The 144,179-nt window shown below is 37.5% G+C and overlaps 1 protein-coding gene across 26 annotated transcripts; it reads left to right on the plus strand.

Annotated features, from left to right (window-relative positions):
* Positions 1-18,685: 18,685 nt before the first annotated feature.
* Positions 18,686-84,937, plus strand: TTLL7 (tubulin tyrosine ligase like 7). Of its 26 annotated transcripts, XM_086901589.1 has the most exons (25): positions 18,738-19,106; positions 20,529-20,652; positions 38,891-38,956; positions 39,073-39,248; positions 39,402-39,533; positions 40,431-40,552; positions 41,234-41,301; positions 46,371-46,529; positions 48,068-48,284; positions 50,698-50,862; positions 51,657-51,815; positions 56,488-56,582; positions 57,226-57,373; positions 57,457-57,530; positions 60,544-60,679; positions 61,484-61,570; positions 65,647-65,842; positions 66,541-66,821; positions 69,713-69,847; positions 71,506-71,586; positions 75,361-75,521; positions 79,600-79,773; positions 80,107-80,146; positions 81,055-81,117; positions 83,040-84,937. In XM_086901589.1, the coding sequence occupies exons 4-25, from the start codon at positions 39,224-39,226 to the stop codon at positions 83,094-83,096; spliced, it is 2,775 nt and encodes a 924-aa protein (XP_086757715.1). In that variant the 5' UTR covers positions 18,738-19,106; positions 20,529-20,652; positions 38,891-38,956; positions 39,073-39,223; the 3' UTR covers positions 83,097-84,937. The 26 variants fall into 26 exon arrangements, 15 of the variants coding, with proteins under 15 accessions (XP_086757721.1, XP_086757722.1, XP_086757713.1 ...); XR_015290368.1 differs by lacking the exon at positions 38,891-38,956 and having other exon boundaries at positions 18,711-19,106; positions 80,107-80,225; XM_086901587.1 differs by lacking the exon at positions 38,891-38,956 and having other exon boundaries at positions 18,711-19,106.
* The last annotated feature ends 59,242 nt before the right edge of the window (positions 84,938-144,179 follow it).

A 144,179-nucleotide genomic window follows, 5' to 3' on the forward strand; every position in this document is an offset into this window, starting at 1 on the left:
CCCTGCGGCTGCGCCCGCCCCGCGCCCCTGAGCATCCCCGAGGATACTCGCCCGGGCCTGCACCCCGACGGCCGACGGGAGGAAACTCGCACTTGCCGCCTGTTCAGTGACTGTTTTTACACGGCTCACCAGACTATAGAAAAAAAAAAAAAAACGTAGAAAGTAAGCGGGCTGCCAGGAAAGCGGTTTTTTTTTTTTTTTTTCCTCCCCCCTTTTGCTGCCACCCATCATAAATAGCTACAGCTACACATTTTCAAGCGGTATTGTGACTTTCAAGTTGATGATAGCTCTCTATATATTTATCATATGAAACGCTTTGAGTGTTTTAGCTCTGGAAGGAAATGCTTATCAAAAAAAGGCTCTATTTTATCTGCTTTGAAGTGGAGAGAGTGGAGAGCAGAAGTGCTAATCTTATGGATCACAAACTGCATATATTCTGCCAGGACAATGTATGCGATACTCAGCCTCTTCTGGCAGCATTCTTTCCCCAAGGATGCAGGAATTGTTCTGGCTACCATCCTTCACAGGGGCTATCAAAATCCTCTCCCAGCATCGTGGGCTGGTGAAGCACATGCTGTCACAGCCTAATACTGAATTACTTTACTATGAGATAGGATTTTATACACATACACTAATGCACAGTAAAGTAGATACTTTCAGGAAATTTCCAGTTTCCTGAGCTGTGCAGTGGAGTACATTGTAAGGGAACACTGGGCAAATCTAGCCCAGTGTGTGCTCTGCCCAGACAATTGTACAAGCTACCTGGATTACATGGCTGCAAAGTTGTGGGAGCGCTTACCTGAGTTATCTTGATTTTGTAAGCTGAGGTTTGATCAGTGAACTTTTCAGTTTAAGGGACTGATTTTCTTCACCTTTTCCCTTGCATTATCCTGATCTGTGTGATACTACTTCAGGGGAGTACTTGGGTTTCTATGATTAAAGAAGCTGTCTCTGAGAAAGCCAGGTCACTATTGCTTTGAAGATCAGAAACAAGACTCAGACATGGTGAGGAAATCACCTGCAAACCATTGGGGGCAGTGAAGCAGCTACTATTGAAGAGGGCTGTCTCGTTTTGCCAAAGCTGGAATCTGTGCATTCTTTATGCACTTAAAATGAGGTTCAGTGAGTTATCAGTAATTGACTCTGTCAAGGAAAGGCATGTAGATTGCCATGGCCAGATCTGCAGCAGGAGGAGAACTTAAACATGGAAAAGGAGAAGATACTTTTGCCATCTGTTGTCTTAATCATTCATACAATGACAAAATATAGAACTCTAAGGTGCTGTAATATTTAAATAAATATCTGAAGATGATGTCTCAGGTGAAGATCTTATCCTAGTTTTAAATGTTTTCCCCGCTCCAGTCATCATAATTTTCATTTTGGCCAGATTGAGTCTGAGTCAGCTGATTTTCATCCAGGTGCTGACAGGCATTTTGATATCCTTGAGAAGACAGCAGTGGCATCCCTAACAGATGAGATATGCTGCAGCATCTTTAGCATATTCCTGGCCTTACAGCTCATACCTTCGCTAGCAAATTACGCTGCAAGGGCTGCATATGTGGGAATCCACAAAGGTCCAATAGATATTACTGCCTTTCGGGTCTTGGTGGACAAGGATCAGCTGGGCATTGCATGTACTCCAGCAAAATCCTACATAAACGTGTCCAGCACCATATTTATGTGTGTGTGTGTGTGCACAACAATGCAATGACATTGGTTCTCAAATAACTAAATGCTCTTAATGCACTGATGGGTTTGTATGAATGTTTTGACCCAAACACTCTCTTTATCAGAAACCTAACAAATATAATTCAACAGTGCTGTGAAACATTAAATGAATGATATCCATGGTCCTAGCATTACATGTGTAGGTGAAGATTACAGAAATAAGGACTTAGGGCTGGATGTTTGTATTCACATTCACACTACTCACACATGATATATTAACAAGTCATTGATTAATTGCAAAACATACTGATGGTTATAGATATTATGTGTATACAATCATTTAGCATTCAGATTGTCAACTCTTATTCCAGCCCTAACCTTTAGTTTCCTTAATTTTTTTATTTAAAATCCTTTTATGTTGAAATACCTCATATCACTGCTTATTTACAAGTAGTCTGTCTTCTTTTTTTCAACACAATTGGTTAAAAAGTTGTCATGCAAATATGAAAAATATTCTGTTTGTGTATGTTAAAATATTCCATTAAAGGCCCAGTCTGAAAATTCAAATTTCATTTGTTTTGCTGATCTATACAAGATTTTAAACAATATACTCTAAGAAAGTCAACTCAGCAGTTTTAGAATTGTATGGATTTGATGAAGTTGTTCCAATGACTCTCAGCAGGTTTTCATCCATTTTTTAACACATTTGTTGGGAACTATCAATTTGGAATATCCTAGCAAGACCAGTCCTTCACTCTGATAAAGCCTAAAGCTCTGTATCAGATTTATAGTTCCCTCATGAAACTCAAATATTTTACCCTACATAGACTTAGAACTAAAAATGAGAGGGTCATTTCAGGACAAAAAAGATAAATTTCTTCTAAATTAAAGACTCTCAGGCATTTTTAGTAGAAATCACCTGTTCACATGGTAATTACTTCTGGAGCCACATATCCTTTCACTTCATAATCGTTCTGATTTCTAAATGAGATAGCGGCATTCTTGTAGCAACTAGCTTGTTTTCTATACGTATTTGAAACAATTCACTAAACTTAAATCATTATGCATTTTCTTCTCTCTTATTTGAGGTGTGCCTGCATTGCAAGGGGTTGACATATACAGATTGATGGTTTAGCCCATCCATACTGATCATCCTTACTGTGAGGATGAAGGCTCTGCTTGCGTTATGAATATATCCTACCTTAGTTGGGATTCTCTTTTGTGGCCAGCCTGCCTTACTATTGCAGCAGTGCCTGTAAACTGCAGGGTATGAATACCAAATTAGACTGCTCTAACCAAAATCCTACATTCCTGCATCATTGAATACCCCTGGCAGCCTCCTCTCTCCTAAACAGAATGATATATTTGGCATTTAACTCCTTGTTTTCCTTTTGGGTTGTTCCAGGCTACTGGCACATTTCCTGCTCTCAGCTAACCCCTATTCTGCCAGTGTAGGATGCTTTTCTAGCAGGTTGCTAACGTGCCAAGAAGCATATGTATTTCTTTGTGAACATGGAAGATATTTTCCAAATTTTACAGCTTCTGACCCAGAAACAGGAATATTCATCACTGCAGCATAATTTCAGACCTGCCAAGAATATATCAATTATGTCATGTAGATGTGCTAAGGGAAAGGATGAAAGCAGGAGTACAGAAATTTCTCCTGCTCCCTGTACTAGCTATACAGACAGTAATAATCCACATCCTTCTGCAGGGAAGGTTTAATCCACTGATGCCAAATTCATTCCAGTTGAGGACCCACCCACTCAGAGAGAAGTGGAAGGACTTACATCATGTTTCTACAGTATCTGAGATTCCCAGCCCCTGAATCCACTATGAAACTAAAGCAACTAACTTGGCCAAGACCTTGCTCTGCCAGATCTGAAAAATGTTCTTTGATGCCTTTCAATTGTGCCAATTCCAAAAGGAATCTGGAGCCTCAGGAAAATGTTTGCCACACCATGGATGTTACAATTTTCAGGGATAGTTTATTTTGAAGGGAGTCTTAACAATGGGCAACTTGAGCTTCCTTCAGTGTGGCTAGGTAGACTTAAAGCAAAAAGCTCCAAAGGAAGTTTATTCCAGCAGCCATACTTCACCACTGCCACCCTTTCTTTCTTGGCATTAGATGTTTCCCAAATATTACCCAAGATAGCCATTGGTCAAAAACCCCTATGTAAACATAGAAGAAATGACTATATATTCCCTTATTGATTTTTAACTACAGTTCACCACAAGCCTCTCAAGAGCCATAAAGTTGCAAGGAGGGTTTTGATGTTTTAGACCTAATTTAACAAAACAGGTTCGATGGTTTTGCTGTCAGTATTGCCCCAGGACAAGAGAGTATTTGATCATATGTTCTATGGGTAGTGGCTACATATTAATTCACCACAGGAGGTGACAGGTGCTGTGTTGAGGTCAATGTCCTGCAGAACAGACATGTTTTTTTCAGAGATAAGCTACAGACTGCCTTAATGGGCAAGTCCAGCTGCTCAGCTCTTGGCCTTTATCTCCTATGATCATTTGGCAGTGGGTGTAGTCTCTTGCTGTCAGCCAAGCAGCACTTTTTTCAGTTGCTTATAATTGTTCTGCAGATTATTCCATATTTGTAGATGATACTCCTGTAAATTTATGATTCAGAAGAAATTGCTAATTACCATTATGGAAAATTCATAGTGACTTGTCTCTGTAACTGGCTTTGTGATTGTTTTGTGGGTATCTGGCTGCCATTAGCTCATTTGAAAACAATCCTTGTAAGATATTTGATATTACTTTTATTTGCTGCACTTCCAAGAAATTGATTTTGTACATATTGAGTAGAGGAAAGCAAACAAAAAAAAATTAACTTTTTTTCTTGTTTTTTTAGTAGTTTAACAACATATTTGCATTGCTGCACATGACCTATAGCAGGAATGAAACGCAAGTCAGAGTAGATGGTATACTTACCTGACATTTGATTCTAGTTTACTCCCACAGGTTTGAATATAAATACTACTTGTGTAGTCAAAGTTATTAAAAATGCATAGCTGTTTAAAAAACTATAAAGTAAGTCACTTTCTGGGTAGTTGACTTAATTACTTGCTTGTTTACCATAATTGAGAGGTGATCAATATTATACTGTTTGTTCTTACTGTATACTAAGACTATGAATCACCTTCTACAGAATTAAGAAGATTAAAAACAAAAAAACAAAAATAGTGGTGTTTTTAATTTATCTTTTTAGGTCTTTTCTACAGAGATCATCAAGTTAATTACAACTGTTAATTTAAAGTAGACTAAGCTATATTAAATGTTTCAGTGTCTATTTTTCTTCAGAATTAAAAATGACCTTAATTCACTTTAGCCCAATTCACTTTGGAAGTGAAATATGCTAGGTTATCTGAAGGTCATTTTAATTCTAGATGGGAAAGTTCAAAGAGTTCATCAGGCTTTCCTACTTAGTCTGCACCCAATAAGTGAGGAATAATAAGGGTCTCATATCTAAACATCTAAACCTGGGCTTCACTGTATTCTGCTTAAATGTAAGTCCTGTAAATTGTGTCCCTCTGTCACATATCACTGTATTGGTTAATAAAAAGATTCTTAATGCATAATCAGCTCTGCTGTAATATCTCTAGTAGTGCCATCTAAAAATAGGAACAGTCTAAGATGGTTTTCCTGTTTTATTTTTCATTTCTAGAAGCACATTTTTTAAACAGAAAAAAACCCCACTCTCATAAACCTGTATTTTTACCCCTTTATATTTCTACAACGTGCTGTTTTTATCTCAGAGTGACAGCAGTTCCTAGAAATACTAGGAGCTATGCATATACATCTAACTGAAGGTAATATGTCCCATTTGCTCTTATGTTTATTATTTCTTCTACCTACATCATCTTTTGCTACAAGTGTTTTTATTCTAAAGAAAACAATCATTCAAGGCAGCAACATGCAGTTTCTTCATGGTTCAGACCCCTGGCACCTGAAGACAAATTAATACAAACTGCTGCTTAATGTTCAGGATCTTCCCTCTGCTTTATTTGTGTTGTTATGCCTTGCTCAGGAATTCCAGCTCTGGGTGTTTTTCTGCTCTGGGTGTTTTTCTGCCTCTGATATCTTTGTCTTATGGTATTTTCAGCTTTTGGTAATATCTAAGGTTCCAAAGCACTGTCTAGTCCAACACTGATTCACGTACTAGTTTCTTGGCAGATTCTAAATTGCCTCATCTGGAGTCTGCTTCTCCCAGGAGTCTATTTCTGTATTATTTGCTCCACTTTCTGTTGAAAACCAGTGGCTTTTTAAAGTTAAAAGGGTTTTAATTTTTTTTTTAAATCTACAAATCCTCAATAGGTCTTACCCTATGTCAGGGTAATGCCGTGCTTTATTGTACACCTTTAGCAGATAAAATTGTCACCCCAATCTTATAAAGTTAAAGACACTTTTAAACATTCAGGACCAAAACATATAAATTTAATATGCTTCATTTTTATTTAGAATGCAATACTCCTCATTTCTTGTAACAGCTTCATGAATATCCTCCTTTTCTTGGATTGCTGAGAAGTGTTAAATATGCCAAATGCATCAGCACTTGCTATTTTCGGAAGGAAAACCTCTTTCTGATAGACTTGCTTTTAAAAAACACTTACTGCTTCCAGATGTACACTGAAGTGTTCTTGCTGTCTTTTCCAGTAGCTTCTTGTATTTCCAGAGTTTGAGCCTTTAAAGGCTTCAATTTGCTCTCAGTGTCTTTATTTATTATTTTTTTTATTGCTAGTGCCATGAATGAGTGGTCATTCCAGGCTTAAAGGGTTTCAGCAGATCTTCAGTCAGGTGGCTTAGGTGCTTTTCCCCTTACACTTACAAGCCAGAAAGCTAAATCTATAAAAGAATATTTAGACCAGCAACCTTTCATTAGGAGAAATAATAAGTAAAACAAATTACAGTATCATATTTATAGGTGTGAATTTATTTTAAAAAATCCATGCAAGAAAAAAAAAGTAAAAGCCACTTTGCATATGAAAAAAAGCAGCCAAAAAACAGCTTATAAAGTTTATTTATTATTTTTGGATTTATTTTGCTTTGTCTTCGACTCAAAAAGCTAAAAGGAGAAATATCTACAGTGCATACCAAGAAGAACTTATTAATTCTCATTAGCACAAAGAAAAAGTAGTTATTTCAAGTGGTTGTAATGCAAATGTCAATGTAAAAGTTTTTTTCTCTCAACTCCAGAATCTGAGAAGCCATTGTCAGATTATCAGATATGCTTTGATATTAGTAGATGTTCTTTATATTTAATAGATGTATGGCTGATTCACCAAGAAAGAGAAGTTGAGTGTTTTCAAGCACTGGTTTAATCTCATGAAACAGAGAACTTTGACTTCTATTTGCATTTAGTCCAAGCCAGATTTTCTCTAAACTCAGTTTCACATCTGAAATATAGAAGTAGTTTTCTAATAATAGGTGAAATAAATGTAATGCTTTCAGTGAACCTTTTATTTTTTAAATCCATTTTAAAAGACGGTAATCATGTGAAATATGTTTTTTGCACAGAAATATGAAAAACGGGGATTTTAAATTGGTATTAAGTGTTATGATTTTAACCATCACATTTACAAGAAAGAACTTCATTCTCTTTGTGCAAAGAACAGATGCATCCCCAAGTAATATATTAGCCAATAAATATCAACAAATAAAATTTATCCTCAAACATTTCTCATTTCCAATGCTGTAATTACTTTCAAATAATTTCAACTAAAATGGATCAATCAAGGTCTCTAACAGAGGATCTATAGAAATCTGACTGTCTTAGGATAACATCTGCATTTATTTCTTATGCTCAGGTGCAACATTTTAACTCGGAGGTGATGGCATTATATGTGTAGATCACTTGAAGCAGCTAGATATCAAAGCTTATCCTTTGATATTTCTCCTCAGAAATCTTCCCTTCCATCTACTTTATCACAGGAAAAGTCATCCTGTGATTCAATCAGATATTTTTTGTTCCTCCTAGTTTTATATTTTTTATACTGCTAAAAAAAAGTTATATTTCCATTCCTCCCCCCTCAAAAAAAGTTCTTTTCTACAATCCAAAGGCTTTATATGCCTTTAGTTTCACACTTTGCTTTTCCCTCTTTTCCATCCCTTTTGGCCTCCTTTTTTTCTTTGCCACCCTATTCCATTTACTTGCTCTTTCTCTCCGCTCTATGGCAGATTTACTACCAAAATCGTTATTTTGTAAGAGTTAAAAAACTGATGGAATTCAGCAGCACAGTTTGGTGTGCTGATAGTGTTGAATGCCTGTCTAAATCACTCTGGGCCTTTCCTCATCATTAGTGAGAAGACAAATCAGATTTCTGATCCCCTGAGAACACACAAGCAGGGACAGAGGCCATAAAAGCCATTGCTGACAAGAAACTAATTTTTCTGAAGTCTCAAATGAAATCTTGATTTCTTCATACTCAAATGAAGTTTTGTCATCAGTGACATCAGGATGTTACCTGCAGCACTAGACCTGGGAATATTTTTTAGTTTTGAGCCTGTTACTCTTCATAATCTCAAAGAAAATACTTCTCTTGCATCCTCTTTTTAATTTCTGCAATAACATTGCATCAATTTATTGAAGTGACAAGAGTATAATTGGCCATATCCATTCCTCAGAGTTAGCATACGGTAATATATTGAATAGGCACAAAAGACATGTTAGAAATGGTTCTTGGGTAAATAACTGATTCCTATAATTTCTTAGAAATACTAAATCTAGGCTGCAATTGCTCTTCTTCTTCATAAGTTTCCCTCTGGATGACAAGAGAGGAATATTTTTTTTTAATGCATTGTTTGAAGAGGGAGCTAAATGGTTTGTATATTTATCCTTTAACATGCAAATATTAATAACACAATCAATACCAATACTTACCATTTATAGAGTGCTTTTTCATCCACAAATTTTAGGGTTTTACAGTTTACAGTTAAAAGGCTTCTGAAAGTTTCAGTTGTGTTGGAAAGCAGGACTTCCATGGCATCTAGGATTTCAAGGAAGGAGGGAAGAGAAAGGCTGGGCTGCAGGACAGAAGAAAAAGTTTGAAAATGGTAGAGAGAAGAAAATGAAGCCAGGAGAACTGGAGCACTTACACATGCAGAAGAGAGGAAAACAGATAAAATAATTATGGAAGAACTGAAAAACTTCATGTAACAGGAAAATATGCAATATGGTCTTTTAAGAAATATAATATGAGGAGATGGTAACCTATCTCATTTGGAGAGAAAAAGTGTTGCTTTACTTAGGAGAAACTGTGATTTTATTACAATCTTGGCAACACACACACTGTCCAGGTTCATCCCTGCCTGTGTGTGCTCCATGTGTGCTCCATGTCTTTTCCCTGATGACTCTGAGTGCAGTAATTTGCAGACTTCTGGTCCAGACAGTCTTTTAATATAAGTTTGTACAGCTGCATCACAGTGGTGGCCTAATTTTGAATGGGGTCTCTGTTTTCTAACATAATAGAAATAATTAATCATAGTAACTCAATAATGTCATCACTGTCACTTCTTGGACATAAAAATTCAATGTGATCGTAAGGAAATGTAAATCATGTTAATATTATCTGTTTCAGTAAAAAAAAATTACAATCCATAGTCTGAATCAAAACTCACCATGTCTATGTAAAGAATAATTGTAGTAGTCTTTTGTTTCTTTGCTACAACAAGCAGTTGTAGGAAAAGATTTGCTAAAATTTGGAGGACTCTCCTACCCCAGGCTGTGTTTCTCTACAGGCAGGGCTCCTTTCCTTGATGTGAGTTTGGAGTCCACAGCACAGACAGGGCAGGCCTCTTTAAATCTCTGTTTCATCTGGTTGCCTAGACAACCCCCATAAACATCAGTGGAAAAATGTGTGGTCTTCAAAAAGCTGGGGATCTTGAGGAAAACTGAGGTCATCTGGGGACAGACAGATCCAGTGTAGCCTTACCTATATGAGCAGACAGACTTTCACAGACGTGTTTTGTACATTTCTTTTTGAATGCTGCATGCTCTTACAGTCTGTTTTAATTTATGATATGTGGAAAAAATAAACATGATTTCTGGCAGCAGGTTTTTTTCTTGTTTTCTATATTACTTTCTGTTGTGACATAAATATATACTGATTAAATATTTATATGTAATGGAAGAAGAATATGAGAAAGAATACTTTGACTATACCGAAGTGACAATTCTACTTACCTTTTTTATAATTTTTTTTCATCTTCAGATGGTAGCTTCAGAAAGGTTAAAAAAGTCCATTAGAATGTAATTAAAAGTACTAGTGAAATTCAGATAATGGTAAAAAAATTACCACTTGCAAAATGTGTTGCCATTAAACGTGATAAGTAGAGGGGCTAAATATTTGTTAGCTGATAAATATTTCAAAGCTTTTTTTACTGATATGAAACATCAGGTTCTATCTTACATAGATTTCTGAAGAAGTAATTACTTCTGAAGAAGTAATAATAAAAACAAAATCCCAAAATATCCCCAAAACAAGAAAACAAACTGGAAGTTTTGATAATTCAGAACTCATTTTTTTCCCAGCTAATGTTTTAAAATGTCTCCTTTCCTGTTTCAATACAAGTTTCTTCTGAAAATGATTATTACTGCTGTATATTAGTGTTAAAAGTAGTAATATACAGTCATTACATTATTTTTTTTCCAGATTTAAAATATTATATTATTTGTATATATCTCTCTTGCTATCTAAAAAATAATTTCTGTCCATGGGAGATATATAGACAGGTGAACTTGGTCATATATAAACAACTAATTAACTTTGAACTCCATTTTATATTTCTAATGTTTAAGATGAGGATCTCCATTTAGTTTGTGTTAACATGATAGCTCCATAACTTGTACTTCATATAAAAATACTCCTCTTAAACTTTAGCTATGAAAAACGTACATAATTTCATATGTGAAATCTTTGAGTTTGCAATTAAATGATGAAAAAGTATGAAGTACTAGCTTTATTAGGCCCACTGGATCTCAAAAATTAATATTATTTAGAACTTTTGGTTGAATCCTGTGAAAGTCATCCTTGCCTTCATTTTTCTGAGAGAGGAAAAGAAATATAAAGCAATTCTAGTTTATGTAATCCAAACTCACACAATCTTAAATCCTAGATGGTCTTGAATATGAGAACAAAGTAATCAGAAAGTATACCTGAGTCAAAACAGGGTAAAATGCAGAATAATTAAATTGAATGATAATTTTAATCCTCTGTTACTGTGGCTGAACCTTTGAATGGTAAAATCTAATCAAATTGTCATGGAGCTGCGGAGTCCACTGCACTTTTTTATAAAACGTGACATGTTTTTTCTCTTCTACTCACTGTATCGCAGCAGACTTTTGGTCTGACATAGGAGTAGGATGGGACTTGGATTGTAGCAAACCCATAATCTGCCACTGTCTGCTCTGGATCATTGGTGGTAAAATTCTTATTTTTAACAGAAGCACTGTCCTTTAAACATATGAAGATTAATGTCAGGCTATCTGTTCTACATTTGCATCCTACTCATTATCTTAAAGAGGGATAAAACAGGTTTTGAGACAAGAGTTATTTTGTGCATGGAAATTTGCATTCTCTCAGTGAGAGACCATTTCAGAGTGTGCTTCTACTAGTCTTCACTCCACACATTTCAGTTTATTTTGTAATCTTTGTTAATAGTTCCTGTTGGTGAGTGCTACACAACAGAGACAAATTTTCAGTCTCTAAATGTCACAGAACAAGAGCAAATAGATATTATTCAGGCTGTAGAAAATGTTACCTATGTCAGGGTATTCTTAGTTGTCCTACAAGTTAACCCTTATGTTGTTTACCTTTTCTAGAACCAGAAATTCTGGTTGTAAATTGTAAGCAATATTTGATTGAAAGGGCAAACAAAACTCTGTTTCTGAACAGGGAAGTACCTTCTACGCTCTGAATTAAATTTCATATGCCTATCTAGATAAATATTGGTTACGTTAATATAAGATATACTGTACAAAATTTCCTTGTGAAAGATAACACAAAAGCAAAGTCCTACAATCTTTACTACAGAATTTCAAAATAAATAAAGTAAATAAATTAAATTCCAGGTTCCTCTAAATCCTATTGTGTCAGGGCACTGAGGACACTAATATATGTTAAACACATTGAGAAGCCTCAGCTTGGACCTCCCTACAGCCATGGGATCAGGAGCTCTATTTAAGGTCAGCCCTGAGTTCACAGCTCTTGCTGTAGTTACACTGGAGGAGTACTGATCACCTGTACAGCCAAAGCATGGCTGTGGCTCAGGCAGCTCCTCAGCTTGGATTCACTCCTGGCTTTGTGATGGATCTGCCTGGTAACTGCTGGACCTTATCCTTGTCTATTGACTGCCTTCCTGGACTGACCTTGGATCTGCCTCATCACTGTGACAGTGCTTTAGGATATGATTCTTGGTTGGGTTTGTCCACTTTGGCTCTGCCTCTTTTAGCACTGTGAAAGTTCTCTTAGCTCATGTTCTCAAAGCAAGGAGCCCTGCTCTTGCTACCTCCTGATATGTTGTATCTTTATAACAGAAATCTGAATGAGACTGCTGCACATAGCCCTGATTCAGTGAGTACTTTTTGTCAGTCTTCTTATGTTCTGTATTTCTTGCATGCAGAGCTGACCTATCTCAGTAGCTTCTGATCCTGCAATACTTAGTGCCATGTTGCACAAACGCAGATTTGGTAGGATTTATTACATGCTGCAAAAGAGACTGCTGTAATTCTAGACTTAACTATTCCGATAAATGCACATGGCTAGATAGTCTTTATCCCCACCACAGTAGTTTCTATCTTTTCTCTGTAAAAGAATCTTGAGCCGTCCTGCCTTGAGTGGGCAAGAATCAACATGTTCTTCCTTCAAGCTGCTCACCTTGCCTGGCTAAAGGGCATGCCTGGAAACAGAATTGCATTGTAGAGGTGCCTGAGCATCTGACATCATTTATACCTACTTAAGCCCTGATGGATCAGAATTCAGTATATGTAGTTAGTTATCTTTGCATTTTGCAGCTCAGTGTGTCCTGGAGTAGTAGTATTAAGAAGACTTTTCTGCTGTTTAATAAGATTTCTTTGTCTTACCACCCTAGAGAAGTCACTATGTATTCTAATGTCATGGTACTATGTTGAGGTGTCTCAAACACCTACCTAGGAATGAAATGTTTATGAATGTGAAAATATTTCATCCCATCTTCAGTGTATCACATGATACAGAAACCTCTACCATCTCCCTGTAAAGAAGGCTAAATATTCTACTTAAAAAAAAAAAAAATCTAAAAGGATTCTATAGTCTTGTTGCTGTCATTAAAAGTATTTGTCATCATTGCAAAATTAACTTACAGTTGTATAAAAGAAATATGCTTTCCCCAGCAAGCTAAAAGTTGTTGTCCACATATTTGGAAACTGCCTTGAGGTACAATGGTAGCCCAAAGAAGGAGTTTCTCATCTAACCTAGGGGTATTTTTGAGAAATTTGTTTCTAGAAATATTAAGGAACTGAAATATTTCAGTGCTTTAATAGTGCATATTAATGTAATCCAAACTTCATATTAATAGTCTGCATACAGTTTTACTCTATTTAAGCAAAAATCAAGTCTTTAATAGTCCTCTTCATATGATAAGTATTGTGTTTCTGTGATATGAAGTTTTCTGTAGTTTAGCTACTTGTGAATTTGTGTCTAGAACAAATAGTTTGGAAATGGTTTTACTTGGTATATCTACTATAGGAATGCTCTGCAGATCACAGATTCTGAAGGTATTGTATGAAAATCCTACTTCATAATGAAAAATATTGAGGCATACATTAATAAATATTAAATATGCTAAATCTTATCACACTCTGATATCTAATCTATTGAGCATATCAATGGGACCTGGGTGGACATTCAGCCAGGGGCTCCAGATGTCATATTTCAAACAGTTTACAAAGTATGAAGTAAATTAGGTTAATGTTGATAATAGATTTTTCCAACCTTGTGCATCTTTCACACTATCTCCAGTGTGGCTTTTGACAATACATCTGATAAGCACAAATTCATTGCCTGGTGTGACATTGGCCAACCAGTGGCCTTGGAATACATTTGAATGTGTATCCATTACTTTAATAGAAATGCCTGATTTTTATCTGATAGCAATGTTGGGAGAGTAACTTTTTTATATGGTATTTCCAAGTGAATAGAAGTTTTGTTTAGGAGGTGTATTACCCTATCCAAACAAATTCTGGCATCTTATGTAAAATGATTTATTTTCCTCCCAGGCAAAATTTAAATTAGAAAAGCATAATGAGACCATAATAATGAAAATAAATGCAAACTTTTCTGTCAATTGAATCATCTTCAAAAGATGCAGAGCATCTTTAAGCTGTAAAGTTTAGACACCAATTATCTATCTTAAAAATGGTTGTGGTTTGGTGACTAACATAACACCCAATAGTTTTCACATTACAATACATCAAAGTAATGAGCCAATCACTTCAGACTTATTTCAACAAGCCTGTATGGATGAATTTCCACTTATACCTGGTAAGGTATGGATTGAACAGATACTGAGAACTTTTACACTGTGAAAGGACATGCATGGGAAAAAGACCACTTTGCTGGGGTGGAAATCTCATGTCCATTTTTCTCATATTTGACCATATTGCTTAAAATAATGATTTCATTCCTCTGTCCAACTGCAAAGGAGGAGCAGCTCACACCCTTCTTTCTACTTGGGCCTGAATGCCAGCAATAGCATAAGTATTTAGTACCATTGTATGAACTTGCACCAGTTTGTGAATATTTACAAAAACTGGTTTTATTTCTTGGATGACCCTCGTAACTTAGCTGACCAACAGATAAGCTTCCACTTTCCTTCAGCTTATGCTTCATTTGATCTTACAGCCTTCATACAGTAGAATAATTTTTTTTTCTTTGTGGCTGCTCAATAAAAGGAAATGTTTCTCCAAACTGCTGAAATTCTGGGCCTTCCTTTCTTAAACAGAGGCAGACAGCAGATGGAAACTTGAAGATATTTGAAGAAAAACCTCCAAGCTTTGATTATTAAACAGATACAGATGCTCTGAAATGATATTTTGCGTGGTTTAAAACAGAAGTCTTCCTATCTTAAAGCTGTTCAAAATCATGCTTGAACCAAAGGAACCTCATTAAGCTTGAGGATAATTGATTGTAGTCTGTGGATAGCCTTGGTGTTATGGTATCTGCTTATATCAGTACTGAGTTTCACCCAGAGCATGTTTGGAGCGATGAGGATTATAAAAAGTTATTATATATGAAATGCTACATTATGTCAATATCAAACTGCTACAGCTTGTAAATTCACATTGCTCTGTATAATAAAAGATGTTTATAGCACTAATGAACTCAATCAAGTCTGTGTTTGCAGATACATAAAAAAAGTAACAAGCCATCTTGCTGGGCATTTGATTTCCAGGAGATAATCCCAGACAGTACTCTGAAGATTAGAGAGAGAGAGGAGATAAGAAGCTGTGACAGGCTGGCAATATCTGCCTGAAACACCATCCCCTGTTAGCAGGTGTTGGTGCTGCTGGGAAGCTGTTGCACGGATTTTGCTAACACACTGAGCAGATGGGTTATAAAAGAAATGGGTGCTGCTTTTTGAAGCAAAAATTATGTATGAGCTGAGAAGTATTGTAGCAAGAATTCTAAGGGAATATAAAGTATAGGGATGGAAGTTCAGCTGAACCTTGTTTCTTCATTGGTAATGTTTTCTAAGCTGATGCTAGGAAATGGATGGTTTATGACAGCACAGTTTGTTTGGACATGGCTTCATAGCAAGTGGGAAAATGCACCTGCTTAGAAAAGTGTAATTATCTACTTAGTAAATTATATTCTAAGATGAGTGTTGTGCAAACAAGAAAATACACTATTTTATAACTATAAGCAAATAGGAATAGCCATTATTCCTATTATAAATCTATATGCTGATTCTGTTTCAAAGCTTTTGAACTTCATAATTGTCACATTTAATGTTTTGAAGCTCTTTTTTGGCATTTGCCGGTACTAACAGTTGCACAAGGACAGAGCCTGTTTCAACAGTAGGGGTAAAATGCAACTTCAAGTTTTCTGGGCCACATCAGACTGTAAATCCTACTGCAGCTCTGTAAGCTAGCAGTTGAGTGAGCAGGAGAAATAGGTGCATTTCCAAGTCTATTTTGTGACTTTGTTCAAACAGCAGTGTTCTTTAAAGAATTTAATTATCCTCTTTGTAATTTGATGACATTGTATTTACTGACTTGGAGATGGATTACACATACAGCATTACAGTGCTCATAATTATTCAGGGAATATGTTTGTGGTAACAGGAAGGGTGAAATAGGAACTGTGTCCAAATAAATCACCAATCTTTCTCTTGAAGATAGAACTGATCTGATTGCCCTCACCATTCTTCAATTGTAACAATACAAATCATAAAGGAATCAAGAACTTCTGTATGGAAAAACCTAGGAAAATTCTTAGAAATATGTAGATTTCTGAGAAAGGACTTTCTTCCTGATCTGTGGTTATCTGTCTTTCCTGTTTGTTCATTTGTGAAATTCAAGAGATAATCTTCATGCCATATAAAAGGTATTTTTATTACTAGTTCTATTTACAATAATTATCTGGGCACATCTGTTCTCGAGTGCATCAATATTCAATATTTAAACTAGCTCAATATTAAAAATATAGCTCCATTTAATGCTCCTAATTAAGCATCTGTTCATTTAATACCCTGCTTTGGTTCCTCACTACATTTTGTTAGCTCTAATGTTTCAACATGGAGGTAGCAAGTACCATTTACTCTCAGAGTGATTCAGAATGCAGATTGCATTAAAAAAAGTAAATCTGATCTGCTTCTGGGAAACAACAACTAAAAGCACGTTCAGAAAGAGATTAATGCCTCTTGCCTCCCAGGAATGGAGAGGAGAAAAAGCATTCTGCTGTGAGGCTCTGGCCTTTGCTGGGAGAATGTGCCACGGGTTGCACTTTCCCAGCTGAGAACAGCACCCGTTGGTACCAGCCCTCTGAGAAGAGGAAGCTGCACCTGGAAGGGGAGGCTTTTCCTAGGATCCTCCCAGGAGCCAAGCAGGCCACAACTCTATTCCCAAAGTTTAGGTTTGCCTGTGAATGATAAAGCAACAGCCGGGTGCAATCTCTCATCACAAACTCGTTCCTGCTTGTGGTTTGCTGCTCTCCCCAATGTACTTTGCCCAGCAGAGGTGTGCACGTCGCTTGGGGTGGAGAGGCCTGGTTTGGGAATGTGGACACACCACTAAAACAAAGCAGGCACGGTCTGCTATAGGCCCAACCCAAGCTTTGACCCAGAGATAATGTGCAATGCATGTCAGCCTTGCAAATGGTTTCATCTGCAGTCAGTGGCAGCATTCCAAATGACTAACGGAAAGAGAATCAAACCTTTCCTCAGGAGCATCCTGGAGCACAGCTTTGGCACAGCTGTGAGAATAATGACTGTTTACATGGGGACGGGCTTAGATCCCATTGCTTTAGCATGGGCTTTCTATCACTAAAATTTAGACCTATTACTACATTTACCTACACAAACAAGCATGGGAGCTTCTATCAGATTACATATTTGTGGCCAGAAATTATACCACTGCTCTTTTTTTCTTTTTTTATTTTTGAAAGGCCCAACAAACATTTCAGTGGGAAATAAATCACAATTTCTGTATAACCGTAGAAAACCACAATGTAATCTGTCATCCAACCCAATGAAAAATACCATATCTGTAAAAAATAAATTCTTCAACTTTACAAGCTACAAATTGATACCACACATGAGAAAACAGCCTGACATCTCTCTAGGATTTCCTAAAGGATTTTTCATGTGGTTTTCTGTCCTTAATAATAATTTTAACATTTGCAAAAAGTCCACAATCTGTTCCTCTTAAAGTATTAGCTTACCTCAAAAGATGTTAAAATACAGTAAAAAAACTTAATGCTGATCACGTTGCAATTAAATTTTCATTTTCATTTAACATTGTCTACTTTATTTCGGTTCTTTATGACCAAGAAATAGAAAACCTGAAACAAAGCCAACTGAATATATTTATAACTGCCTTAAAAAGGTAGCTGTAGACATTCTTATTTTAGCCAAGAGATTGTACAGAGAAGACTAGACTGGAATTGATTTTAAAGGTACGTAGTAGTGAGGAACGTGTGATGTAAGAACATAATAGTATGAACAAAGTAAGATAATTAATTAATAAACCAGAAGAAGTCAATAAAAGATTACAGCTAGTTCCACAGCAAACATGATGCAGCTGAAATCAACTGCCATGGTGACTTCTGCTGCTTGTGCATTGGGCTCCTAACCTTGGTAAACACAGAGGATACTACATAATCTACTGAGATAACTGACTAAATTTCACTTGGGATTTTATTATTTATTCTTTAAGTAATTTTTTAGTGAAACTTTTTATTCTTCTGATAAATTCCTTAAAAAAAATAAAAAATGACAAGCGTTTCTCTATTTTTTCCAATCTTTATTGCATTTATCTGCTTAGGTCACGTGCCTCTATGTGAGTCTGCAAAGTATTTCAGGAAAAGCCCGAAATGGCTCTTTCAGAGCGGCAAACAGCGGTTGTGCACACGGGAGGAAAACATTTGGCTACGGGTCCAAAGGGGAAGAGGAAAAAACCCGTTTGGGGCCGCGGGCAGGGGCACGGATTCGCGGGCAGGTGCCGGGCTGTGCGCAGGGAACCGCCGGCAGCTCCGGGCCCGCGGGCGCCTCCACCGGCCCCGGCCTCGCGCGCCGCCGGGCCCCGCGGGCGCTCGGGGAGGCTCCCGGCGCCTCACGGTGGGGCGCGCTCGGGCCGCCCGCGGGGCTCCTCTGCCGGGGAGCGCTGCGCAGGGTTCCTGAGGCGCTTCCCGGCAGCCGGAGACGGCTCCGCGTCCCGCGGCTCGGAGGGGCCGAAGGGAGACGGCCGCAGCCGGCCCTGAGGGCGGCGCGGCCCGCCCCGCTCCTCCCGGCGGCCACGCGGGCAGCACCCGGGGCGGCCCGCGACCGCCGGGTCCGCTCGCGTCCTCGGGCAGCGAGGCAGCGCGGGCCGATCCACCGCGAGCGGCGGGGGACACCGACGGACCGGCAGTGCTGCTCCCGCCCGCGGCGCCGCCCGCCCCGCTCCGCGGACGCCGCCCGCCGCCCCTTGGGTGCAATCCTCGCACGTACCTGTGTGGGAGGGCCCGCGCTCCGCGCCCCGCCCGGCCGCCCGGCCGCCGGCGGTGCCCCCTCGCAGGGAATGGTTTGTCCCGGCTCCCCGCCGTAACCTCCCGCTCCTCCTCCCGCCCGTGCCCGGCGCGGATGCTGCCGCCCGGGATCGCCCCGCCCGGGATCGCGCCGCCCGTGAGGCGCAGCACGCGCCGCCCGCGAGCACCGGAGCGCTCCAGGACCGCCCGCCCGCGCCCCGGCAGGTGAGGTCAGGGTGAGGGGCCGGCCGGGAGCGACATCTCCTCCTGCGGCGGCGGGGGACAGGCTGCCACCCCCGGGGAGAGGCGGCGGAGGGGCGGCCCGCCGTGATTCAGCATCGCCGGCGGGGAAGGGAAGCCGTGTCCGGCCGGGGGGCTGCCGCGGTGCTGGGCGACCGGGGGCTGCAGGAACGGGATCTGTCGTCGGCTCGGGGCGATGCTGCGGGGCGGGAGCGCGGGGAAGTGCCGGCAGCCCCGCCGCCCCGGGGCACACGGAGCAGCGCTGTCCGCCCGGGGCCGCGGGCTGCGGCCCCTCGGGAAGTTTCCTCAATGCAGCGGGCAGCCCTGGCGCGGGGAGGGAGGATGACTGCGCGTGTCGCAGTGTGAGGAATAGGTAACCAGGAGGCATGTCAGGATTAAAGGTATTAATTTTCTCTTCTCGCCCCCCTCCCCCCAGTTTTTGCATGCGGAGCCCATCGTCTGTGCGGGTCGTATCGCATGTACGGCCAGGTCTCTTTAGAGCCAGTTAAGGTTAAAATGGGATCGTCTTTTGGCAGTGGTACCCAGTGGAGACTGAAATGTAGAACAAGTTAAATCTCTGGAGATGCAAGTCAAATATCTTCCTGTGCTTTCTGTGCTTAGCTAGAAGCCCATAATCTCTGGGATCTTTTTGAATTTCTGCTGCTGAAACCACACATAAGTGTAAGCAAAAGGAAAAAGCAATTGATGCTGAACTCTGTGAAACTGACTTAAGGTCTCAGTATTGATCACTTTTGTGCCTTTCTTATGCATTTGCAGTTTGAGTGCCAAAATTAGATTTTATTCCTTCTTAAACCCCCTCTAAACCAACCAAAAACACACATCCCACTCACCCCTAGTTCAATATACTTCTCTGTCTAAATCCCTCATTAATTAACCAGTGTGTTAGTACCTATCTAAATAGTATTCAGAGAAATCCTGCTGGTTCTTTCCACACAGAAACGATTAGAAGTACTTTTCTCTGTGAAAATTGGTTGCCCCCCAAATACTGCAGAGTGTCTCAAAATACACAGTGACTTGGCATCTGTAGAAGCTTTTACCCCTGTTTTAAGTGCTGTGATAGGGGTTTTAGTAGAAATAAGATGTGTCAATGATAGTTCAAACAAACAAACAAAAAAATTAGAGAAGCAGGTGTTATGCCAGCAGTTTTTCTATGCGGTGAGTAAATATAATGTCTGTGATAACATATGTAACTATTTCTTCTGAAGCAAGATTCTCTGGAGAAAAATGTTACAAAGCTTCAGAAAGCTACATGAGCTATTTAATATAGAATATGTGACTTCTATTATAATGACAAAATATGTTTTTACCTGCAGGTATTTGCCATATTATGCGAGAAAGTCTAGAAAAATAGTTGTCACTTTTTAATTTTATTAATTTTTTTTTTAGAAAAATGCCCCTATTTTAGATTTCTCATGGTTTGGATACATTCCACATATTTCTAAAAGGATCTGCCCAGCACTTTTGGAGTGTTAGAAGTGGCCAGGAGATCAAGCCTGTCAGCAGTTATTAGGTAATTATTCCAGTAATCTAACAGTAATTTTAGTGATCTGGAGCTCAGGTTTGCAACCAAATTTGTTCCCATGTTCTTCCAAAGCTGATAGTGGTAAATTGGCAGCATAGATTTAATTGTGGACAAGTGAAGAACCAGGAGATTAATTGATCAACAAGCAGTTAGACACAAAGCCATCTTGCAGTTTTTTGTATAGTTAGGATTTTTCTCCAAGAGGTTTCTAATGCTGTATGTTTCTATTTATCACAGTTATGAAAGCCATAAATAGAATTTTGAAGGTGAAATGTGGCAGACTGATGCTGACTGCTGAATACGTTTGCTCTGAGTTGTCAGCATCAAGAATGACTGAAGTATGATTTCTTGATTTTGAATCTCCATCCATGGATATTTATTTTAAATTTTAAAAGTTTCTGCAGGATACATATGGCAAATTTCTCCACATCTTCTAATGTTCTGCACTTTTTCTTTTTTCATTTTTCTTTTGCCTCTATTTTAATGTTGTGTTAAGGAGTATTTTTACATTCAGTAGATACTTGCAGATGTCTCATACTAATTGAGAATGCATTAATCTAAGTATGTAAATCCTTAGGAAACAAGAAATTGAAATGAAATGTGAATGTCTGAAATAGAGAAATGGATAACATCTTCCAAGCTACCTTGCATCTGTTTTTGCAAAGCTTCTGTCTTAAAAAATACACATGGCAGCATGTTTAAAGATAATTTTTTTGATATGAGTTACTAATGTTTTTAAAATTTTGTGCTAAGGTTGTAGAAACCAGCAATGCTAATTTCCCACTTCTATATGTTTCCACAAATCTTCAGAAAATTCCAAGTATTATTACTGCCTTGAAGTGTTGTGGCTTTTGGGGCAATCCTAAGTCATGAAGACACTGAATTTTTTTTGATAGGCCTTGTATCAGTCCCTGACAAAAAAGATGAATGCTTGCCAGTCTTTTCGATGAGGTATTTCCATCATCCATAATTGACACAGTGACTCTACAATGATCTGAGTGACAAAGGAATAGTTTGGATTTGCCTAAAAGATGGAGTTCATTTTATTTGGAAAGGTGCATACAAATTTCAAAGCTAAGAAATTTCACTGCAAGTATCACAGCATTCATATTGGAGCTTATTAGCTGGATTTTGTTTTTCCCTTGTGAACTTCAGAATACTTAGCCCTCGATTAATTTTTATTTTCTACATAAGTAGAAGTTAATTGGGGCCATTTGAATCCTACTGATGGAAGTCAAATGGCCCTTATTAAGCACAAGGAGTTCTTTACAGCTCCATTAATGCTTACCTAAAGTCCTGCCAGAATGATACTTTGCAACTACTCCTTTTGCAGACTTTATGAGCTTCCTGGAAAGTTTACCAGAACCAGTGAACCTTTTTAACATTAATATTTAAAATATTAATGTATTTTTAAATTTAGAATGGAATTTGTTGATGTCTACTACACTGATGGGTAAAAGAATCATTTGCAATTGAATAGATATGTGACAAAAGAGGTGACATTCTTAAGGAGTCAGCCTTTGAACCTGGTGGGCATTAGAGTAAGTGTTCCTGTTCCAGGATTGTAACCCCTTGGAGCCAGAATCTTTCACACCAGGAGATTCCATAGTGCCCCAGTCTACGGAATCCTCTTGTTCATAGCAGTGAAGGCAAGAACCTGCAGGTTCTGTAGGGGTTAAAGTAATAGCTTTTTGCTAAGAACATTTCCCAGTTTTCATCCCTGCCTTCTCTCTGAAGTGTTCATACAGCTGTACAATAGACTTTCATAATTCTACCACATTAATTTATACTCATTTACCAAAATTTTTGCTCTGCCTTGAATTCTATATGCCAGGAAACACACTCAAACATACTAGAATAAATGTTTGGCTTTGTGTTTTGAAAGGTTAAGTAAAGCAGACATAATGGTTCTTGCTTTCAATATCAGCTTTAATCAGAATACAGGATCTCCAAAATGAAGACCACTGTATACAATTGTACTGTTTGTTTTCCCAGCATTAAAAATTAAAGTTCAGATAATTGAAAATGTTAAAATGTAGATCTACATTGTTTCAAAGGCAATATTAAAAAATTATAATTGCATGGGGTTTTTATGAACATTTATTTCTGGGAACGGAGGAAGTACTTTACAGAGAGCCCAAATTAACAATAATAATGAAAGAAAGACAAAAGGAAATGTTCTGATTTAGGGATCACTTTTCACTTTCTGGAGTGGAGCGAATGTTGTGCCACTTCCCACTTACGCTTGTATTTGGTTTTGGAAGGATTCCAAATTGAAGTTTAATATGCACCACTGTCCAAATGCACCTTGGATGGCTACATAACTGTTAATTGATAGAAAAACTGACTGCCTAAAAGGATGGAAGTGCTTTACACTGCAGTTCAGGAGCCCTTTGTGGCCAGCAGTAGTAACAGAGTACTAACAGTCACTCTTCAGAAGAAAGAAATGAAGACTAAATCCACTTTTCATATATAATAAATGCTGCAGAAAGTGTTGAGTAGGGTGTGGGTTGCACAGTTAGACACAGCGATGTGTTGACATGTTTATTTTCATCCTTGCTTAGTAGCAAAATGCTAAATATATTCTTCTTTGGTTACATTAAAGTATGTTTCCTTTCAACTTTGTCCTTGGGTTGACATGTGTTTATTTTATTTTTAGCACTTGAAAGCAAACACAGTTATATCCCTATAGGGTGCAGTGGAAACACTAGAATACAGTATGAGAAAATTAAATCAGTTGCTTAATAGTGAATTGTTGCAGGTGAAGATCTTGATACTGATTATGACCACAAAAAACAAGTGGACTTACAGGACAGAATATTGTGAGATTTGATGGGGAAATCACTCTTACCTGCTTGCTCACAGTGAACCTTTCTTCAAAAATAAAGAATAGAGCTGTGTGATAGAAGACTGTGTTTTCTATGCTTTTGTGGGTGGTTCTCAAGTGTTTAGTGTTCATTGAACATGAAATTTCTGTGAATTTGTAATAGTGTTTTATTCTTCCAAGCTTTTCTTGGTGGTGTGAAAGGTGGGAGAAACATGCAAAAACACTTCATATGAATTATTGGTGAAAGAAGTCTCAAGGATGTGCAATTTACTCACCCAGGAAAAACTACCCTTTGAATTACATTTTATTTCATGGGGGTTTTAGAAGGTTATAATATTTTCCTAATTTTTTATGTCATATTGAAGCCTTTGAAAGACTATAAATTCCTAGTGAGCTTTAACAATTAGGCATTAATTTGAATAAAAAGGTTTGGGGTTTTTTTTCTAAAAATGAGCAAGAATTATCTGAGAACATGATTTTGGTACATTTTAAGCCACTTAAAAAATGGGAGCATTTACTGAAAATGTTTCTGAGGATGGAAAGGAGATATCCAGTGAATAAAATAAAGCAGGGAGATAGAGGAATCAGTGCTGTTTCAAGCCAAATCTGTTTCCAGTTCATAGAATTGGGAATCCTCTAGGATATTGTGCTGAGTTTGTCTGGGGAAATGTTAATTTTCTTCAAACTGTACATAGTTTGGGGCTACATTTTGCATTTGTCCTGAAAACCATGTTGATAAGAGATGTTTTTGTTATTGCTAAGCAGAGCTTACATAGAGCCAAGGCCTTTTCTGCATCTTGTGCTGCCATGCTGGCAAGGAGACTGGGGATGCATGGGAAATTGAGAGGGGACACAGCTGGGACAGCAAATCCCAACCCACCAAAGGGGTATCCCATAGCATATGACATCATGCTTGGCAGATAAAGAGGGGTGAAGAAGGAGGAAGGGGGGGATGTTTGGAGTGTTGTCTTTTGTCTTCCCAAACTGCTACTCATGGTGTAGCTGTGGTTTCCTGGGAATGGTTGAATGCCTGTCTTCCCATGGGAAGTGGTTCATGAATTCCTTGTTTACTTTTCCTGTGCATGCAGCTCTTGCTTTCCCTAGAAAACTATCTTTATCTCAACCCATGGCTTTTCTTACTTAAGTTCTAATTCTTTCACCCATCCTGGGAGATTGAGGTGGTGGGCAAGGGAGTGAGTGGAGGTGTGGTGCTTACTTGGCAACTCAGCTTAGACAGTGACAGATATTGACCCAGAGGAGCATCCACAAGTGGAGAAACAGAAGACTAGTAAGGGAACAATACAGAGTTAGATTTGAAAGTCTGGACACTGGTTGAGAAATTATGCAGTTAATGACCTCGAGCAATCAATTAAAAAAGCCTATATATTACTTTGTTCTGTTGCCTCCAGGTATGGAGAGAAAATGAAAGGACATTGTGGCCTTTTTGCCAAAAGCCACACTCAGAAAAACAAACATATATAGGAAGCCAGTCTTTGATATTTTATGAGAAAATGAAATAAAATTTATTAGAAATGAAAATAAAAAAGAAGATATATTCTTGTGAACATGTGTTTAAGGAAGGTCTGACACAGATGGCCAACACATCGTTTAGTTTCATTGATAAATAAAAAGTCTCAGTCATAGGATATGTATACATAATAGAGTTCCAGTTGTTTGAGCATAGTAGATTAGTGGTACAGTTGCAGCAGAGTCACTGCAACAGCTGGCTTTAAGACACCTGGAACCAAGACAGTATGAGGGGCTATAGGGAAAAGTCATCTGTGGGAAGGGACTTCAGGAGAGGTGTCCAGATTTCACTCCCTGTTCTATTCTTCCACATGAAATTGTATCTAAGCTGGTCTCATTAAGTTTTGTCCTATAATTTCCTACTGTTTTGAAGCCCTTGAAGTAATTTATTAAATTTTGGAAAATGTACCTGGCTAATCATGACTGAAGTAGAGGCCTTAATCCTTCTCTTGAATGGACAAGTAGGAGAGACATTCTCTGTTGTTCTGAGAGAGCTTCTGCTCTTAACATTTGCAAACTAAGAGGGTAGGAAGTAAAGGGAAATGTGTTTTGCATACATTGTAGCCTTTGCTCGTTCTGCTCCCCAGACAGGGCCTACCTGCAGTTGATTTCCAAAGGCTGGCATTTGTACTAGCAGAACTACCAACAGTTTATGTGAAAATATCCTTTCCCATCTCACTAGAATCTATCCATAATACTTCATGTGATGCCTTGAAAGGCTACCTAGAACAGACGCTAGAAGTGTTAAAGGAATAAAGTAGATATTTATTATAAAGGTCTTCAAAGGCTACACCTTGGGTAGTACAAGAGCCCAACCGTGGCTATACCCAACATGGATGATGGGTCATGAGTTTTCACACTTTTATAAGCTTTGGTAAATTTACATATTGGGGTTAATTGTCCAATTACAGCTTCAGGTTATGAAGTCCCATCCTCCCAGATTTCCCTCCTCAATTCACTCTTTATAATTTTGGGGCCTGAAGCTGCAATGGTGTCCTTGGTTCTCGGGCTGGAAAAGAATTGTTTTGTCTAACTAAACTGTGAGGAGAACTTGCTAACACTTTATATGAAGTTCAGAGTTATAAACTAATACAGGACAGAATCTGGAAAATATGAAAGCTAAAACTTAAGGTATCACATCCTTATAGGATAGGTATGGCACTAGTAGTGCAGTCTTGTCTGGTGCATCTGATGAGCCTGGCTCCTATAAAACTAATGCAAAAGAAAGGGAGCACACTTTTTATCTCCAGTTTTCTTCCATGGCTGTTCTTTTTTGGTGTTTTGTTTTTGCTTTTTTTTTTTTTTTTTTTTTTTTTTTTTTGTGTGTGTGTGTGTGTGGGAAGAGTAATCCATTTGAACAAAGGAACTTTCCAAACCTTATATTGTCAAATATCCTTTGTGGTCCACAGTCCATTAAAATGTACTGAGCTGTCAAATCAGAGCGATCTTTTCTCAATGTAAAAGAATAGTATGACAAAGAAAAACCATCTTTTGAAGAGATGTCAGAAAACAATTTCTTATTGGTATAAATTGACATTGTAAAAGAAAACAACCTCACTTGAGGAATATGAATGGTTTCAGAGTACTACAGAAACAGCTATTACAGTAAGGAACGTACCTTTTCTCTTTCCATTACTACACTTGGTATTTAATTTGGTTTAAAAATTGATCTATAAGACTGTAATGCTGGCTTCACTGAAATCAGATAGTTTTGATTTCAAAGCTCAGATCTCATTGGTCCAAGCCTGGACTGAGAATCTTTTTTCTTATTGCAAATTATTAACTTTAGCTTTCTTCTCTACCAGTGTCTTGTGTTATTGTGACTTTAACATCTTAATTCTATATTTGGAGAAACCATTTTCCAGGTTACAGTATCTCATATCCCTGTTATATATTTTTCCAGTCACTGAGTCATTTTCTGGTTTTAGATTTTACTTTTTGTTAGCTTATTGTTATTTCTAAATCCTACTGATTTTCTTTCCACAACTCTTGTCACTAAGTAAAGTGGGAAAAAATGCATTCTCTTCTTATAGCATATATTGTGCCTTTGTCTTGCCACCTAAAACACAGGGAGAAAATACCTAGAAAGGGTTAAGAAAGACATCTAAAAAGTTCTAGAGATTGGCTAAATGGGAAGGAGCTGCTGCTGCTTCAGCCGGTCCTCCCCTGGTGTATTACTGCCTGAAACTGTATCAGCTGTAAATTATTGATAGAAAAATCTGTTTCCAGGGGGCTGACACTTCAGATAGTTTCAATGTAGCAATGCAACACTAACGGTGAGTGATTTTGCTACTTCTACTCCAGACTTACTTAAAATCTGTTTCTGTATCACTGGGAGGCATGACTATGTATTCTGCAATGTAATCTTGTCAGCTAAATCCACGATAAATAAATGCTTTGCACTATCAGTAATTGTATGCAGAAGAATTTGGCATATCATCCTGCCACATGCTGCTGCAAAGGTTTTATTTGTTTGTGATTTTTTGTGTATATTTTTCACTATGACACTCTACTGCAGACTATGTTAATTGAAATTTATTGTCTTCAGTTTGAATGCTCATGCGTTCTGTCCACCACATATATTTTGCAATGAATTATTTTTCCAGAATTCTTGTTCCTTTTCTTTATTTTTATGTTTTTTCTCATCCATCCTTTAATAGAGAACTAGATTCAGGAGCATCCACTGAATGCAGTAAATTATGAACTGTTAGTCAGACAGAATTGTCCAGTTGCTCTGTGGAGAGCAGCATGAAGCATTTTCTGTGTCAGTGATACCTATATATCACCTGCACAGTAATCTCTGTATCGAAACATGTGAATCCTGCACAAGCTGTGTAATACAAAGTCCTGCCTCTAGACAGCCAAGCAATTCTGAAAGTGATACTTGAAGCTTGTAATCTTTGTCAAGAAAGAGAGAAATTTGGAGGCAACTCAGTAAGCCTGAGCTGTAATCTCTACAGTGATGAAAGTTTGGTTTAAACAGACTCTAGTTTTGATGTGGATAAGACCAGAGTCTTAATTATAATTCTGAATTTTGTCATCAGCAAGTCCATCCTGGAACTGAAACATCATGATCTAAAGTCCAGAAAAGTCAATAGAAATATCTATATTTACTTCACTAGGTTACAGAGAAAATCCTGTATGGTTGATCTCATTTACATGTTAGACTTGAGAAAAAATTTGTAATTTTTGTATGTATTTTCAGAATTATGGAACTGGGAAATTTCTTGAAGAAAGATGTTTCTTCCTTTGAGCAATCAAAGGAGCTAAAAAATTGGGGAGAAATTTCACATTTGTGAAGAAATATTTAGAGTCCTGCACCAATAGCCAACTATGAATGCCAGTTTATTCTCCTTTTTTTTTTTCTATTTGCTATGTCAGTTGAGATCTCCTCCATTCTCATTTGTATTGACACTTTAAATGAAACTTTTCTGAAAGATTTATTGTTTTTGTTATTGTGTTATAACTTTTCCTTATCTTTAGATTTAAAAATGCCTTTGACTCTGGTGCATTTCCTTTTTTCCTTATCTGTGGTTATAAGGCAAATATGCTACTCTCTGGCTACAAATATTCTTCTATAGTGTGAAGAGTATGATATGTCTGAGAGAGTCAGAAACACAACAGAATAAATGTCATAATTTCTGCCTAGGTTAATATGATTAAATGAAAAAAAAAAAAAAAAAAAGTATGTGGCTCAGTTCCCAGTCATGTTTCATTTTGGCTGGCAGTGATGTATGTTGCTATAACATAATAAGAAATTAATGTATTTGGGTTTTTTGAGTATTTGAAAAGCAGTTAGCTTTGCAGCCAGGGTGCATCTGACTATGCAAGATATGCATTTCTTTTTCATTATGAATGCACCTTTAAGAAATGTAAGATTAAAGCAATGGAAAAAAATTGAACCTTGCTAAATTAATCGAATATCTCACTGCTCCAGCCTCTGGTTGAGGACTTTTATTTCAGAATACTTTTCAAGTTTAGCTCTTATCTCTTGATCTTAATCAACACTTTCCTTTTTTCTTTTCATTAAAAAAAAAAAAAAAAAGAAAAGAAAAAGAAAAAAAAAGACAAAAAAAAAAAAAGACAAACACACCAGAACCACTTACTTTTAAGTGTAGCCTTTTGGGACTCAACCAAGATGGATGAGGACAGGACTAACTGTGATATTGTTCCACATTTGGAATACTGCTTCTGTGATTCTGCTGCTATTAAAGCAATGTAGGAATAGTCATACTTAGGGCAGTTATCTCCTCAAATTTTGGAATTATTTTAAACTACATTAAAAAGCTCTGCTGCTATTGTCAGTATGGGCTCTGCAGCTCAGAGATGGCGCATGATTACTTAATAAATTACTGAATACTACAACATTACCTCTGTAATGCTGTACTTATCATTCAGAAAGTACATTATCCTGATCCTATGAGTTCAAGCAAATCCCAGAAAATTAAATTACTTTTTGTAGGCTATTCTCATGTTTTAAATAAAAATTAAAGCTAGTGCGTATAAAGTATGGTGCACTTCATATTTCTCTCTTATTTTGTGTATTCAAAGTATCCAGTTTAGGATCAATATTCAAGACTTCTTTTTTCTAGGCTTTGTGACTACATGCTGTATTTCTCTACAGGTGAGCAGTATTTGCCAAAATATTCCTATTATAAGATAATGGAGTCTCATCTCACTACCGATGAGGACAGTGGCTCCATTTAGATCCCCTACAATGACAGAGAGGGCTTGGAGCCAATCCAGCCTTTTAAGGGAATTTCTATAAATTAGGTCAATTCATTTAAAGAAGCTTCTGAGGGCTCACATCTTTTTGAAACTGTTTGATGCTCTCCTGTTTTCATGTGCAAAAATATTTTCAAATCAGTGGTACCCCAAGGACTAAGCTGTGGGGAGGAAAGCATCTTTTTTAGTTGCTGGGGTTTCTGGTTGGTTTATCAGCTATTTGAAAATTCTTACTAGCACAGTGCTGGCTGCAGTAGTCTCAGTAATATTGTAGGCCAGCTGTGAATATTTCTGACTGTCATTTGTTCTTTACAGAGTACAAGTATATGACAGTCACTGGAATGTTAGAGGTCTAACAACACTCATACAAGCATACAAGCATTGCCATTGGAGCTGAGCAAATGGTTTCATAGTTGGTAATGTCCGGATAACGTGATAAAGAATTTGGTGATCATATAAGAGCATCTTCCTTGTATGTTCATGCTTAAGAAACCTTTGAATAAATGTTTCTTGTGACTGCAGGAAATTTCTTTTTGGTGACTTATTCAAGACCTAATTATTGTCTACGTGTAACATTTGCACATCAGGTGCTGAAACTACAGGCTGATGTCTGCCAATTTAAAATTTCAGACTAATGTGGGAGTGTCATCCTTGTTGTTAAACTAGAAAACAATGTTATGTGGCAGCATGTGAATTAGGATGACGTAATCTTTAATCAGAGCTGTCATGAGCCGTGTGAAGACTGCAGCCCATGTCTAGTGATGCTGAAATGAATTTATGAATTGCAGGCTTGTAAAATATGAGATGAAATGAGGCAGACCAATGCAGGGCTGAGGTGTGGCTCTTGTGATACACAGAACTCTGTAGAAATTAATTTAACCATATTTGTGTTCTTGTGTTCCTGAGCTTGAGGTTTTTTTCCTACTAAATCAATGCTGCCAGCTTGAAGCAAGGGAAGGAGAATTTGATGTGTGAGGGGGAATGGTCTAAAGATATCTTTTTCTCTTTTCTTCCCCAAGATCCTTAGCAAATCTCTCCCCAAGGTCTATTTATAATATGATGAATCACTGCAAACATATCAGCTTCATTAAAGGATTAGTGCTTTTTTATGCTAAGACAGCTCTGCTGATATATGTAAAATGTTAAATTGTCCTATCTTGTAGATCCCTAAGGCCTCTAGCTCTTACTAGAGAAATAAATCTTTTGAGAAGTGAATAATATAAAAAGAAAGGAGTAGTATAATTCCAGCAGTGATTAGTGTGTGGTGTACACAATTTAAAGCACCCTGTGATAGCTGTTGGTGTGTGCTGACATGCTGTAATGAAGAGCATGGATGGCACACTGCGAAGTCAAAAGCAGAGCAGACATGCTCCCACAGGTGCCACAACTCAAATTCTTCTTCAACTCTCTCTTGTTTACCTCTCCCCCACCAACCCAACAATTTTAATGTCACACCTCAATATTACTATAACACAGAATCATTATTATCATATTCTCATATTCTCATATATTATTATCATATGATATTATCAGATCAGTTTCATTTATTAGAGGCCGTGGCTGTCTCACCACAGAGTGTGGGCCCTTAGCATGTGTCAGTCCATTAATGAGTGTGGCTTCCTGTACTTGGTCCTCAAGACAAAGCAAACAAATGATCTTGTGCTGTTTGGTTCAAGGGACTGATTCATTTGAGGTGATGGGCACCCAGCCCTCCTGTGGCTGTGGGTATCCGGCCACTCAGCTCTCACTTGCACAGCTGCTGTGGCTGCAGCTCTAATGGTGTGTGTTTCTTCTCTGGAAATGCCTACAGCACACCAGTGCTGTTTTAAATGAAGGTAGAATGGTTGTATATAATATAATAGATTTATAGAAATCCATTCCATATATATTGTATGTATATATATAATATATTAAAAATTGGTTGTATATAATGGTTCTATAATAAATAGAGATTGGCTTCCATTCAGCAGTTTTCAGTGGAACTCACTTTGATCAGGGGATAGGAATACTTTATGTTCCAGAGTCAGTGAAATGTCCTGCTGTCAGATTTATGGTGTTATTGACACTTAGTGAAGTAGTACAAGGTCTGTTCATTGTCTCTGCTTTTTGCTGGCAGAGAGTAGAACATGAAAGCTGATATATTTTTAGCAGCAAGTGACAGAAATATGTATTTTCTGAAATTTAGATTTTACTGTATAAGAGCATTGTTACACTTGCTTGTTTGAGATGTTTCATCAATATTTTTCCTTGCCATTATGAATGCTAAATAATGTTTATTTAAAATTCATAGCATTTAATTTTTGAATTATTGATTTCTAAGTCATGCAGATTCTTTTCTCTTGCCTTTTCAATTAATATATTTTCCATGTTGTACTGAACAAGTAAAAGATTCAAACCTTGACCTTTTACTGTAGTTTTCTAATTTGGTCTCACTTTCTTTGATGGCCTTTGTTCCATATTCAAACTATAACTATGAACCTCTACAGTACTCCATTTTTTAACAGTCTGAAATATGTTATCACATTAGAAAGGGCTTTTGAAGGGTGAGAATGAGCTAACAGATAATCACATTGTGTGCTCTGCTATGAAAGTCACTTTGGAGGTAATTTTTTAAACAGAAAATAAATCTTCAAATTGGAAGATTTGATATTGATTTAAATTTGGTGAATGTCTTGAGGTTTAATTTCGGAAAATGGATGAATGCAAAAAGAAGCAATATTATTTCAAGACAACACTGAAAATAAAATAAATTGCTTCTGTGCTCTGTTATGATTTCTGTATTTTGTGAGTAGGAAGTGATTAATGCCTGTGAAACTGTGATGTGAAACTTCCACCATTTTAACAGCTTCTAATCCATTTCCTGTCTTCTGCATCAGAGACTCTACACTTATCATTTCATAGATGTTTTATGATATTAAACAGTGAAAAATTTCGATCCAAAGAGGTGAAGTGCAAAGTCAGGAGAAGACCCAAGTAATATCTCCTGTGAACTAACACTGCAAAGCTCCCAGGGCTCTGTGCCACTGTGTGCTGCTGAGCCTTGGAGCAGGCACTGAAGGGTCATCTCCTGGCCAGACTCCAGCCATTTAAGATAACACACTATAGCTTGGCTTGGTTGTTTGCTTTGGTGGCTTAGGGAGATGTTAGAAGCTTTGGAATTGCTGGCCATTCAGATAAACTATTTCAGAGAGTTGTTTTACAGAACTGCATGATTCGGAAAAAAGTTGTGTAAATTATGATCTTTGTATTCCTTTGTAGCTTGCATCTGTCCATTTAGCAAATCAAACACCTGAGAACTCTGTACATTCTCTTTATCTGAAGGAACTGCTGTATAACATCTCATCTCTGACGGTGAGAATGGAGGATGTTTGAATTAATAGACTTCATTTGACATATTCAGAATATTTTAAACCAAATCCTAAGTACATGCAATTTTAAGCCTGCTGATGGATAGCCTTTTAAAAACAAACTTGTCACTTTGACATATCAAGCCTCAAAATGAAGATTACTTTTTGCATATAGAATTTCTCTTTAAGAGTGAGAACTTGCCTTCAAATTGTTCATTGAACATGTAACAGTAAAACTGGTTGCTTTGCTTGTTTGTAGCAGGAACACTTCAACATACATTTTATAAGGCCATATATTAAAAAAAGTCATGAAAGGGCAGGAGGTGTTTAGTTCTGCAGTTTCATTACTGAAAATTGTTATCTTGCTCATCATGGTACTGAAAAAGACATTTTTCTGTATAATAATTTCTGCTGATTTCTTAATCTCATTTTGAATCTGCATTTTATGTCTTAATTCCAGATCAACAGTAGATTACAGGTTTGCACAACTGTAATAAATAGCACACCCCTCACTATGGTGTGTCCAGACTTCCACAGTCTAAGGGTAATTGACTTAAATGTTGGATTGAAAAAAACCCCAGAACTCAGATGTTTGCTAGGTCAGTGCCCTGAAGACTATGTTCACATCTTTCTTTTTCCTGTTCTTGTGAAATTTTTGTTAATTTAATTTTCCAGCTGCGTGAAGAGTGGGTATTGCAGCACTGTGACATTGTCCTTCCATCCCTGTGGTCACCTGTCCAGTTCTGTAACTATCTCCTGTGTGTCTCCATTTCATGGTGAAAGCTCCTTAGGTCAGGAACTTCGTGTGTTTCCTTCCATCTTCTCTGCATTTCCAGACACTTGTGACAGCACTGAGTAAATTGCACTAATGGGCTCAGAGGAAAGCAGTCTGCTAGTTCGAAAATGTGTTCTAAAAGGCTCCACTGTTGATGAATGGGTACCAAAAAATCAGGAAATTACCCTGACAATCCATTTTTGTAGCCTTTCACCTAGGTATGTAGGATGTTAGCTGTCTTTGAGAGGTCTTGTCATATATACCATGGCTTAAGATCTGAAGTCTTGTTTTCTGTTCGTGTATGTAAAGTTAAGCACTTGTATAACCCATGGAGCACTGAGCACCAGTAGTGGCACAATTGCTTACGAGGAAGGAAATTTTCATTACATACAGTATACTGAGTGATGTGTGGAACATGGAATATTTGGTAGCAGATGATTCTACCATTCTGAGTGATTAAATAGATCAGATTAAATAATTTTAAATGTTCATGTGCAATCTAGGCTCTTTTTCTTAGGGTGCACAGTTGTGGTTTCTTAGTTACTGGTATGATCCAAACTAGGTTGAAGAATCTCATTGACTTATTTGGAAGAGATTCTCAAATTGCACTACCTTATTTTCAGTTTGATTTTTTTGACTCTCCCTGCTCATTTTTGATCTGATTAATTAAACCTTTTTCTGGGATGCTTACTTTTTGGGGAGGAAAAAAGGGGGTGGGGTCTAATGACATACAATTACTATTTAGAGAGTAAAACTCTCCAGATTGCATCAAGATGTGAAGGTTCATGAAAGGCAAAGGTCACTTGTGAGTAGTCTGGAGAAAAAAACCCAAGGAAATTAGAGAGGGATTTGTTAAAAATACCTACATATAATCCAGGCCAGAAGAATATTTTTCAGGCAAATTAGTAACTTATTATGATACACTTAATTTGTATTACAGCATAAAATACTATTAATTTTTGAGTTTCTAGAATATTTTACAACTTGTCAAAGAATAATTCTATTAACTCTGAAACCACCTCTTTCCACTGTCCCCTGCTCTTTATCAAGGCACTCTCATATCTTGCTCAGACTGTTCCTTTAGATGGACTTGAGCATCTGCTATGTTCTTTGTCCATGTACAACACTTCCCTCTCCAGCAAGAGTATCCTGCCTCTCCAGTCCCTGGAGGAAAAAAGATCCCTTTCTCTTTTTTCTTTTTTTTGTTTTTGTCTTTTTGGCCTTTCTAGGACAGGACTGTGTGCAATGTATCTCTCCTACAGTCACAGCTTTGTCAGACAGCTGTAAAGATAACATCTCATCTCTTTTTTTCTTGTAGAGCACTTTTCGTCAAAGTGCTTTTTTGTATAAGAATGTGCTAACCTGATGAAGATGCACTCGTTTCTTCTTCACAAGTCTTTCTCCATTTATATGTTAACCATTTTTGTTAAACTACCCTTGAATCTGTATGGTTGAGCAACAAACCTTCACTGGTTTATGTGTATCAGGATTTTCAGGAGGGAAATGGCATATGCAGCAGGAACTGCAATCCCTTTTTGCCTGAGTGTGAATTCAGAGTGAATTCAGAGATTTCTGACAGCTAACTTGCTTCAAAAGTCCCAGTTCAAAAATAGAATGCTTTCTTCTATGTTGTTAAAAGCAATCTATTAGAAACAGGTCTCTCAGGCAGATAGATTACTAGCGAGATATGCCTCCGCATTATTGTAGCTGAACACGGGTTATAGGTTACGCTTCCTTTATAAACAAAAACTTGTCACAGGTATAAGAACTGACTCAGAATTTGATGTAATCATAACCTGAAAATGCTGCTGCTGTTACTGTGCACGATCTGGGTGAGTCCTGCAATCAGCTTTGGCCTGTGACCGGCAAAGGCTGCCTGCAGAGCAGTCTGCTGCAAGTCTTTTCCTTCAGCTGTGCTCTGACCTGAGAGTAGGGCTGGCAATAATAACAACTCAGATGTGAGATAGAAGAAGGTGCTGGGGAGGACCTGGGTCAGAGAACAAAGTAATTTTGGGATGATTTCTTCTCTACAGAATTTTAAAAGACACGTAGGAGCTTGTGGCTGCCAGGGCCTGTGCACTGCCTGTCTGTGCTCTGTGCTCTGTCCAACTGCGCTTTCCTCCTTCCAGCTCCCTTCCCTCAGCAGCAGCCCTTCATGTATTGCTCTGAGATGTGTATTCCTGTCTCTGCCAAGTGATCCATTCCTCTGGTTAGAGAGTTGTTCATCTAAAGGGCAGTTAGAGGAGCAGTTGCAGTTTACCTGGGAAGATTGCAGCTTCCTCAGAAGGGTGGTGTTAGCTTTTCTTGCTTTAGAATTGGAACATCTCATATTACTGCACTGGGGTTGCACAAAGCAGAGAGGTCTAAACAGGGGCAAGTCTACTGCTCCCATGGCTTAGCCTACAATTCACAGCAGCAATTCACTGCTCTGGGTAATGTATCCCCTCAGATGAGATGCAGTGTCTCTCATCTGTCACTTGACATGGTGGGAAGAAAAGCTGGGACTGTCCCATTTCACTGGGCCTTATTTGCCCTTTGGAAAAGAACAAAGGGGAAGGACTTCATCCTATGAAAAATATTTTAGAAAAATCATGTTTTAGAACTGCTTGTGCTTTGATTTTCAGTGAAGTGGTTGATTGAGGATGGGCTACTGAAGAGAAGTCAAGCCATTGTAAAATAATTTTGAATTATTATACACAAACTTAGGTCAGAATAAATTTTAACTTTATTGGTATGGAATAGTGCTTTTGAAAAGTAAAAATCCAAAAGTTTGAATACAGAATACAGTCCCATTACTTTGTTTTCCATATGGCTGATCTATTAATTATCTTTAGAATACCCTAAAGGTGGCCATAAATCTTTACCATCAATTCATATATATGTGCTTAAAAGTTGATTGGTCATGGACCTTGAGTGTTGGTACATGCTATTTAGACCCAAAAGAGTAATCTTTTGAGAAGAATAGGATAGTGTCTATCTAAAGAAAAGCAGTAATTCAGCAGTGTGGTGCAGTTTGGAATTTTATGGTCCACCTTCAGAATACAGTGTATTATAGTAACTTTGGGCAGATAATTTCCTGTGAGTGTAAAATGAATGAAAGTTTTATGAGCTGTTCACTTTTTATTAGCATATCATGGATTGTAAATTATGCTGTATTAGTAAGGGGCTGGTGTTTCTCATAGGGCAATGTTAGTCCTCTTAACATTCTTCCAAATTTATTGAAAGTTTTTAGTCAGTACAGCAAAGAAACAACTGCCAGGCATTTTTTACATTCATAGGAGTCCTTAATTGGCTAACAGACGTACTTCAGTATTATTCCCAGGAACTAAACATGTCTTGTACTCTGGTGGTATTCTTAGCCTGAGAAACAGATACCATGCAATAGCCAGTGAGTCACTGTGCCCAGCACTGCTTTTCCTTCACAGCAGTTTTAAGGAGAACGAATGCTTTGCTTTCCCATCTCTGTGTCTAATTTTAGTATGCCAGTGGGCCCGAGGACTTTCAGGCCACCTTCTCAGATAATGTCATCCAAAACATTCAAACTTCAAAATGGCTGGGTGTTACTGCTGTGCTGTCTGACATTGTATCTGTGTATAAAACATCTCCTGTTCTTTATGGATAAATACACAGGGGCACTAAATGGACATGAGGGAGATTTGTCTTGTTACAAAGTAGAATTTGGCTCCTGGGACATTTGTGACAGTCATAAAAAACCCACAAACTGTTCTATCCTTTTGCATTACTGGGCTATTAAGGGTAAATGTCTGTCTTGAAAGGAAGTTAGATCTTGCAGCTCAAAGTATCTGCTTTTATATTTTCCTAAAAGATGGGTGACTTGTCCAGAACATACTTATATCTCTCTCCCCTATGTTGTGTGTACACACACAGAAAAGAAAAAAAAAAAAAAAGGAAAGGATTTATAAGTAATGCTAAGTAGTTTTGTTAATGCACATCTTGTCCAGCCTTATGACCACGTATATTTGGCATCATAAGTCATGGCTGAATTTCACTTTGCTGTAATTTTCTGCTATTTATAGTAGAAGAAATCCCTTATGCTCTCTATAAATTATTTTAAATAATATATATATATATATATATATAAAAATATACTATTTTAAATAAGTCTTGCAGTCACCAAAAGCAGCAATATAAACTGATCTAAAGCTAGTGTGAGGAACCTAAGCTACACATATAACTGCAGAAAAGAAATGAAAGCTTTTAAAGATCAGTAATGTATTATATTGTAACATACTATATGTTACTGTATGATATTATTATATTATATCAGTAACATATTATATTATGCTTTGAAAACTTGTAAATTTGTTTGAGACCACCTGTCAAAGACAGCATTTGTTTCTTGCAGGCTTTGGTAGAGTAGTGCTGCATGCCCAAAGTCATGTAGAAGTGGGTTTAGAAGTGATGTATTCCCAAGGTTTTTTTCCTAATATTTAACACATTGTTCTTATGTGCTTAAGCTGATCTAAAAATCTTTTTAATACATGTGATTTTTCATGTAGTGCTGTTTTATTGAGGAAAAAAAAAAAGAAAAAGGAATTTTGTGTGACCATAGATGTAAAAAATAGCATTTTGTGTAAATAAATGCTCACTTGAAAAACTGAAAATTTATATGTTTACCAACCCAAAATGTCTTTAAGTTATGTCTGTTGTGTCATGAAGTGGTCATGAAACTGCAGCCATGTTATCAAATGATTATTGGACAATTGCTTTAAAAAACATTAAAAAGTGAAAAAGAGGAAACAGATTATTAGTGTGATTTCAGTTATTTCCCATTTAGTACTAAAAACCTATCAAAGAGTATGTCTGATTTTAATTTTTTACTTAAAATGTGGTTTAAAATGACTCTAAGTTCATTGACCTTTGTGGAGATAGAAAGTGGCAGTATTGATTGAATTCAGTGCTACCTATTTTCATGTCCAAAATGTCCTGTACCCAAATGAAAATCAGAAAAAGAGATAATATAATTTCATTTTGAAAATTAACTCTGCAAAATTATTTTTCCAGAAAGAAAATAATTGAACAGCAATGAACAAAATTTTATATTTACAATAGCTTGATCAATCTTCTCAAGTAAGCAATTCTTTATATATGTAATTGAAAGTGTTTTCATATTTAGTTTCCTGCTATTTATTTTTTTTCCCAGGATATGTCTATGACGAAGTCTCTCTTACATTTTTTTAACACAGGTATCTATTCATTCCAGAACTAATATTTTCTACAACCAGAGACTGAAATGGCATGACTGGAGTTTTAAGTAATTTGGCTTTGACATTTTCACCATTTATTGAGAACTTGGAACAGAATTTGAACTCTATTTCTGCACTATCCTAGGTTATAATGCCATCCTTTCCTAATGAGGGAGGTATGCGAGTCTTGGATTTTTAATATATCCTATGAATTATTCAGTATGCTTGTATTTATAAATTGTGATGGAGTACTGTTTGTATTTTTAGTTAATTTGTATAAATTATTTGAGATATAAAAATGCTGATAGTTACAATATTATTTTTCAAAGATAACCATGGAACTGCTCCTTTGTCTTTGAGTTCGGAACTACCCTATCAGAGCACAATTAAAAGAAAAGTCCGAAAGAAGAAGAAGAATGGAGTCATCACTGCCAATATTGCTGGCACAAAATATGAAATTGGTAGGAAGCTACATATTTTGTTTTCAACCTGATAGCCTTTGATGTGAGACAGTTACTGGTTAATGGAGTGAATCAATGGAATTTGCATCAAGCTGACAGACATTTCTGAAGGAGTTTCTTTTGTAAGAAACCTGGGGTTTTCTTGTAACATTTAATTCATAGCTTTAGATACCGTGCATCTATAATCCCCATCTGTTACTCATATTAATTCCCACTTGTTACATTAAAATTTAAAAACTTAAGTAATCAAAAAGGCTGTGGAAAAACCTTTCAAATATGTGTTATGTATGTGTTTGGAAGTTTACTTAAATCCTTGAAAGATGAGCAGTGTAAATTCAAAGTTAAATACTCTAATTATTATACAAAGGCTTCTCAATAAAATCCATTAATGTTTTGTATTTACATGTTTGGTACTAAAATATTTTTTTCCAAGAATCAGAGTTATGCATGACACATAATCAGTCTTTTTTTAAAAAAAAATTAAAATGCATGCATTTGCAACACTGTACCTTGTCTAAGGAGGCATTTTTGTCCTTATCTGCAGTGACACAGTCATCACTGTTTAAAATTAACTTATGGCATAACCAAGATTAAATCTAACTGTTGTACAAGAAGATTTTTGCTGGATGATTGGGGAATACCTTGAAGCTCTTTGCAGTTCCCATCAGTGGTTGTGCAGATTCCTGCCTCACTGTAAGGTGCTGTAACATTGTAATGGCAGATTTGCAATAGACTGATGGAAATATTGCAAGATAAATAGCTTGCCATGCTAACACTGTTCTCAGACCAAGGGTTCTATATTGGAAGTGTTTAAAATCTTAATTGATTTTTCAAATGTTAAAAATTAGTCTATTTTAGAAATTCAAAAGAGTCCCTAAGTGTGTGATTTCTCCACAGTGCGTGTAGTAATACAAGAAATGGGATTTGTGAAAACGCGTGATGAGGATGAAACAGCAAATCTTATCTGGAGTGATTGTGCTGTGCAGCAAGAGAAGATTGCTGAACTGCGGAACTATCAGGTACAGTGGTAGTTAAGATTTTTGACATGTTACAGCTTCACTCTGAAATGTACCATAATTGTCAGTAACTGCTCAGTTCCATTTGTGTGGAGGGGACAAAAAACTCACACAAACCACAACCAACCAGGCTGTATGAAGGCAGTACCACTGCATAGCTTAAAATCCTGCTCTCTTTTCCAGAGTTATTTGCTCTTACCAATTGGAATCTGGTGTGTAAATATTTGGGGCTGTTCTTTCATGCTTTTTTCTGCCAGCTGAGTATTGTGACTGGTCAGTTTAAAGAAGATATAAAACATCAATTATAAGTTTCTCATAAACTTTGAAGCAGTAAATTGACTTCCAGAGCTCTCTCCACAGTCCCGTGAATAAATATTTTCCTTTTTTACCATTACCTCATGTTTGCATTCTTTGTTTCTAGATCACTTTGTGAGTAAAAGTATGATGGTCTCATATATGCAATTAAATTAATGGACACTTTTATTGATGGAAGAGAAACTTGCAGCATCTTTAGCATTGCTAAGAATAGGTATTATAGTGTAAGATATTATCGTAAATAATTTAGATGTAACACTACTTGTGTTTGCCTGAGCATGCAGTTGAATGTTTTAAATGATTGTAATTAGGTATGCCAGAAAAAATAAAAAGTCTCAATTAATTTTCCTTTTTTTTCTACTTCCTCAGAGAATCAACCATTTTCCAGGAATGGGAGAGATATGCAGAAAGGATTTTCTAGCAAGAAACATGACTAAGTATTATTTCTTTTAATATTAAGAAGTTTTCCACCTGTAGTATTTAATGCAAAAATATACAGAACTATTGCTTTTGAGACTTTTTTTTTTTTTATTAAGAAACTAGGAGAGAATCAAGAATAATTTCCAAAGTTCTTTAATAACTTTAGCTATGATCCTGGATCTGTAGTATTGGAGTGAGCTACTTTATTTCTCCAGTAGACTTCAGTGGAATATTATGTGAGTTCACTTCTCTATCTAAACATTGCAGAATGTAGGTGAGTATTGAATTATTGTACAATAAACCTAGTACATAATATACCCACTATCACATAACAGTAGAACAGAAAAAAATAACTTTATGTGTCTGGATAGTGCATCTGGACTATGCTGTGCAATGTGCTCTTGGATAACCCTGCTTCATCTGGGAGGCTGGACCAGAGGACCCACTGAGGTCTCTTCCAACCTGACCAATTCTGTGACAGTACTTGTTTAAAATAGTTAATGGCTGTGTTTCTGTGTATATCAAATTTAAAAAACGTGAAGCATCTTACTCTTTATATAAAAAATAGTCAGTAAGGCTCATTTGTCTAATTAAAAATTCTTCTCACTCTAGCTGATTAACTGGGTTCTAAGGAATTATCCTAGCTGAGAATCTGTGAGCAAGCCTTGTAAGAAAACAATAGTAAATAATGATCTGATAGCCTGATAGTAAGGAAAGGTTTGAGGGTAAATATATGTCAACATTTTAATCTAGTCTAAATTAGTTTGTAGAGCAAATATTAATAGAGTTAATCTTTTGGCCCTCAACCTGACTTGCACAACTTAACTGCTAACAGAACAGAATATGTTTTCGTTTGAATGTAATTAATGTGGTATTTTTTCTCTCTCTCTCTCTCTCCCTCTCTCTCTCTCTCTCTTTCTCTCTCTCTCTCTCTCTCTTTCTCTCTTTTAATTTCTTTCTCATTCCTATTTTGTAACTAGAACATATAACACATAGAATGTATGCAACTATTATTATGGAAATACTGTGTGCATTGCTGTGGTGTCTCCATGTCCTACGTGTGGACCAGAGCTCCTCTGTGTCAGTGGTGCTGCACAAGCTCTTTTCACTGCCCCTCTCAGACTGAAAATAAAAACACAGAGATATCACACGGAGGCAAACGGCTGTTTGGAGAGGTCTTGGAAACAATCAGTCAGCTTGGTACACAGTGGTACCTCTGTGTACTGCTGCAGTTATGTGATCTTTTTAAAAATATGGAAAATGGAAAAAAAGGCTCTTGTTATCATCCACACATTCTTTCAAATACAGTCTGATGATACCTCTCTCACCCTACTGAATTCTGAGTCCAAAACACAGTTTAAAGTTACTCTGTGCTGAGATTGCACATATAGATAGGATGAGAATAATTTCTCTTACACTCTAACTCCACGTCAAACACTGATGTTGTGACTTCACTTAATATCAATAGATATAACAGGGCTTAATCAGTTGGTTTCTTTTCTCAGTACTGGCTCTCACAACTCAATTCTTAGTATTCATACTTTATAAAAATCAAAATGATATGCCTTGAGATTGCTGGTGAAATCATAAGTCAGTGGGATATGTGCTTGAGCAGACTCTTGACTGTAGAATTCAGGATTTTGTTTCCTACAGCTCTTGTTGTGTCTTAAAATTTGAATGTGAAGAAACACTAATTCTCTTGTCTTGTTTACTGCTGCATGCCATCTTTTCTATTCCCATTACTTACTCTACTGATTACTATCATTGAGAGATATTGAAACTATATTGAGAATTGGTAGAGAGTAGACTTTTTTCTACTTCCATGTTACTTGTACTGATTTCACCCTTCCATTTTATGCAAGTCGTTGGGAATAAAGTGAAAGAACAAATCTACCTTGCTTTGAGAGGAAAATACTATTTAGGAGGTAATGCACTTCAAGAGTTCTTTTTGCAGGCAATATCCAGGCACTCTGGATCACAGGACAATGTGGAATGCAGAAAGGTGCAAGGGAACAGTGTAATATGTAACACGTGTAATATGAAAGAAGACAACTCAGCAAAGAAAGTGTAGGAGCACAGAATACTGGAACAGATGGAAAGAGGAATGTAATTGAGAAAAAAAGGCAGGCATGAACATAATTTTCCTGGATAATAATCAGAACACAGAAAAGAAAAAAGTAAAAACAGAAGTGCCATTGTAGGGACAACTAGATCCTAAGAGACCGTTGTGAAGGGTCTCTTAGAAGAGAGCTCCTCTTGTGAAGGATAATGTGGTTACAAAATGAATTCAGTGAATGAGGGAGAAAGGGCACAGGATGAGTGGGAAGGGACACAGATCCATCTATGTGATATTGTTTTTTCCAACACTCTTGTTGATTATATTTAAAATGTTCATGAACGGACCATGGATCAAGAGTCATTCTCATCCATACATACCTACTAACTCTTCATATGTGAGAAGTCAAAGGATTTTAAAATTTAGGCAGTGGAATCTGCATTATTAGACTGAAGGTTGTGCATTTAGCAAGCCATGTTTTGTTCAACACCATTGATTCTTTTGTACAGAAAGCATTCTGAGATCAAGAGCACAGTCTGACCACATTTGTGAGCTAAAATAGTATTCAGAAGAACAATAATTTGCTATTTATTTCTCAGATCTCCTGATAAGGACAGCAGTGGCTAAAGGATAGAGCAGCACAGTGATAAAGTGGTTACTCATAGTAGTGGACAACCCATGTGCTGAAAAATAGGGTTATTGTAATTGAAAAGGCTTTGATTCCACAGGCTACTTAATGATGTTCCTAAGCCCTTTCTGAACAGGGCCTTGCAGGAAAAGAACAGAGCAGAATTCTTTTTTTTGAAAGTTTTAGTAAGCCCCAGAACCTATAAACAATGCTGACATATTCCACTTCATAATATTGTTTATAATCCTCCCAATTATGCATTAAAAAGAAAAGGCATATAGAACTGATATAATTTCAGTCACAAAATAATATCAATATGTCAGGAATATCTTGAAGCTATATTCAATGAGTAGGGAGTGTGTGTATTGAAACCCTTGAGTAAGTTAAATGGCAGGTCTCTAGCACATAATGGCATGCATATGATAAATAATCTGGAGAGGGATTTAAACTAACACAGAAATTGCTTTTTGCCTAAAAATAGGATAATTTCTGCCTAGATAGGGTACTCAGTTGGCAAAGTAATAACATTTGCAAAGACAGAGCAGATGGAGAGTAGTTTAACAATATGAATGAATCAGAAATTATAATGTCTACTTCTGGTTTCAAAAAGTTTTTCTGAGTATTTAGTGGCTTTCATTGAACTAGATTTGTAAGAATAATAGTTACAATGAAGCTGCAGAAGCTCTGAACCTCATGCAATACTGCTGTAGCTGTTGTGGTTTCTGCAGAGTGTTTGTTGGGTATTTGGCTACAGTTTGGTGACAGCATATCCATTATACCAGTAGGGCTTGGCTGCAGTCCTAGCCCTACACATGTGGCTGAGAGCTGTTTTTTCCATTAGTATTTTAGCCACTTAAAGAAAAAGTATCTGCCCAGGAGTATTATGTAAGCTCATGGTAGAAATGAAAAATGGAAATGATGTTGCCTCTTTTACATGTTAGTTATGCTGATGCTATTAGTTTTCAATACAAAAGGAGAAATATACGTAAATCTGTATTTGATGAAAAAGTATTAAACTTTACCATAATGTCATTTAAAAAAAAATAAAATCAAAGTTGGGGAACTTCCTGTATCAGTTAATTTCTTTTTAAACTTCCAGTTCCTTTCTGTTGGTCTGTGGATATTTGTATTTTAGACATGTTCACTCTAAGCTACAGAGTAGATGTGAGTTACCTGAACTAATTTCATATGAGGTTCTGTATGAAGGAAGTTTCAGGTACTCTGAGTACCTGAAACAAGCAAGCTGCACGAGGATGTAACTCAGCAAAGACTAAATTTATCCAGTTGTGAACTATGACACCAGTGTGCATAGTACCACCAAATCCCCATTGCTCCTGTACCGTGGCTGATAACAAGCATTAAAGCAACCCATGTGGTGTGGGTATATCTTCTTGCCTGCCACATACACAGCTCTGGGTGCTGGAAACTCCTGCTTCCTGAATTCTTTACCATTCTTCTTATTCCATTTTGCTTCACAGACAGCAGAGGTATAGAATGAGACATACTCACTACCTCAGCTGCCACAGCTATTAAAGTAGGGAGACCAGGACCTTGCTACATCCTTTCCCCTGATTCAGAGTTTGATTCCCTATTTTTATTTTAGCTCTTTTAGTTCTTCTGTTACACCCCTTCACCCTTCCTCCCTCCCTGCTTGGTCTTGCTTTGAATGTCTTTGCTTTCTTTTGATTGAATTAGGTGCTCTTGGAATCTTAATCCAAATATACTGGGACCAGACACTAATCAAAGCTTGTGTGATTTGTCCTATATTGGAGATGAATGAGTTGCTTGGCCTATGTCAAAGTCTATTTACTGAAATTCTTTATTTTTAAAATTCTTTCAGAAGGAACAAAAAGCTCTTCCTTAATTGCTTCCATTTTAATTTTCATTTCAGTCTTTTTTTTGCACCCAAGAAGAAACTCCAAATGTCCCAACTCCTCTTTTTCGTGTCTGTTGGTCCTCATACCTCCCCAGACACTACCAATCTGAAAATTAAAATACTTCCCAAATACCACCACCCCCCTGTCCACCCCCTCCCCCCCAAAAAAATCCATGTTTTGTTTTAAGTTAAATATTTCTAAGAATAGGAATATCATTAAGTCATTTGAGTAACTGGCCAAAAATTGTAACAGGAGTGAGATGGATGCCAAGAAATGAGATGGATGCCAGACAAAATAAGCACATAAGCAAAAAATGCTCAAAATAATCTGCTTTTGAATATAACACATATGGATATGTAATAGACCTCTGAGTATTCTTAAAGAAATTAGCAAAAGTTTGCTTTCATATTACAGAATTTTGCTAAAAAAGTTCCCTTATCAAATTGTCATAAGTGCTTTTTAATCTTGCGGATTGAAACATCAAAATAGTCAAAGGATTTTAACTCAATTACCCTTTTCTTGCAGAATGATCAAGAGTCAGCCTCAGGAGTACAGTTTCATTCCTCGAACATGGATCTTTCCTGCAGAATACACACAATTTCAGAACTATGTAAAAGAATTGAAGAAGAAACGTAGACAGAAAACTTTCATAGTCAAACCAGCTAATGGTGCAATGGGACATGGGTGAGTTGTGAGATAACTTCAGTCTTCTTAGCTGTCAAAGGTGAAATCCAGTGCTACTTCCAACATTAACAGAAGCTATATTAGTATTAGTAAGCTGTATTGTGTATTAGTAAGAAGATTCTTTTTCAAGTTGTGTGAAAGTCAGTGTATTGGGTGAAGGCTTCACAACCCTTAAATTGAAGTAATTATTAAGAACAGAGTTATTTTATTTTGAATTTTTCTGCTGTGCTTAGATTTATAGGGTGAGATTTTATTTGGCATAAATGGCAGGGTATTGGTGGCTGAAGGCTGCTGGGACGCTGTGTGGGAGGTCAGGATCTTTCACAGCTTTAAAACCAGCCCAAACACCCCATTGTGTTCCCAAACTGCAGCCAGTCAGAGAAGCAGAAATGTGTTTGAGAGCAGCAGCCACAAGGTGTAGGAGAGACAGAGGAGATGCTGTTGGGGATGTGGCTGGATGTGCACTCTTGGAAGCAGGGCACACTCCTGAAGAGACTGCAACCTGCAGTTGAGTTGAAGAAGTTTTGTTGGTGACAGGAATGCACAGTAAAAATCCAATGAAACAAATACTGCTATTGCATTTTGAGTTGTTTTTTTCTTAGGTATTTTAGTTTTAGCTTTTATTGCTTTTAATATCAATTTGAATTATACAGTATAGTAAAGCTCTTAGTTTCTCAGCATGTTAGAATTACTATAAAAGAATAGTATAGAATTCTATATTTTATAGAATTACTATAAAAGTAAGGGTCCCAAACTTTTCCATTTCCTCATTTTTCAGTCCTCTTGATAAGGGCAAATATAAGCTAAAGGGAAAGGTACCAGCATAGTTCGGAGAGATTTCTGCAAAGTACTTCACTCTGTTAGGAGTATTCAGCACTTACGTATAATAAATAATAGAGAATTAAGGCAGCATTAAGGTTCTGGGAATTTCAGGTTAATAATTGTATACTGAAAATATTAGATTTTAAAGTTATTAAAAGTCTACATAGTTAGAGACTGGAAATTCATTGTTCATATGCAAACCTTTTTCCATTCTGATGTAAGGAAACTGGAAATACAGAAATACTGAGCTTAATCTGTGCCATCCTCAGTCACACAGGTCATGTCCTGCTTTGCAAACTTCATCACCTAAGGTTAGCACTGAAAGTTCTTTGCAGTCTGTACCTCGGGCAGAAGTTGTGACAAAGTCTGGAAGTCTATTTTTAGAGCTGCATGGGTAATAATCACAGAAGCTGGAGACTGGTCGTTCTGCCAAATAATTTCTAAGTGTAGAGCAAACCCATTATTACAAATTGTTGAATCAAAGCAAGCAGAAAGTTACTTTGAAATGGCTCATTGCCTTTTTTCATGTAGTGAAGCACAATAGAGGACAGGAAAGCAAAATCCTTGTAAGGGAATGGAACTTCTCTGCTCTAAAAATCAGATATCTAAGTCTCTTTCTCCAGATAGACTTTAGCCTCACTAATTGGCTGGATGACCATGATAATCTGTTTCAAAGAGTAATGTCCAAGTTTTCAAATAACTTTATTTTTTACCAGGATCTCTTTAATAAGAAATGGAGAAAAGTTACAAGCTCAGGATCATTTAATTGTTCAGGAATATCTTGACAAACCATTTCTTATGGAAGGCTACAAGTTTGATTTACGTGTGTATATTCTTGTAACCTCTTGTGATCCATTAAAAGTATTTTTATATCATGATGGACTGGTGAGAATGGGCACGGAGAAGTATCACCCCCCCAGTGACTCAAATTTGGTAAGTTGAAGTTCATTTCAATTTATTGCTTATGGTGTAGACTTTAACCTGTGTAGTTTTTGCAGTTAATAAAATTGATCCAACTGGGACTTGAGTTCATCTGGATAAACTTTGTCATTGTCACTGAAGAGAAAAAAAATTTATGTGAAAGCTAGTTAACACATACTTTTCTACCAAAATCACAAGTATAGCCACATTATTGCTTATATAAAAAAAAATTCTATGAGTTTGCATGCATGTATGCTAAAGAGTTTAAATATATTCTAGAGGAAAGCAAAATATATCAACCCAAAAAATAAAGAAAATCAAATCACTTTAAGAACAGGCACATTGCTTTTATGTTCATCTGAGACTGAGGCTGGGGAGGCGGGTCATGATAAGGTTTATCTCCTGCTAGATCATATATTAGCATCCATGAAGTTTGGAGCCTTTTCTGAGGGTTCTGCCAGGTTCCAGCCACTGCTGGGAACTCAGGCAGAAAGGAGAGCACTGTAAGGGACCAGTGCTCACTGCAGTCCCTGAACATGAGGGAATCTCCAGCTGCTGCTGCTGTTTGTCAGTGACTGCTTCAGCAGGACAGGAGTATGTACTTGACAGCTATAGGGGGATTCAGTAGGGCTGCTATAAACATAGAGAAAACCAAGAAATGGTAAGGATCATGATAAAGATTTTGCACAATTTCCTCCTCTTGTTCCACTGTATAGCATGTTGCCCTATTGGGGGGTGTAAACCCTTCTCTTTTGGCTCAGATCAAAATGCAGATGTCTAGGGAAGAAGTAGATTTGCAGCATTGGAAGGTATTAGTAGATTTAGGCTTGGTATACCTCACTCTGTTCTCCATTGCTTTTAGAGCAGCTTCTGTGTAATTATGTAACAGAAAACACTGTAGAGCCTTTTTGCCTATGTGAAACTTAAAATTGCGACTATTGCTTTGTGTGCCTTTGAAAAACGCAGGTACAATTTGAAGCCCAGTACAAATGCTATATTTGGAAGTGTTCCAGTACTATATCTGGAATAGTTTGCTTTTAGTATTTGTGTATTGCTGCTAATCTTGGCATTAGCAGCACTGAAATATGCTCTGAGTGGATAAACAGAGCAGGCAGTTGTTTCTATGTTCTCAGAACTGCTCATGGTGGAGGTTATCTATTGTGTGAAATAACCTGCTTGTCACTAATGACATTGTTTTTTGGATGACATTTTTCCACAGTGACATTGTTCCAAATAACTTTGGACTATCAGTTCATATGTACAAGCTTTTTTTTAATTTTTTTTTTTGTCTAACAAATAATTACTTTTGTCTGAAATAATTTGAATTTCATGGAAAGGTGACTCAAAACCAATACATTTCAGAATGATTCTTAAAGGAGTGATGAAGCCATGGGAGAAATTCATTGCTTCTAGTGATACTACAATATATTGTTAACTAGCTTGCAATTAAATTGGTTTCGGCAATTTCATTAAAGTTTTTAAAGATAAGGAAGTGTAGTGAGATAAGTCACAGCAGAAGGCTTGTGTTATCTATTAAAGATGAATTGGAACAGAAGGCTTATGGTCACCTTAGAATATCATCTACTCTCATGTATATAATCAAACATGACAGAGAACTGTCACTGTGATGAGGACAGACATCGCCATGGTGTAAGTGAAAAGCTGAATTAATCTCTAGGAGATAATGGAAATGTACGGATCATGATTTATAAATTGGCCTTGGAAAGGGAATGCTTTCTTTACATTCAAATGATAATGTGAGTCTATTGCTGGTGACATTTTGCTCCATAAAGGAACTATGGCACTCAGTCATTTATGTAATGTGTGTTTTGAAATTTACCTCCCTCTGATGTATGGCTACCAGCCAGTTAAAAATGAGCAATTTTGGCAGATATCAGCATGGCAGATGAGTTTATATGTAAAAGATAGTTTAAAGTATCACTATCATGAGAACACTTCTCCTAAGTAAGCTACAGTGAAAACTGAAATGTGGGATTGTCTATGAAGCAGATGTCAGAGTGTTTTTTAGCACTTTTAAAGTAGCACTTCAAAATACCATCTTTATTGTTTGCTTCTTGTGGAATGTAATCATTCTCTAAGTTATGATAATTGCTCTTTACTTTTTTAGGTAGTTGTTTACATACAGACCTGTAAAAATGGCAGATACATTATCTAACCAGATGTGGAGTGGTAGATCAGTTTACTGCAACTGGCTTAAGTAGAAGCCCAGTTTTTGTTGTAAGAAGGCTACAGAGCATTCAGTCATCAGAAACACTAAACCTGTACATAGTGTATTTGCAAATATGAGCTGTTTGATTATGTCATTATTGATTGAATGTAAATTTTTCTTTACTTGATTTTGAATTGACTGTTTCATAATTGTTTTTAAAGTTTTTTAAGTGTCCTTTCTTCCTTTTTTTTTTAGAGTCAATTGTATATGCATCTGACTAACTACTCTGTCAATAAACATAATGAGCACTTTGAACGGGATGAAACAGAAGACAAAGGAAGCAAACGCTCCATAAAATGGTTTACTGAGTTTCTAGAAACAAATAATCTCGATGTCTCCAAATTCTGGAGTGATATTTCAGTAAGATAGACTAAATCAGTTTTCTTTATTTTGTGTATTTTTAGAAAATTAATTGCTTCTGCCATCTGCTTTACTGCAATTCAGAATGATTTTTGAGACTTTATTAATCCAAATTCTCAGCAGTGGATGTCACAAAGAACATACTATAAACTATTATTATGTTTTTTAAAAGACTAAATTCATAATCTGATTATAAATTTAATGTTAGCATTTTTCTGAGGCTCAAAAGTCCTTTCAAACAGTTATTCACATAAGTAATATGATTCAAAGGAATCATGCCATTTAAGTTCTTGGAGACTTTATTTTAGTGTATAAAGTGAATTTTATGTGTGAATATTTACGAAATTTTAGTCAGTGTTGCAAATATCTATGTACTTAATCAAGCACCATTGAAGTGTTCTGTTACCGGTGTCTTCAGATGAGGAATAGACTTCAGATTATTGGATTTGTATGATTCTGAGGACACTTACCAGAAATTACACTGCAAAATGAAATGGATTGAAGATTGGCTGTACTACACTTCATTGCCAGTTTGCTTTTATTATTTAGCTTATTACAAGTCTCAAAGTTTGTATGTACCATGGAAAGCATAACAATATATCTAGAACTATATAAAATTATACATGGTACTACATAGGAATAGTTTGTTTATTATAGACTATTTCTTTGGAATTTTAAATCTTTTCTTTTTCTAGTAGATATGTAAACGAAATTTAAAATATTAAAACATGAAGCACTGTAGTTCAGTAAATGCTGGTGTTTTCTCTGAATTTTTCTGAAACAAATCCCTGCAGGAGTTGGTGGTGAAGACTCTGATAGTTGCAGAGCCACATGTTCTTCACGCTTATCGCATGTGCAGGCCAGGGCAAGCCCCAGGAAGTGACAGTGTCTGCTTTGAAGTCCTGGGATTTGATATTCTGCTGGACAGAAAACTAAAACCATGGCTCCTAGAGGTAAATCTCTTTATACAGATGTAAAGCAAGTTTTTAGCAGTAAAGTTAATTATGCCCCAGCTGAACACATATCTGTGTAAGAAAACTTGCAAAGAAAATCTGTGCACAGTTGTTGAGTACATAAATGGTGCTTTTCTTCAACATCCATACAGAAGGGCGGTGATCACCTTGCAGTGATTTTTGATACTGAAAGAAAGGTAATTGTTTTCCTGGACTGATGTTGCATTTCAGATGTTTTTGAAAGTTTTAATGACAAATTTAATGGTAATGTAGTTGTTATTGTAGCTGGAGGACCTTGATTATAGCAAGTGGGTGCTATGTAGATTTCCTTCATGGGTATGGCTATGTAATATGGCCCTGGTAACTTTTATGAATGCATGCTTTTAATTTTCTCATTTTTGGGGATATGTGTTCCTTTCATCTCCTGTGCTTTTTAAAAGCAGAGAAAACTGATTTGATATACAGGAAATTCTGCAAACAATTGGTATGATGGGACTGGAAGAAACAATTCTTTGATATATTAGTGGTACACATTTTCAACCAGGAGTGTTTGAGATTTGTCTGTTATGTCTCTTATATTGCCCTATTAATAACATATAGATGAAGTTCACTTGTCTTTTTTCAGGTTGTCTTATTCCATTCTGTTAACTGGCTGGGAGGCTGTGCAACTTGGGGAGTAAAGCAAAATGTATTCAAAATCTCTCTATTGACAGCAAGCCATGAATATGATTTGGCTACTGATGAACAAAATGTATACAGTTAATTTACTGAATTATAACCTCATTTTCAGGCCATTAATGCTGTCAAAAGTTGTTTTGTCATGCTTATTTCTCTCAGGAGTTCATTATAGTTTTAATTTGAAAAATAAAATTCCTCTACTGTTGCCATGCAGACATAGCATATTTGGTGGCTTTGATGTTCTTGCCAAAAGCAGCACATGACATGAACTTAGTCTGTACTACATCAACATCTTCTGTTTCTGTCCAGTGAAGCTTGCTGTCCCTTTGATTTAGCACTGCACTTTCAGATTATCATCTATAGTTTGCCTGTAGCTTGCATATTGCTGTGTGTAGTTATTTAAGTGCAGACTGAAGGGTCTGTGTAACATTTCATTCAGCCTTGTAGCAAATGCTGTGAGAATGGTGAGTCAGCCAGCATAGGGAGTCCATTCTGAAGGACACCTCTCTGTCTCCTCTCATGTTTCCATGAGGTATGGAGATTTTGGGGGGTTTGAGTCACCACTTACAGGTCTCAGAGGAGAATCTTACAGGTCTCAGGAGAATCATACAATCCCAGAACTCTTTGCATATGAGGGAGTAAAGCAGTAAATGCTCCTCTGGTATTTTGAGTTGCTGAAGAATACTTCAGGATTTGGAACTGTGTACCTGGTTATTACTTTTTTTTAAATGCAAAAGTCTAAGTATTTCCTTTTCTGCTTTTGGTAATACAGGTATCCTTCAACTTATTATGTCAGACAGACTAACCCAAACTAACCAAAATTTCAAACTTTGAAACTTATTCATTTTGTGCACTCGTTTACTATTTTTTACTTTGCTTGTTCATGCTTTTTTGCGGCATTTCCAACAGAATATGTAGATGCATGCAGACTGTATGTATACTGTGTGTAGTGTAGTAAAGGTCAAATCTGCAGTGTATATACGTAGACTATACATAATATATGTAGTCTGTGTATATATATATGCACATATATAAATAATTATTTTTTCCTAAACTCTTCTGGCTTCTTCCTCAGATTTCCACTCTTATCTCTTTCCACCATTTCCCTCTTGTCAAAACCCCCTTAGGGGAGTGAATCATTCTTTCTAACGGTGGTAACAAGTCCTAATCACAAGGCCCTGAATGTTCCCAGTGTTATGGGAAAATTGCCAAAATAGGATTAGGATGATTAGTTTCATGTTTCCATGCCTCATGTAGCTTTTCTGTTATAAGGATAGCTTAACAAACTATTAAAAGAAATAAATTGTGCAACATATTGTAATGACTCTGCTTTCCTGAATTGACTTTTGTTTATATTGCTTTGATGCATTGTAGCTCCCCTGCTCCTTGATGCTACTGAACTTCCGGAACCTTCTACCATAGTGAGGGTTGTGGGAAATGCATGATTGCCATCTTGTGGCACCAAATGCTTCTGGCAAGGATCTGTGCAGCCTGCATCCTTTCTCTGTAGCAACAACAACCTAGTTCTCTCTTCAGTTCCCGGGAAATCCAGTTTTACTTTTTGACCCAAATTTCCAAGTTAGTTTATTTTATGTAAAAAAAAAAATCATATAGTTGAAGTTCTTGGATGGACTCCAGCCTTGTTCATCCTCATAATATTCAGTTAGGATCACAAAGTTGTGATCACTGGAGTAAAAGATAATACGTATTTTAATAATTTCCTCAAGTGTAGGGTGCCTAACTTCCCTTGTGATTTATGTGGGCAAGGCAAAAGAAACCTTATATAGACATTCAAAAATTTATTATTTAGTGTCACCAAGCTAGCAAAAGCTAGCTGTTCAAAACTTTGTAGTCAATCCAGGTGGAATGAATGTGAACATCTTAAACCGAACAGTTATTGCTAATTCCTGTTAATGAAATAGGATACACTAACTTTCTGGCTTCTACTTGTTTCTCTTGTGTTATGCTTGCCCTATCTGTATCCCTGGACATAACCCAAGGCCAGCATGTGGTAGGAGAAGTTTACTTGTCCAAAAAGAGATGAATAGGTGGTTATACCAAGTTTTCAGTATCTTATGTTCTTCACCAGGAACAACACACTGTTGATGGTGTAGTTTTCTTTGTCTTTGCTCTTAATTTCACTTAGGGTTTTTCTTCTTTGTTTGCTGCCACCATCAACTTACTGACTGTTTTTTGGCCAGCAATTCCACACTGTCTCCTAAGTTTTACTACAAGTCTTTTTATGTCTCCTGGAATCATGCCATATGTTTTCTTTGTTACCCCTACACCCAATATTATCTAGTTTACAAGGTTGCATTCCTGTTGTAAACACACAGTTTGGCCACTGGCATTTGCAGTCATCATTTTCTTGTACTTTTGGGGTCCCTCATACAATCCTGTTTTTGACAATAATCTTCAACATGTTTCTTGCTGATAAAATTCCTGATGTTATATTAACAGAACCTAGTTGTGCATGTCCTGGTTCTTGGGTCACTGAACTCTAAGTAACCATCTCCTGGCTGACAGATGAACAGACAATGGTTTGGTAACCAGTAATTATCAATATCTAGTGTGGCATATCACTAGTACATTATCAAGATTACAATGCCACAGTCTTAAAGATTAGTCAGCAACTGTATTAATTGTCTTCTTTGTGATATTATAGTAGACGAACGGTGCAGTCTAAAGAGGTTGGGCAATTAAATTTGATGAAAGTCTTTCAAAAAGAGTATGTATAAGTCTTTTCAGCTATTTCTGCTAAATTTTCGACGTCAGATCTCACTGCTCACTTTGCCAGTCTGCAAAAGCAGCGAAGGAGCTGATTCCCAAAGCCAGAAGCTGTCAGTTATCAGCACAAGGGATGGGGCAGCTGGAACTCAGCAACAGGACACTGGGTGGCACAGCAGCCACAATGGTTCTGTCCCACAGCTGTAGAGGCTCTAGGATGCTCTAATGTATTTAGAGTGCTAAAACAAAATAAACTACTCTCGCCCTCTGCTTTGGACATGCAAACTGTATCCCACTTCTGATTTGTGTGGGGCACAAGGTATCAGTTTACATTTCTGAACCTCTTTTTTATCTGTCCCTTCTGTAACCAGCACTGTTCATTCACTATCAAGGTGGGATTCCTGCTTATCATTAGCACCCATTACTCAAATATAAATTTTTATACCAGCCTGGAAAGAGTTCCTAGAATAAATTATTGTTCCTTCTCAAATCTTCCTGAAAATTTAGGTTCTGCAGGGAGTCCAAAACTTGTTAGGGCTATAGGATGGCAGGCTGAGGCTTCTGGCTCTTAAGTGTATGATTTAGTCTCACTATGAGATTGCCAGTTGCATTTTCCTTATTTCTCTATATTTATGGTATAGAGAATATATATCTCATCTTGTACATGGCTTATAAACATTTTTTTGCTGAGACTGTTAATTGTCTTACGTTTTCACACTATGTACTGATTTAATAACTTAGATCTCTATGTGTTGCTGTCAAGTATATGTGAAAAGTTATTTAAATATGCTTTAGAAGACCTTGGATTAGAGCCTTTTTCTGTCCTTGCATAGTTGTTACTTTTTCGAGTAGTATTTAAAGTTTCTTTCAGACTGGGAACAGGAAAGAGTTTAATTCTTTCTGTGCTGGACCACCATAGCATGGCACATGGTCTGTTATGATGTGTTCAACAGCCCTTTGTTTGGTAAATTTTCTGGTGGCTGCAACCAAGAGTAGATTAGACTGGATTCACAGTGGCAGGACTTGAATGGTGTTCACTGTAAATGTCTGGATAACCTGGTGACTGAAAGGGTACATTTCCCAGCTCCCAGTATCTGTGATACTCAGTACTCTATTCAAAAAAATATACAAATGGAAAAGAACTCAACATGTATTCTTTTAATCTCTGCTGTATTTAAAGAACCATTTCTACAAAGCCTGTTACAACAGGTGTGTTCCCAGTGAACCTGAACATTACTGAGTCTTCTGTGTCCCATTTTTTTTTCAGATTAATCGTGCCCCAAGCTTTGGAACGGATCAAAAAATAGACTATGATGTAAAAAAAGGTGTTCTGCTAAATGCATTAAAGCTTCTCAACATACGGTACCTTGTCTGCTTTTCTTCAGTCTGGCTTTATTTCTGTTGCTTTGATTTCTTTTTTTTTAATTTGAATTGGACTCAGAGAAAATGAAAAAACTTTTTCCATCTTCGTATTTTCAAAATGTAAATGTTTCCCTTGCTATCAGTTTTGCTATAGAAATTAATCTAAATTTATTTTTTCTTCATGCATATATGCTTGCAAAAAATGAATGATAATAGTAATTTTTGTACTTATTTTAAAAAATTTTTCAAACACATCTTGAAGTTGGCACATGTGTGCAGTCATGAGTGTGTGACCATAAAGGAAATTTGCTTGAGTGATAGTGTCATATTCAGTCAAAAGTCATATCTCTCTAGAGGAAAACTTCGTAGCCTAGATATGTTGAAAAAAATCTACACTTCAGGAAAATAGATATAACCACATTTGTACATTAAATTATAGCACAGAGTCAGTATCCCTTAAAGTCTGAAAATATTGTAGCCATGAAAGTTAATATTAAGAAAAAATCTTAATGGATATTTAAATTCTAATTTTATATGATAAACATACAACTGACTGGAAAATACAGATTATGTACTTGATATGAAATTGCATCTCATTTCAGCTGCATTGAATTGACATTTCTTAATATCATCTGTGTTTCAGGACAAGTGATAAAAGGAGAAATTTAGCCCAACAGAAGGCTGAGGCTCAAAAGAGACTGTATGGCCAAGGGTCAGTGAAAAAACTGTTGCCAGGTTCCTCAGATTGGGAGAAGCAGCGCCACATACTGGAAAGGAGAAAACAAGAACTGGTAGGAAGGGAAAAAAAGTGCTGTTTCTTGCTCACGGTTTATATTCCCTTTTGTTTTAATTGTCTCACTTTCTTGATTTGTAGAAGGAAAGACTTGCACAAGTACGTAAACAGATTTCCAAAGAGGAGCATGAAAATAGACACATGGGGAACTACAGGTGAACTTTTTTGACTGTATTAGTAGGAAGTATTCAGTGTATTCTTTAGGAACAGTGGAAACAAGTATTTGGGGTAGATGATAATTTTCTGCTGAAAATGTGTAGGCATTTATAGAAAACATAAACATGTACATCAGATATCTTTTTTCAGACGGTTCTTTTCTTGGTTCCAAATTCTTCCATGCACTTAGGAATTTATATGACATCAGTCACCCTATTGTTTGTACAAGACATTTGCTTAAAAGACATGATTTTTCATATTCAGTGTACCAAGTATCATGATTGTATATATTAAATTTAATAATATATAAATATATTAATTGAAATAAATAAATAAATTTGTTATGGAGCTGTTCTCTAATCACATATTATCATTCTTATCTTGGTGGCAGGGGGTGCAGTATGATTATTCCCCTGTAAAAACATCATATTTTAATGATATATCTGAGGATTGCCAAAAACTCAGAAACTTTATGGGTGCTTCCATCATTTTGAATAGAGTTACATTTGAAATACTTTATTTGTATTTTTGGACTTTGATTTTGGATCTTGGTAGGCTGAAATATAAGTATCTTCAGATTCCTTGGTAAAATATGTTCAAAAGAGGGTTTTACATTGTCAGTTACAACAGACATTGACCAGAAAACAATTTCGTTTTGTGGTGTTTTTATTATTATTATTATTTATTAATATTTGCTTCATTGAGAAGTGAAAGCATGACCTAGGAATATTTGGTGAAAGGGGGCAGAGTATGGCTACCAAGAGATGATGGGAGTATTTGCCCACTCTTTAGAACATTCATCCAGGGTGTGAGAGGTCTGAGTTCACATATTTTATTGTGTACTAGTCAGAATGCCTTTATTGCTGTTCTTCATTGCTGCCTGTTTTAGAGCTGATGTTCTACAATTCCCAATAAAATTCTCATTTAAACAGATAGATATTTCTGTGAAATTCACATTTTTGATGACTTAACATTTTGCTTACAAAGAGTCTTTCTTTGTAACTTTAATTACATATTTTCTTGATGTGTGGAGCTGAACAGTAAGGAAAAAAACCTCTAGGTGCACAATGAAGTGATAAAGTGGTTATTTTTATGCTACTAAAAGAAAAAGAAGAACTATGATGCTTTAACACATTTTTCTTTTTGCTAATTTAAACATCTAGCTTATTAACTGATCACATTTTAAGTTGCTTATTCAATTCTTGACTGAAATTCAGACACATATTCTCTTTATTTAGCTTTTGGGTTAATGTAAACCAGTAAAAACACAAAACTTTCTTTTCCTCAGGAAAAAGTAAAGTGTCATTTCATGAGGAATGTGCACTTGTAAAAAGGCAGAACAGCTTTGTGTTTTCTTATTACCATGTCTTTGAGAAAAGGCTGAAGGATTAGCAGAACATGAGAAGGAAAGTAATTTTGACTAGAGAAGAGAAATTTTATCTGACTGTTATGTACCATTTTCTCCATGTGATATTCCTCAGTAGAGCAGGACTATATTGTCTCAGGCATTCTATTGACATAGAATCATGCAAAATTTGGATGCTAATACTGATCAATGGATTAATATTGCACTCTGAATAAAAATTAGAGAAACCTCAGTCAAACTCAGGAGGTTTGGATTTATTCTGTGGATGTCTGCTCAGCAGTTGGCTTAGTCCATGTCTGTCTGCAAGCACAGCAGCTCCAGTGGGAGTCTTGGGGCAGCTGAAGTAGGAGCCACATTTTCGAGCGCTTGTGAAATCATGAGGAATTGGAAAGGATGCACATGGCTCTGAAAAAGCCTCTAGATGCAGTCTATTTGTAAATACATTAAGAATATTACCCTTTCTTTAAAGCATTCTTCTATGGCATTTTTTCTGCAGTAGAATCAACACCATTAAAAGGTGTTGACCAAAACTAAACTAGAACCTAAATCTCCTTTAAGTGTTTAATGCAAACTGGAACCATCTTCATTTTGTTCTAGAACTGCCCTGAGACTAATGGTATCATATAATCCTTTTTTTCATTGCAACAAAATCCTCATGGTAGATACTTTTTCAAGGAGAAAAAAAAAATCTGAAAAAGAAGAATGAGAAAAAGCAAGAAACTTGTAAGAAGTTCAGAAATGATTCACAAATACATAAAAGTCACATGTCATACACTGTGTCAGTGAAGTCCATGCCTTGCACAGTGCAGGCAAAATTAACTTCTGGATTACTCCTTGCAAAAATATTAAAAATTAGTCTTCCATCTTAGCCATATTTCTGGCTGTGTTTCAGGTATTCATGACAGATGGATTCAAATGGTTTTCTTCAAAGCCCGTTGTTGCTTGATGAACATTAATAAATCACCATGTCCCGCTTCTGATATTGTTATAATCTCCTTACCTGTGATTTTAGAGAATAATGGCATAGCTGCTCTAATGGAAAATCAGTCACTGTATACATTGATGTACCAGTTGTTTTTTTTTTTTCTTTCTTCCTTATAACATCTATTTCTTCATGTTAATTTTTTGGAGGATTTATAATTCAAGTACAGTACATTCTCAATCTTTAATTCATATCCTGCCCATGGGATCAAAGCGATTGTTCAGATTTTCACTGTTTTGTGTCCTTTGATTGCTAATACAAATTGGTTTATGTCCCTTTATTGCTAATGCAAAGTATCTTGTGGCTCTGAATTTGACATAAAATATTTTGTTAATATTTCATGAATCATTCACACCTGTATGCATCACTCACACCCACTGAAATTTCTAAGCACTGCAAAACTGGGTTTTGGTATGCCTCTGGAATGACCTACATGGTATTTCTTTTGACTGGCTAATTGCTGGTTTAAACATGAATGTGTTCACTGAATTAAAAGTAGATTTAGAGAGGAATGTTCAGGGTACATGTTTTAAGATTTGATATTATATAATTATTACGGATGGGATGTGTACACGTTAAAAAAGAGACTGTGTATTAGTGACATTACTTTTGTGTGATGAATGCCTCAGCTTCTATCTTAAACTCTCCTTTATTCCTTTTTCAGGCGAATTTACCCTCCTGATGACAAGACATTACTTGAAAAGTATGAGAGTTTGTTAGCCACCGCTTTCCAGACATTTCTTGCTGGAAGAGCAGCTTCACTTCAGCGGGAAATGAATAACCCCTTAAAAAGAATGAAGGTACTAAAGTCCACTGAGTACTGGCTTTAGGAGTTACTTGTCTTTGAATTCATGACCTCAGGGATTAGTTTCACTATAATCATGTGTAATGGCTAATAAATAGCATTTGATAATGTTCCATGATCTTATTATTATTCTTTGTGCAGCTTGTGGGCCAGATCCTTGAATCTGGATGAACTGCAGTGGACCCAGGGTGGAGACAGGCTAAATGGCTTTAAGCTACTTTAGCATATCCCTGATCCTCAGTCTTACCCCTGGTCAAACCAGAGGTTGGCAAAAACTGCTTTTGAGCTGTTAATTGCCTCCTTCTTCCTCCAGTAATGTTCCCAGCCTATTCATCCACTTGTATGGACTGGAACAAGAGATATCCTAAAACCACCTCCACTCCTTTAAGGATTTAGAACATCCAAAAATTTTACCTGATTTGCCTACTCATTTTGTCGGAGACAGTAGGAAAACAGCTATTTTAATAACCAGCTAACATGATGTAATTTGAAATCTGAGAAATAATTTTGCATCTTTGTAGTTGGCAGCTTTACAGGAATCTTTGTTCAATCCTTTCTTCAGACTTCTATTTTTAATAAATGTTAAGACTTGATTTTAACCCTCAATTTCATGTTGCTTGTAAGGAGAGATGCATGCACGAGAAGAAATATTTCTATTTTCTCCTATGGAGGAATTCAAGTCCTATTTCAGGAATTAATAATCAGAGTAATTTCAAATTTCTACCACTTTCTGCTTGAGTTTTTGAAGGACAGAGTATGTCCTGCTTTGAATTAATAGTAATGAAATTCCCATTTCTAGGAGGAGGACATTTTGGATCTTCTGGAGCAATGTGAAATAGATGATGAAAAGCTAATGGGAAAATGCACCAGGCAGCGAGGACCTAAGGTATTTGACTTTTAGATAGCAATTTTTTATTTCACTCCATAGACAGGTTTTCTGAGAATTTTAAGTGGGGAATTTAGTTAGCCGATCCTACTGGAAGTTTTCTTCCTCAGACTGTAATTAACACTTTCTATTTTTTTTTTTTTTTAAGTATTGTTAGAGGTATCACTACCATTTGTCCCACTGAATTCCATTAAATTTTTATGGGAATATGTGTTCCTTCTTTCCCTCTGTAAACCATTTGAGGGAATTGCCATGGATGGCAACAGCTGCTGTATGAGAGATTGATTTCAGTGTATGAAAGGATTTTTATATCAATAGTGTATCTCAAAAGAATGTTTTCATCTCTAATTGATTAGTGCCAAAATTAGGATTTTTGAGATCATGGGATAAAAGGGATGGAAAGTCAAAGAATTAATTATAATTTTGATTTATCTATAGCTTGCTCCCTTGCTAAGAGGGTTGTACAGTATATCTTGGAACCCATTTTGTATGCAAAATCTGCTTTTAATGTGAATGTATATTATTTTTATCTTAATGCTTTCTGCTTGTGTGCATAGTTCATGTGAGTCTTTGCCTTAAATAAACTGCATATCTCTAAGCCAGTAAGGATAAATAGTTTCGGCTTGGCTAGAATAAGTATGTTTTTTATATCCTGTAAACATTTTAGGTCAAGTCTGCTTAGAAGAGCCTACATCTCTGTTCTGAGCTTTGATGGATTTGTTTATGGATGCATGTAAAATTTTTCCCAGCATTTTATGTTTCTGATGACATGGTGTACAAATCTGTGGGTATCTGTACAAAAAATGAATGCTGACAATTGTTCTGAGCTTGAAGAGGTACTTTAAATATGTGCAAGAATCCAAAGAGCTACATCTTATTACAGGCGTGCATTCTGGAAAGAGGATCTACATGCCCAATCTGGTATTAAGATAGATTTGCAGGGACCTCATTAAAATATGGGGATTTTGTGAACTCGTGCTTTAACAGGAGTGGATTCATTTAAACAGGAGAAAAAAACCCCAGTCCACTCTAGCATTATACTCAGTCCACGTTCTTACCGAGATTCTTTTCCTTGAAATTTTGTTTTCTGTTCTTTAACATGGGGTCAGTTATCCAAGTTTAACATCTCAATCACATTTTTCCCTTTTTCCAGAAGCCTGTCTTTTCCCAGCAGCCCTTGGAGAGCACCTATCTGGTCTCCTGTATGCACACTGACTTGTTCTATTCTACCTCTATACTCCTTGCTCACAAGGCATTCCCAGGCTGGAGACTCTAACTTTTAATTAAACATTAATAGGGTACTAAGCCCAAACTGAGAAACCTCTCTCAATTAGTTTTAAGATGAATTTTGATTAATTTATGGGTAAGACTATATGCCATGGTCTTCTTTTATAGCTGGCAAATGGATTGTGTCAATCACAGCTTTAATGATTTACGGGTACAATATTGTTCCCACTTAGAGGAGAAGAAACAATTGCTTATGACCAAAATTTTCTTTTTTGTTTCCCCCTAAAATGGATGAAATCAAAACAGAAAACAATGAAACTAGCTAGTCCAGGGAGACTGTTTCTTTTCCTTGCACTGTGCACACTGGCTATGCAGGATTCTTATTCTTGCATCGTTTTATGGACCTGATAAATTTCTCAATGATTTAAACCTTGCCTACAGCGAAGACATGTAACCAGAGATTTCTCTGGCTGCATAATGTCCAAACTTCATCTTGTAACCATAAAATCCTACAAATAAAGAACTATATACACATGCAGGATCTAATAGAAGAAAACTAAACCAACAAAACAACCACAGGACCAGTACATTTCATATCATGTAATGCAACACGAAAGGTTCTTTGAGAAGGTAATGGAGTCTGAGCCCTCTTAAATTCAGTGGCTGCCCTGCTGACAGAGGGTACTCTTAGGTCAGATGCACAGCCTTGGGTTGCACTCTTCCTTGAAAAAACCCAGCAGTCAGGACTCAGAAAACTAGCAAAACAACTGGAAGAGTTAGGAGAGAGGGGTGTGCTCCTCCTCATGGTCTTCCATACATAGATACATATATAAACATCTACATTTCCACATACATGCCTATACATAGGAGACGTTGAGGGCTGTGCGAGTATAAATAAATGCAAGCTTTGCATGTGACAATTATTCCGTATTTTCTAGGAAATTCAGCCTTATTTTTATTTGAATTTGAATAGGAACTCAGTGTAGGAAAAAAGAAATAAAGAATTTCACAGAATGAAGGCTTTTTTTCCTGCACTTAAAATATCACTGAATTTTGCATAGATGGAGAAGTGCATTCTAGAAATGTCCAGTTTATTTATAGCCTCTAGAGGGCTCCTGACACCTACACACTTTCAGGGTTACCCAGGTGTGCAGGACAGTGGACTAAGGAACTAAAATAACAAATGTTGTAGAGTAAATGAGAAATCAATCTTAATTTCTTTGGTATAAGATCAGATGAGCTTAATCACAAAAAAATTGGGTTAGCATAAGGGTAAAATCAAGGTGATTAGATGTGCTAGGCAATCAAATATCTCATTAAGAGATCAGTTTATACCCAGGTTCAGCTATTATTTGTCATTATTGCTTTTTGTAATTTCTTTGTTTGTTTTATTCTTCTTTGTTAATTTATATTGTTTTTTAATATTTTTTACTATTGTTTGCTGTAGAATGTGTGAGGAACATGCATATGATAAGTGGAATAAATCTATCTTAAAGCCCCTGTGAGCTATGATTGAAAATGTTTGTTATACCTTGTTGAACTCCTCAGGAATGTCTGATCAATATGTCTCCACCACACACTGCATTTTATGATAGGAACAGCTATTTTTATTTAATAAAGTGGTTTGTGTTGAGGCACATTTTATCCCTTTGGCAGGCAGATATATATCAACATATTCTTTTGTGTTACAACAATTGTCAGGGCTCTCCTCAATGCGGTGTTCTTCTCTAACATCTCTTTATCTGGTCTAACAGATTGGGATGGCATAAACATACTATTAGTTAGTGGCAGAAATCCCTTCCCTTCCTTGTCTGGAACAGAAGTTTAGGTAGCATCTATTTAGTTATAAAGTGTATTGTGCAGCAACAGGATGTTTTGGGACTTTTTTCTGTTACCCTCATAATAAATCTAGGTGCATTACATTACGTTAAGATGTTAGGAAAATTAAAGTTCTTCCTGAGAGTTTTCACTTTGACTCAAAGTATGGCCAGAAATTATGATTTTAATTTATTTTTTAAATCTGAGCTTTAACTGTAAATTAGATGGATGAGGCCATCAGCATAGTTTCTTATAGCTGAGAGTTACTGGAAAGAAAGTGTGTAGGAAAAAAAGGTGATCACATAGGCCTACTTAGGAGAACAGATATAATGGAAGATACTGCATTTTTTGTGTCTGACTGATGGTAGATGGAAGACAAAAAATTTTCTATTGTAGTTTCTGTTTTTGGATCAGTTTCTCTGTCTCCACTGTTTTGGTTTTTGTCTTGCAGTATCCTTGGTAATAAAAAAGGATTAATTAGCTAATGACCCTGAATCCCATGTGCATATGAGGCACCAAGAACCCCCAGCACAGCTTGCTATATATTCTTTGGTTTCTGCTCTCTGCAGGATGTGGATTAATCACTTTTTAAAAGTAAAACAGCCAAAGTTCCTCGATGTATTTTTTTACTTCATCGTGATTGTTAAGCTGTAGCTTCAGTTATTGCAAATATCAGTGAGGATCCTGAACTGATTTTAAATCATATTCTGTATCAATTGATTTATGATTTCAAATCATAATTTAATATGTTTGGTAGTGCAATTTATACTTAAAATAATTCCCGCCCCCTCCTATATTATGCTGCTCTTCATGTGACAAAGATTAGAATTACAGTGGAATGAATTTAATGAAATATTTAAGCAATTATTTTAAAATTTAGGACAAACTTCCAATCCAATTTGGGAGGGTTTATAGCTGTGCAGATTCTGCCTGAACCTGCCTGAATCAGGGATCTTGTGTGATAGTCGGCTGTTTCTTTGGGATTCAATTCAATTTCTTGGGTGTTTTTTTCCCTTTTCTTTTTTTTTTAGCCCTTGTGTTCAATGCCAGAAAGTGCACATTCCTTAAGGAAATCTAGGAACCACAGCAGTGACAGCAGCTGTGATAGTGGTAGCAGTGTGTCAGAATCGGGAGAAGAAACTGAAAAGGAAGATCGCAATGAAAAAAAAGAGAAAAGAGTTTCATATGATCTTGAAGAAAATAAATACAAATCTTTGGAGCGATCAGGTAACTTCAATGATCACTTTTTCCAAGGAAGTCTGGCGCTGACGATGAATTATATTAAATTCTTCAGTCTTTTACAATGTGTCAACTTTGTATCTCAGGGTTAAGCACTGGTTTACTTGTTTCAGTTTCTTTAAACTGTTTTCTAAATTCATAGATAAACCTTGTTATTTTTTGCTTTGGTGGTGCGCTGTCTCAAAGAATTTTATAAGGTAGTTGCGTATGTATAATGCTGCTTCTACAATTTTCAATTTTAAAGCAGTATTTGTTTAGCTGAAAACTGAATTTAAAAAAATGGTGTAACTATGCCATAGCAAATGAGAGATACAGGGTCTGCAAATGTGGGATTCATTGAGCAAATTTTCTCTCCTGTTTCCATATCCTTATAGTCAGGAAACCATGCACAGAAGTCACATGCATTTTAACCTAAAGAGCATATGCCCCCTCTCATATATTTCATGCATGTTATAGTGGATTGGAGACTGCCTGATTAAATCTGAGTATGAGGAAGAAATTAATGTTCATATAAGTATGTAAATTCTGTATTATTGGGATCTGACACAACTGACCTCTACATATACAGTTGTTAGTCAACACAAATTGTAGTACATCTGTGCATAAGTTGATCATATGTGTTGTTAGTTACAAAGACTGAAAAATGGGTGTCAAGAAAATAACAACATAATTTGATCTGTCTGCAGGTAGAATGAACTGCAAACCTTCAAACAAAAATGTAAAGTCTCCATCATATTCGTCCCCCACATCATCCACAGGTCCAATAAGGCGTTCTGTGAGCTGCCCTCGTTCCATATCAATACTCACTATGCAGTCCCAGGGAGCTGAGCAGCGCCCCTGTTCAGCCAAAGCATGTCTCCAAATGCAGCGAACATCCTCAGTGAACAGGTCTCACTCTTTAAGTCGTAGCCCATCTTCAGCCAGATTCTCTCAGACAGCCACCTCGGGAACTATGAACTCTTCAGGGGTGAGTTAACACAGCAGTTGCATTCAAAATGTGTTTCATTTTTCTCTAAACCTCAATAAATACATTAGTAATTTTTGCCACATCAGAAAACTTGAGGTACTGTAGTCAAGATTATTTTGACAGACACTTGAGCATATAAGATCTCTAGACCTGTATGTGATATGGGAGGGTGCCAGTTGTGATGTCTCAGTGGTTGTGGTGCAGCAGTACAGATGCTACATTTTGTGGAAATGGGAATCTTAAGAGAATGGAAAACCTTCACTTCTAAATAGGCTTTTGAAAACAGAAAGGATCATTACCGCTCTTAAAAAAATTCTGTGATTTGTTTGGAGCATACTGGTTCTGAATGCTGTACCTACCTTCAAAATGTTTACAGTAACAACAATACATCCAGATTTCAAACCCAGTGTATAGTGCAAGGGTAAATATATTGTGCCAGAGTAAAATATTCGTAAGTCTTTATATGGCTGTCCATTGTAGAAGAAGGTGAGATTAATTTTCAACCTACTGGACCTCTTTTGCATATGCTATACTAATGCAGTAGAGCTCTAATTCCAAAGGTATCAACTGATTTGCACAGTGCTTGTGGTCTTTGGGATTTGCCACTGCAGTAACTGACTCAGAAGCCATTCTCTTTTAAAAAAGAATATAAAGTATCTTCTATTTGAATCTTCTCCTTGAGACAGACAAGTAACTGGCCCAAATAATTAACAGATCAAACACTTTTAATTGTTTAGAATTAGAATTAGAATTGTGATTAGTTGTACTTTCACAATATTCTTCTGGACCATGTATATTTTTTCATTTTGTTAGCAGATTTTCATCCTCTTAGGTATCTCCTTCACCACCCAGGCATTTCTTCTTTTGTGTTGGCATGGTGGAGCCCATATTCACTTACCCCTAGGCAGTGTTTGCAGGGATCAATCCCCAGCCTCATTCAGGATTGCATTGCCTGCTGGTGCCAGAGTGTTTCCATTTGTGTTTTGATGCCTGACCTATATTTCACCACCCAAATAATTTGTGCAGAGATGGGGCAAAACAAATTGGCACTTTTAACCCGTATTTGCTGCCTCTCAGTATTATGGTGAGCTTTGATTGTGAGAAAACCTTTTGTAATGCTAATTGCTTCATAGTATTTACTATATCTAATCATCATTTTTATCCAGTAGAATGCTCATTGTCTGTGAAGCTTTGTCTAAATGATGAAAAAGGAACCTTTTAAAATTGCGTGCTGACATCTTGTGAAATAGTCCTTAACATGGTTTTCCATCTTTAAAGTCAGCTACTAGAATAGGAAGGACATTAAGATTGTGTCTTCACAACAACAGTATTTTTTAAAGGTTAATTTAAAGGTTTTTAAAGGCGTCAAAGGTATTTTTTATCACATTAGCTATCTCAAGTTTAAAAAGTACCCTTTTATCATCATGATGTACTCTGAGAGTTTAATGAGACAGTGCTAATATGGATTTTTCTATTCACATTAACTTTATATCAAATACAAATTACTGAAAGATTAAAAGCAGTCTCTTACCATCTGATGTTAAAAATGGGCTACTCGCTTAAATTAACATTAGTAAGAAAGCATACGCTCTTTTTCATTGAGCAAGCTTCACCACAGAAATGATCTTGATGTGCAGAACAATTACTTTGGGTGATAGAGCTTAGGTCATGCTTCCTAAAAATGATGTGAATAAAATTACTTACAGAATGGATAACAGCTACTTATAATTAAGCACTGTATTCTGAATGGGACTCTGTTCATAATTATTTTTGCAACTAAGAATAATATAATATATATTACTGCTAGAATAACATTAAAATTGATAAACTGTGACTTACTAAGAAGAAATCATTTGTGCATGATAAAGTGTTAGTTTATCTATCCTTTGGTCAAGAAAAGAGCAGAGCATTTTTGGAGTCTGCTGAGATACAAATGTTCTAAACGTAGGCAAACATCATTTAAAATAAATCATTCACAGTTGGGAATTACAGACATATTCTTATAGGAGTTATAAACAAAAGTGGATTTGAAAATATTTGCTATCTTATCATACCAAATATAAATATATAAATATCAAAGTATTTTTTTGTTGCTTGAAAATACTTACCACTCGAATAAATATATCCTTATGTATTGTAGCTGTTACAGGATACAAAAATTATTAGTGCTTAAAAATTTCGAATTTCACTCTTGAAAAATGTTAAAATTAAACTGACTTGGTCTTGCAAGTGTGAAAGTGCAAAAGTATGTGAAAGTAAAGGAAAAGGATCAGAAACACTTCTAACTAGCGTGTCATGTTTTAAAGAAGACCCCCAAATCCTCCAGAGATGGTCTTCTGCAGACACTGCAGGGGTTCAGATCAGGGTTGGTGTAAAAAGCACTGATACTTTAAACAGAACTCTGGACAACTGAAGACACTGTCAGACCCCTTACTGACTAAAGTAGGAGAAAAATGTCCTTTTTAATGCCTCCTGAAATCTTGGCCCTGTGATATATTGCCAGTTTATATTAAATTGTTGAAGTGAGGAACTGAAAGGATGCTTTTTATGACTAATATTTTTCATTATGTTGAATTTAAATTCAAAGTCTGTTATCTCAGTTTCAAATTTATACTTTAAATTGTGGGCACCATAAATATGGAATATATGTTTGTTTATTCTATTTCAAACAAGTATATTTAAACTGTTTTTCTTGGATTTCTTGACAACTCTAAGTAATGGTGATGCATTAATGTATGTGATATGTATTAGTTCTGTATTAGATAATGTCTATCCACTTTAATAATATATTTTATGTCACTCTAGAATTTTTTTTTGTCAAGCAAACATCTTTGCAGTGTAATTTAATGGCACACTTGAAATGTTTTTCTCTGCTTTGTGTTGGCTTTTAGAGTGAGTCTTTGCTGCAACAGAAAACAAAAGAGCAAGAAGTTGCTTTGACAAAAGAGACTCTTCTCCTTATCAATGACTTGAGAGTCAAGTTCCCAGGAAAAACAAATGAAGAATCTGAATTAATTATAGAAGATGTAAGTATCTATAAATAAGAAAGAAGAACAAGCTAGACACTGTTTAGGCTACTGAAATGAAGGAAATTAAAAAGCTCAGTCTATGATTCATTAGCTCCTGTGGCCCTAAAACTTCCAGAACTCAGAATAACTCAAAAGAATTTGAAAGCTTGGAGCTTTGCATGCTTTCACTGAAAACATTCCTATGTCCTTATAAAATATATGAGAAGTAATCAGGAGGGTTAGGAAAATTCAGTTTTTCATTGTAGAGAAAGTTCAAACTTTTAAGTAAGCCAAAAAGGATGTTACAATTCATATTTAATCTGATATTTTTAAAACACAATAGCTGTTTAACTTGCTCTCAGGCAGACATACTAGAGAACTTAGAATGGTATGCTGCAGGCAGAATGGAGGTTTGAGGGTCATAAAGAACACCAGTCACGCACCTTTTGGCACTTGTAGTCTACCAAACCAGCCTTTCTCACATCTAATGTTGTCCTGAGCCTTGTAGTTTGGTATCAAAGACATGTGAAACAATGCAGAACTAAAGGTCAATTAAAGCCCAATACTTTATATTAATATATATAAGCAGAAATTGCCTGCTGTCTAAATACCTTGTAAATATTTAATGCAAAGAAGCTAACAGGATGAAAAAGAAAAAAATAAAGATAGATGTTTTCTTCTCAGTTTAGAAGAAAAATGAAAGGATTCAAATTAATACTTGTGCTCTGATGTAGTGAGCATAGTCCCTGATGTGTTAAAATTCATCTGATTTATTATCTGACCAGAAATGTCCTAAGCTCTGTGAGCTTCCAGAATGCTGATTATGTTTCTAGTAATCTCTGCAGCTACATTGGAGTGGAAACAAATTCTTCTGTAGTGATGGTTGATTTGGTGATGGTATTCACAACCAGCAGATTGGGCTCCTCAGAAGCAGAACTGGAAGGCTTCATTCCATGTTGTCCCTGCTGTAGTTCTGTGTGAGGGGGCTGCGGGTGCTCCGTCTGGCCGTGCTTCCTCACTCAGTGTCAGCCTGGGGAGCCCCACACCCTTCTGCAGCAGAATGCTTCTAAAATTCACCTGGCCATAGCCAATTCCTGATGGGAAATAGTTCATCATGGAGGAGAGCAAGTGCTGGTGAGACAGAACTTGTTGAAGGCCGGGAGTAGAGTAGAAAGACAAGAAACCAAAAGGAGAATAAAAATGTATGTTCATAGCTTGAGTTATTTTGGTAGCAATTCGATTTTGTGAAAGCAGAGTGTTGGTGCTGAAGCTCATATATGATTATTTAGAGAAAGGATGATTCCCAGGTATGTCTAATGTCCCATATGCAGCAAAACTCCTCACTATTTAAATAGATCATAGTTATGCATTATTAAACTTACTATTTTCAAAAAATCTGAGCTGAGACATTCAAGACAACTTTCAAACTGCTTTGTAGTGCATAATTGTCAGAATTAGGTAGAAAAGAGGGTAGCATTAAACTGAAGCACCACACAGATCTTTGCAAATGTTGCCCCACAAAAATTTGCAAATATTTTTTCTATTTCTTTTAGAGGAAACTTCTCACTGCAATCTTTAAGATGCATTTTTAAGCGTTAGGAGTACTCGTGAATGAAAGAGCAGCTTTCAGTTGTTTTCATGTGTATTTTTTGTCTTGTGTTTTACAATGATCACAGATTATGGATAATTGGAAGTACCATAAAACAAAAGTGTCATCCTATTGGTTGGTAAAACTGGATTCAGCAAAGCAACGAAAAGTAAGTGGCAGATTTCATTTTCAGAAGGTCATCTAAAGTAGATGCATAGCAGTGTTTCTACTGGTGTTTAGCTATAGCTGGGAGTGACTTGAGATGCCAAAATACTGGTTATTGCTACTAATATAGATATACATTAATTCTACTATAGGACATTATATTGATCCATATTTGGAGAAGCATGATTATTCTGGATTATAATTTCAAATTCAATTTCTAAAAAAATTAGTCTGCTAAAAAAAAGGAAACAAATAAGTGAGTAGTGCCTAAATACCTAAGTTGTAACTAACATTTTTGGAAGGGTATTCACTCGGCAGATTTGACTGAAAAGGGCTACACCAGTCAGCAGTTTCTGACCAGGTATATTAAAACTCCATTAGAGGTACTGATACTGCACTTGGCTGTTCAAGAATTTGACCCACTAATACTGTGTGCCACAGTATTAGAATAGATCATGTTGAATAAAAAAGGGACCTACCAAGCAAAGAATTTTCTCCTTTAAGTGTTATTTCAGAAAGCCTCTGATAGAGGGTGGTTCTGCCCTTTACTTGACTGGCAGTCATGTTAAACCAAGGGCACATGTACAAAGTCAGGATGACAGAGACTGATGTGCCAGGTTGTTACTTGCAAAAACTGCACAATCAGAAATGTGGACTTTTTGCTCTTCTTGAGAGGACATCTTTTACAACTTTAGGAGACTTACACTGAAGCACTAGTGAGCCCTTCATCTTTGCTTGCACTGGAAATGATTTGCCTTTTTTTTTTTTAACTGCTTTTAACCTCAATCCCTTCAAGCAATCAGATAGTTATTCTTAGAAGGGTAGTTTATAAAAATGGATTAACTTTGACAATGACATTGCAGCTGAGGACTGCCAAATGTCTTTTGTTGATTTGAAAGAAGTATGTTTTATATTCCAATGAGGTGGGTGAAGGAGAAATGAACAAGGTGTAGAATATTTATGCAAGTAAGGAATCTGTCTCAAAGGTCTCTTTTGCAACTTTGTGAAATACAAAACAGAATCGCAGTCCCCTTTGCACTTACTGGGAAATTCTAACATGCAAGAAGAAAATACCTGGGCAATGTACTAGATTTCCCAATGTTCATCCCTGACAGCTGTATTTGCTTAACAATTATTCAACATGATACTGGAGAATTTAACTTGCACTTATATTTCTAGTGTGTAATATTCTGGCATTTACAGTGTTGGTACAGGAGGCATTGAGAAGTAAGTTGAGAGTAAACCAATTATATCAATTCATGTTAAAAAGAAATTTAACCTCTAAGACTTTCAATTCAAAGAGATTTTGGTAAGGGAGGAGTTATGACTGCTTCATGTTGCATCACTTTACATAATTTCTTTAAAAGTGTTTTGATGTTTACCAGAGGGTTTTGAATATGCCCTTTCATAACATCTGTTCTGTTATACCTAGATAATTTGTTCTGTTAAAGTAAATGATGTAAATGAAACAGAAAGATGAAGGCAAGCTAGGTAAATTAACTTAGAAAAATGAAGATGTAGGTTTAATGAAGGTCCAGCTCTTGTGCAAGGCCTTGTCTCATTCTTAAATGGATGATTTTTTTTTGCAACGTTTGCAAATTAAGGACAATTAACTGGCACATTTCCTGTTCTGGCATATTGGCAATATCAGCACAGTAAAACAGCAAGAAAGATTTTTTTTTTTTTTCCCAGAGTACCTGACAGCCTGTGGCTTGCTCTAAGATGTTCAGTTCTTAGTTTTCTTCAACTCCAGATACTACAGTGAAAGAAAAAGCTTTACACTGACATTGTTGTTCTTAGCTTATGTCTTTTGGACTAGTGAGAGAGTCTATACAGGTTGGAATTGTTCTTTTTCACACAGGGAGATACTATTAGTCAAGGTAACATTGCAAAGAAATGTAGGGTTGATCTTTATGTGCTTTAGGGAGTCAGCTGTTTCAGGTGCATGTTTGACCACATACTGACCGTGTGTGGGAATGCCTTGGACAGGTGAGACACAAGGAAAAGGGCTTGGGGACCATGAGGGCTAATGCTGCTAAGGAAGTGTCTGAAAGTCTGGGCCTGTGTTACAGGCATGGGACAGTCCAAAACCTGGGTTTAGTTCCTGCTGTCAGTAAAAGAGATCAGCACCCTTACATTTTAGTATCTTACTCTTTCTATCTCACTCTTTGGGAGGAGTAGGCCATGGGTGTGGGTTGTAGTGCATTGCACACCTACATTCATGGAGATTCAGAGAAGCCAGTATTGTATTTACTTTGGGTTATTATGTGCATGGAGTTACTGCAAGACCTGTGCATGCACAGTAATCCCAGGTCTTCAAAAAGAGTTTAAATAACATGGAAAAAAACATATTTCATCAAGGCTCTCATTATTAGGTCTCTATAGATTTTCTGCCCATTAGGTGTACTACACAGCTTCCTCGTGCTATTACAAGCATATTGTTTATTTAAGCTTTTCTTCCTTCATTGTCAGACAATTTATAAACAACAGTTTGTAGTGCAGGACCCAAAAATTGAAATTCCATGCCATTCTTCCATACTTTACTGTTCTACTAAATCTATTTCACCTTTTGAGAACCACGATTCAGCACAAAAATCAGTTTGTCCTACATATCTGAAAGTTTCCAGGGAAAGCATTGTACCTTCTAATTTATAAAATCTTACACCAAATTAGCAAGTACCTCCATCTGTTTACCACCTACTTGAGTCTGGTTGGTTTTTTGGAAGATGCTGTTATGCAAAAGAGGCAGAGAGGGTGTTCTCTTTAAAGGAAATGTCATGGATTTAACTGGCTTTTTTGTTGATAGTTTACATGCACTGTAGGCTTTTTTGTAGGACAGATTTTACACCCTTCAGAGTGTAAATATGGGGCCTAAATACTACATTGGTCACAAAACTATTCCCAGACTTATTGATAGTATCTAAATAGAATCCAAGACACTTTGGAGTCTGATTCTCTCCAGGGATTATGAAGAGAACATAGAGGACTGATTTAAGAGAACATCCAGATATTTAAAAGCAGGCAGGATGAATTCCACCTTCCTTCCATGCCCCAGTTCAGTGGGATGTGCAAAGGTGTATGCAGGACTCTGGTAAATTGGATGTGCAGCTGTCTAGCACTATAATGAATGAGCTCAGCCTTTGTGCTCTTGCATTTAAATGTAGTCTGTATGTAATAAATCCATGGCGCGTCTATAAATGTTTCTGTTTTAAATATCTTGCTGATTATTTTCTTACTGATTTCACTACACTGTCTCCTGCCAGGTACACTAATATGGTTTGATTCACAGTGACACTGAGCTTAAACAGACATTAAGCCAAAGGCAGTTTGTAGTTTTTTGGGACATTTTAGTTCTTCATAAAATAGATGGTATTTTACAAGGGAGAAGGAAAAGCAGATATACAATACTTGGGTTAATTAAGTTGTTTCTAGTCTTTAATTGTGTCCATTTTGTTTCTTTTTACCCTTTCTGTCATTTTAATAATCTTGTATTGAACAGACTGAAAAAACAAAATTAACTTTTTGGTAATAAAAATAAAATACTTTGATTTGGCTTTGCAAAATTTTACTAACAGAAAGAAAATATAATAAAAGTTAGCTGATGAATGCATGGAAATGAACCCCAGACCTCTGTAGGAATGTACAGGTATGCAGTCATTTGTATAGGGATAGCTGTCTGTATGTGTGCAGGGCATCAGCCATCAGCTGGGGTTTTTTTTGCCCAAATGTCTTTGATTTTGGAAAATGTATTTGATTTACTTGGAATGCTCTTTTGTAGGTTTTGGATATAGTCAGGACAAGTGTCCGTGCAGTTCTACAGCATGTCTGGAAAGCTCCAGACATTGAAAATTTACACCTCCACCGTCTTTTTAACCGTGTATTTAATCGCTTACTTTGGAGCCATGGTCAAGGCCTATGGAACTGTTTCTGTAATTCAGGGTAAGACGACTTCTTTTCTTCTTCTTCATAACTTCACAATGATAATCAATACTGGTATACTTCATTGCTCATTTTCATTCACAAGAATGATGGAATACATTGAACTTGTTTTAAAAGCACTTTAATATATATAGTAGAATTAAATCTAGCAATCAAAGTCAACCTTTTCAGAAATGGAATCAAACATTTAGTAATGTATTTACAAATATAATAATCTAAGGAAAAAATCTATTATTCAAAATATTTCAGCCTTAAGTCAACTCTTTTACTGGATGGTGTATGATGTAAAGGCCAGATCACTGTGTCAAATGTGGACTTGCCATCAACAGAAATCATTGTATGTGGGCTCCTGTATTTGAGCTCCAGACTCAGAAGGAGAGTTCAGTCACAAGTACAGCTGACATCTCACACCAGATGCAATGTCACTTCTGTGATTTACTAATAAACAGTTCAAAATTCTGTGCTTGATTACATTCTCTGTTTCCCATACTGGTAGGAAGTTAAGTATATGAAGAATATGAAATGTCCATATAAGCAGGTATTTTTGGTTTGGGTAGCAAATACAAGTTCTCTACAGTGAAGAAAGGACCCAGGAGTATAAATATGTTCAATAACCTACACTTCAGAATCTAGGTTCCTGAAATCAAATGCATTGGTAAAAAAACAGGTTTGGGGAGTCATATAAAGTATCATATAAAATATCATAAAAACAATTCCTCCCACCCACAAATTTATTCATAAAATAAAAATACAATTTAGAAAAAAATGAAATATATTGCATACAAAAAAAGGATATTTTATCTGTTAGTATATAAAATGCATAAAGAATGGGAGGAGGTTTTATTAGCTTGCATAAGGTGTCTAAAAGATGTATTGAAAATGAACTACAAGAATTAGTGTGCTGCTGGGTACTTTATGTACAAAGGAATCAAGTCAATATGTTGTTCACATATAGTCATTTATCATATGTGGAGAACTTGCACATTGTCCTTGTTAATTGTTTCCCAAGAAAATGGATAATAATAAGAGGGATCTGAGTGATCCAAAAGATCAACAGGTCTTGTACCATCATCTTCTCATGCTGAAACCTTTTTGTTGTGTAAGCTGTTAAGATTCTTCACATTTTTTTCTTTTCTTCAAACTAGCAGAGGTGTGTGAAATCTTGAGTACAAACTCAAGTCTTGTCATAAAATATTATAGGCGGAGCTATTCTTTGATAAAGATCCAGTTCCTTGTAAGAGGAGTTATTACATAATAGATTCTAAAAATACTGTAAAAGTAATATAGAAATATCCAGTATGTGTAGTGATCACTCTGCATGTAATACACTTGTTATGGATAATACAGAATTCATGGAAGAAAACAAAAAGGCTGTTTGCACCTTGCCAGTATTTTGTTTATTCAGTTACAAGCATCCTTCTTGCCCCATAACACACAACTGAGAACTCATGACAGCACATCTGTAGCAGAGAGGCCAGCTTCTCATCTTTCTTCCCCAAGAGTTCACTGTGCCATTTTAAAGAACAGAGTGGAATAAACATAGGGCTTATGTAGATTTTGGAGAAATGTGTTGGGAAAGGGGTGTTAATGTGCTGATTCAGAAAAAACATTACTATATGAAAATACATTAAGGAGTGTAGTATGTTCACTGTTCGTAGGATAGATGCCTTGGGAGAATAGTGGAGCTAATGGCCTTAAGGTTTCCTCTTGCTGGTTACATCTCTTCTAGGCATGTACTATTTTAATGAAAAGAAAGAACAAAGAAAATCTCATTGAAAAAACGTGATGTAGAGGGTTTCCTAAAGGTTCATTTGTTTTATTGTATAATAAACAATTAAAACTAATAGAAGAAAACTAGAAGAACCAGTTGACTTGAGATAGTTATAAAAAGAATAATATATAATTTGCCACATTGCACAATCCAGTATAATGCTCTTTTTTGTATCTGGTGAGGAGTCTGTGATTTCTTACTAACGTATGGAAGCTAAAGTTACAGCTTAACCAATTAAACTTAGGAAACAGAATTCTAAACCCTGTTGATTGTAGTATAATGGAGAATAAACTGAATCTGTCTGACACATGGGAGAGGTTGCACAGGCACATTTATATGAAAGCTCATTAAAATTCATGTGTATGTTTCCAAATCTTTGTTGTTAGGGTAACTATATAGCACTAGCATATAGTCAGCCATGGTTGCAGCAGGCCATATATTATTTGTCACTGAAAAATCCCTCTTAACTGTAGAAAAGTTATCACAAAGTCCAGAACCTAAGGAATTTATCAGGAAAGTTTCTTCTATAGGATTTCTGAGTTTTATGGAGTGAATTATAATATAATTATGTGTAGCAATGTGAATCTGTTGTATGAGTGTAATATTTAGACTGTCATCTTGCTACCTTCTTCCAACGTGATTTCATGAGGAAAGACTGAAGACAATAGATTAATTTCTATAAAAAAATACATATGGACAGTTCCCAGACAGAAAATAATTGAAAAAAATATATTAAATTAGTAGTATGACTCAATGATCTTAAGAGGTCATTTCCAACCTAAATGAGTCTATGATTATTCAGTTTGTGAAATTAAACAGTTTACATGTATATAAACAATACTTCTTAAACAATTGCATGAATGATAATTAGGGACAAATGCTTGCATCATTGAAATTTATGTTTGCAATGAAAATTCTGTAGGACTGAATGTTTTCAGCTGGAAAATACCATCTAGACAGAGGAGCCAGGCTGACAAATCAGTTAGCTATACATACAGCTCATCTTTTAGTCATTAATGGTCTTAATTCCATCCTAATCATAGAATCATTGATTCATACAATGTTAAGGGGTTGGAGTGGACCTTAAAGATCACCTAGTCCTGCCCCCTCAGCCATGAACAGGGACACCTCCCACTAGACCAGGTTGCTCAAGGCCTTATCCAACCTGGTTTTGAACACTGTCAGGGTTGGGGCGTCCATAGCCTCCCTGGGCAACCTGTGCCAACATCTCACCACCCTCATACTGAAATGCAGCAAAAAAAAATTCTTACTAGGCAGGAGTGAGCTGGCTGGTTCTATGATGTTGTTTTAATGCTTTCTATACCAGCATTGTGAAATCTACTGCTGTTCTCTGTGGGCAAGGCTAAATTGGCGTGGATGCTATGTTGAAGCCAGATGCAGCAAATTTTCCTCACAAACAAAAAAGCTCAAGCTTACATATCATCTGTGCTACTGGATAATAATTTTGTTCAAAAAAAAGTCTTCACAAGCACCATGTCCTGTAATTTCGTCAGAATTTTGCACAAACAAGGATGTTGTGGTGTATGCAAAGAACTATTTATTCTAGTCTCCTGTGCTGAAACACACCTGGTTTATATTGGTGTGGTAGGCCTTGGTGGCTTTTATTTCCCCCCCCCAAAAATAGCTTCTTAAGAAAACAAAAGAAATTTTTCTATTGATGTACTTTGCAATTTGCATTTAATTGTAGATAACCAACCTCATGTGACCAGAGGAAATAATAAGCAATGTTTGAATGACTAAACTGAGAGACCCTTTTCATATGAATTTTTGGATAAGGAAGCAGAGCACATACTAATCTCCTGTAAAATAATTTCATATTTGTTTCTTAGTATCAGGTACTTACCATAAAAGTATTATTATGCTGTGTGGACATTTAGAAATAATGTATTACTTTTATTAATTCCTTTAATATCATAATTTCATTCAGGTGGTAGCCTATTAAAAAGAGTAAGTGTTTTGTGTTATTCTTATTGTAAGACAAATACACAGTTTTGTGACAGTAACTCCTTACAGGTTAAACCTAAGTAATGGCTCTGTAAACACTTCAGGGAACAGACCAAATGCAAAATGGCAGTGGATATTTCCCATATAAAGATTACCTTCTTAGTTTGTTTCGGATTCAGCATCTACCAGTATTTGTGTTAAATATTAGAAACCTTTCCTGTACGCTCACAAGGTTGAGCTTTTTCTCTTGTTCCTCTGTTGTTAAATCTGATATAAAGCAGTAAAGCTCTTAGGTTGCAATTTGTGACAGAGACCATGAATTTGTTTCTTTTTTCATAATAGGAGCTCTTGGGAAACCATATTCAGTAAAGGCTCAGAGGCAGTGACTCCTGAGCAACTCCAGTGCTGCCAACGAATAGTACAGCTTTGTAAACACTGCCTGCTGGTAGTTTACAAACTTTCATCAGATTCAAGAGGATCCCCAACTGGGATGAGCCACCACTGGGATGATACAAGGTATAAATTTGAATATTTTCCTCCTAAATTATGCATATAAAGGATAGTACTGGAATAGGTTTTAGTTCATGTTGCTACCACTAAACTTTTAAGTCTGGTTCCCTCTTTATTTAAGAAAAATACCCAGCAAACTCTCCCAAATTTCCCTTGATCCTGACTTTCAGTCATTCTAATCTCAGTACCCCAGTCATGAAGTGCTAACAAAAGAAAACTTGACATACACATCTTGTGTGAAAGTATACATATTAAACTCTTGACTGCCTACTGCCTAATTAGCTGCAGCAAAGGCTTTCCATAAAGTGAACTGAAAATTTCCTTTCTTCCCCTTCTCAGATCCCTCAAAATCACTGTTTCCAGATTTGCATTCCTAGAGGTATCCTAACATGTCAGATACTTCAGGCTTCACATTCGCAGTGGGATGCTATAGGGGCACAGCTCCAGCCAAGGGTCAGGTAAGTGCCACCTGATTTACTGTATTGCACAGTTTTGCAAAGTTAATTTCCAAAACCTATAGATTGAAAGTTTTATTATTCCATCTTATGGAGCACAAATATATTTTCAAACCTTGCAAAACAGCATCATATAGTAAAAGAATTATTTGGCACTTACCTGATTCTCCATTGGCTGGTTCAGTTCCCCAACTGGATACAATAGGGACTATAATATTATCATTATTACTATTAATAATATAATTCTATTGGATTACTTAGAATGCTCCAACTGTGGCAGTCAACAATTTGCAATTAAACAGTAATAGATAATTAAATGTCAATTTTAAATTACTTAGGATCCAAATTCTATCCCATTTTAATTATTGTATATATAAAATTACAAATGCTTTGTTTATATAAATTATCTTACATATATTGTTACATAGAAGGGCTTTGTGAGTTAAGTATTATGTGAAAAATGAATTTTTGTTATATTATCTGTTAAACTTATTTTATGACTTAATTGATATATCTCAGATTAGTTATTTGATACACTTGACCCATGTGTTATTGACATATGGATCTTAAAATACTCTAACATAATTTAAAGCCACCCAGAACCTAGATTTGTTTGATCACAGCAATAGCAGAAGTATGTTAGCCACAAACCAATCACATTCAATATTAACATCTACTGAGTTAGTGCAGAAGTATGGTAAAGTCATTTGGATTAGCTAAGACTAGAAAATCTCAAAATTTTTATTGCCTTTACTGTTAATACTGCAGAAAATTTTACATCATGACCAATCACAAACTATTCAAACTGATCAGATTACTCTAATGTACTCAGCTAACAGGCCTGCATTTGGAATGCAATGAAAAGGATGGTCCAAGAGAACTTTCTCATCTCCAGGTTCTGTATTTCTCTGGATGTTGAATGGAAGTTATTAATAAATTTCATAGGCTAGAGGAATCTAAGCCCTGTATATCCTAAATATCAGTAATGGAGTGTCAGGACAACTCTGATTGATTAAAGTTACAGTTTTTATACTAGTCTCCATAAATGTTTCATCCAGATATGAATACAGCAATATGCCAGTTAACCATGATATTCTGAATTTGTGAAATGAAAGACACACTCGGAAATAAATTCTCTTGTTTGTTACGGCCCACAATTGTAATGGTAATGAACTGCTTTTCTAGAAATGGGAGAACCACAATACCTGTGTTACACGTTTCACTTAGGTTTCTGTTTTTAATGAATCTCCACTACTAATAATAGTTTTTCTGACTCTTGATAAAATTATGTGGTGCAAGAAAATATTAGAGTATAATGTAATATATGTATGAGAAGTCAATTTTTTCAAGACTTTATAAAATCTAATTTGAACAACTTTGTGTTTTCTGAGCACAAACCAATTTTTAATTTTGTTTGTGTTTAAGAAACAAAAGTTTATGAAACTAAAGTTTTCACAGTTTAAAAATAGATAGCTCTTTAGCTGGGAAAATTTGTTTGTACAGAGAGAGATAAAATGATAATGAAAACTGCTGCAGAGTTCTTTAACAACTTCTCAAATTTCTTTTCAGTTCTATCTCTTAACTGTAAATCCTTGAAGTAAATAAAATGATAGGACTGCTCAAAAACTATAGCAAAGTCTCTTAAAAAAATTAGCTAAAATCAAATGGTGTAAAAGTCATAAAGTAACCTGTGTTACAAATAAATAAATAAATAAATAATAAAAAAATCTACCACTAGGTCCTTACAGCTTGCTAAATGACCTTCTCTGTTACATGGCATATTCTCTGGGAAGTATTAGTTTTTTACTGTATCATCAAGCAAAGGTAGGACTCAGTCTGGTGACAGTGAACTGTCAAGCTCACCACCAATCCATTCCAAATCAGACTTTCTTTTTTCACAAATGCTTTAAAAAATATATTGGTGATAAAGTTTTTCTTAAGCTTAAACAGAGCACATGTGTACACTTTCTTATATAGATTGCCTCCCCTTGACAGTGCTGCTGTTTCTATCCATAAGATTGGTCTGACCAGTCTTTTAACTTCTTGTTTATCATTAATCAAGGTGATTCACTGGAATTGCACAAGAATTTTTAAGCCATAATTTATACAGTGTGTTGTGTTAATCCATCCTAACATTGACATAATTCATTGTGAAATTCTGATTTAGTATGGATGTTATTTTTGCACACTTAATTGACTTCTACATTTAACTTTTAGGTAATTACAGCGTGAAAATATTTAAGAATTAATATTAGGCATACGATAAAATACTGTTTGTATTATTAGATGAAATGCAAGCTATACAGTTGCCTGAATTTAAAAGGTAAATTGTCACTGATATGAATTACTAGGTTGTAGGATCATTTCTTCCTTTACTAAGGTAGTGATGATAACGTGTCTGTTCTTAGAACATTAGATCTGGAAAGCAAAGCTGAAAATCTTTTTCATTCTCTAATCAGTTTGACTTTTTTTTTTTTTTTGCAATCTAACTTTTATAAAATGGTTAATGTCATTTGCAGTTTTTGACCAGTTTAAATTAAGCAGGATTCTGTTGTTTACACAGGATTCCATTGTTTATTTATTTCATGGCTTGAAATATAAAGGACTGGAAAGATGTTTAATCCCCATACAACAGAGTTTAGATTCCTTTTCTGAGTTAGTTTGTGCCTATTGCCCTCTGTGTTTCATAAATAGCATTTAATGTACTGAGTTTTCACTCATACCAATTACAAAGTCTGGCACAGTAACAACTAATTCTTTTGCTCTTGAATGTTGCTTTGTCTGTAAACTTTGCTGTATTTTTCATATCCTTTCTAGGTATTTATTGCCAAGACCTTCACTGTTCATCCTGAAATCATCCTCATCCAAATTTAGCTGCAGTTCATCTGGAATGCCTCGCCCTAACATTTTGTTAACACACAGATACAGTCACTTGTGAAGTAAAAGGAAAATTGCTGCTTGTAAATTGCACTCCATTTCTTTTTTTTTTAACTTGTGATGGAGCTAAACATAAGCACTGTTCTATATTTCCTACCATTATATTATAATAAAATCTAGCTGAAAACCTACTGTAAAAGCATAGCTTTTCTGGGAACATAATAAACCTCGTTAAGTTGTTTACACACACATGTGAATGTGTAGATCTTGCTAGGTTTATAAGTAATTCCTTCCTACTAGAAATGTTATTTTTGCTGCAGAATATATAAAATGAAATTGTTGAAGATTCTATTACAGTATTACATTATTTTGTAAGTACAATACTTTGACTTGAAAATTATTTATTGTAAACTATATTATTTATTGTCTCAAATGTAATTAATCCTTTAACAAAGCAGATAATTAAAAACTCTAGTGGAACAGTAAAACTGTAACAGTTATCAAAAATAATATCAGATCAGTTCTTGGACATGTTTAAAATAAACCCCAAACCTCTATAAGCCAAACCTAAAGCAGACATATTTTTATTTCTCCTCTGAAATGACAAGATCTATTTAATTTTATTTTTTCTTAAAGGACATGATCTAGTATCTTCTAGCCGAAGCGAAGGCATCTAGTACACAAACAGTAAAATATCAGTTTAGGTATTCACCTCCTAATTGGATTCTCCTAATAAAATGGAAGCCAGTGTTTGTTTCCAGGTTTTCATTCACATTACCTGTATCCTGTGCCTTTAGGTTTCCTTTGGGAGCAAGCAGTCATCCTCAGCTCCACATGCATGCATAGTGCATAGGTTTTCTGTTACACTGCATAAGTGGTAAAGCAGACATTTTTAGGAAATACTGCAGCTGTAATGTATTATTTCAAACTTAAACTAATTGGTTTGTTGTAGTTTTTAGCATGCAATCCACTACCTACTGTAGAATGTATCTTTGCAATGGACAGTATTTTCTAGATTGCTGACACCTTTAAATGTTGGAATTCTAATTCATTAGAAAGCTCTTATTCAGATCTAGATTCCTGAGGCTGGCTGAACAGCACAAAACCAAATTGAGCCAGAGCAGGAACCTAGTATTAACAGGATTTGTAGCCTGAAAACATCATTCAGGTTTTGATACATACAGCCATTCATCCCACTCAGCATTGTGCCATGTGAGCCTTATTCATTAGAGAAATAATTATTAAATCAGTTAATCTAGATTTAAAAATAATTAAGTTTTTTAACTGAGTAAAGAACAGAGTAGTTATTATTTACCAAAGAATCGTGTACTTATGAATCATTTAACCCTGAAACATGTTTGTAAATTATCAATGTATTTCAGGTATACTTTAAAAATTATTTGGGGGCTAATTATCCTCAGGAGCAAGTATGATAGTGTTTTTTGATATCCAGAAATTTAAGACAAATTTAAGAGACTTAAGAGATTTGAGACTGAAGTTATATGGAAAAGATTTTTTAAGAAGTTTTAGTCATAGTATATATAGAAACTGGGAATTTGGTTGAGATTTTTGATGCCTGTGCTGTAGTGCCTCAGCTCTAGAATTGCAGAATCTATAACAAGAATATTTGTAAACAAATAAAAAACCCTCTTGAGATTACCAGATCAAAGCAGTGTTTTGGTCTGGTAAAGTCTTTTTAATTTTTGTGGTAATACTAGTTCAGTAATATAAGATGTTCACATTAATTGTATATCTCTTTTGGTCTATACAGTGACTATTAAAGCATACTCTGGTTATCTGTAACACCTAATAAAAGCTGTAAATTTTCTCTTCTTGGAGGAGGCTTCCATTGTATTCTACTTTTGGCCATAAGGATAAGATCAGCTTCCAGCTTAGCTTGCCCGACTCAAGCAGAGCTTTAAGATAGAAGGTTCACATGTTTTTTTCTCGTTAAAAAAAAAATAAAATTAAAAATTCACTATGATTTCTATTTTTGAATGCCGGTGCTGGGCCAGGTGTGTCTGTACAGAATACTCTGCCAAAAGAAAGAGGGCTATTAACCATCCCTGTGGACAAATCTAGAAAAAAAAAAATACATTTAGCATGTACAAAAGTGGACCAGATGGTGGTTTACGTCTGACATGACTTAATATATTTGCATTTCTGATAACCTTTCCTAAAACGGTCATGTGTTCCTAATAATGTGTGAATCAATACCTTCAATAAACGTCATGCTACAGTTTGCTGCAGCTCCTCAGAACCAGCTCTGTGTGTGCTCTGCGGGTGAATTACGGGCTGCACCTGTAGCCCAGCCTCCGCTAGTGCCGGAGGTGGAAGCAGTTACCCCTTTCCTCTGTAAAAGCAGCAATTCGCTTTGTGATCAGACCAGCGGTCCTAGTAAGTCTTAATTAGCGGCCTTGAGCTCCTGCAGGCTCTGCTGTGGCAGCACCTGCAGCCTTTTAGCCAGCGGGTCTGCTCGCCCTCATCCCGGCCCTGCCAGCCAGGCTTTGCTCGAGGGGCGGCGAGCTCATCCAAGCGTGGGGGCGAGGGCAGCGCCCGCAGTGTCCTCCGCAGCGCGGCCGGGTCCCGCCTCTGCTCAGCGCCCTGCGAGCTGCCATGCGAGGCGAAGGAGCACTGAGAGGTCTTTACCCAGCTAAGACACGGCTGGCATCAGGCACTGTGTTCTGTACCGCAGCTGCGGGAGCGCGCCCGCTGCGTGTGCAGCTCTCGGCGCCTGAGGCGGCAGCCCCGGCCCAGGGGAGCGCTGAGCTCCCCTTTATCAGTAACGGGACCTCCGCCCGCCCCGCCCCGCTGGTGGTTAGTCAAAAATATCGCCCTTTTATTCCCTGCGACGCGGTTGTTAGAGTAAATTATTCGGGAGCCGGCTCGGGGCGGCCCCGGGCGGGGCTGGGCGGCGGCAGCGCTCACCGGGCTCCGCGGCTGCACCGACCGTGCCCCGGCGCTCGTACTGCCCCAGCCCAGAGACGGGGTCGGAAATGCCGATTATTAAAAATTACAAAGAGCTCATGCGTTATTTGAGGTCCAGAGCAAGGAAAATACCTTTTAGAAACCGCTGTTTAAATGATGTTAGCAGAAATGTTACTTGAAGTACCTTATAAGGATACCTATTTTTAGTCCTTGGCCTTGGGTTATTGTTCTGCCTAGAAAGAATGTCTTATACTCATTATAGAAAAATTAGTCTCTAAGTGCTGATTCTCTGTACTGAAAAGCAAACTAAGTACTCAGTGTTTAAAATTACATCTGAAAGGTTATTTATCTGGTCTAGGGGTTCTAGAACAAATTCACTTCTATATGTAAAACCTTAAGTTTATGGTTTATGACTTTCCCTGTATATTCAAGTGAATATATTAAAAGTATGTCCAGAGTGGGCTGGATTGATCGGCAGAGGCCAAGAGTATGAGGCTAAACAAAGAGAAATTCTGAGTCCTGCCCTTGGTTCCCAGGAAACCCTTGCAGTGCCACAGGCTAGGGGCAGAGTGGCTGGAAAGCTGCCTGGCAGAAAGGGACCTGGAGCTGCTGGTCAACAGCTGCTGGGGACAAGCCAGCACAGGGCAAGAAGGGCAATGACATCATTGCTTATATGAGAAGTAGCATGGCCAGCAGGACTAGGACAGTGATTGTCCCCAGTACTTGGCCCTGGTGAGGCACCTCGAGTGCTGTGTCCAGTTCTGGGCCACTTAGCGCAGGAAGGACATGGAGGTGCTGCAGGGTGTCCAGGGGAGGGCAGAGCTGGTGAAGGGTCTGGAGGGCAAGTCCTGTGAGGAGCAGCTGAAGGAACTGGGGTTGTTTAGCCTGGAAAAGAGAGGGCTCAGGCAGCCTTATCTCTCTTTGCAGCTCCCTAAAAGGAGGGTGTAGCCAGGTAGGGTCTGGGCAACTGGTGATGGGACAAGAGGATGTAGTCTCAGGCTGTGCCAGGGGCTGTTCAGGTTGGACATTTGTGGGAATTTCTTCAGAGAAATGATTAGACATTGCAGTGACCTTCCCAGGGAGGTGGTGAAGTCACCATCCCAGGAGGCCTTTAAGGAAAGGCTGGACATGGCACTTGGTGCCATGCTCTAGTTGACGTAGTGGTGTTTGGTATAGGTTGGACTTGATCTTGGAGGTCTTTTCCAACCTAATTGATTTTGTGATTCTGTGAAAAGACTGAATTGCATTGACAATTATAGCATCTAATTTAGGTGTTAACAAATATGAGCATTTGCAAGTTAGTTTTGCATTCATTGTTAACAATTAACTTGAAGCTGTTGCAATGGGAATCCATTTTCAGGAGGAAGTGTTTTGCTGGTAAATGTATTCTTCTTGGAAAAACTTTCACTTCAGCTGAAAGCATTCATAATTTTGTGGGATATGGGATTATATTTGTTAAAGTTGCTAAGGCTTTCACCGAAGTTCACCAGAAGGCCCTGTTGGAAAGGCACAGCTGCAGGCTGGACAGTTGGACAGTTGGGTGCCCTTCTGTTAAATTTTGGTTTTGTCTGGTTGACATTAAAGGTATAAAGTGGGGGTGACTTCTACAATAAAGTGATCTCTTTTGGATGCATAAGGCGGGTGCGGGGGGGGCTGTCTCTTTGTTCCCTGTTGCTACATAATTTTTTCTGTATGTGGTAAAATTCCCATGTGTTAGTTGTTACTCTGCATCTGTATTCTTTGTTCTCTGTCAGCCACCTCTGTGCAGTTCCCTACATTATTGAAATCTCTTGTTAACATAGAAGAGTTTTTGTTAGTGTGAAAATACCTGTAGCACTTCAGGACTCTTAAGGAAATGGGGGTAATTTTACTATTTACGTGTATGGAACAGAAGACTCTGCTTGTGGGGAATCAAGGCAGATACATTCTTGATGTTTTTAACATATTCTCATTTCTTCTTTATAGCAAAAGGCAACACTTTTGCAGAAAGGAAAACTATTGATACTGAACTGTTAACATTGCCCTCCTTTCGACACAGATGCTGTAGTTTATGCTACAAAATAATGCAGTTAAGGCTACTGTGTATTGGCCCAAGCACCCACGGCGTGGGGCAGCCTGCCTTTAGCAGCACAGAGTGAAGTGCAGCCCATGCCTGGCCGGAATGGGGTCTGACACGGGTGCCCAGGGTGGCCTCAGAATGCCCTGCTGGCTCAGGTGTCTGCACAGCAGTCGGTCCCCTCTGTGCTGGCCCCTGTCAGGACCTATCAGCAGCATTAGCAAGGGTAGGGGAGCGTAGGGAAGTGACCCCTACCTGCCCTTCCTGCTGTGCCCTCCCAACACCGCTGCTCCCAGCTCCTGTCACGCAGCTCTGCTGAGCACCAGCACACGCAGTGCCACGGGAGTCGTGTTTGCCAGCACGGGCAGCCCACTCTCTGCAAAGCACTGCCTCTCAAGGCTGAGGGTGGCAGGCATGAGGTGGACTGGAGCCCAACAGGGTATAAGAAGTAAGGGGATATGGTGAGAAAAAACCATTATCCATTATTTAACTTCACATTAAAAGTGTTCCTTGTGCCCACCTTTGTGGAAATTATTTGCTATTATGGCAAATAATTCTGCCATGGCAGAACAGATGGTTTCACTTAACGCTATATATAATTTTTAAGTAAGTGGTGTAGTGTTATCTGACTGTCCTATATATTTATACCTGGTCAGTTGTTCCTTACAACATTTCCCACAATCCACTGTCTCTTTTGGAAGCTTATCAGAAGGACATAGAGGACCTTATTTTCTAAATAGAAGGTTTCAATTTCAAGATTAAAAAAAAAAAGTCGTTCAATACTTGTATTTCAAACTTCTGTGTAGTGCACAAATTTCATCTGACCCAGGCGTCAGACTGTCACTCTGGTTGTCCTTGCACAAGAGGGATGGGATTAATTTACTTTGCAAAGAGAAATACAGCTCTGAGTGACACAGGCAAGTGGACTTGGCAAAGGTGCATCTGGTACAAGAACAGACAAATATGAGAACTCAATATGTGTTTCCAGGAGAATGCACCTGCGCCCCGAGCAGCCCTTCTGTGCAAGCACCTCTCTCGGAGTGCTGAATGCTCTCACTTGAAGTGGCTTTCCTGCAGCTGTGACGTTGCTTGCTTGTCCAGGTACCTATGGGTCACATACAGCTATAGGTTTCATTGGTTCTAGTGTTTGTTCAGTAAGATAATTGATTTACAATGCCCTGTACAAAGGCATTGCATTTGTCAAACAAGTAAACACAGACAATGAGAAGCAGTACAAATTGTCTTGTACAGAGATCTGGGCACTCTTTCTGGTAACTAATGAACTGGGGGAGACTGTGCAGTCTAGACAAGTTTGTTTTTGAAACTGACCACTTTGGTAAGTAGTTGACAATCTCAACTGGAAAAGTTGGACTTCTATCCCATCTATCCTTTCCCATTCAGCCCTATTAGGTGATTGCAGGTGTTCCGCTGGGTCAGGTCTCCTCCCTGCCATGAAGGGTTTGTACTCTTCATGGGTGTGATGAGCTTTTTTCGCGGTCGTGTGGGATTTAAACCATCTGATTTCTTTTATTCTGATTCAGAGCCTGAACAAAGTAGCTGCATCAAAAGGGCACAGTAGTAGACGAGTGTGCTGCGGGGCAGTCTAACTTCAGTCACGCTGTTGGTTGCTTTGGTGTTTAGTACACTATGCAGCCAGAAGCAACTGAGAAATCTTACTGGCATGGTGAAAAATATGTTCCTCTGGCACTTAAAATAACTTCTACAAGTATTGGTAAAATGGACTTGACAGCATCTTTCCAAGCTTTAATTCAGTCAATCTGTGGGACTGCCAGATTAATCAGAATGGCTGCCTACATCTGTGCAGTTGGGTTATACTCACTAAACTTGACTATGTGGGACACCAGACAGAGAGCTGGTGCTTTCCTCTATTTCTGCCTGCAGTAGATTCAGCATATATGTTCCTCTCCTGTCACCATGGCCTCTGCTTTTGTTCTGAAATACAGGAACCCCTAGCTTTCTTCAGCTGTGATGTGCCTTTTGACCAGCTGAGAAGCCAAATGCCTTGCTGCACAGGTGTACTGCTGAGTATGACAGTACATTATTCACAAGAGGTGAATAATGGGAACATAGGTAGCAATGGAATTTTTTTGAAAAGCAGGGTAAGTGCAGTAGCTCTTTGCTTGCCGTCTTCTAAGCTATTGGTGCCTTCTTGCACGTGTTGTAGCTGTCAGAGTAGGGGGGCTGCTCGCTGTGGCAGAGGAAGTTGTTGCTAACTCAGACTGTTCTTCCTAAGCTGTGACACTTTGCAGTTTTTCCTCCCTTCCTTCCCTCCACCTCCAGCTCACCCAAATGGAGGAAACAGTAAGTTTTGTATATCTTATAACTTCCAAATGCTAACAAGTCTGGGTTTGAGGAAAAAGCTTTAATAGAACTATAAATCATCATCTGACGTGGAACAATGTTCAAACTATCCAAGTATAAGTTATCATCTGTGTTTGAATACAACTTTTTTACAGAAAATATGTTTCAGTTGCCCAAATGGTATCCAATTAGTATATTCTGCAACACCTTTGCCTGTTGTGTATCTTCTTTCAAGTACACCAATTCAGGTATTATTAATGATAATAGAAAACCTACTTAGGATTTGAATGCTGAAGTAATTGGATGTCTGCTCTTACTTGACAAACACCTATGTTGTGAAGAACCTTGGCTCTCAGTCAAGCTTTTTCAGTGATTAGATCTATTTCACAGTAATTTTTTTTCTCTTGTGCAGGCTGGAACAACACAGTGAGGATAGCTTTACTGGTTATTATAGTCAATTCAAGTAAATATAGTTGGTATACACATTCCTGTGAGTTGGCAGCCATATAACTTGTTTTACAATTCTAGGAGGACAATTGTATATATTTATTTTTGTATCAACCATAGCATGCAATAACTCTAATATGCATATTGTCATGTCAGCATTGCTGTTATTTAGGACTTTGTACCTCACCTGAGTTGCAGCTTAGCTTGCAGAGCTTCAGCAGGATGTATAACACTTTAATTATTTAGGCAACAATAAATTGTACTTTCCTGTGCAGTGCTATTGTATTTTATTATCTTTAAATAAAATGTCGTGTTTTTCAGAAATAACTTCCCTTTTGTTGCACACCTACTAGTGAGCCTCTTCCATCTCATAATTGTAGTCCAGCAGTGCTCCTTTCTTGTGTCTGTACACCTATAAAATTCAATATCAAGGTTTGCTATTCATGTTAGTCTTAAGCTACTGAGTGTTGAGATTATTTCTAGTTCAGGAACTTTATGTGGAAATCTGACAGCAATGGAGCCGTGTGACAAAGCGCGGTGGCACTGCAGCCTGTGCTCTCACACTGCCAGTGCCGCGCTCTCCTCGCTTCCCAGCATCAGCAATGCCTCCTGTGCCATTGGAACCAGCGTTTCCAACAGCAAGGTGCTGAGAGCAGGGGCTGGGCCAGGCAGAGAAGTCCTCTTCCTCCCAGTCCTCTACCGCTGGGCTCTCTTTGTATTTTAGTTTTGTAAGTCTGCATGAGAAAGCTTGTAAAAAACAATGATCCTCTCTGAGCACCGAGAGCTCTCTCAGCCTGCAGGTTTTGCTTGTTCAAAACACTGGTGAAATAATCCAGTTCCAGCTGCAAGCCCCTCAGCACAAAGGACTAAGGTTTTGTGCTGCAATGGCAGTAAAGGAGTTACTTTAACACCACCATTGATGATTTTTCTTACCTATTATTTTTATTATTATTTAAACTATTTTCCTCAAAATTATTCAGAGATATTTTTAGCTCAGCTTAACATTTTTTTGTTACTGAGGCCAAGTGAGAGAGCAGCAATAATTACCCTGGCCTTTTTGTACTGGTAGTAATCATTTCTGGGAAATTTTTCTTGAAGTTTTAATTCCTGTTAACACTCTTTAATCAAATAATGTAAATGATTCTACCCCTATGCAGCTGAGAAGCAATTCTTAAGACAGAAGTAGTTTTCTACAAATCGTTGTCAAGTAAGAGGTCTGGTGTTTGTTTTGGTTTTTTAAAATTATAATATTGTGTGAGTTAATCAGGTGAGGGCCATCAGCATTTGTGCAATCACATGTTGTCAGACCGACAAAAATGCAAGTCAAAGGTCCTTTCCTTAAGTTTCCTTCTTTTTAAAATAAGCTTGTTTTTCCTCTATTTTTTGTGTTGTGTGACATCACATGAAAATTGCATTTTTAGTATCTTAAAATGCAGCACAAAATATTAGTGTTATTCAGGAGTCTGAAATGTCACTAATGTGTGACTTGCATGAACTAGGTATGTCACATATATTCTGGGGATTAACTTTCAAACCTAGTTCATGACATTTTAGTGATATGAGAAACTTGCAATCGTTTAGAAGGCAAAAAGGTAGACTATCAGAGGTATAGAAAAGCAAAGCATTTTCTAATTACTGCTCTAGTTAAGGAGGAAAAACCCTCCTTGAGCTGCCCCCAAAGGAGTTCTCTAGTTTAAACCAGTAATTGCAATTAAGAACATCAACTAAAAGAGTTATATAATGCTGTTCCACTTTGCTATTAAAAGCTTAAATTTTACTCCATTAAAATTGAAAGAGAGGGAAAAAAATCTAAAAAGGATTTAATTAACTAGTAAACTTGAGTGTTTATCAACTGTAAAAATTATTTGATTTCTGTAGCAATAGGATACAAATCAACTTGGAGATTTGAAAGATCAAAGTTAGAATAATTGCAAAAACACTGATCGGCTATTTATTTATTTCTATTTTTAATTGAATTTTTAGAGCTCGGTATTTCAGGATATTTTTTCCTCACTTACTATGGGTTATTGGGATTTGGTGTTTAACTTTGCATTTATTCAGTAAACCCTAAATTAAAAGGCAAAATAATCTGTGTGACCCTTAATAAAACCTCAGTGGTAGAAAATTGCTCTTGGATATATCAGCTGTGTCAAGGGACTGTAACCAGCAAATTTCTGCCTTCTGTTCATGTTTTGGCTCAACCATAACTGAAATAATTCCAAAGAAGGTGTTTTTCAGATCAGCAACAGCGAATTGACTGGTCTGAACTATGAAGGGTCCTGGATGTAATAGGCTGCATCCCATGAGCTGCAGAGAATTCCAGCCTGAAAGAGTGTACAGAGCCTTACTTTTCCCTTCCCCTTGGTCCCTAGGCTGGGACAGCTTCTCCTCTGCTCTCTACAGCTGGCTTGCAGGATGGCACAAAAGGAAGACATACAGGGTGGTGAGCTGTATGGGATGGGGATCAAAAGACAATTAATGGAGTCATGTAGAAAATTGCCTTGCAGTTTGTTGGGACTGGTTTCTAGAGAGATACAGCAGTGGGGAGTATTCAGTGGAGCAAGGGATTTGACAAGCTCAGGGCAGGATGAATAGACATCACTGAGACTGCCCATGTTAGCAAGTGTTAGACCTAAATTTGTGTCAAGTGTTTGAAAATGAGTCCTTACACATCATAGTGTGGTTTTAAAATGTGCTTCCTTGTGTTGGAATTTATTTCACAAGTGACAAGTCACTATCTGAGGGCAGCAGAAAGCAAAAAAAAATATTTGTTCTGCATTAGATTGTGGGAATTCATACACTTTTCATTTTGAGCAGCACTCTCTTCTGCCTAGGTTCATGTGACTGCACGACCCCCATTGAGGTGCTGGCAAGCAGTGTGCAAGTGAGAAACAAGGAATTATGGCTGTATAACAAATTCCAAGGGCACCCTGGGAAAACAGGTGACCCAGGGGTGCAGATATCAAACACTTATCCCCAAGGTTTGTCCTTGTGCTGAGTCCAGGTATCTCCTCCTTGGTTTTGCCCCAAGACACTCTGAAGCAGCAGCAGTCTGATGCTAGGGCTGAGTAAGATGGAGGAGGGCTGAGAAGTTCTGTAGCAGATAATTTCTCAGGTTTCTCCCATAACTCGTCACATCTATTGTTTTGAGGATGTTTAGCCTGGAGAAAAAGAGGCTCAGGAGGTAACTTATTGCTCTAATTACCTGAAAGGACAGGTAATTGGAGAGAGCAGTAGGTCAGTCTGTTCTCCCAGGTGACAAGAGAAGACAACCTCAAATTGCACCAGGGGGCATTTAGAATGGAAATTAGGAAAGATTTCTGCACTGAAAGGGTGGTCCAGCATTATGACAGGCTGCTCAGGGAGGTGGTGGAATCCCTGGAAGTATTAAAAAAAATGTAGATGTGGCCCTTAGAGATGTGGTTTAGTGGTGGATTTGGCAGTGCTTGGACTTGATTATAGAGGTCTTTTCCAGCCTTGACGACACCATGACTTTACAATCATTCTGTTCCTCTTGATACCAGTTTCCATTATTATATCTTATCTGATATTCTATCCCCTGAATTACACTATTGTTCTGATTCTGTTGTGTGTTGCAAAGATACATGTTTGAGCTTTTAGTTGAAACAGCTACTACAATTTCTGCTCCAGAGGTGTGTTGCTGTTTATGAATTATTCAGTTTATGTTCTTACCATTCATGACTTTGGCAGAATCATTTGACTGAAGTATGGTTCCATTAATCTCTCTCTTCACTATTTATATGTAATAATTAGTTTAAAATTTCACTCATCATGATGTCTGCATTAGCTATAACTTCTAGTTACTCCTGGGGCAGCAGCTGTAGTGGGAATACTAATCAAATGGCATGGTCACAACAGTTTTGCTTTTACTCTGTTCTTTGTATGGATGCAGTAATTTAACAATACAGGCTTCCTCACAGATTTTCAGGGAAGTTTTAAAGAGGTTCAGAAACTCTCATTGATTTAACTCTCACACTGCTGTGTGTGATTTTTTTGATTTATAGATTAGGTGGGGGCATCTGGATCAAGTGGGATGAGTAGCTTTTTGAAATATATTAAAAGGTAAGATTTTTCTAAATATCACTAAGTCCTTGAGTTGCTATTCTTTTTATACTTATGAGAAACCTGTGTTCCTTTATTTGTTCTTCACAGAAGAAGGACAAAGCTTCCAAACTGTGGTGGCTAAAATTATGTCACCACAGTTAATACATCTCAGTAAAAAAAAAAGAGGATTTAAAGATGCTGAGCATTTCATTTTGTGCCATTGAAATCTTGGAGAACCAATAAGTTTTCTCTCACGTTAATGAGGAATGATTTTCACTTATTTTTATGCATATAGGTTTGAAAGGTTCATTTTAGGTGCTTAAATTAAGAAGACTGTCCTTTGTTGATTAGACTTTTTCACAAAAATAAATGGAGCAAAGTATTTGCCCTCCTTTAGTACCTCAAGTCCATGTGTACCTTAAGGATTAATCTCTTTAATTTAGATTATTTGTCCTGAATGAGAAATAGCCTGAAGGTTACTGGGCTCTGTGTGACTACCACACAGAATTGGTTATAAACTATAAATTGGTTATTACTGCAGCTCTGTGCAGCCCAGGTGGAAAGGACAGGGATTACTATTAAACATTTTTATACTGCAACATATGTACAAGCAAACAGGCAAACGCAGAGGAGACAAAATAGGACAACAGATGAGGAGAACAAGGATTTAAAGATATCACTGGTGAGAAGGCGTTGGCTAAGGAAGAATTTAAACCAGGGGGACAGGGAGGGTAGGAAGGCCCACTGAGGGTGAGATGCAGGAGAGTATGGAAAGTGGGAAGGACTGTGTTATGATGCTGGTCTCTGCTCTGTGAACAGTGATGGGGGTCTCTCAACAAGCATGAAGTGAAAAAATCAGTTTGCTTTAATTTCCATATCCTGTTTATTCTGCCACTACACACAAACAACTGTATTTACACTGAATTTTTCAGTGAATGCTTTACTGTTTGCTGGCCTTTGCTTCTCCTTCTCTAACCTCCAGTGCAGTAAAGTACAGCTGCCAGGGCCATGTTAAAAAACCCAAACAATTTATCATAATACTGTTTTCAAAGCTATTCTTCCCTATCAACATACATATTTTTGATTAATATTTTTGTGCATGTAGATAAGGTATTGTAAAGTATTTAAGCCACTTTGGTAAAGTAGGCTGTGGCATATAAGCCTGGTGAAGAGGCAAGAAAAAGAGCAGCTAACTTTTCACATCATTAGCCTTTTCTTAGATGTAGTAACAATGCAAAAAGAGTCAGCATTTTAATAGGATTAAAATCAGAAGCTAAAGGTTATTTGTAAGATCAGTTTTGGAATCAGAGTTGAACAAATATTTTTTTAAGGCTGGAATTGTTGCACAGAGAGACTTGTGTCAGTACTACACATTCACCAAAAGAGAGCAACATAGGCACACTGTACATGCTTCAGGCAAGGGGCCATTTTACACTCTAAGCAGGAACATATTGTCCTCTGTTTTAGTCTATATTTTACCTGCCTGTGCCTCTGGATGTGATGAATGTGGTGCAATTATTATTTAGGTTTATAGTTATTGATGATGTATGTTTTATGGATCATATTTTCTCTTTCAGATGTTTATGTACAATATGTTTCCTCATGCATTATGATTGCACTTAGGATACATGCTTAGATGTAACAACATTGCTGCTTTTCTTTCCTGCTAGAAACTTTTTTCAACAGCAGAATTTGTATTCATGAATTTTCTTTGGCTAAAATCATTAAAATGTACTTAACATTTTTAGTTTTATTAAATGCTTTGGCTTGAGATCAGCTATGCATTTGATTGACTTGGAAAAAAAGCACTTGTAGGCCTAGAAATGAGCAAAATTTTTTGCATTAGTATTTGTCACCATCCTGAGTGTGTAGACTATTTTATTTAATATTCAGATTAATTTTGCTGAATAATCCTTTCTAGCCCCAAAGCTAATTAATGCACTCAGAAATACTTAAGTAAGTGTTTGGAAGTTCCTTGAAGTACCTTTCCTACTATTATGTCCACTTTGAGTTAGCAGCTGTCAATTTTTTTCAAGCAAAACTAAAGATAAATTGTCCTCAAAATAAAAGAACAAGGAATTTTTAACGCACAAGGGTGTTTTTGGAAGCACTTATCTGGAGTGTCCAAAACCTATCTACGTCATTTCTCATAACTTGGATTTGGAGGTTGGTTATTAGCAAGCTGGTTGTTTACATTGTCTGTATATTCGGGTACCCTGTGGCCTTTGGCTGGCATCAAGGTGTTTGGGACACAGTCTTGTGATCTTGTTTAGAGCAGTGCTAGATCCAGTGATCTTTGTAGGCTGAAATGAGGGGAGATCTTAATGCAGTGGGAAAGGGAGACATGAGCAACAAAGTCTGTCCTGTACCAGGCTGAGAAGGAGAGTTTTCTCCTCCCTCTTTCTTGTATGCAGGAGAGACAGAATTATTTCACTTATTTTTCTTTGTCAGTTCAGAGGTCAAATTAATAGAGATCCAAGTTAGTTTCAGCTATATTACTGCTAAGCTGCTAGAAACTAGGAGCAGTAAATTTTCCAGTCACTTCCAATGTTCTGTTAATAAACATTTCTTCAGTACAGTAACACTGACTGCAGACAGTAGACCCATGTTTGGGAGGATGTTCTGTAACCTGGGTCCTCAGGCAGTGATGGGGCCAGAGTTCCAAAGTGGCCCACCCAGTTCCAAAGTTCCAGTGGACACCCACAACTCAACAGCACGTGTGGCCTCAGGCATGTCCTGAACTCTGCGAAGACTTTTGAACAGATCCTCTAGTCCAAATGGCTCTACCAGGATTCACCCAGGGGGGTCCAGCAAAAAGTCAGCTGAATGACATCTTCAGCTTGTGGCAGGATGGAGAGACTTAGAGTACAGGAAAAGAGAAAAAAGAAAATCCTGAAAAAATGCTGTAACAAACCATCATCTTGTCATGGTTATTAGGAGTGTGGATGATGCGTAGTAATAGAAATGAAATATGAGATGTATGTAAAATAGGAGTGCCTTTGAATTTAAATGTAGCCAGAGACAACACAAATGATGGTGTTTTTAGTAGAAACCTTGCATGAAAATCTTGCTGGTGCTAAGAAGTGCTAGGTGTGGGTGTCACTAGAAACTGTAGTCTACTATAGCCTGGATTTTTGAATGTATGTATCCCTATTTATTTTGTTTAAAGATAAATAAATAGTTAATTTCAGATTTCAGCATTCTGTGGAATTTCCCTGTGAAGAACAAAAGGGAAGCCCTGATAGATGCTTGGTGTGGGAGTGAGAATATATTGGGCTCTGGAGAGCTGAGGAAAGATGCAGCAAGATTTGGCAGTGCTGGAGGCTTTGAGCCCGTGTTTGTTTGTTGTGGTGCATCTGTTGGAATAAGCAGCTCTTCATCTGAGACCTCTGTGCAGAGAGTGACCCTGAGAGTGCCAGGCAGACTCTGCTCCTGAAGAGCCACGCTCACATCTCTTTGCCAGCTGCTTATAAACATTGGATTGAACCTGTTTTTCACTTTCAGTAGAAGAGATGTCTGCATAAGCTGCCCAAAGTCTAAATGTAAGGACTGCATGTAAATAAGACAAAATATGTATATCTCTACAGCTCTACGTGCACAAACGTGTGAATTTTGCTCAAAATAATTCAATCCAGATTTCTGGAAGACTAGATTGCTCAATAAAGACGGTTTTTCTGCCTATGAGCCAAGGCATCATCCTTTTCCCAAATATTTTCATACTAAATAATCATTTGAAAGAAGCATAGACTAGTAATTCTGGGGATAATTAAGCTTTCAAGCCTTAGGACTCCGAGTGTTTCACATCTCAGATTGAAACAGAGCATTTTTGAAACTCCTGTTGCAAAGGTATGGGGTCTTGCAACAAAATTTTGGCTGGTTTTCTACAGAGTGGGGGTACAGTGATTCTGTCCAAATGAGAGGTGTTGGCAGAGTTCAAAAAGCTGAATTTAGGAACGCTGCTGTGCAACCTTATGGATTACTCAGTTTTATAGACTGAACTTGCCTTCCTTATTCTGACTTACAGTATGAGAAAAGAGTATTCTCTCTTTCCAAATTAATGAGATTCATCATGGGTTATAAAGTCAGGCTGGGGAACCCAGCTGAGGGAAGAGTGTTTGCACAAGAGACCCCAGAACAAGAGACCCTCATGGATTTCTGAATCTACATTTTGGCACATAGTTTCCCAGACACATTTTCTTGTGAAAAACATTGTTAATGAATTTACTGTTTTTTTCAATTCACTGTAGTAGCTGTCTAGGTATGTACACATGGTAATTTAAGTATTTAACTGTATTGAATTATCAATGTGAATTAAACTGACTTCAGTATGACACAAAGTATGACTCAACGTTTCCAGACTAAGTTTGTACAATTTCTGTAAACAAAAGGTTCTTATCCTTTACTAACAAGTTATATAGTCATCAATATAATCTGTCATGTTGTGACTGAACTATCCTTATTTAGAGTGAAGTGTGTATTTTCATGGCTCTTGTTGCTCTGCTTTTGGTCCTTGCAAAACTTCTGCTCAGGATGCTCTGATTTACAGAAATGCCAAGAGTGAAACAATGAACCTACCAGTCAAAGACTATAAATTTGGGGAAATTTTGGTGAAATGAGTTTGTATGGCCAAGGATACCCATCCTTTATCTTCCCACTCACAGAAGGTATAGGAAGAACAAGAAGAAACAAGGGACCCTTTGTAAGTGGGATGATATTTTTGAAATGTTAAGCAAGTGAGTGTGTCAGTGCTGAGAGCTTCCTGTGCTCAGGAAGTGTCCCAACACACTGTGCAGTTTTGCAGGAGTTTCTTGCTTTGGCCTGCACCCTTTGAGAGTAATGGGTTAGTGCTTGGAACCCTGTAGCTCCAAATTGTGATAATGTCGGTATGAAAAAAAAAAAAAGGATTGATCCTTGAGCAGGGATTATTTTTCATGGTCATACTGTGCTCCTGTGAAGGTCAAGTTTGGGAGAAACTTTATATATATATCTATATATATGCATATGTCTATTTTAAAAAACCCAACCCTATCTGTTCCCCTAATCGTAATCTGTAGTGGTGTTCCAAGATTTGATTATTTTTAGTTTGCCTCTTTCTAGCTTCTGTCTATTGACAACTATTTTCTGTTCATCTGTCTATGCAAAGCAGAATCTAAAATGCTTTGTGCAGTTGGTAATGGAATTCCTGGCAAAGGTAGATTTCAGGTGCTAGGAGAGAGAAAATTTATTAGAATGGGAGAAACATCCAATTCAGCTCTTGCTGTGTTTGCCTCTGTGACTTGTTTGTGTAGCACAGTACTGTAGCTCTTACCACCTAAACAGCCCTGCATCATCTGGTCCCCTGCTGTAAGGGCGAGATGTCTAAAAGAACTCAGCAGGGGCATGGGAATTGCAGAACTTGAAGATCAGAATGGACCAATACAGAACTTACAATAATTGTTTAAATCTGTAGTATCCAACTGGTGGTGGATGATGGCTTCAGACTTCTGCTTCTCATAATAATTTTAATGAAGTTGCAGCTTTCCAGCCATGTGTGATGTGAATTTGGAGATTGGTTGTTGCTCTGCAGTGCCCTCAGCAGCAGGATGTGGACACTGCTGCCACACCACCACCAAGATATAATTGTGTTACCCAAAGCACGTGAGTGGTAGGATAATATTGGGTATTTTTCATAAAATTGTTTTGGCTTTTATTTTAGACAAAAAAGCTTCCTAAGTTTAGCAGTCATTTAAAGTGCTTTTAAGTATGTAACTGGAATGTAACATGAATTATCATTTCACATTTCATTGCAATTCTTTGCATGCTGTCAGTGATTCCTGGCTCTGTAAATTATTGCTAAGTTAGGCCAACCTACAAATCCTGATATCTTTGTATAATCTCTGTTGTGAACAGTAAAAGCATGTGCATTCTGCTAATCCATATTCAGATAGAAGCCTGCAGTCAGAGTGCTAAATATAATTTGGTTTTAGGCCAGGAAAAATAAATTATCTTTTTTTTTTCCCATGAAAAAACACTATGAAGCAAATGAAATATTGCCTTTTTTGTGTCTTTTTGTTTTTAATTTTTTAAAAAATATTCCACAGCAGACGTTCTCCCCACAGAAAACAGCAGGAGAGTTTTCTTACATAATAATCTGACAGATGTGTCATGGTATCTAATCCCTTAAACCTCCAAAGCCCTCTGATAGTGGATGTTTTAAAAGGCCAGATTGAAAAGCATGCTGCTCTTTTATTGAGTCTTTGCCTATGGTGCCCATTCCACACTTGATCGCTTCATTTTGCTAAAGCACAGTATGTGATAACTTGAAGTCAAGAGAAAAAAAATTATATCTTAGGAAATAGAATTAAAAATACCATTAAAACAATTTATGCCGAATGAAAATACAATTTAAAACCTACATTTACACCTGGATTTTTATTTTTTTCTTGTGCTTTCTCTGAGATTCTGTCAGGAGGTAAATCAATAATAATTACACACGCAAAATGACCAGCAGACTTGCAACTGAACCATCAGGATTTTCACATTCCTGAACCATGCAGCCGTGTAATCACATTACTGTAACTCTTGTACCTCGCGTCTCGGGCCTCGCTGTGCCTTCCAGCATCGTGTCCGAGTGCACCATGGGCCATTCCAGCTGGGGGGCTCTGGCTTCTTCTTGCCTGGCTAATCACCTGGCATTCTTTTTAAAATAACAAAGTCATTAGAAAAGTCTTTGCCTCTTAGCTCATTTTAGCCTTTTCTTTTTCAGAGCAGTTATAGCTTTAATAATCCAAATGTCAGAGGGAACATGAATTCAGAGGATCAGGGTTTCAGTTAATCATGTTAAATAAGTTCCCCTGATAGTTAGGTACAGCAGCATACGACCTTATTTCAGCTACCAGGAATTTTAGATAACTGAGGTTTAGGTAATCAACATCAGAATACCTGTGCCTAATCCACCGTTTGTCATAAATTTGTGTTCTACATAATTAAAAAAAATCGTATCACGTGCTATTACATGGGTGTTGGATTTGAACCTGTACTGAAACTTAAAGGAAGCAACTGTTTGGAAAGAAAAGTTGACTTTTTTGGGATTTTGACATCTGCAAATATGCAATGTGGTCTTAAATGTATGGTTAAAAATGGCACTTTAGAATACATTAAACTAGAATTTATTTTAAAAATATTTTTCTTATTTGTTTAAATAAAATTGCAGCTTTCTGGTTTTTATAATCCTCATTACTTTAACTAAGGCAATTATTTAGGGCTTTATCTTTGAAATGTGAACTGACATCTCAACTGATGAGGTTATCAAAGATTTGTGAAATGGTGCTCTGGGGCTGAGACTAATCATCTTGTTTGATGACACAAACCTGTTTTTTTCATGAATTCAGCAGCTAACCTTGATTTTACATATTGCCAGTTTCTACATCTTTTGCAGCTTAAAAAAAACTCAAACGTTTTTCAACAGATTAATCCTATAATGCAGTGATTTCTTTTTACAGTGAGGATTTCTGAGTGATTTTTTAGTTTTGTTCATGCTAAGGTTCTTTATATACCAGCTGTATACACATAGAATGCAAGATAAAACAGAAGAGGACAGACAAGAAATGAAGATTATACACAAAGACTTCTGGGTTAAAGTGGTTCTGCCAGTCTAGCAAATGTGAAATACAAGGTTAAAAAAAGAGGTCTTTATTATTTAAGTGGCACATGTTGCATTATGGACAAGAGGTTTTTTTTCATTTAGATTACAGTGCTGTCTAAGGATGGCCTCCAGGCATTGTACATCCCTTCTTATGGAGTCAGGCTTCCTCTGCTTTTCTTGCAGGGAATTCACCATTGTCAAATTATCAGTTGTCTTTGATTTTTTTTTTTTGTTTTTAATTACTGTGTGTATATTGAGGAAATCTTGATGATTCAACTGAACACTTTAACAATTGGGCTTAATCTACATCACGCTACAGCACGTGTATTTCTCCTGTACTGGTGAGATTGGATAGTGCATTTCAGACCCTTGTCTCGATGTTGACAGGCACTCTTTGGGAAATCACTCATACAGTATAAATGTCTAGGCAAATCTGACAGAAACTTGCCTGATTTGACTGTTCAGGTCTGTAAAGAATGGGGAATATGAAAGAAGAAAAATGATGTTTTTTCTCTTTCTGGCCAACTGAAGGGAAACCTCTGTTGGTAGGTTTGATGTTAGCTTTACTGTCTGTTGAATAGTGAGGGTTTTCATGGAACCATTTATTCCAGGATTGGTTGTTTATTCTGCAATACCTGTCCTTTCAGTACTGTCCCAATCCCTCTGAAACAAGCTAGCTGTTACTGGGGTGTAGAAAGCCAGCCTGGAGAGGTCTTAAAACCCACTTCTGTCTGTTCTTAGGCAGCTGTTTTAATCAGTTTGGCCTAGTTGATGCGTCTCCAAGGCTAATATTTTTTCTATTGCTGGGAACACTCTCTCAGTTAACCAGTTAAGAGAGCACTGTAGATTTCAGTCCTGCAGTAGATAACAAGGTGAAGGGTCTGCTCAATTCTGTTGTCTTGCTAGATGTCTTGCTTATAATAGATGTGCCTTCTGCTTATGTATGGAATATGCTAAAATAACAGGTTGTGATTAAAGTGCTTTGATTTTTGGAGGCTCAAACTTTGTGACTTTTGTGATAATTTGGGCTCAGAATCTCAGATGTACTTGACAGGTATGTAAGTTGTTTGGCATTTGATTGTTCTTTTAAGTGGCAATGACTTTCAAAATCATCCTGCCCTTGCTACCTCAACCTGTTATTGATACCTCATAGCCAATTGTTTGTTTGAAACCAGAGCTCTGCAACAAGAGCAGCAAAGCTGAATTTCAGAGGCACTTTTTGTGCAGGCAGCAGCTGAGTGCTGCACATGCACAAAGCAGCTGAAACCAAAAGCAGAGGAATATGTGTTGCTGAGATATGACCAGAATACTTGCATAGGGAGATTTTTTTTTTAATTGTTATTTTTAATTTATTTTTGTTTTTTATCTTGCAGTACAAATCAAATTTTGGGTCTCTGGTATCTTAGGGGATAATATCCTAAATACTAAACTGTAGATGATATCTTTTCTCATAAAAGTTTTACTTATATCAAACAGGAGTTTCAACAAGAAAGGAACACCTCCTATTTAGCAATATTTTGATGGAGTGGGGATTTTTTTCACGCTTCACCTTGATGGTTTGAATGCTCACTCAAGCTTGTGAGATATTTTAGATTTGTTGGTGGGGTTTTTGGTTTTTTCCCCCCTAATTAAGCAGTGTTTGGCTTTTCCAGGTGGCAAGCTGAGCTTGGCTCTCTATTTCTAGCCAGTGGTTCTCAGCTGTGCTGGACTGGATCAGCCAGCCGAGCTCGCCAGCCTGGCTCTTTCCCCATGCCCCATCCCTGGCTGCTGGGAGCCTCCCACAGGGGCTGGTGCCTGGTGGGCACAGCCCAGGATTAGCTGTGCAAATTGTTCTTGTGGATCAAGCCCTGCATTTCTGTGCACCTCTCCACCTGTAAATCACAGGGCACCACCAGTCTGTGGCACGGCAGGGGCAGATTCACAAGGTGTCTGGGTACTGCCTTGTGCTGCTGGGACCGTGCAGGCACTGCTGCCAAGGGTGAAATGGCTCTGCAAGGGCAGCTACAGAGGGGAAGTAAGGTGTCAGATTTCCACATAATTTACTTCTGGTTTAATCTGCTGTTTCTATTTGGATCTTTATTCAAAACCAGCTGGTTTTGCTTGATGAGCTCCCAACTTTTGCAACTGGCCTGAGTTTCATGAAATGTAACTGTGCACAATGTCAGACTGTTTTTGTCTAAAATACGTAGGGAAAGATATTATTAAATGAATAATTATATTTTTTCCTATGTCTGCACAATAGTTTCTAATATTCTGTCCTCTTAATTTTGATATATATTTTGATATAGTTTAGGTACTACATAAGACCTTACTTCTATGACTGAGTTTCAATTTTGCAAAAAAAAATCATGACATGATTTAAAAAAAGGTTCTGCTTTTCTTTTTTTTTAAGGTTCTACTTAGGTTTGACTCTGCTAGTGATATTTACACCAAAGGTATTCTACTTGCAAATAGGAGAGAGTTACTGTAAATGAATACTGTTTATTTTTTTTGGTGAAGTTTCATCATGTTTGCTACATGATGTTGTCTTATACAATGCTTTAGTGAAGGAGACTTCAAGAAGGAAACATTAACCAGGGAATCTACACTAGATGATTTCAGATGACATAATCATTCTGTTCCTTTAAAAATGGGGCAAGAAACTCACTGGTCCTGCCTAAATATTTAGGAAAATTACAGGCAAGGGGTACATAGGGTTCTTCTCTGCCTCAACTCTATATTTTACTGGACATTAAATAATTTCTATTTTAAAGAACTTTCACAGGTTTAGTGCATTTATTTATTAGCAGAAAGGTTACAGTCACTAAGAAACTGTTGAAATGTGCCATGGTCCATCTGTCACCAATTAGATTTGCTGTTATCTTTCTACATCCAAAATTTAGATGTCCAGAAATCATGAAGTCAGCTGTCTGGCCATGAAATGTTGCAGGAGGGAATAGATGAAATTTCTTACACTGAAACTCTTCACTTTTTTACTAATGAACTAATTGTTCCTATGGCCAAAGTGGTACACTTGAGACCAGACATTAGAGCAGCTATCTAGAAAAAAAAGATATATAGTCCTGCTCTAATTACAGTTTATTTAAAAGAGGTATGTTAGTCTAACTGAATGAAAAAAAAAAAAACCAGTAGTGTTCCTAATGTAGAGCTATGGATTTCTTCAGGTACCTAGAATTAGGTGGAGAGTTAATAGGAATGGTGTGCAGCAGTAAAGGCCTGGCTTCAGGGGAAGGGAGCTGTGACAGCCAGGTATTCCCTTCTGAACTGGCAATCCTGCACAGTTTCTGTGGGATACTCTTTATGTGCCATCACAGCAGATCAGGCCAAATTCTGATATTGCTTGCTTCTATGAAGAGCACGTGGGCTTGTGCAGATGTAATGGATTGGAAATTAGTGAAATTAGACAATAATACTGCTGGCACTTCAGAAGGAGGAGTAAAATTCACAGTCCTTTGCACTTGGCTGAGGTGATTACCTACAAAGGGCTAGCAGGAAAATTATCCATCTGAATAGATACTTTTGCAAATGAGACTGGTGGTTAAAACTGGTATTCTCTCAAGACCCCTTCTAGTGAACTATTAATCAGAAAAACTAGATATTCTAGGTACAGTTTTGCTATGTGACTCTGTCACTTAATTGCCATGTACTTTGCCTGCTGTTCACTGGAGAGGCACACGGTGTGACAGCTGTCAGTGGTATCCAATGTTAAAAAACCCCAGACAAACTAAAAAATCCATGACATCCTGTGTTGAATGTGGGACTCGTATTATGATACTTTTGGGGGGTGCTGCTAAAAGGGGTGTTGTGGTTTGAAATCGGAAGATAGGTAGCAGGGAAATGTCCATACCATGGAAGAGTTACAGAGGTTTCTGACTTTGTGGAGAGGGGGTTTGTTGTTGCTGTTCTGCTGGGGGACTGAGCATCTTCACAGAGACCAGAAGCAGTGGGTATCACTATTATAACACTTGATGCAGAATCAGAGAGCAGTTGGGGTAGACTGGATCCTGAAGTGTAACCCTCCTGCTCAGAACAGGGTCAGCTGGAACAGATTGCTCAAAGCTGTGTCCAGCTGGGTTTTGAACATCCTCAAGGATGGAAACGCTGCAGTCTGTCTGGGCAATGTGTTCCAGTGTTCAGTTGCCCTTACAGGATAAAAATAGTTTGTTCATAAGCTTAAATTAAAATTCTTTTTCTTTTAATGGACAAGTCCTGTACATTCTGGGTAAATAAACCCTGTGGTCACAACACTAACAGTCTTTAACAAGAGTCTTTAACTCTTCCTCCCTCCCCCACCCTCCCAGCCATTGGTCTACTGCAATTATTGCAGTTAGTACAACCCAGGAAGATTTCAAGATAGTATTTTGTTGTGAAAAAGGTGTCACTAAGAAGAACTGGAGTTGATTCTAATACTGAAAATCAATAATGACAAGTGTGTACTATTCAAGACTTACTACTGCTGTAGCTCTTTGCTGGCAGCCTCTTATGTGGTGAAGGTCAGAAAGAACACAGCTTCGTAATCAGGCAGAGCTGAAGTTTGACTGTTATTAATTTAATTATGTAAGGATAAAATGGCTGTAGTTGCCATTAGGAGATGTTTAATGTGATAGATATAAATCATTTCAGCACTGTAATGTCATTGAAATGAATGGAGCAGCTATAGCTTGTAACATTTCCTGTCCCATCAATTGCAGTCAGAGTTGTTTTCAAATTTCAGATTACATTAAAGCTACTTCCAGTGTTTGGATGCTTAAATGCCAGTAGTTTTGGAAGGTGGCTATGGAGGTCTCCATGTATGTTTTCCACTGTGCTCCAGCTGGCATATCCTTGCAGCTGCTGCTTTACAATTTATTCCAAGGGTTTTGCTGTTTTTTTTTTTCTTTCTGAAGCTGTGTTCTGACAGCGCTTCTCTCTCAGTTCACATGGAGAAAACTTGTTGCAAGATCAGCATCTGAATTGGGACCAGTGGTCTGTGCTTATTAACAAAAATGCATAGGGGGTGCAGATAGGTTAATTGAAGTTAGTTGTGTGTGACCAGGTTGGTTTGTCTTTAATCTCCTATGTTTAAATTTCATATGCATGAAGACAATTAATCCTCTTAACTGCTGTAGACTTTGAATGCTTAGTAAATAAGTGGCCTTTTTAATTGATGCTGTGGTGTTTGCCTGTTTAAACCAAAATAAAAGTAAAGAGCTACACTGGGCCTTGAGGGAATCTTCCTCAGTGCAGTGAGAGGTTCTATTATGTAAAAGGCTTAAGAGTCTTCCCAGCTCATTATTTTTATAGTACTGTCTGCTTTTCTCTTTTAAGACAATGCTCTTTATTTTTTAGCATCAACAATTTTGAGATCAGAGTACACTTCCTAAGTCAAGGCAAATTGAGCAAGATATTTCAGCACCTGGCAATCAAAGATGCACTTCTCATGCATGCAAGTTAACATTGCTTTCTTTTTCTCTCTTTTTTTTTTTTTTTTTTTTTTTTTTAAATGAAATCTAAAAATGTTCCTCTCAAGTGAAGGGCTTGTTATTTTTGCAGTGTGTACTTATTTCTTCACAGTGAATCATGAAGTGCTTTACAGAGTGTATATCTAGGGATTAATCACTGGCTAACTGACCAAATTACTGATATTCTGTACCAATAAATCTGTATAATAGTTTTAATGAGATGTGAAGAATATGTTCGTCATTCTTAATTGAGCTTTGAATTTTGTTCAGGTAGGATGTTAACACTGAATGCCATGTTAGTGACACTTAATAAGCACATCCTTTTTTATACCAGATTTCAGATCATAGCTGTGTTTCTTAAATCATTGTTCAGATGTTATTTTACTGTGGCCTGTGTGATGGAGAGATTAGGTGTAATAAGATGGAAGGAAGGATCTGACATTTAGAGATAATTTTTCATAGATGAGGTATGGTAGAGAAAGGGATTGTTGTCTCATTTGCAATGAAATCTAAATTCAGATGAGTTTCACAATAAATATTTTGCCAGGCTGCAAATGTCCTCAGTATTGTGCCAGGCAGCAGCTGTGCACAGAAGAGAATTGTTAGTGCCTCAGAGAGGATTTTTCCATAGGTGCCACACTGCCTCAGCCTGATGCTGCATAGCTGTGCTCTGAAGTTCTCACATCTGATCACACGTACTTATGTGTGTAGTTGTGTTCATATGTAATTTGTTATTAAATTCACTCATATTTAATGATTTTAGGGAACCAATAATCTATGTTAAGTGTAGTCTGTATTTTTGAATAGCTTTTCTTTGAGGTTCTTAATTTTTTAACACAACTTTTAAGGTCAATGGTCCGACTGTGTAAATTATTAAATACTTCTGAATTTTTTATAAATTTTTCCAGCGATGCAGACTGGATTTTTCTGCCTCTTCATAATTCCTGGATCTGTGCAGTATGGAGGGTGATACTGTACATTCTTTGATTTCTTTCAGAATATAGTTGTTAATGTGAAATCTGAGCACCCATTTTACAAACTGTAGCAGTAATAGAAAATATTTTGCTCCCTCCAAACAGAATTGACCTGTGTCTGGTCTTTATGAGACTGAACAGCAAGTATCCTGTTCATCCCATCATTTGGGCTTCCTCTGTAGTGAACCCCAGGTACCTCTGTGGATCAGTTCTCAAGTCAAAGCCGAGTGCTACCCCAGAACAGAACTGTTGCAGCAGAATTTGACAATCTGCACTTCTACTGACTTTAAACCTGAAGATTCTGCCCTAGGTCAGACATTGCTCCTCTGAAATTATGGACCAACATCTCATTTTAGCAGGGTAACAGTACAGGGAAACATTTTTGGAGGCAGGAGCATGTCAAGTTGAAGTCCATTTGAAGAATTATTCCAAAGAAAGATGCAGCCATAAGTAAAGAGACACGTTTTTAAGGTACCTCCCAGACTGCTGTAGATTTCTGTAGGGTTTACATTTGTTTTTGACAGTTTGAGATTCCTGACTGGAGATCCTTATTTTCTCTACATGACCTTGGCTGTTTTGCTTCAACATCTATGTGACTGTGTTAAAGCAGCCCTTGTCCCCTCCCTATTCTCTTGCACTCTAAGCAAGACTCAACCTATAAAAAATAGTTGGCAACTCATGAAAAAATCCCTTGTGGTTGGGCAGGCACATTTACAAAATATCTGTGTAATATGGGGAGTGAAAAGCTGCCAAATGCCTCTAGACTGTGAATTTTATGGACAAGTCATTCCCCTCATCTTGACCCTCCTCCCCAAGATTCCTACAGACTGTTCAGAAGTCACACCATGACCACATCAGTGGTATGGAGTGACACTGAACTGAGCTTCCTGGGCTGCCTGCACAATTTACAGACTATATTACTTTCCTCTTCATAACTCTTGAGTGGAAGAGATTAACACCTCTGTGTGCTGGCAGCTTATTTTTTTTTCCAAATTTATTTATTGGAGAATGCAGTGCTGCTTATCCTTCCTGAGCCCTTTCTAGAGGGAGTAGAAGAGCTTACCTGGTAACAGTATATTGCAATGGGCACACAGGATATTAATAACTTGTGGAGTGGATAAACACACTGCCAGTTACTTGCTGTAGCAATGAAACCTGTAACTCACAATGAGCTAAAATATTCCCTGTGCAAAATTTTTGACTGGACTAGTTTTTGCTCAAGGGAATTGAGAAACATCCTTTCTGGTATTTCAATGTCCACATCCTTCCATGGATTGGAAATATTTGTCTGCAAAGCAATAACTCTGCTAGATATGCAATAGCTTTAGAAACATTTATCTGAATTTTGAAGCTTGTTTCACTTTCCCACGAGCACATATCTAAAACAGTTCAAATAGTTCTCAGTTGGAGACCACCATCAGAGGGTTTGGTGTCTGCAGCCCCCTGAGTGGGTCTATTTTATCATTGTGCCCACATCACCTTGTAGGCAGAAAGTAAAAATGTGGTTCAGTAATTGAAAGCATTTAAATTCAAATGTGAATTCAAATCTTTGGAAACATGACATTTTTGTTTAAGTCAGCCTTTAGATGCTTGTTGCCCTTAATAAAAATGAGTGCAATATTTTCCTTTCAATGACAGTCACATCAGATACATAACCAGCAGCTTTAAAAGAAGCTGTAAAGAAAAAAATAACATTCATTAGATTTTCCAACCCAAATCTTACTCCCTTACCAGGAAAAAGTTGCCTTTGGTTCTCTAAACCAAGAACTTTCTTCTCTGACTTTTCTAAATTTAGAAATTTTGGTGATATAAATATTCTGTGTGTTGTATGACATTCTGAGTAGATGAAATGTGACTGGTTTTTATTGTGTAGTCCATTTTAGCTGTCTTTACATCTTGAGTACGCTTTTCCTCCTCCTCAAAAAAAGCCCAAAACCAACCAACCAAAAAAAACCCCAAAAAACAAAACCAAAAAAAACCTCAACAAACAAACAAAAGCCCCTCAAAATAAACCAAACCCAAAACCCCTCCAAAAACCCCAAAAACCTACAGAAACATATATTCTTAGTCCTGGAGGCATAGGAGATTCTTTTCTGCTATCCTTTTAATTCTATCATTATTATTGAGACATTTGGTAAATGTACCTAAATTTTTTGAGTTTCATTCTTGCTGTAAGGAATACATTCAAGTTGTTCCTGGATGTACCTTATATTTGCAAAATCACAATTCTATACAAAATCTGAGTCAAAGACACAGAAATTAAGAACAACTTAAAATGTAACGACTACATACCAAGATAAGTGAGCCTGTATGTGAGATGCTGCTTATGCTTAACTCGACAACAGATGTCACAGTCTTCAAAACAGCAATTCAAATCCGAACCAGAGCTTTTTAATTTTGCTTGTCTGTTAAAAAAGAAGCTTAATTTTATGCTGATGGAATCAGGCAACATGTAGTGTTTTCTGTTGCTGCTGGGTGTGTGCTCAGACTGAAGTGACCACCCATCCTGTGTCTTGTAATGTCTGGTCTTGTGAAGCATCTCTGCCCTTCAGGCTGAGCTACCTTGTGCTGTCTCTGATCCAACGTGAGCTATGAATGTTCAGCATCTCTGGAAATCAGACACAGATTGTCTCAAGTTGGGTGCCCCAAATCTTCAGAAAATGCTGCTAATTAGGCATTTTGCTGGAGGGTGCTCTCTGAAACCACCATGAGATAGGGTTACTGTGATTGAAGTCCCTTCTACTTTGGCATCTGATTTTAAAATGAGTGACAATAAACACAGTGCCTGATCAAAAGACATGCAAAGCATGGGGTCCCCTCCTGCTGCATATTTATATCTTGCAATGTGTTATAAATACATTTAACTCAGCAGAAACCATTGTAGTTTATATAAATCAGCTGTTATTGAAGAGATATCCAGTTCATTAGTATATGTGCTTTTGCTGCTAGAGGCAGAGGGTTTCTAGAGAGTCAGGCCTGTGATGGTCCTCTTGCATCCTTTTCCTTTCAAAGCATCAGCAGCTAATTGCTGAAAACTGCAATAGCTTTTGCAAACAAAATATCCAAATCCTTGTCTTTTTAAAAATACCTTTAAATCAGTTACAGTGCAAGCACAGGAAAAAAATATGAGATGTGTTTGACTTGTGAAAAACATTTCTATCTTTCAGAAAAAGACGGCCCCTCCTTTTAATGTCATTTTGGGACATTTTGTGTCAAGGTTGAAGAAAGAAGCTTTTTCTTTGTGGCTTAATCTAAATTTACATGTGTCATGTGTAAGGCTCAGTGATACAGATGTGGTTTTGCCTCACAGAAAAATATTATTGCCTAGTGAAAGGAGAACCATGAGCCTTACTTGCTCTCTCTGACATTAGGACCACTGCCATGATGTGCAAGAGAAGTTATCCGTGGACTCAGTAAAATATTTATACATGACACAGTTTTATCTGAACTGTGTCAGAGGCAAAATTGTGCTGCTGGAACTAGCTATGCATTTTAATTCTCTTGTATTCCTGGACATCTGCAAGAACAAAATTGGTAAAGCCAAGAAATATGTAAACCAATGAGAGATATAAAAGATAATTTCATTTGTCATGAAATGCATACAGAAATGTATTACTGTCCAGTTGAAGCACTGACAAATACCTCTCTAACATTTGCAAGCTTCCTGAAAGCACAAAAAAAACCCCAAACAAGCAAGAAAAGATATGTAATTTTTAAATATAGAAATATCCCTTTTGTTTGGAATGTGTTAGTTTCTCCTGGGTATAGCTGTTTATTTGCCCAAGACACAACAATACTTTTTTCTTTTTGTGAAGTTAAATGTTAATCGTGAGAAAATACCTGTCAAAATAGAGAGGTTACTTCTTTGCAGGGATGGTGGTAGGGGGAAAGAAGGCTCTTTCTCACCATCTGTTTTCCCTAGGAGGTGGCCCATGTGGAAAATTGCATGTATAACTGTAAAGTCAACTGCTAATGAGCCACTGGGGGTGGTCTTGGAGTTGCATTAGTAAGTCTTCTCAGTCCCCTGCTCATTGTGCTCTATGGATATTAATGTTTGCAATATTCCACAAGTTGGTGACATGTTATGCAAGTATTATCTGCTGATTATATATCAGCAACAGAGCCTAGAAACAAAATAATCTTCTTACACATCACTGCTGGAACTTGGCGCAACTCTTACGGAAACAAATCTGCCTGTCCTCTACTCACAGATGCATCAAGAGAATCCTTCTGTTTCCTCAGCATATCTGCAGTGTGACACCAGCTCATTGCATGTGCAGCCCTCTGCAGCTCTCTGCAGCTCTGCAGGAGCCCATGGATGTGCAGCCCTCTGCAGCTCTGCAGGAGCCCATGGATGTGCAGCCCTCTGCAGCTCTGCAGGAGCCCATGGATGTGCAGCCCTCTGCAGCTCTGCAGGAGCCCATGGATGTGCAGCCCTCTGCAGCTCTGCAGGAGCTGTGCTGGCATCCAGAGCACTGTCAGAAGAAGCAGCTGCTGAGCAAGGCCTCAAGTGCAGATTTAACTTCAAGGCCCTGCAATCTTTGTTTCTGGTGAGACTGTTGTCCTGTTTAAAACAGTGGACAGATCTAAGCACCTTGTTGAAGCAAGGTGTAGTCATAGGCAAGAATCTAAAAATCCAGCTTTAAGAAGGCTGTCATCAAGTGGTTTGCATCTCCACAGAAGTACAGAGCCAGAGGGCAGCTGCTACCTCTGTGCCTTGTTATCAGGAGTTGTGTGTTGGCTCTGAAGGTAGCAAAATCCACTAAACCAGAGAATCTCTAGACATACGTAATTATCAGCTTCCAATGAGTCCTGATTTGGACACCTGGTTCCCTTTCTAGCTGGAGAACTCACGTGTTGATAATAGCTGCTCATTTTACAGAAGAGAAACAAAGTCTGGAGGAGAAAAAAACCACATTCCTAATGGTAATGTTTATCAAAATCTGGTTAATTGTGGCCAAGAGTTTTGGTGGTCACAGACAATGTGAAGGGGTATTTGTGGGAAAATGTGAGCAGCTCACATTTTTTTTGTTGGTTTACTAGCCCAGATAATTTAGATTAGTCTGATGGAATAGACAGATTAGTGCAGTTCAAAGTATTTATGGAAGTGTTTACTCCATACTTATTTTGTTTTGTTACACTCACTAGATGATAACCAGGTTGACCTAAACTATATATCACAATTCTCAACTGGATTATTTATTGTTCCTGCTGCACTGTTCTTAATAATTTCATGTATGCTGTAATCTCAAAAAAAGATTAATGGACTCTGTTGGATATAGTAAAGAGAATAGTTTTGTTCAGAAGTGTCATAAGACACACTGTGTAGAGAATATTTTCACATGTTAGGCAGCTGCCTAGTGAATTAAATTCTGTAGCAGAGCCTTGATCAGATGTTTCTGGCGTCAAGCTGAACTGCTGGTGGCATCAGTGCTCACTAAATAAGTAAATCCTGATGTGTTTAATGCAAACCTGAAATAACAGTTTGGGATGGTGGTAGTTTAAATGTAGGTAGGATTGGGAAATGGACCCTGGGCAGGAGCAAGTTTTGACAGCAAAGACTGTGCCAGGGAGCAGTGTGCTTTGTTTATATATTCTCTTTTTGTTACGGATTGCTCAGCCTCAGCAGATGAAAGGAGGCTGTGTTTTTTCTGTTTTATACATGGTGATACTATATGAAGAAACTTTTTACCCACACACTGATTTAATGAATCTGTAATTTTAGGCTCGTCTATTTGGAGAGAAGGGATTTTCCGATGTTTCCTGAGGAGACTTTCTGAAAAGCAATAATATTAAAACCTCTAAGTCACCCTTTTTTCCTCACAGGAAATAACACATCTTTCCTTGCATCTCTAGCAGTATTTAATTATACCCAAATTCTCACAGAATGGCAAATGGCAGGTTGTCTTTGTCATAGAAGATTTGAATTTTTAGATGTGAAATGCAGATTTTCTGGGTCTTGGATTATCTGGGCTTTGCCTGTGTATTGGAGCTCTGACAAAATTTTCCATTTACCTTTGTACTGTAGAAGACAGTGAAAGAAGAGCTGCTTATAAATGTGAACTTAGCAGTGTGTCTCTAATGTTTGCTACGCGCTCCTGACCAGGATACCTCAGCCTGATTTATTGCCTGACACTGGACAACCCCAGTTCCCCAGGGGGGAAGTGTGCCGGCTGGAAAGTGCTGGGAGATGCAGATTTATTTACACAAAACTTCCTTATTCTTTCTGTGTGATTTTTCTGCCTTGGTAACTGCATGCAGAACTGCATGTTTTTAAGATAGAAAGACGCTTCCACCTTGGTCTGGGGTCCTTTCGGACATTCCATAGTTAACAGTTTTTTTGGCAAAAAAAAAATTCTGTCGTGAAAGAAAGATTTTCTGACCAGAGCATTCTTTGGCAGCAGAGTTAGGGAGCTTACTGACACAGGAGAAAGCTGGGTTCCCAATTCTGACCTTTGTCGGTATTGCCTCAGCATGGCACCGAAAAAACTACAGATCATCATCTCTTTGGGAAACCTAACGGTTTGGATGTGACAACCTGTTTCATCCCTCCCAGCAAGCCCCTTTGAGCAGTGCTGGAGCTCCAGCTCCTGCCCTCTGGGCTGCCCAAGCCCTGGTGGCTCAGAAGCTGTGCCGGAGCTCACCGCGCCCCTGGGGACATCCCATCCCGGGGTCCTGCCGCTGCAAGGCAAACCGGGCCGTGAACAGGAGCGGAGCCACCTGTGTTAGCTCCGTGCTGGGCTGCCTTATGCTCGGGGGCTGCGCGCCTTGGACACGCATCAAGGGCTCAGCATCAGCTTTCAGCTTCTGCCCCTCACTTAGCGCTGAGGAGGGGGAGAAGGACGGGCAGGGCAGAGCAGAGCTGCTGTCCCCGGTTCACTGTGACCTGCCAGCTCCTCGCTGGAGCACCTCTTCCCTTCTCTATGGCGACTTTAGCCGGAGCAGGGGCAACTCCCGGCCGGAGTGCGGGGCTTTCCCTGGAGCTTCCCGGGCGCGGGGGAGCAGCGGGCGGAGCCGGGGCCGCTGCCGGCAGGTGGCGCCAGGGGCCGCGCGCCTGTCCCGCTGCGGGGCCCGTCCGTCCCGGTGTGCGGCCTCTCCGTCCCGTCCTTCCCGCTGCGGGGTCCGTCCGTCCCGGTGTGCGGCCTCTCCGTCCCGTCCTTCCCGCTGCGGGGCCCGTCCGTCCCGCTGTGCGGCCTCTCCGTCCTGTCCTTCCCGCTGCGGGGCCCGTCCGTCCCGGTGTGCGGCCTCTCCGTCCTGTCCTTCCCGCTGCGGGGCCCGTCCGTCCTGTCCGTCCCGGTGTGGGGCCCGTCTGTCCTGTCCGTCCCGCTGCGGGGCCTGTCTGTCCCGGTGTGCGGCCTATCAGTCCCGCTGCGGGGCCTATCGGTCCCGGTGTGGGGCCTGCCCCGGGCCCGGCTCTCGGCGCGTTCTCCTGCGGGGCCCAACTGCGCTCGGCCAAGCTGGGCCGGCACTGCCTCGCTGCCCCGCACACACACCGCGGACATGGGCTGCGGGCGCTTTTTTAGTCAGAATTGGAAAAGAAAGAGTAAAAATTAGAAAACTATATATATATATATATATATGGGAAAAATTTCACCACTCCATTAAAGCACTTCTTTTTGTTACAACTGCTGAGACATGTGAATGCCTGCACAGATTGGGGCTGACTGAAACTCTAATCATTATGCTGCAAGAATATTTTTGATGGATTTTCAACAGCTCCAGAGTTCCTGTCAGCATCACTATGTGGCTATTTAAAGTTCTTTCCTTTAATGGGTCCCAGGACCTGTAAAAACATTCAGGTCAGTTTAGTACCTGAGTCTTCCCAAGTAATTAACAGGTAGAATTACCTGGTAGCAGTCAGTGTTTTCTGCTGTAATCTGTCCACAGAAGCTGCAGCAGAGTAATTGCTGTCTCTGGCGGCCCTGCAAACATGTCTAATTTAATGTGTCAATAGGGATTTTTCACTCAGTTTTTTTTCATCCCCAATGCCGGGCTGTGAATTTTCTTTTCAGAAGGCCAGACTCAAAGTGCAGTGGATATATTGAACATGTGGATTTAAAGGCAAATGTTTTTCCCAGCAACTGTAAATGTGTAAAAGCATTCAGAGCTCATTCTCCTCTCCACATGACTTTTCAACAGGTTAAATAAATGTATGTAGCAGACATATTCTGCTACGTGTTCCACAGTTACTGGAGCAGATAAATGCTAATCTGACCATGGTGTCTTCTTGCCAGCAGTGCAGTGTTTCAGTCTTCCTAACTTCTTTGGGGATGTTCTGGTATTCTCTGATGCTGAGTCAATGATATCAACTTCTGGTGAAACAAATGCAGCTTCTTTGTCTTCCTTTGGTGAACATTTGCCAGTAGTGAAGGACCAGATGGTCTCTGATCTATGCTGAGTTCAGATGTGGAGTGAGGGTACTTACAGGGTACTCCACAGGTGGGCTTTGCACCAGCAGGTTCTGTGTCGGGGCTGCCTCCCTGGGTATTTGTGCTGCTGTGTTCAGGAGCAGTGCTGGGCCTGAGAGCTGCAGTTATCTTAACTGCTCCATTTGCCTAAATATCACCCTCTTGTGTGTCACATTGTAGGGGCTCTGAGCTTTTGTTCTGTATTGAAAAATCCCAGGGTCTTATTCTACATGAGGGAAAGCATATATTCTAATGATAAAAAGGGACGTTCCCAAAAGAGGGCTTTATCTTATATATTCTCTGCAGATCTATATAAATAGTCCTTTGAGTCCAGTCACATCATGCTGCGAGTCACTGATGTTACCTCTTTAGTTTTCAGTGAAGACCCTAGCATCTCAGTTGTAAAGGAAAAATAAAAATATAATAAACTTATCTTGAACAAACCCACTGGGCATGTTTCTGTGTAGTCCTGGATACACAACACACAACATTATTAGATATTAAAGGAGAGGATCCCTGAGAGCTGGAGCCACATTGTGCTAGGGATTGCAAGCATACAGAGTAAAACCAGCCTTCCTGAGAGCATGAGCAAGAGCTGATCCTTGGGTGACTCAACTGGCACTGCTAAGCTGAAGGCAGGAGTCCCATATTACATTAACCACTTGGTAGTATGGGCCTCTCTTTATGTTAGAAAAATTCCCTTTTGAAAGAGAAATTAGTGTAAATTTGAAACACTAGAGGACTATCTTGTGCTACTCAAGGTCTTGTTGCTTTCCATTCCTTAATTTGAATCTCCCAACTTTAAAATTGACCCTTTGAAATTTGAAATACTGGTTCCAGTGGCTACCACTCATGTATATAAATGCTGCAGTTATGGTGTAAATGGATATCAGGATTAAATAACTCTGTCAGGATCTGTAGTGAACATGAGCAGGACAACTTTATTAATGAATTAAGACTGTAATTTCATACAAAACAAAACTAGATCCTGTGTCAATTGAAAGATTCATCTGCTTAAATAAAATCAAAATAGCTTTTCATAAATTATGACATTTTTAATACAAAAAGAATTGTATTTTGTGGCCTTAAATCTATGCAATATAGTAAGCTTGAATGTAGGCTTTTTCAGAAGGAAGACCTAGAAATTTTACAGAGAACTCACTTGAAACTGCCTTTCTGCTCAGTGGAATAAAACTGAAGTCTCTTTCTGGTTTAAATGGCAGTCAGAAAATCCAAGGTAATCCCTGTAACTTTTCATATAAATTTGATAACAAAAGAAAGGTGTGCTACTGGTATCTCTGTAACATAAGTAAGCTTCATTGCATAACTCAAACCATGATGGAGATTCTGACATGCTTACTGGCAACCTGACAGATGTGTCATAGTGTCTAATCCCGAAAAGCCCCAAAGCTTTTTGAAAATGGGTGTTTCTGAAAGACTGGATTGGAAAACATGCTGCTTTTTTACCAAGGTTTTTTTCTCAGTGGCTGCATTACTTCCAATGTCATCTTGTTGCCAGGCTGATTTTAAAGATCTGTACTAACTGGACTGGTAACTCTGCTTTGTTAGAGAAGAGGTAAAATATCAATAATTGCATCCACTTAAACTGTATTTTTTGTATAAATTATGTAAAAACATTTTTTTTTTTTCTTGCAGTATGAAAATACTGAGTCTGGAATTTATGACTTTTTTATGCCACATTTTCCTGTTCTGTGAAGATGTACCTCTGGTGTGTCCCAGCCTCAGTATTTCTGGCAAATAAGGCAAAAAAAAGAGTCAACATTAATATGGATTTGTGATAAGTTCAGAGAGTATTCTGGAGCAATATTTGAAATGCCAGTTGTAGGGAGGAAAATAAACTATGTGCTTAAAAATGTGCTTGACAAAACAACCCCTCAATCTAAATGCAGACAGCATATATCTAGGCCAGACTCTTGGGAGGCTGAAAGGAGGTTTCATGCAACACTACCATGTCCTATGGATTGTGCTTAGTGGCGTCTCCATTATTGGGATGACATCCACTGTTGATCAAAAGAGGAAATTGGGTCAGTTTGCTTTCTGTTACAGAGCAGCTTCCTGGATGACAGAATAATTTCCAATAAAAGTACCCTGGATTACTCCCTGCTGTGAACTAATAGGGTGCTAATTAGCATATTTCATTTATTTACTTAACTGGGATAAAAACAGTTGGGCACAGGTCCCATTTGCAATGGCTTCCTGGGGAAGCTGCAAACTGCTGTAAGTGTAACCGTGCTGCATTAAAAAGATGTAAGCTCACATAAACAAAATGTGCAGATTGAACACAAACTGGCATGGCTATCCAATCTCCTCATACACAGAGAGCAGTTTAGAACATTAAATAAAGCTGTATTTCTGTTTCTTTCATATCTTTAAGTGGGCCAAATGAAATTAGAGCAGTATTTTTCCAGTCTTTGCAGGTCTGCTGGTGGCAGTGCTGAGTAAGTGCTGTGGACAGCATTGTGCTTTGCCTTCTGCTCTCCCTTGTGCTCACTCTTTCCTTAATATCTCTTTGCTATTAACAGTACACACGCCTTTTCCAAGTACAGGGTTACCCATGAAATGTGGATTGGAGATTGTCTTGCAACTTTCTTCCAACTTCCTGCCTTGTATTTTCATGTTAGGGCTCACCTGTCCAGCCTACTGTGCCATTCCTGAAGATGTTTCTAGTTGTACAAATGTTGAAAGTGCCCATTTATTTATCCTTCACACTCCTACCCTCCCCTATTTCCCATGCTTCCAATTTCCTGCATCTTGCATTTATAAAATTTCAAGTAACCAAATTAGTAGCTCATCTTGAATGTATCTACTGAGTTTGTAGAGGGTGAAGTAGGAAAGAAAGCTCCTCTCCTTTGTTGAACAAAGGTCTTTTTCCAAGCTGTTTGACATTTTAAAGAACATTTTTGAATTCTTATATCTTATGTAAGAGTTTTACTTAAGGTGCAATTCCTTATCCATTTTGATTCACCTTCTACTTAGTTATGAAAATCTGGATTTGCCCTAAGGCACTATAATATCTCTCTGCATCTGGGAGGCAAGTTCATTAAATGAAATGGGGAGATTTTGTGATCAAGAGACCTGGGGTCTGCTTCTTCCCTCTACATCTTATTGTGTGACATTGAGCAAGCTGCCTTACCATTCTTCAGTTTCCTTATTCATAAACTGGAGAGAATAATGCTTTATTGCTCTTCTTAAAAAGCTTTAAAATTCTTTGGAAGAGGCTGTTTTTGGCAAAGATGTGTTCACCAGGCCTCTGCTCCATCCCTGGGGCACTGACTCATCATTTCAGCCCGTTGACTTGCTACCTCAGTATTTGTGTCAAGATCTGCTTTTTATTATATGTCATTTAACATATTAACCCTGGTGCTAGGGTTATCAGTTGTGTTTAATTGTTCTTGTTTGTATGATCTGCCTTCCCTCCTCTCCAACTGGCTGAGAGGTTTCTCTTACTCTTTTCTGTGGGAGAATTTTGCTCTTGTTTTTCTGTGACTCAAAAAGCCCCTGAGCTTGTAAAACACATTGCAGGCATCTAAGGGTAACAATATGTAAACCAGTAAGAATAGAGATTGGAACATCCTGAGAGCCTTATATCAGCCTAGTAAGACCTGTTCCTCAAAAAGTGTGTTTTGTGTGTTGTTCCTGTTAAAGTTATCATATATTCCATTAAAGCATCATTTCAACCTTTCGGTGTCTGCCCTCTCCTTGGAGGAGATACTATTTATCACTTTTGATGCAGTGATACATCCTTCAGAAACAAATATGGTTCCATGATGGGGTTCTATGAATAGACCTAATTGCCATGATGTACACTCTGAAATTAATTTAAACATGAAATTAAACATTCTTTGTTTTGTTTTCCCCAAACCCACCTGAACATTGTGAAAAAGCAAATGGAGGCACTTACTGAGGACTAGTCCCACAATATGAGCACATTTGCTAGCATTTTGTTGCTACAGTATACTGTTAAAAAAACAAGGAGAAAATAAAACTAAAAAGAAACAATTGTGCAAGGCTTTTGAATGCATGACCACAGGGCCAGAAACATAGCTGTTGATCTGTGTGCAGAAGAAACTACTGGTCATGTTTCTAGGGCCATTTGAATTCCATCAGGGGCCAAAAATCTGGATGGTGGTTCTGTGTAATTTTAGTGTGCACAGTGTTGGACAGCTCATCATTGGTGAGTGAACCAATTTTTCAGTAATCTTTGTCACAGCAGGCAAGGTAGAAATTGGTCTGTAATTTGTAATCATTACTACTTTGCTTGAGATTAATCCTGGATCACCCACAGTGAAAAAAGATGCCTTCCAACCTCGGAAGGACCATTCCCCATTCAGAGGGCCACTGAGTCTTGCTGTTCTCAAAGCACACTTTGTCTTGACCATCCTTCTTTTTTATGTCAGATGAACTTTTATCTATGTTCTGTTTTTCTCTACAAGACTGAGTATGCCAGACTTTTTACATAAAGCAATTTTCTCAATTCTTAACACTGTGAAAGAGATTGGAGGGTGGGGGGTGAGCTTTGGAGTTTTCCTATTGATATATTTTTCAGAAGAGACAAAAACCGCTGCTATAATGCATGCAAGTAGGTGTGGGCAGTGAATAGGAATATCCTTTATTAATACAGAAAGGCTCTATTTACTAGCAGGTAGTTAATATGAGGAATTTGGGCTGAAGGATACTGTAATTCTGAAGATCTGAGTTGGTTTCTGAAAGAAAATCATTGACAAAGCAACCCAGTCATTATATATAGTGAAACCTTTGAATTGGAAACCTCTCATATTAAAAATGATTTCTTAGCTAACCTCTTTAAGGTGCCAAGATTTCTTACACAATGTTGTGAGTAGTTTTTTTGTTTGGTTTTGGGTTTTGTTTTGTTTTGTTTTTATTTTTCACACCCCCTCACCTCCCTCCCCCAGTTAAAAGCTCCTTTCATTTTGTCATTGATTTTCTTCCTTACCTCTCCATGCTGACTGTCTTCACAGAAAAAAGGAGCCCTGGCCTAGAGTTCAGTATTCTGATATAAAATGCTCTTCTTTTGACATCAGATTGTTTGCTTTAATATTGAAGGGCTTCAAAATGAAGAGATTATAGAAAAAGGAAAAAAAAGAAAAGGACAGATATGTGAATCAGTTTCTGGGATGGCTGTGAGATACTGACATTGTAAACAATAACTGTGGTCATAGTAGTCATCAGATATTGCATTGTTGCATTTCCAGTAGGAAAGATAAGCATTAAAACTATTGAACATTTTTGATCAGCCCTATTCAAGAATGCTAAATTCAGTGTAGGATGGGTGAGAGAATTCTTCTGGAGAGCTAAGGATAGTGGAGAGCCAATTTTATGACAAAATAAAGAAGTTATGGAACTTAAAGGGCAGGGTTGAAATACCAGCAGATACGAATGTCCTGCAATTAAACTGGAAATGTAAAAGTTCTTCCCATCATGTGCCATTGTTGGTACATGTACGGTGTTACAGGTGTCTCTAAATAATCTAGGAGGTCCTTTCCAGTGTATTTCCTATACTGAGGTGTTCCTAAAGAGTTATATTAATGTAATTTCCTTGGGTTGAATGAAATGCAGAATAACGTGTTGAGATCTCAGTTTTCAATGAGTGAGCATGTGAATTGAAATACATACGTAATTTAAAACAAAATTTAGGATTAGGAATATCTGATTAGATGGTTTTGGTTAACTTTTGTCTCGATCTGTAAACATCAGAGTTACTGAGCCTACTATAAAAATAGCAGCATGAAATTCTGGGAAGAAGTCTTATATAAATTACTGTCATCACTTAATCACTACTTCTTTTATTTAATTGAGAAGTTAGAATAATCTCTCTTGTACTTCAAATTTAATATAATTCCAAGCAAGTGATGCAGGTAAATTTGAATTTTTCTAATATACCCTTTTAACCCATTACTGTTAAATTAATTGTTGGATTGTAGCTTGATCTTAAATTTACATTGTTTTTTGTGTTTGATGTGGGATGACTAAGCTGAGCTCCACATAGAATTGTGAGAAATGTGACACCTTTCTCACCTTTGTTAGGGAGATTCTTTGTCTAACTGAGATGTCTCTGGCTTGGAGACTTCCAAGATGACTGTCATTTATCATTTGTGGTATGATCTGTTATGGATTTCTCCCCATCCTTCCTGATATATCTGTTTATTTAATTATGCACAAAGCTGAGAATTCAAAAATGTATTGGATATTTAGGAAGATGGTCTGTGTATCTGACAAGAGCTGGGCATTGTCCTTACCTGTGTCCTGCTCCTGGCTCTGAGTGAAGGGGTGTCCCTCCAGAAGGACAGGGCAGGAGTGTGCTGAGGGAATAAATGCTGTGGCTGTTTGGAGCATGGATTGAATGTGTGAGTACCCCCTGCCTCTGCTTTTTCTCTCTTTATGCTCCAGGAGCACAGCACATATTGAGCAGATGTAGAGGGAGATTGAGCAAAGAGTGTCTATTTCTGTCTCATCAGATATTTCTAAGTGTAATGATTTTGCATGCCTGTCCTTGTTGCCCACTCTCTCTGCACATCCTGGCTCAGGGACATGTAGCTGGGAGGAACTGAGTAGTTCCTCCTGGCTCTAGGTGATTTATAATGTGAATATATATCTAGAAAAATTGGGGAAGGGGGAATATTGTGGCAGCAGAGTGTACACAGGAGATAACCGGACATTCACAAAAAAATTCCATGCACACAAGAGATGTTCTGAGGTATATTTACTTAATTAACTTTTGTTGTCTCATTTTCTGTGTTCCTTTGTTGCCTGTTCAATTCTTTTTGTTATTTGAACTTGTTCTTTTTCTTCTGAAACTGATATGTGCATAAGCTGTAGCAACAATAGCTGAATATTAGAGATTTTGCATCTGGGACTCATTCTACTGTGAACTGAATATATTATTTTTTTAGACTCTACCCTTTGCAAAGGCATTGAGATATATATGCATATATAATATATTAAATGAGCAAACCCCACATCTGGTTAAAGAATATTTGATAAAAAAAAAATCCTGTGGCTAATTTTTTACATTTCAGAATTCAGTAATTGCAAGAAATTAGGGGTAGATGCTTTTCTGCAGACATCCTCATAAAAATCAAAACAGGATTGATAAGTTGATCTACTCCACAGCAACTTAATTCCTTTAAATGTTAATATAGAAAGAGCAATCAAAGGAAAAATGGGTAAGATATAAATCTTCCAAACTGAAGTTCTGAGTTGGAAAAAATATTCTCAATCTGTATAGGTTTGCATTTTGCATTGCCCAAGTGCTGGTTTTTTTTTCCTCCATCAGATGAGCCTTGTGTTACATTTTGTGGACTCAAGAAGGAGCTGTGTGATCTACAGGGGAGCCAGGAACCCCTTCCCTGCCTCTGAGCTGCAGCAGATCGGGGTTGCTCTGCTTTCCATTCCTTGCTTGCTTTGAATTCCATGTTGAAGTGTTCAGAGGAGGTGTTCTGTTAAGGACCTCTGCCAGTGCAGTCCAGTTCTCTATCAAGACTCCAGTTTGCTGCTGCCAAGCAAACTGAACTGGTTTGTTTTGCTTGTGAATATTATTAACTGGGCTACTTCAGAAATGAAATGTCATATCAGTATTGACAGCAGGTGAGTTGTGCAGTGTGTTACTTGTAAGCAACTGTTCTCATTCAGCTTTGTGGATACCAACTTTTACTTTCACAATAGTACGTGGAGAGCTTGCTTTCTTAATGCAGAATGAGGTTTGTATTTTTCCCTAGTGCAATAAATGACCATGACTTATAAAATGCTAGCAGCTGACATTGTCATGATTTTAACATGCAGAGAGATTTTTTATAATTTATTCTTTCTATTAGTACAGTTTTCCTCAGTTGTATACAAGCATGTAGAGTGATAGTTATTTTTTTTATACTCTATCAGAAGTATATCTATCCTTTTGTAAATATATGAAGCTGTAGACAGAAAAGCAAAGCCACAAAGAGAATTGTTAAATCAGACTTGATGTGCTTTGCCAAATGAAGGAAAAGTTCAAACTGCATTGTAGATATAGTGCAAATGAATTTCTTTGCAGCTGTAGACACAGAACCATGGTCTAATAAAGACCATTCTAATTCTGTTCTTTCTTCAAGGCTTTACAGCCCTGTCTGTGTGGGAATTCTTATCAGTATTGTAGCAGATAGGGTGAGAACCTGACCATCTTGGGAAGTTAGTCAGGATCTGAATGGGGCCCAAAAGTGGCACAAACCACAGGCCATTTCAAATATGTTACCAAAAAAATGTACTGGATTAAATAATTATTTAAAATAAACACTCAAATGTTCCTCTTTATGTGAACTCTTCTTTTAAAAATCATCAAAAAAAATTGTCAGTTACAATATGTTTGAAAGTGCTGGGGGAGGAAGAAAAAAGACAGTGTTCACAAAGACTAATTGAAGCACAGAGATATGTATCTTTCTGTATGTTCCATTTATTATTTTTCACCACTTGTTTTATTAACATGCATCTAGAGTTACATGTTGCTTTAATCTCCTTGATTAAGACTTGCTGAAAGGATCTGTCATTATTTATTGTCTGAGTGCCTCAGGTCCCACTTTTTGTTTTACATTAGTCTTGCCAACTACTTCTGACTTGAAAAGGGAATACTGTAGTTGTAGTAAAGTTTAGCATGAATGAGTTTATTTAAAAAAACTCAAACAACAAACCAGAAAACGAAATCAATTATGTGATTGTCTGATTAAGGCAGAAGAACCCACTTTCCTACAACAGATAGGCAGTAAATTCTTTTGAACAGGTTTCCAGAGCTGTTTTCTGTGCTGCTGTCTTAACATAAGTTTGCTATGACCATTTTTTTTTTTTCCCAGGAAATACTCATGTTTTTTTCCTCCTTTATTAAATACGTATCTTCAAAGCTGAAGTAAATTCTTTTTAGCCAGAAAGAGTTAAGTCATCTTGCCAGTGCTTTGCTGTTGAGCCACATTTAAGTAGTTCATTGGGGTAGGTTCCTAGAAAGAAATTGACAAGAGTTTACTATGATTTCAGCTCAAGAGGGGAAAATATGTTTTTAATGTAGGATTTATTTTCCCCCCTGTTATTGAGTTCAGGAAGATACTTAACGAGAGATTGAAATAAAGGCTTATTGTAAAGGTACCTAAGTCATCCTTACCACATGCAGGCTGTACATTTCTGCTGCACTGTTGTCTTTGATATTATAAACTGAGATTGATTTTTTTTTTATCCTAAATGTTTTTTGGTATTTTTTCAGGAATATATACAGAATGATATAATTTAAGGAATATTTCTAACATATGGTAGAAGTATTTGTATGCATGAAAATACCACCCTGGCTCCCAAAACTAGGCATAGATACCATATTTTGATTTTTCTTTGTGTGTGAGTGTATTGGAGAGAGGCTCCAGCTATGAAGGACTACAGTTATAATATCTATTGGTTAGGGAACATGAGATCTGCTTGGAGAATTGGCAGCTAAAAATGCCATTTACATATTCTACTCTCTTAATACTTCAGGTTGGTAAGAACTGCTGTAAGAAAATATTTTAGGATATAGATATTTAGAAGAGTAGGATTACTTTTGACAACAGTGCAAGGAATCAATTCAAAGCTGATTTCCCTCTTTTGTTCACTGAGGACCTGCAGAATCTAAGATAAAAATGGCAGTTGTCCTGAGGGCACCCTGAGGCATGTCATTAAAATTGGAATTTGATCCTCTTTTCATGGTTACTTGGGACAATCAACCACAGCAAACCTGAAAACTCATCAGTTTTCAAAAATATGACATGCCCTTGACTTTGTCAGTTTGGATTCTGTGTGCAAGATTTGAGTATTTCAGTATCCCTTTAGATGTCACTCTGTCTTCAAGAATACAAACATTGTGCCTTGTATTATACAAAAGATAGAGCACTTCTAAACATTTCTGAGCACTTACCTTATTTATGGCAAGGGAAAAGCTAAATTATAGTCATCAGAATGAAATGCTTTTTTAATTGAGATTTTTAACTGTTAATTGTAAGAAATAGAATTGTATGAAGTCCAGTTTTTTCTTTTATAAAATGAAAGAATTGACTGTCTGAACTGATATGGACTTTTCTAAAACTGGATGAAGCTACCCATTCTATTTGGCTGTGTATTTCTATCTGATAACTGCAATTTTCAAAAATACCTGGAAATAGGGTGCAAAACAACATTTTTGTTTATCCCTCTGTACCCGGCCTCTTACTGTTTTCAAGCCCCTTGCCTTCCCCGCTTCCAGGCTGTCAGGTTTTTAAAATTTGCACACGTTTCCATATGTATTATTTTTTTTGTCAATAGCAAAATAATCACTTTTTCATTCCTGCAGCTGGGCTGCCAGAAAATTTCATTTTGTCTCTGTGGCAGAGAACCCACGAGCTGGCCACTTTGCCATCCCTGCAGCTTGCCATCGGGAGCTCACTGATGCTTGATGTGCTGGGAGCCATATGGCCACTTCTCGCTGCTCTTCCTCTTGCTGCTCCCCTGAAAGTTGCAAGTGGAGAAGAACCAGCTGCTGACACCAAGGACAAACAGGGACTTTGTCCGTGAGAGGGACAGTGATGGCGACAGACATTTGACCGTACCTCAGATTCCCCTCAAGACATTCTCCTCCTGGCTACCTCTTGCCCTCAGATTTTCTGTAATATGCATACATTCCTCCCTCATGTTGTTTTTGGTTTTTTTAAAATTTTTTTTTCTGTACATCTCTTATTGCTTAATCTGTACTGAAGTTTCTAGTAAATATGCAGATTATTTGTAACTGCAAATCTATAAATTTGATAATTGGCATAAAAGTGTTGCACATGGAGCAGTGCAAAACTTGGCAGCAGTAGGCAGGAGGAGGTTTCGGTGCCTAATCCCCACCAGGCACATGGGTTAAGGTGTTTACTTGCACCATTTGTGTGGGAAGGAGCAGCCTTGCCTGTTCATGTGGAAATTCCTAATTGCTTTCTTTGTTTTGACAGATTTATGGGTTACAACAAAACATAATTGCAAGTAACATAACAAAGTAACACTCTCATGAGCACCTGTAGTGTTGCTATTATAAATAGAACTACTAATGTACAGTGTTGGTTATTGTGAAAGTACATTCAGCTGAAGTTCTCAATTTTTCTTGCCATGCACATTGTGCTCTTGGTCTTCCACTTTAGTTTTCAGGAGAATTTCTTAAGTCTTTGGCTCAGACATGCAACCTCTGTTGCTTCACTTAACTGTTCAACACTGAAATGGTTAATAATGTGCTGGAGGCAAGTTAGTACCTTGTAACCTGTTACTTATACTGAATTTCCACTCTCATGGTTGAAATGAATCCCTGGGTTTTTGGAGAAATCTCTGCTTTGTGAAGTTGTCCTCTCCAAAAAGATGTTGCACTGTAAGACAGAATAAAGTAAAATTGTGCCTGTGGCAGCTGAGGAAGTTACATGTCTGTGTGCTCTGCAACACTCACAAAGAGATCTTTGGATGTGCTGAGATGTTCACTTAGCTGGTGTGACTGTTGAGGGGTGTCAGGTGGATAAATGAGGGAAGGAATCCTGACCTAAGGTTGGAAGAGGTCATGGATATTGGTATTTTAGGACACTTCTGCTGTCTGCTTGCTTCATATACTGGCTTTTCTTTTGCGACAGTTGACAAATTATCCTATTTCTTTGAGTCTTGGTGTCCTTCTCTACAAATTGAAATTTTCTGCATTTAAAAAAGACATTTCAGAGGCAAAATGCTGTAGGAATGAAGACTTGTGCAGGCACTGTAAAGCTCCTCATATCAGTTATGGTGATGATTTAGCAATTACATATTACATTTGTTCTAAAATCATATAAGAATATAGCACTTCAAATAACTGATGAATAGCTCTGCTTATTCAAAAAAACAACGAGAAAGAAAATGAGCCTATTCAAGAGAGCAAGTAGTTCTCTGATTTAGAACTGTACAGATCTCTGTCTTCACTATACACTGCTCTGGGAAGGCTTTGCAAACCTGGCTTCTGCCTGGTCCTTTCTGCACACCTGAGTTGGGGGGTGGTCTGTGCACTCCCTGGTCTCCCACCATCCCCTTCCCTGTGTAGCCCAGCTGGGAGACAGGTAGGGGGCATGTAAAACCAGGATTCAAGCTTTATTACAGATCAGGTAACATTCCTTTGAAAAGAACTGGATAATACCTGTGCTTGCATTTATAGTATGCTACAGGATTATTTTCTAGAGGTCTGATGTCAAAACTGCTGTGTTTATGGAGAATGAGAGAAATTTTGATAAGTCTGAAGCTGGGTGTGATGTTTCCCCCTTATACTATTTTACAGAACCATTTTTCCCCCTTTTTTTTTAACATGTAGATTCTTTTTAGTTCTCATAGCTCTGTGCTGTTGTGCTTAATATCTCCTAAGAGCTAGGAAAGATATGTGCATGTTAGTATGATGAAAGCTACATGTTTTATACACACGTTAAAAATTGAATTATGCTGGTATTGAAAATTGTCTGTTGAAAATACAGTGCAAACTCTGAATAAATTCTGCTGCTGCAAATCATATATTTGGATTATAGTTGCTGTGAGACTGAGCCCTTACAGATTCTTAAACTTTTCTCAGGATAATTTTAAATCTTCACTCAGCCTAGGATTTTAGCTTAAATCTGTTAAACAGAAAGGTCTTAAGATTGTCTGTCAGAGTTTTCTGTCAACAGTAACACAAATACTGGGCTTACTCAAATGCTGGCCTCTCTGGAATTTAAGTACCTTGAGCAAGGTGCTTCAGAGCAAGACCTAAATCTAATATTAGAGATAAAATACTGATTGTTTTTATTTCTTGCTGAGAAAACTTATTAGCATTTTATTATCAATGCACATGTTTTTTCTTATGACATTCATTTATGTTTGGTGAATATGAAAAAAGCCTTCTTCAGAGTCTCAGAAATTCCTATCCTTAATTTTAAAAAAACACAATTTCAGTTCTGTGACCTTTATCATAGCAACAGTGAAGAGTAAATCTTATTCAAAGCACTTAAATGAGATCAAACATAACCTGCAGAGTAGGTAGAATGGAAAGTCGTCTCTTCGTAATGCTTCTGATAGCAAACCCTTGCCTTTAGCCCTTGGTTATTAAAGCACAACAGAAAAGTGTTCCAATAGCACCTCAATTGGTATTGGTGCAGGTGGATGTGCTCTGAAGTCACTGCAAATGAAATCCAAATCCAGTGCATAAAATCTGCTCCCTTTAAATTTTAGAGGAAGCATTTCCTTTACATCCTAGTAGTGGAAACATTTCACTGTTGGAGTGACAGGAGTAGGCACTAAAGGTAGTGTTGGTAATACGTGTGTAAAACTTGTTACATCTGGAATTCTTTTGATGTTTTTATCATGCTAAGCTTTGCTGTGAGGCATCTCAACAAATAGCACTGATTAATCATTGCTGGTATGCCTTAGTTTTGGTCCATTTACTTTTCTGTCACCAAAAATATAGACTTGAAGACATTTAATTATAAATATATGCCGAGAGTTTATTATTAACATTGAAAGAGACCTTTTTTATACAATGGAATATATGTGAATTAAGAAGCCTTAGATATTTTTTGTTTTCTCTTTTGTATTTCCACTTTATTTAGGGATTTTATGTTGAAAGGGAAATAGCTTAGCATCTTAGTTAAAAGTGGTGTTGTAGAGCATGTTTTGTGACTGTGGCAATCAGGTAATGAGGAGCTTGTAAACTTCATAAAATATATCATTCTCCTCCTAGATTTTATCTGTCCAGATTTTTTTATGTCTTTAAGTACTTCATGATCAGTAAATAATAAATTCAATTTACTGAATAGAAGTTTTGTCACTTAGAAATACTCACTTGGAATATATATTTTTAATTGGCATCAATGGCACATTTCCCAGGGAGCATAACAAAATGGATCATTTAATAGATGCCCAATCTCTCCATCCATCTATCTATCAGCACAGCACATGATGTTTTGACTTTAACATGGTAATTATCTCAGGCTGACTTCAGAGAAGAAGCTGCCACCCACACAGCAGTGCTTAATTACTTCAGACTTCAGTTTGCCAAGAGAAAAATTGACTTTTTTTTTTTTTCTTTTTTTTTTTTCACATTGCATGGAATTGAAATGATTTCATTGTCATTTTATTTGAAATGCAGCCTGACATCACCATGGCATCATGGGAAAGAGAATGCAAAATTTCTCTGAAATTCTTAAAATAGGCTCAAAGCTGCCTTATATTTTAATGGTTTTCTATGAAGCCTGTGTTCACATTCCTTGAATGTTAATGATGAGCTGCTTCAGTGTATGGGAGGAATTTTTTCCTGTGAATACATTTCATTTGCAAGCCAATGAATGCATTTTTTTTTTTAAAGTTGCCAAAATTAATACAAACTTAGGCATTTTAAGGGTAGGTGACTGTTCAAATTAATGTTTGTGCACTGCAGAATTTGATAACATAACTAATAAAATGAAAGAGATAATGAATTAATGGTAGTGTGCAGGCAGTTTAGGAATCAAATAACTAATTTTTTTTGTCATTGAAAATTACAGCTATTATCCTGAAATAAGAAAGTTGCATATGTGTGTTTTTAGCATCTGAAAGTTAAATTTAATATCTATGAGAATTAGTACAAGGTTTTAAATATGTGTTGTTAAACACGCTGCTAATTGACTTGCCACACAAATACATGAGGCAACCTGCTTGAATTAAGCACTGTAGACAGACTTTTGTGCTCCAAAGAGGAGAGAATTTGATTCCTAGATGTCTTACCCTATGTTCTGTGAGGACAAAGAGCCATTTTGGGATTGATTTCAAAGGCTTTAGTGGGTCTCTTGCAGCTAGTAATGCCAGTGGCATTAAGCTGCTGGAAGCCTATGGGACAGGAAAGGAGACTGAGACACCGGTAGCCTGGATCCCACAGGAAAAAGCTCTGTGTTGCCAGGATGGAAAGCAAAAGCTTGGGTCTGGGCTGTGATGCCTTCCAGTGCTCTCTGTGGGTGGAAGCATTTGTAGGGCTGCAAATAAAGCTGATGAGGTCTGAAAAAATGCTTGAAGCAATTGTTCTTTGAACTACCTGGCCCACTGCTGGCTGGGAACAATTGTGGGTCCTGGCCAGTGCTTGGACACTGTTTCCTGTGCACATTTCACCTGGCTGTGCATGCAGCACTGAAAGCGTGTGTGTTTGTCTGTATCAAAATTGGTAATAAATCTTCACACAGTGAACTCTGCCAGTCTTCCTGTTAAAATTTTATCCTCAACAAGAAAATTCAATATACCATCTTCCCAAATGGCAAAGAAGTAATATTGAAAGTGTCCTTTTTAAGGTAAGATGTATTTTCTTCTTCGGTTTATACATCTGTAAGGACCCACTGAAATTATTATTTCATCGTCACACACACTTTTCACAAAAGAATAACGCGGAGAAGCCTTTTGAAATAAATCTGGTGACACTAGAGAGTTTACAAATACTAGCATATTAATATACAGCTAAAATAATAATAAAAAACAGCATGCTGCTAAAGATGTTTAGTATTATCCGCTCACTGCGGGAGTTTATTAGAAACTCCAGCTTTCTTTTATTAAAATTTCAATTGGCTTGGTGAATGAGATCCTATGTTAGTGTCATAAAGTGGGAAGCCAGAAGGAGAGGATATTGGCATTTAAGTGCAGATTTCATTTTGAAATAGTGTATATTATTGTACCAGAATATTGCATATCACAAATATTACATACTGGTGGTGTTAGAAATAGTTGCATTGATTTCTATATTCATCAAATTGTCATTGTTTTCTGTGCCATCTGGTAGTTTATACATGTCATTTTTAAATATATCCTAAGAAGTTTTTAATATATCTATAAATAGAAAGCCAATACCTCATAGTTCTGTGGAGGTTTTAAAAGATGGCTGGCACAGAGGATCTCCCACAATTGGCTTCCATGTCAAGGGATGAACTTAAATCAAAAGATCAAATATTTTCAGAATCATTGCAGGGAGGTCATGGATTTAACTATGACAATTATATCTTTTTAGGTGTGTGGTTTAATAGTGATTTTTCTTTAAGACTGCTTGGTGTTTTTTCAACAACATTCTCACTTATGTAAAACAACGTTGTGGGTGTGATAGTTTATCTCGACTGAACATTAACTCTTAATTCATAACTCTTCCTACTGCACTGAGCTTTGCTGGGTAGTGTGGTACAATGATGCTATAAACATCAACAAAGGCTTTTGCTGCATATCTGTCTCTTTCCCGGCATCTTCAAAGATGAGCTGGAAGAGGTGAGCAGTTAGTGTGCAGTAAAAGGGGTGGGCTGTGCTTATCACTCCTCTCCACTCTTGCCAGAATTCTCCTTTGTGTCTAATTACTGCAACTGATGGTGTTGTCGTCTCAAACGTGCTGGGGGTGGCAGAGGCTTCTTTGTTGGGAAGAGATGAACATGGCTTTACTCTCCCATTTCTTTGCAGTGGTGAAAGCACTTGGGTGAAGAGGTGCTCAAAGTTTTATTCCACTTAAGATCCTATAGAAGGGATTGTAAAGTGAATGTGATTTTACGGCTGAGTGGGATTTTGTGTCTGTTCTGTATAATCTCATACATGCACATTTATATATATTCTTGTACACAATATGAATATATAGTATATCTATCAAATCTCAGGTTTGTAACTTTTTTCTTTTCAATAGCATGTCTCAATTGCTGTTTAATTCTGAACCGGTATTTTTCCTTACTTTTTTTTTTTTTTTTTGTTTTGGTTTTATGTAATGTAACTTTGGTGGTCTCAGCACAGTGACATCTGGACATGTTGCAAAATGGTCATAAATTAGCCCACAGTCTTTCACATCCTGGTGTAATTAGCTTCAGGTTTTTTTCTATTTCATTTTTAAAGAGGTTCCTCTGTTCTGTTGTTTGTGATTGGATAATCAGTGTTTCATTATTTGGTGAAGTGTTGCTTTAAAAATTGATGGCACTAACAACTCAATCCAGCTGGAACCCTACATGGTGGAAAAAAAAATATCTCTCACATCTCCCCCATCTGGATTCTTCAAGATGCAGTGAGAAGTTTGCACTTCTGCAGCTGCAGTTCTTTCATGACAGGTTCTGTAAATTTTACACATGGCTGCCTGCTTGGAAAATATTTTCCAGATTTACATGTTTACAGCATTGGATGTGAAGCTGAAGAGCCTTCCTTCTCCATTATGGCACAAGTACTCACAGATTGCACACTAACTTTATAAAATCTGGAAATGGATCATTTACAACTTTCAAACAAACCAAAGTGCCCTTTGATCTTGACTCCAAGTTTCCTTAAGAGCAACAAATAAAAATAACTTTTTGGTGTTCTTTTTCCCTCTAAATATGGTCAATATTAATGTAGCTGTTATATTTCTCTGAAAACCCAAGAAACACATTTAATACATTTTTATTCCAGTGTGTGTAGCCTTGGAAGCAAATGTAGGCACCATTAAGATCATTATGTAGTTGGTAAATGCATCAGTAGAGGCTGTATGAACACAGCAAGAGATAGTCTGGTCCATCCTTTATTCCCTCCTACGTGTGTGGTTTTGTTTTCACTAATGTTACCAAAAATTTAGAGTAGTGTTGTTGGAAAAAACCTGACAGTGCAAAATCTGTGGAAATTTGTAGTTACTTTGATGCAAATTAACTTATCCCACAACCTTCAATTATATTTTTCTGATTCATACAGAATTGCTAAACACATTAAAAGTGTATGCTGTTGAAAGTGTGAAAAATATGCAACAGTTACAGATCACTTGAATTTTAAAATATTGCATTTGGGCAGTCATCATCATGATGAGCTTCAAGTCACCATATTGTCTATAGTCACTATTTTCCTTGGCCCATCATATATTCTAAATTGAGTTAGGGTTTAGATATCTTTTTGAATGTTATAAAATTTAAAAGGAGAAAATACAGCTTGCTGACAGAGGAAATATGCATCATTTATTAACAGTGGTGGAAAAGATATTTTTATTTCTGTTAGACATTACTGATTTTTGCAAACACTTTCTGTCTCTTGCAAGCTAGCCTGACTGGAATCCATGGTGTATATTCTCAGAATTTTATTAATGCTGGTCATGGTGCTACCTGAAATATTTTACCGTTATTACACCTGGTGCAAAATACACTAAAAATCCCCTTTAATAAAGACAGACTTTAGGAGGAAAAGGCTGGGCATCTCAAAACTAAAACCAGCTCTGTAGAAACGTGAAATCAAATGGGTTAAGAGGGTAGGTAACAGGCAGTGTGACACAGCTCATCTGCAAGGGAGGAGTGAGGCATCAGTGGGCAGTTGGATCATTTTATGACCTGCTTTGAGAGAGCTCAGATGGTTGGAAGCAGATTTCATCCAGTAATGTTTATAAAGATGGATAGGGGCTTCAAGAGGGTTTGTTTTGTGTGATGGGGAAGATGATGGCATGGCTGTGGCTGCCTGAGAGGTGAGGCTGGGCTCTGCAGTCTGACTTTGCTGGCAGCTGCCCCACTGAGAGGTTTGGAGGGCTCCAGTGACCAGCAAGGGTCAGAGCACAGACCTTGCCCTTTTCAGGGCTGACACAGGCCACAGAAATAGATGGAAGAACATCTATCACTTTAGATAATTTTTAACTTCTTGCTAATTTTCTAACATACATATATGAGCCACTTGTAAACAAATACCTTAAAATATCTGATGATTCCCTTACAGGGTAAGAAGAGTGAAAGGTTTAGCTAAAACCAGAATTGAGCCCCATTTTCCCTCCCCTTCTGCCCCCTTAATAGTTAAAAGAATAATCTCCCATGTTTTGTGGTGGAAGCTGGGAAAGTATGAGAAGATAGAAAATCAGATGACTTTAGGACTATTTTTGAATGCAATTCAGGGTGATGAATGGGTAGGGTAACCTAGAGGAGCAAGATGAGCTAATGAAAAAGTGACGTAAAGTGCAAGTCAACTGTTCTTTAGAAAGTGGCATCGTCACTGTAAACAAGAGAAATGAGAGCTCTAACTTTGTATTTAATCATACAATACCCTCATGATGGGCTGCAAGGCTGTATAAAAAGTGAGCAAAGCCACCTGCTCAGAAGGAAAATGTGCGTCTGTTTTTCTTAAAGCAAAAAATCAGCTTTTTAGCAGACTTGTCATGCTAATAAAACTTAATTATGATCTCTAAATACAGAGAGCCTCACTGTATGCATGCACTGTAGTAGACTGTACACAAGCAAGGCCATGTTTCTGTCACTTGCTTCCAGCCTGAATTTCTAGCCAGCACTATGTAACTCTACCAAACTCTCTGGTACATGGAAAATTGAAAACCAGCCTCACCATCTTCTGTATATCTGAACTAAAAGTTCTAGCTGTAATGTTTTAATCCAAGATACAACAGTGAATCAGTTCAACAGTTCAGAAAGATTGAAATTACTTTATTGAGGAAAAATAAAAAAAATCTATTGTACTGCTGCAAATGATGGTTATTTGAAACAGGTGCCATACAGCTTCTAAATCCTTTCCCCTGCGATTAAATGTAGAATTTCTTTACCATTTTTCCACAAAAGAACTTTTTAAAACCAAATATTCTGTAGTATTGTACTCTTTTCCTATAAAGTGTGAAAAAAGGATATGTTAAGAAATCCCATAGTCTTTAGTCTTGTTTATTTTTTTTTTTTGAGAAAAAAGAATGGACTCTGTTGAGCTAACAGGTGTTAATACATTAAAATTGCTTTTTGAGATTATGACTGTTTGTTTGCTCATAATTAGGATTAAACCTAAATCTATCAGGTAGTGGTTATGTGAGAGGCAGTGCTAAGTGAAAAAAAAGACAAAAGAATATTTTATTTTTATCTCTGTATTCCATACCTCAGCAGTCACAGAGAGGGGAAGTTTACAAGCCAAGTGATCAGGGTTATCCTGGGTTGGGATGGTGGAGGAAAGGCAGTGTCAGCTGTAGGATTTGGCATTCCTGAGCAGCCACTGTGGCTCCCAGCTTCTGATTAGTACATGTGCATTGATTTCCTTCTTTCACTTGCTGAAGCAGTGACTAGTGTTTGGTCTATTAAATGGTTGTAAAAATACAGATGTGCTTTTCTAGGTTTTCATGCCTAATGTGGGAACATTTTGGTTTTTCATCATTTAATTGTTAGCTATGTGATGCATTTTGTCAAAAAGAAGTTGTAAGTCTTTGTGTGCCTATATTGAAAATTTTATATAAACAGAACTCCTTTCTCATTTTTGTTTGCATTCCCTGAGAGCTAAATCTTCAGGCATTAGGAACAGTCCTGAAGTTCTTCAATGTTTTACTAACATAATAAAAACAACAAAAAAATATTTATTTCTCTGTGTAGATCTTATAGTGTGACTTTAGCCTTGTGTATGTGGGTAGTTGCTTTTACATATGAGAAGTATTTGTGTGTGCTGTCATGCAGAGGTGGTTGCAGGTCTGAAGGTGTACTGGCTTTCTTTGGTAGTACTTAAAAAAAAATAGAAAAAAGATTATTGTAATTTGGAAGGATCTTCTTAATGGGAAGATTTTCTGGTTGTTGAAACAAATACAGATCATGCAGCCTTTACATAGTTTGTGGTGGCAGCTCTACTACTTGTATGACTGGGGAGAGAATAAGGGATGGCAGGAGTAGCTCTGCATGTATCATATTGTAACTTGTGAGGACAATTTCAAATACCTTTTTATTTCATTCAGATAAAGCAGAGGGAGAGTTTGGTGGGATAGCTAAGAGAAGATAAATTGTTGACTTCATTCTGCTTTTATTTGCTTGACATTTTTTTCCCCCTTTTTTTTGTTTGCTTTTTAGAGACTTGAGACACAAAAAAAACTCTGTATCCCAGTTTACTGCTCAGCAAAATGACTGTTATAATATTAAATGTCCAGGGATAAACTTCATAGTAGATTTCAAAGGCCCTGAGATTAATGGATAGAAAGCAGTGGATAAATTAAATTGTCATCCAGATGTTTTCCCTTTCTGCTACTTCATCACAGTATAAAAATTTTAATGAGATTTTTTAATGCAACTAGTTGTTGTTTTTGTTGTTTCATCATCCACAAAATGAATTTTTTCCTTGTTAAATGTCTTGCCTCAGAGTGGTGAAGAATGTAAACTGTGTATCTGATAAAAATATTTGTGTTTGCAGTAAACTGTTTATGAAATGTAGGCAGTGTTTTGAATTCCATGGTATTTTTAGAGAGAAATTGATTTTAGAAGATACTTTAACATGGGGTGTATAATGTTATCAGTTTAGCCAAGGTGCTCTGGTTGTGTTATGAGGACCATATTTTCATCATTAAGGGTCACTTTTGACTTCCCACTCCCTCTTTGTGTGGAAGCAGCTGAGTAAAGTGTGGTGCCCTAAGCCAAGTCCTGTGTGCCACGGAGCAGGGAGTGTGCTCAGGGGAATATTCTCCTTGCTGGTCATGTTATGCATCTGTGTTGTGGCTGATGCCAGAAGCTTCTTCACAGAGGCCTTCTTTGTTATGTAGCAGTTTTTAAAACATGAGCCAGACCCCTGCCATGTTCCTTAGTTTCTGATTCTCTCTTCCCTTTTCATCTCTTCATAGCTGTCTGGACCTTGGCATCCTGAATTAAACTTTCACCAAGGCAGTGGTTAGAGGTGGTGTGTCCAGACAACAAGTTTGACTGACAGTTTGCTGGAAATCCCCCTTGTTCTCATACTTTTCCAAATATTATAGTGGGAAAAAATCAGAAATTGTCATTATAAGGTATAAATAACGATAGACTTACCCCCAACCCCAAAATGCATTCTCCATGTTGGGTGACTGAGAGATTGTCCCCAAGCATTCCTCAGATGATTTTAACCTGGTTACACTGGGTATTGATCCTTTGTGTTCTTGGGGGAAGTACTTGAGCAGAAATGGGAGACAGAGCACAGAGATATCAATAATCAATTTCACAGAAAGCAGTAACAAGGCTTCCAAATCCTGTAAAGAATGGTATCTATTTAATACATTTTTGACTAAGTAAAAAAGTAGATGTCAGGAATTTCCCCCTGCTTTCTAGGGAAATGCTCTGTGAATTTCCACAGATCACATTAAGCAAAGAGCTGAGAGATTCAGCTTCTGTTGGCTGTTGTTCATGATGCAGAAGATGACCTAACTTTACTCTCAGATTTAATATTGCATTTGCATGTTGGCAAGCAGAAAAGTAAACAACACTTAACTTGTAAACTTAAAACTTAATTAATGGTATTAAAATAATTGAAAGAAAATGAATATAATATGCCAAGATGCTGTTTTTATTGCATCTACACAAGGCAGAACTGTAGTAAAAGTAAGTTATTCTGTAGTGTAGAGGAGTATGCATTATTAGTACATTAATATTCATTTTTATTGGAGCTTTTAATGGTTTATTTGGCAATTGAAACATAAAAGAAATTAAAATCCTGGAGATAGCCAAGAATCACAAAGGACAACGAATATATTAGGCTATAAAGTATAATGTGCTGTGTTTCTAGAATATCATGAAGAAAAGGTGAAAGCCATTTTGGTCTGGATGTGATATTCTGCTGGTGTTGCCTGCATGATGAACATAGTTTCTGTGAAAAAGCACCCAAAACAACAAGGCAAACTGAGGCACAACTCTCTGGGTAAGCTTTTGCTTACACAGCTTTTACTTTGGATTGCTGTGGAGTGTCCATGAGGCCTTAGGGATGGGTGCCAGTCACGCCATGGAGAGCTGCTCCTGCAGCCACTGCCATGTCAGGAGCACCGGGCTGTTGCAGGTGTCACTCAGACCTGGGTGTGATGTGGTCCTGACACCACCTGCAGTGGCTGAGCTGAGCTGGAGAGATCAGGATCAGTTTGATTTCAGTAATGCAGCACTGATGTTTGTGATCAAGGGCCAGCGAAAAGAGAGAATTAAATTCTCTGTGTTTATTTATGTGGGCATGGGGGTGCATAGGAATATAATTATCGTGGGAATGAATGGTTAATGCTGTGTAATTAAATAACCTTCAACACTTTCCAATGTAACGTTTCTGAGAGTCATAATGCAATGGCAGTGCTATTAATTAAGTGGGTATATAGATAAGTATGGGCAGATTATCCTGAAGGGTAATTGAGTCAGGTAAAGATGAAATGAGAAATTTGAATATAAAAGTGAAGGAGAGAAAGGAGCAATATGAAACATCTGGGTAGGAGACTTACGTAACTGCAAGCCACATAGTTGGACTGATATTTGTTAGGTAACTGAATTTTTGTGTAGCTATTTATTACATATTCTTGGACATAAGATACCAAGTCAACTCTTAATATAACTCAAACAAAACTCCCCTTAAATGATTGATTCAGAAAATAGATTAGTGTTTACAGTATGATCTGTATAATGTATTTTTTAATCACTATTAATTTATCTAGGTGTTTTCTTGAAGACCTTTATAAAAATGCTGTAGAGAAATTCTACAGAAGCTGAATGCATTTTTTCTGGAAAAAACATGGTATACTTTCTAAGCAGTTTTTCAGGTATGGAGGAATTTGTGAAGAATGTATCCCCATATTCCTTGGGATCAGTAAGTGTTTATAAATGTGGGTATGCACATATGCAAATAGGAACTCTTTGGTTTCCAGAAGAAACTGAAAACATTGTCATTGTGCATACATTACTCCATTTTACAAATAAATCCATCAAGAATCTTCTCTAGGTTTTTAAATTCTTGTATTTTATATATGTGTCAACAGTGTACGACAGAGAAAAAACTTCTGGAAAAAGTACTACTTTTTGTTTCTAATTAGTGATGCTACTAAGAAATCTTCCTGAAATTAAACTTTATCTCACTTTCAGACATACTCTTTTCTTTTAGTAGTATGCAGCAGTATTTGACCCTGGCTAATGTTTTTCTCCAGTTGTAGTGCCTGAGAGAGAAAATATGTTTGCTGGCTTTCTACCCTACAACTAAATTAATAGACTGAGGGACCAATTCATTAAAATTTTATATCTGATTTGTTTGGGTCATAGCTCTGTTATAACTTGTTATAAATATCTTATATTCCTTAATATTGCATACTCTATTAACATAACAGACATTAACAACTATAGTCCATCTGGAGCTAGAGGGAAAAAGCCATAATCATTTACCTTGCCAGCTGAAAAATGATATAAAAAATCATGTGTTGCAAAAGTGATTTGACCCTTCTCACAAGTAATCAAGGAGGTTTTAAATAATTAAATAGCCTTGGGTAGTTCAATAGAAACTGTCCTTATTCCTCCCCTAATGATCTGATACTCCTATTTGCTCATTCAGATATTCACTAAATGGTAAACTAGGGTAAGGCCTCTTTTTCTTGGCTCTTTTGTAGAAGATATTGAACAATCCATCCTGCTTTATGATAAGATTAAGGTAACACTAGGATTCCAGCTTTTCTAAAGAAATTCTTTTGTGTATCATTCTCTTTAATTATGAGCTCTGACTTAAGACCTGTGAAAATGTTCAGCTGGGGAGCTCTGTTCTATTCCCTCAATTTCATTTGTCAGGGAAGGAGGGCAGGAATGTGATCCAAACATCTAAACATCGTATTATTCCTTCATGGTTGATTACTGTACATCTTGCACTTTCTAATGTTTTTCTTCACTTGTTCAAAGCTGTTTTCTCCCTATAGAGTATCCCCTGTCCCTGCTACCCAGTTATAGGACATGTGGGAATGGTTCAGAGCTGCACAGGGAAAGATTTGGATGGGACATAAGGAGGCATTTCTTTACTGAGAGAGTAGACAAACTCTGGAACAGGCTTCCTAGAGAGGTGGTGGATGGCCCAAGCCCATCAGTGTTTAAGAGACAATTGAACAATGCCCTTACTACCATACTTTAATTTTTGGTCAGTCTTGAATTGATCAGGCAGTGGGATTAGATCATCACTCTAGGTCCTTTAAACTGAAATATTCTATTCTATTTCCTCTTTGTTAAAGAGAGAAAAGCTGTTGCTAGCAATAGGGAGACAATGTTTGCATAAAGAAAAAAAAAAAAAAAAAGAAGTCCATGTGAAAAAAAGGATCAGAGTTGAACTGACATTATTAGAAAAGCTATCAAACACTGATCCTGAGGATAGCTCTGTGCAGATTTGATGGATGTCAGGGGAGAGCTACTGATGGGTTCTCTGAACCAGAAGGGACCATTGTTATGGATGGTTTATAAATTACAGGGAAGTAAAAAGTCTTGTCCTTGTGGTAAAGTAGTTCCTCTTGGTCACATCTGAATTGCTAGGTTTTAAATCTGGATGCTAAATGATGTTAGAGGATGGCACTGGTTATCTCTTTCTCTCTGCTCAAAGGGAGCTCCCCTGTGTGTGTTTGGAGCACGTCTTTTTCTACCTGATGTGGCTCCAGATATGCTGCCTCTATGTGATTGAGCGATCCATGAAAATTGTTTTATACCCAGAGTAGTAATTAAATAAAGGCCAAAGTAAAGAAACAAACAAACACTGGAATCTCATGTTGATTGACTGTGGTTCTTTGAAATTTCATAGTATATAATTTATTGCTTATGCCACAACTTGTGGCTAACTCTGCTGGAATGGTTGGAAATGACATACCACTAATTTTCTCTCTCCTGTCCTCTGAATCTAATTTAGATCTCATATTCCCAGGGGCAAAACCAGAAGTGGGAAGTATATGGTTGTTGACTAAGACAGTGGTGTGTGCTTGTAAAAAGGAGGGCTGCTTTTGATCTTTGCATTTGCATGCTAAACTAGGCATATTGTAGTCCACATTTTGGACTTTGATCAGCAAGCCAAACATAGGAGAGAAAAGCTGAACATAATTGAAGAACAAAGGCTGGTGAAGGTTGCCAAAACACTACACTTCACTCATCTGCTACTAAATATCTGATTTGGTTTTTGAGTTCTTCCTGATGGCTGTGGATGAGACAGATGATAGGATTCTGCCCATCTCAGGCAGCCCCCAGTTAATAGTGTCAATAGTTGTCAAGATGTCAGAAATGCATTTCAAGATTTATAGCTTCCCAAAGGAATGGGCAGAAAAAAAGATAAGTGCCCATTTTGTTTCTGAAGTAAACTGAGAAAATTGTGTGGGGTAGAGGGGAGGAACTCTCTGTACTGAGTAGAACAAGCATTAGTTCAGAATCCAGGAGTCCAGATTGTCTTTGCCTATACACAGTGACAATCTCTTACCAGATACTTATGACTCTTTAAAGAATGCCCAGTTGCAGATTCCTACTTTCATTACCTATTTTTGTGTCAGCACAGTGGGAGTGTTAACCTTGGCTTATCAAGTGGCTGAGCAGGACTGAATAGACTTTTATGCATTGAAGCAAGTTCAGATAAAGCATAATTAGTAATAGTAGTATTAATAAAGTGCAAGAACCTTTTCAATGTGTTAACAGATTTGTGTCATCAGAATTTTCTAATTTGAGGAGATTAATCCTATGAAATCATAAATGAGTGTTGCTTTGCATTCAGGGAAAACTGGGGGAAAGGGACCTGTTTAATTTATTTTTGTACTGGTGAGTAGTCTGATGGCCCAGTACATTCCCTTCTACCCCCTTAAATAAGAGATAAATTTTCTTTCCTCTAAAACTATGTTGAAATTAATCATTCAGGGAAACTGGGACTTAACTTCATTTTTACTAGTGCTTTGTAACATTAAACATGCAAAATGGAAAACCTGTTAAATATGAGACATAGAGCTTTTGGAACATTTCAGTGCAGTCAAAAGATTGCAAAAGCTTCCATGCAATACAATAATTTCAGGGTGGGTTTTCTGATGCTTTTTAAAACACATCTCAAGCCTTTGTGAAATGCATTTAGGAAGTAGTGAATTGTTTCTCTAGAATAATATGTTTCCTGATTG

This window comes from Cyanistes caeruleus, chromosome 9, assembly GCF_971803275.1.
Source record: "Cyanistes caeruleus chromosome 9, bCyaCae1.hap1.1, whole genome shotgun sequence".
Lineage (NCBI taxonomy): Eukaryota > Metazoa > Chordata > Aves > Passeriformes > Paridae > Cyanistes > Cyanistes caeruleus.

What these genes read in the sequence shown, in the direction of transcription:
- TTLL7 (XM_086901587.1), top strand. Translation starts at nt 39,224, where the DNA reads ATGCCATCCTTTCCTAATGAGGGAG. An exon ending in CTAGCAAGAAACATGACTAA is followed by an intron (nt 41,302 to 46,370) that starts GTATTATTTCTT and finishes CTTTTCTTGCAG; the next exon opens with AATGATCAAGAGTCAGCCTC. An exon ending in CAAATCTTTGGAGCGATCAG is followed by an intron (nt 65,843 to 66,540) that starts GTAACTTCAATG and finishes ATCTGTCTGCAG; the next exon opens with GTAGAATGAACTGCAAACCT.